Here is a 144,179-nt window from a genome sequence, read left to right on the forward strand (position 1 = left end):
TTAGGGCTTTAAAGGCTTTAAAGGTCAGGACCAACACTTGTTGAGTTCCATGGGGTACTGGCACAATGCTTTCCTAGCTGAGACCTTGTTCCAGCATTGGCAGTATGAACCATTGCTGCCGTGAGGTGGAGAGACATATACTGTTGTCATTGGAAGCCCTATTTGAAGCTTTCAGGGTTGCACAAATGACAGTGGCTGTATGCCCTCACACAGAAACACCAGTTAGCTCAACCAAAATGGGATCCTAACCAGATGGTGATCCCAATTATGTACAATTGCATGGGTGCCATCTTAATTAGTCTTTTGCTAAACTGGTGTTTCTTGATTACCTGCATTGGATTAGAGATTCAAGACTGGGGACCCATTTTCAGTCTGAAGATCAAGTTCTTCAGTGGGGAACATTTCAGGGGCTGCATCTGGCGATGGGTGGGTGTGGGGGGGAAGGCTGTAACTCTTACCATGTGGCTTGATAGAGGCAACCTCTCTTCCAAAAAGGCTCCACCTTGAGAAGCCATGTTTTTCTTTTTCTGCTGTAGAAAAAAATAAAACCATGTCTTTAAAAATATCATAAGAAGGCTTCCTTTTCAGTTGACAATGAGTAAATAAATTGCAATATAATTGTACACATATATTGTGCAGTTCCTAATTGGTGATCAGTCATCTCAAGACCCTTTCAGGGTGTGATGAAACTGGACTCCATCTGCCCAGAGTGGTTGGGGAAACCCAGCCAGATGAGTGGGGTGTGTGTGTGTGTGTGTGTGTGTGTGTGTGTGTGTGTGTGTGTATAACCTAGACAGCATCTTAAAAAAGTAGAGACATCACCTTGCCAACAAAGGTCCGTATAGTAAAAGCTATGGTTTTCCCAGTAGTGATGTATGGAAGTGAAAGCTGGACTATAAAGAAGGCTGATCGCCAAAGAATTGATGCTTTTGAATTATGGTGCTGGAGGAGACTCTTGAGAGTCCCATGGACTGCAAGAAGATCAAATGTATCCATTCTGAAGGAAATCAGCCCTGAGTGCTCACTGGAAGGACAGATCGTGAAGCTGAGGCTCCAGTACTTTGGCCAGCTCATGAGAAGAGAAGACTCCCTGGAAAAGACCCTGATGTTGGGAAAGATGGAGGGCACAAAGAGAAGGGGACGACAGAAGAGGGCGAGATGGTTGGATAGTGTTCGCGAAGCTACCAGCATGAGTTTGACCAAACTGCAGGAGGCAGTGGAAGACAGAAGTGCCTGGCATGCTCTGGTCCATGGGGTCACGAAGAGTTGGACACGACTAAACGACTAAACAACAATATATATATATAAATTGTATAATTATAATTAGGTGATGGTGATGGTGGTGATGATGATGATAATTTATAGTTAGTAATAATTTATTGCTAGGACCTCTCTGAAGAGACAGCTTCCTTCTGGAGATTCAGGCTGCATTGCTTGCCTGGGTGTAAACTTTAGTAGATTCAGTGGGACTTACTTCTGAGTAAACATGATGAAGAGTATGCTGTGTTGATCATTTGCCAACCTGAAGAAGAAGCCAATTCACCAAAAACTAGAAAGGTGTTCTCCCCATTCCTTCTGTGCTGCTAGAAAAGGTAGTATGTGTTAACAGTTTTATCTTTTTTTTCCTGTTAGAATGTTAGATTATGAAGGTTAAGTCTGTTTTGTTTTCTTTAGAAAACACTGAGTGGAGAAGAGAAGATAAAAATAGCAAATGACTAAGGGGCATTTCGGCAAAATACACCCTGTAGAAAAAGCGGCAATCCATCCTGGAGATAGCAGATGATTTGTCATTTTAGCAATGTTTAGCAATGGCGACATAATATATTTACTTCGGTTAAGACTGGTCTATTGTATTTCATAGATCTGCTTTCTCATTATTTTAGGCTGTTGATAAGGGGATTACGAGAAAGTAATGAATAAAACATAGCATTCACATATTTTACAATTTTGTTTCTGGAGGAGAACATGATTTCACTTGAAAGATGCTTTAAAATAAATAAATGTGTGTCTTTGGCTACGTCAGCTGGTTTTGTGAGTATCATAATTTATATATAAACTGAAGTGGGTGTTATCTGTTGAAGATTTAAATCAAGCAGTTTAGCTGGCTAACAACTGGTGATGTTTCTGAATATCTAAAGCATTGGTATGTATACTGTAGTTCACACCAAAGGCCTCTGAATATGGGCATGTTTCACACTTCACTGGTAAACAGGATAATTGCTATTGTCAGCCTCAATCGGATTCTTTTTTTCTTTTGCTCAGTTAAAACACTCTTTAACAGAATTGGAGGGGGTTGCCCCCATAGCCTACAGGTTTTCTGACAATGCTACTACTAGTTTTTCAGTCTACAAGCCTATGGTACTATAACTGTGCTTGGGCATTAAAAGGGAAATTGCTTTGCATCATTCCTAACCTTAAAATACAAAGATCTTCCAGAATATGTTCCAGTACAGGTACTTTCTGGCAGTGAGGAGGAAAGCAAACTCCCTGCGGCTATTGCTTTTCTGGCTAATGGATGGGGCAAGGCCCCCTCTTGCTGGGATGGTATTCCAGGTGTGGTGGGTTGGAGCCATGACAGCACCCTCCTGATATGAGACGCCTGCTTCTTGGGAGAAAAGCAATGACAAACCTAGACAGCATCTTAAAAAGCAGAGACATCACCTTGCCAACAAAGGTCCGTATAGTTAAAGCTATGGTTTTCCCAGTAGTGATGTATGGAAGTGAGAGCTGGACCATAAAGAAGGCTGATCGCTGAAGAATTGACGCTTTTGAATTATGGTGCTGGAGGAGACTCTTGAGAGTCCCATGGACTGCAAGAAGATCAAATGTATCCATTCTGAAGGAAATCAGCCCTGAGTGCTCACTAGAAGGACAGATCCTGAAGCTGAGGCTCCAATACTTTGGCCACCTCATGAGAAGAGAAGACTCCCTGGAAAAGACCCTGATGTTGGGAAAGATGGAGGGCACAAGGAGAAGGGGACGACAGAAGATGAGATGGTTGGACACTGTTGTCGAAGCTACCAGCATGAGTTTGACCAAACTGTGGGAGGCAGTGGAAGACAGGAGTGCCTGGCATGCTCTGGTCCCTGGGGTCATGAAGAGTTGGACACGACTAAACGACAACAGGCCAATGTGCTGGATTTGACCAAATCTCTCACATTCCTTTACAGCTCGTGCAGAAACCACCTTCTTGACTGTTGGACCTCACAATGGCCTTGTCTGCTCAAGACAAAACAAAACAAATTAACCGAAAAAGCCTCAAAAACAAAAACGCAAAATAAATAGCAAAAAAAAGAGCACCAAACTTTATCTGTTCCAGAAATCTGTTTGACTTCCGAAATTTGACACTATGGAACCCAGTTCAGCTATTGATTGATTGATTGATTGATTGTGTGACTGCGGAAATGGATAAAAACCCCATCCAAACAATGACTATCAATTAATTTCAAATTTTATCATCTACAATACTGTCTTCTTTATTTTATAGTACAGTACATTGATTATTGCTTTCATTTTATGGATCAATGGTCTCGTTAGAGAGTAAAATTCATTTTAAATTGCAGTTGTAGGGGTTGGTTTTTCCAAAGTCTGAAGCAACATTAATCTGTTTTGCATTACTTTCTATGGGAAAGAGTGCCTTGGTTTTGGAACGCTTTGGTTTTGGAATGAACTTCCGGAACAGATTAAGTTTGAGAGCCAAGGTACCACTGTACAAGCTCCCTGTGCCCCATAGACCTTTAGCCACTATGTGTTCCTTTCAGTTCCAAGTCTGATGAAGTATGAAAAATCACCCTGTGGTACAGACCAGTGTAATGCATTAGGATAAGCAAAGTGTTCACATTTGATGTGAGAATCATAGTTCAAATCTCCTTTGCGATTGGCAATGCATTAGGTGGCTGGGAGAACAAATTGCTACACCCTGTGCACAGGATTTCTCTGTGGGTCTTATAAGATAAGGAAGATATAACAAGACCTTGTATGGTGGAGAACAAATCTACTTTAATCATCATGTTAAGTAGCAACGATAGTGCGGACAAAATTGTGCCTTCCATGCTGATGCAAAAAGTAGATGAAAAAAGTTTTATGTTCTCTAACTTGTAGCTAAGAAGATTTCCACAGGATACCTAGAGGCTACAGTGGATTAATGCTACTCCATAATCAGTCACCTGTGAACAGTTTCAAGAAAGTTTGGTGAAGGACATTTATCATTCTCCAATTAAAATGTCAAATCTAATTAGGCTTTCCCTTAGCACTCCGTACCTTATCATGCCATGGCGAAGACTTTCCAGCGAATCCCTACAAAGCAAGACTGGTAGCCTGAAAGTTCAATATATGCCTGGGGAACCCGTTTTTTGTAAGATATTTCTACTGCAGGGGAATTAATCCATCATTCATTTGTGGTGTAGCAGATACCTATGGGGTTTCGTATTGTAGCTGGAGTGGAAATGGGGAGGTGAAGTAAGTGGCTCTCATAAGACTAGCAATCAAGCTGTTCTCTGATGAGGAAAGATGTGCTGAGGACCCATAGGTTGCTTTGACGGTGATTGGCACTAGCCATTGAGTCATTGGCAGTGCCGAGGCTTCAGCATTCATTTGTTGGGACTTGCTTTTAATAAGATATGACACAGCTTAACAAAGCCAACTCCTAAATAATGTGCCCGTTGCTTATTCATACCAGAGGCCCGAAGCAACACTATTTATGAGGGAAAGGAGGAGCATCTAACTAGCTGCCAAAAGCAGACAGTGGCAATCAATGTGTCTAATAGATCTTTATTAATAATGACCCAAATGTCCTCAGGAAAAAAACAGAGATGTCTCCAGAATGAAGCATTCCCCTCATAAATTTCTGCTTTCTGACTACCCACACACAGCGAAGGATGCAGATAATATCCTGTCGTGGATCTCAGGAAAAGGCGGAAGCAGCAGCAGTTTTGAAAGCCTCCAGACATGCAAACACAGTTCATCATCCCTTTCTTGCGAGAACGGGGCAGCAGTTTTGCACAGCTTCAGATCTTGCAGTTATCATCCATGCCTTTGTCAGCCTACCCTAGACTATATTTGAACTCTTCAGCAGGTTCAGAAAGCAGCTATCGGCCTCCCATCATATGCAACTCAGCAGTTCATTATGCATGTTCTGCGAAGTGATGCAACACCAGGCTTTTCATAATTTACTGTGCCTGATTCAAGAATATAGTTTTAAAAGAGCTGGGGAATTGAAACAAACTTCTTCGCAGTGTTTCAAGTCCACATTACAAGGTGCAGTAGATAGAGTTGTCTTTGGGGTTGTGTTCTTTGCCTAATTTCCTGAAGGGTAGGCGGTCAGCAGATGAGAATTCACCGTAGCTAATTACAGTGGTACCTCGAGTTACAAACGCTTCGGGTTACAAACACTTCAGGTTACAAACTCCACTATCCCGGAAGTAGTACCTTGGGTTGAGAACTTTGCCCCAAGATGAGAAGGGAAATCGTGCACTGGCGGCGCAGCAGAAGTGGGAGGCCCCATTAACGAAAGCGCACCTCAGGTTAAGTATGGTTTTGGGTTAAGAACGAACCTTTGGAACAAATTAAGTTCGTAACCCGAGGTACCACTGTACTAGGTTTGGAACCATCTGTAAAAATCCCCCATTTCTCGAAAGGTCACAAAAAACTCACATTTCTCTCCTTGTGACCAGAAGCTTTCTCTTGGGCCAGCTTGTACATGTGGTTTAGGTAGGAAATGCCCCGAGTCACATATACGAGGGGTAGTAACAAAGAAAGTGGTGACATCAATTTGCCTGTTCACAGATTGGAGGGCAATCTCCTATTCCCATTGACCCTGCTTTCCAGTGCTCGAATGGATTGGGTAACACATTATTTGCATTTGATTGGATAGTAAGGTCTGAGTGAGTGAAAGAGTAAGTTCTGTTGGCTTAGTTTCCCATCTTTGAAAAGGAAATTATATCGTACTACTTCCTGAGAGAGCTCGGAGCCAGGAGCATAGCATTGTGGGTGCCAGGGGGCTATTGCCCTGGGAGCACAATTGGGTGTGTGTGTCATAAACCAGGTGGCTTAGCACAGTCCTGATTCTCTCCAGTGGGGATAAGCTCTCTCCAGCGGTGTCGGCGGTGAGAGCTGAGCTAGCAGCCCCCCTCACCTGGCACACATGAGCCCCCACCCCAGGCACTGGCAACCTATGCTATGCCACTGTTCAGAGCCATTGGGACTTTTTAAAAGATTGCTTAGGAATTTAAATTTTGTTTTTTCTGGAACTCAACAAAATAGGTGTGTCCTGTCTCAAATCAAGAAGCCAGGCAAAAACCAAAAAACCAAAACCAACCTTAGCAATGCCTTAGGATTATTTTGTCCTTTCCTCATATTTCAAATTCTATAAGTTTCTGATTTCCTTAGTGGAATTCACTTTTAAAGACTTTTTTCTGCATAGTTTATAACCAAATAACTGCAGAGTTGTTTATTAAATTCAAGTGGATGGCTTTGACCACACATCTTGGTGTCCACTGTTTGTTTTTGTTTTGATAGAGGATACCGAACCACAACCAGCAACATCAAGTGATGGCAGCTCATTAATTAGTTTTGGGGCAGCGTTTGGTGGCCTTAAGGGGTGTCACGGATGTCTACATTCATGGTTGTCCCAGCCATCCACAAGACTCTTCCAGAGAGCCAGTGTGGTGTAGTGGTTAAGAGCGGTGGACTCGTAATCTGGTGAACTGGGTTCGCTTCCCCGCTCCTCCGCATGCAGCTGCTGGGTGACCTTGGGCCAGTCACACTTCTCTGAAGTCTCCCAGCCCCACTCACCTCACAGAGTGTTTGTTGCGGGGGAGGAAGGGAAAGGAGAATGTTAGCTGCTTCAAGACAGTCTTCCTAGGTCTGTTCCACTTGAAACTGCAGGTTTCAATACTCACTGACCCCAAACACTCTGTTGATGTGATAACTTTCCATGTGAGAGAGCAGACATCATATTTGACCCTCTTCTTACCTTCTGAAATTATTAAACTGACTCTAGGGGGCTTTTGCTAGTTTCTGAGAGTTTGAATGGGTGCTAAGCATCTTTCAGAAGCCATTCAAAGGTGACACATTTAGACGTGTGTTATTGTTTGCCTGTGTTTAAATTATAATTGCCGGCTCTCGGAATCAGCACCATTTGACATGTAAATCAAAACCAAAATGCCCATCCAACTATGACTTTGTTTAACAAAGTGTGGAAATGGGGAAAAAAATGCATATAAAATCAAAACTGTGCCAAAGAGAGAAAAGGAGAGGAGTAATACAGATTGCTTCCAGTACTGTCCTGCCAAGCACAGCATTGGCTAAGGCTGCCTTATCGTACCTTTAAACGGCTTGAGAGATATTCCAGAAGTGCCAAGCAGCTGCCTTGTAAATGTTAGCCAAGGTTCTTTCCCCCCTCAGCCACAAATTAGTTATCATTCACGCTCAGGTAACTTCTCAACATTCTTCCTTGGGTTTCTAGATGTCCTGCAGTGAGATGTCATGGGTACAGCAGCTTCCCTTTGGAGAATGTTATATGGCTCACATTCTTTGTGTGCAAAGGTTCCAGGTGCATTCCTTTGCATCTCAGGGACCTCTTCTGGAGACCCTCCACAGCAATTGGCACAAAAGAGCTCAGTTGGTTAGATAACACCAAGGTTTCAGGTTCAATCCTCGTAAGGACAAGACAGAAGTACTGTTTTGGGGGGACAGGAAGCGGTCCTCCTGGTCCTGAATGGGGTAACTGTGCTCCTGAAGGACCAGGTACGCAGCCTGGGAGTCATTTTGGGCTCGCAGCTGTCCATGGAGGCGCAGGTCAATTCTGTGTCCAGGGCAGCTGTCTACCAGCTCCATCTGGTACACAGGCTAAGACCCTATCTGCCTGCGGACTGTCTCGCCAGAGTGGTGCATGCTATGGTTATCTCCCACTTGGACTACTGCAATGTGCTTTATGTGGGGCTACCTTTGAAGGTGACCCAGAAACTACAACTAATCCAGAATACGGCAGCTAGACTGGTGACTGGGAGCGGCCGCCGAGACCACATAACACCTGTCTTGAAATACCTACATTGGCTCCCAGTACATTTCTGAGTACAATTCAAAGTGTTGGTTCTGACCTTTAAAGCCCTAAATGGCCTCAGTCCAGTATATCTGAAGGAGCATCTCCACCCCCATCATTCTACCCGGACACTGAGGTCCAGCACTGAGGGCCTGCTGGCGGTTCCCTTACTGCAAGAAGCTACATTACAGGGAACCAGGCAGAGGGCCTTCTTGGTAGTGGCACCCACCCTGTGGAACACCCTCCCACCAGATGTCAAAGAGAACAACAACTACCAGCCTTTTAGAAGACATCTAAAGGCAGCCCTGTTATGGAATCTTATAATGTTTGATGCATTACTGCATTTTAATATTTTGTTGGAAGCCGCCCAGAGTGGCTGGAAAGCCCAGCCAGATGGGTGGGTTATAAATAATGTGTTGTTGTTGTTGTTGTTGTTGTTGTTGTTGTTGTTGTTGTTGTTGTTGTTGTTGTTAGAGGTTGGATTAGATCAGGCATAGCCAAACTTGGTCCTCCAGATGTTTTGGGACTACAACTCCCATCATCCCTGACCACTGGTCCTGTTAGCTAGGGATGATGGGAGTTGTAATCCCAAAACATCTGGAGGGTCAAGTTTGCCTATGCCTGGATTAGATGATCATCAGGTTCCCTTCCAACTCTATGATTCTATAAGATCATCGTCCACTATGCCTAGTCTATAAGCTATGAGTCAGTATGTAGATCAAAGTTAACCCATGATCCATGGGTTCGATGCAGCCCGCCAAGTTGCAGGAAGTGCCAACAAATCCCTTCCAACTCTGTGATACTATAAGATCATCTCATGTGCCTAGTCTATAAGCTATGAGTCAGTGCGTAGATCAAAGTTAAAATGTGACCCATGGGTTGGCTGCCAAGTTGTAGAATGTGCCATGGCAACCCCACAACAGCTTTGTCTCTTGATCTAATCTGATCAGGTGATAAACCTTCCAGAACAACACTGAACACAATGGGACAATGCGTTGTCTCAGTATAAGGCAACTTCCCATATTCCTCTGATTCATCATCACCAAATGAATAAAAATCATAGCTACAGAGAGCTTTTCAACAGGTCATCAACAGCAGTATTTTTTAGGAGCCTTTGCTCAGATGCCACCTGGACCCAGAGAAGAGAAACTGCACTGTCATTTTGGGCCATGGATGCATTTCCAGATCACAGGGACAGAGATCAAGAGGGCGTTAGCAATCAGAATTACTTAAATGCTTTAACCTGACTATCCTGCTTTCTTGTACTGGTGAAACTTGTAATCATTACCATATCCTCTCAAGATCTGTAACTTTTATATCCTGTTTTATTTTCCTTATATGCAGCAAAATGATTTGTAACTGACTTTGTATATTTTGGATTAATAGAAAGCTATTGCAAATTTAATTCAAAATAGGGGGAGGGGAAGAAACAAGGAACAAGCACATGCCATGCCAAATAATTAACCCATAAGAAAGGTGGCAAAGCCGTACTCTAACCCAACCTCATTTATGTCCAAGAGTTTGAAACATCATCAAAACTATATTTCAGAAAGTATACTAACGGTTCTCTATTATTAAACCTGTAAAAGAACTTAAAATGTGATAAAATGGCAAGACAAATAAAATGCTAATACTTCTTAAAATAACAACAACAACAACTGTAGTATTTTCCTGCCAGTGAAGCTTATGGCAGCAAATGCTATTTTAATGCCTCAGTCCAAAGATCCATGCAATTAGTTCCATACATCCAACTTTTGCTTGAGCTAGTCAAACAGCACCAAACTAATTTGAAAAGCACATTGCGATATCACATGGGTAGTTTCAGTACCAAGAGAAAGAATAGCTCAAATTTGCCTTCTTAGAGAGACTCACCATAAGCATCAGAATAAACCCAAGACCTGTTCTTTCCGGTTATAATAGTTTTCTCAGTGAGGAAAGCCCTTTATATTTTATTTGAATGTTAATTATCTGGGAAACTTATAATCAACCTCTTTCCTGAGCATTTCAAAGAGATTTCTGTCCACTTCAAGAAAGTAGTAGAAAGCTGTCCCTATTTTATCAAACGGGGGATACTTCTTTTTTTCCCCTTGAAAAAATATTCCCTTGAAGAATATTTGAAAAAAATCCCAACAGTTTGTTGTGAGAAGCTCATAATAATCAGCAGTGGTGGCATCAATACTTTTAAGTATTTTTTCCTTCAGTGGGGGTGGTTTTGCTGCAAACTAATAGCAACAGCAAACATAACTTTTTCCCATGGCACTGCAGAGGAAAAATGGAAGCCACGTTACAGATGTTGGAGAATATTCAGATAATTGTGTGTGTGCGCGCACACACACAATATTGTCCTCTTTCAAAGTCCAATCTGCAAAAGAACATTTTCAGAAATTTTAACGTAAAAATTTGCCTCAGTACACTCTCTACCCCATAAGCACAGTGCAATGAGGTTGTGAGAAAGGGGGTCATGCTTATTTCTGTCTAGAAAGTTTTCTTTGGGCTTACATTCCTTTCCGCTGCTATTTTATAGTACTGTTAACAAAAGGCCCTTTTTTAGTGTATACGCTGTGTCTCAGCAATAAAAAACCCTTCAAAGACTATTCCACATTTATAACATAACATACTGATCATTTATGGCGCTGTTACTCTCATTTAGGTTTTTATAGCTTATATTTATTACCCGGCAATGAAAACCACTGTTTATATTATGAATCAGTATGACATTTCTGACTAAAGTTCTGAGCGTTTACCATTCTGAAACCAGGAGAGATACTCCTTCCAGTAATAAACTCTGAAGCAGGGGGGAAAAAGAGCTCCACAATATATGGGTTGGCAAGGGAGTGAAGGGAGCAATTTTGGAATAGAGGGGCTAACACAGTCTTAGCTAGACCAGCCCTCGTCTCCTCAGTTTCTGCTTCACGAAGGAAGAGGCCCCTTAACATATGCCATGACTAAGTCCAGATTTCATGTGGGATGCAGCAAAGCCTAGATGCCAGTGCCCGAGACAATCCATAGACAGGAAGAAAAATTAACTGACAGTAATAATTAGAACACTTAAAACTATGTTTACAACGAACAACTGCCTACACCAAGAGACTATCTCGTTCTTTTTTATGTTGAGTCCGGTTCTGGAACTTATCCAAAACCTGTGCACTGTGCTCCTGCTTCAAGTAAACAGATGGCCACATTCTCTCATGTAATGAATCATTTCTCCACGTCGTCCGTGTGAACAACAGCAGTAAAAACAACAAGAAACCCACGAAGAAATGAATGGGGGGAAAGTGTAAAACATGAATGGAAGAGAGGCTTGATGCAATTTTAATGCACCGGGATGGTGTTTCGTCCCCTTTCTTCCCCACCGCAGCTGCCGAAACACAGTTTGAGCTATTCTGCCTGCCTACAAATTACCGGCGTTTATGATAAGATTGATATAATAACCACAGATGCTATTTACTGCGAACAATGAATGTGTAATAAATAGGCACTTGAAATGACATCTCCTTTTTTTCTTTTTTACCTTGAACACTTAGAATGCAACCGTGTGGTTACTATCATTAAGCGGGACTAGAATCAATTCTGATAACTGATTTACCATAAATATGCACAATGTTTCATTGTATTTCCATAACAAAATACATACATACCAGCAGCATCTTGCCTTCTCACGCAATTCCCTTTTCTCGGTATCATTTCGCCCACTCTGAATTCCCTTTGTCCATTTCATTTCTCCTTCGACTTTTGGGAAGTGTGAGATTTCCTTTGCTTAGGGTTAAAGGCTACGAATCCAAGCCTCCTCCTCAGCTGTAAGCTTCATAGACCCAGACTTTAATAATAATAATTATTATTATTATTATTATTTATTTATACCCCGCCCATCTGGCTGAGTCTCCCCAGCCACTCTGGGCGGCTCCCAATCAAATGTTAAAAACAGTATAGCATTAAACATTTAAAACTTCCCTGAACAGGGCTGCCTTCAGATGTCTTTTAAAGATAGGATAGCTGCTTATTTCCTGTTCCATAGGGTGGGCACCACTACCGAGAAGGCCCTCTGTCTGGTTCCCTGTAACCTCACTTTTCGCAATGAGGGAACCGCCAGAAGGCCCTCAGCGCTGGATCTCAGTGTCTTACAGTGATAAACGGATGAGCAAGTAATTAAGATGCTTTCGACAACTTTTAAACAAATCAGGGTTTTATTGACAGAGTGGAAAGGTGAATCAGAGTCTTAAAACAATGGAATTCATGCCATGGAGATATTTATGTGTTCTTGCTGCTTGCTGAAGATTCGGCACCCAAGATTCCTGGAACTTCATTTTATGGGAATGTTGGGTGACAAAGTTGATCAAATTATATTAGAATCAGTCCGTCATATTAAACCATCCATATGATATAGGGCTACTGTATACCCCATGAAAAGCTTCATCCCATTATATTCTCTGCAGCAATAACAGAACTGTGAAAGGTGCAAGAACCCTGTCCTTCTTTGCATCTGAGCAAGGCAAAGAAACCAACGACCTTATAAATGTTTTTTGCATGTGTGTAAGAACCAGGTCCAAATAAACCTTGGAGGGGGGTCATGTGAGACTAGGAAGGCTCCCTAACTGTTCCAGGGGTGGACTGGTGGTGAAGCGGCATGCTCTGCTACCAGAGGCAGAGAGCAGGCGGGGGTATGGCTGGTGCCCCCAGTGGTGTCGTGCATGCCCCGGGGGCGTGGTGCGCATCGTGGGGGCGTGGTGTGCCACCCGCAGGGCCGTGACATGCATCCCAGGGGCGTGGGACACCACCCACGTGATGCACCGTCTGTGGGGGCGTGGTGCCTGGCATGCATGGGGGAGGTGTGTGGCGCATGTTGGGGGGGCGCCGTGATGGCACCCTAACAGAATAGTGGTGCTGGGGGCAGTCTGCTCCCTCTGCACTCCCGTTCCTCTGCCAGTGGGTGGAAGAGACCTAGCTGGTGAGGGTTTGGACACAGCTGGGAGGATCTGTCAATTTTGGTTCTCTCCGTTTCTCCTTTTTCCAATCTTAAATTTGGTTCTCCACATTTCTGCATCATATATTTTTTTTTTAAAAAAAAAGCTCAAGAAATTCATCAGCATTTTACTATGGATTTCTCCCCACGAACACATTTTTAATGCCGTTCTGACTAATGTACACATTTTTGCAAGCAATTTCCCCTGATATACTGCCCTTTTCTTTGTTATTTTCACCCATATCTTATTTTCAGGCACAATTCCCTGAAATATAGATAGATAGTTTGGTTGGAGAACCACATCACAAAATTCAGATAAGTGCACTTTCCAAAGATGCCTGTGTTTAAGTTCTCATGTTGTTTCATAAACTGCAGATTTGATAGATTTGCTATTAAATGTGAAATGAATTAGATTCCTTCCCTATTCCCTAGCTGTGGAGTTCCTGAACTGAGAAAAAGCCCCAGAGGCCTCTACATTTCCATTCCCAACGAAGAGCAATTGATAGATCAAACCCATGTTGCAAATTATCCCAAGAGAAAACACTCACAGTGGATCATTGGCAAAGCCTTAATGAAACCTGTGAAGACCATTTATCTCTTCTTAACACTTGATGTCTTTCAGACACTCCTCATACCCATGCTGTGCAGGTGGCGCTATGGGTTAAATCACAGAGCCTAGGGCTTCCCGATCAGAAGGTTGGCAGTTTGAATCCCTGCGATGGGGTGAGCTCCCATTGCTCAGTCCCTGCTCCTGCCAACCTAGCAGTTCGAAAGCAAGTAGATAAATAGGTAACACTCCGGCGGGAAGGTAAATGGCATTTCTGTGTGCTGCTCTGGTTTTGCCAGAAGAGGCTTAGTCATGCTGGCCACATACGCCAGCTCCATCGGCCAGTAAAGTGAGATGAACGCCGCAACCCCAGAGTCGTCTGCGACTGGACTTAATGGTCAGGCGTCCTTTTACCTTTTAAACAAGAGTTTGCTTCACTTCAACTTACATTCTTGATACTTCTTGAGTTTTCTGATGCTCCTTCGGTCTTCCATTGGACATCTGCCCTCCAGTATACAGTGGTACCTCGGTTTAAGAACAGCGATTCGGTTTACAAACGCTGCAAAACTGGAAGTAGTGTCCCGGTTTGTGAACTTTAACTCGGTCTAAGAACGGAATCCGAATGGTGGAAGGGCACCGGCAGCAGGAGGCCTCTTTAGGGAAAGCACACCTTGGTTTAAGAATGATTTCTGTTTAAGAAAGGACTTCCGGAACAGATTAAGTTCGTAAACCGAGGTACCAGTGTAATGTAAATTGAGGACAGCATATGTATTGGAATATGAATTTGTGAACGCTAAATGGAGAGAAAGGTGAAGCATCTACATTAGCAACACTGCTGGACATGGGAATGGGGGAAATGTATTTTCTTATAACCCTTGAGCACCTGAACATTTCAACTCCTACAGATTATTTCATCCCATTGCACTTTTGTTACATGGGGTACTTCATCTGTTCCAATGTTAAAAATATTACCTCAAAGCCTCCAGACCCACAGTGCTCTGTTTTCACCCTGCTTTCAGTTCTGGTTCACGAAGCTTCACCCATTCACACAGGTGCATTGTATTGTTTCGTATTTTCCTTTGCAAATGAGCAGTTCCGCTTGCACACCGTCTGAGTTTAAGAGCAATAAACATTCCAAAGTATGGGATCACAAATGAAGGGTAGGCTTTTGACCTTTTTGTTCCAAGGCTCTGTATCACGATTCACATTTATTAACAAGTGACAGGATTTTCTGCTTTGCTGCTCAGGTAGAAAACACTGACAATAATTGCACACAAATGCTTTCAAAACAACTCCTCTGCCGTGAGGAGCTATTTTTTTTTTTTAAAAAAAATTGTCCATAATTTAACATGTCTCAAATCCCCCCCCCCCAAAAAAAAGATACGGCCTAGTAATCTGGTTATTTCAGAAGTTAAATTCAGTAGTAGCTGCTGTCCATTGGCAGAAGGCTGGGAGGTCAATTATAGGAGGAGCCGGAAACCAGCGACAAGCTCAGAAAGAACCCATTTCATGCAGTGCCATTTCATCTTTATCATTCAGAATTTGTAAACTATTTAATGGTAAAAGCCTCTACGTTGCTGACATCAACTATGAAATATGTATCAATAGGAAGAAGAAAAACTACCTTACTGAATGATAAAGATAAAACCTTAGTTTTATCCCCATAATCTTCTCTCCACTGAGTTCTATAAATGTGCCACAGAGCATAAGGATGAGCAAGGTGACAGCCAGAGCCACCATCCAGGCTGGTTAGAAGGTGGGGGTGGCTAAGTTCAGGTCGATGGACCACTATCCCCAGTACTTAAATAAGACCAGAATGCAGCTGCCAATATTTTGACTTGCACAGCCCATTTCCTCCATTTTGACATCACTGGCTGCCTGTTTGATTTCTAACCCAAATCATAGTGCTGGTGCTTGACTTTAAAAGAAATCAGAACAGAGAGAGCTTTAAAGAGAGTTTTCTCTCCAAAAAGCAAAAAAGAAAAGGGAGAGAGAAGGAGAAGGAGGAGAAGAAGGAGATGTTGAAGGAGTTGTTCTGTCATTCTGCCTAGTTTCCCTAGGGTCAGATTGCCTTTTTCCTTACAACTCTACAAAATAGCAACTTAAGTGCTGGGATGGGACAGAACTGTGTTTCAGTTCTCATTCAGTCATGGAGTTAGTGAACTCCATGAGTTGCCCTGGGACTCTGATTCTTTGGCAGTAAGGTAGTTTTTCTTCTTCCTATTGATAGTTTTAATACATATTTCATATTTGATGTCAACAACATAGAGGCATTTACCATTAAATGGTTTACAAATTCTGAATGATAAAGATAAAAAGAATAAATAGAGGAACGGATGAGTACTTTTCTAAAAAAGGTAAAGGGACCCCTGACTATTAGGTCCAGTCGTGACCGACTCTGGGGTTGTGGCACTCATCTCGCTTTATTGGCTGAGGGAGCCGGCTTACAGCTTCCGGGTCATGTGGCCAGCATGACTAAGCCACTTCTGGCGAACCAGAGCAGTGCACGGAAACACCGTTTACCTTCCCACCGGAGCGGCACCTATTTATCTACTTGCACTTTGACGTGCTTTCGAACTGCTAGGTTGGCAGGAGCAGGGACCGAGCAATGGGAACTCACCCCGTCACGGGGATTCGAACCGCTGACCTTCTGATCAGCAAGTCCTAGGCTCTGTGGTTTAACCCATAGCGCCACCCGTGTCCCTGTACTTTTCTATAGAGTTTATTAAATTGCCATGACTAGTACAATAAACTTAACAAATTTCATTTAGAGCTTGTTGTGGAATGAGATAATGGTTTCCAAATCTGAGTAAAAGTGAGAATGTTGTTTGTTTTTTTTTACTCTTACTTAAAACAAAATGAAACAATGCACCTAAGTTCATTAAACAAAACTTTAAATGCTTAATTTCCCTCACTGAGGATGAGTACATCCTGTGGCTTTCCATTGTTGTTCCACTGCCTTTCTGCCCACGCCTTTCAACTTTCAAGCTTTGGAGTTTCTTGACAGGAACATAAAGTATTACACACTTCCCCAAATCCCCAGACTCATCTTGCCCTACTTACGTGACCCAGAATCCATCAATCATTCAATCAACTTTGTGTGTGCATGTCCTCTTGAGTGCGGCATTGCAGTTTATGTACAACGAATCTCAAGTTGCAGCACATAAAAGCTGCTGGTTAATAAGCTAAAGCAAACCTTTGACTGAGCTTTGTCTTGCATCTAGCTTCAACCGTGTAAAATAGGCTCAGGGAGAAGGTTTTGTGGGCTCAGGAACGGTGAGTCCATGGTGGGGTATGCAGACATCAAATAAATACCCAGAGATGTGTGTTAGAGGGAAATTGGCCACAAAGCATGTTCTCCTTGAAATGAGAGCACGTGTTGCGGTGGGGTCTGCCAAGCCAACCCTCTGTTGCCAGGCAGGTAAGTGAGCTGGCCTGGGGCAACGATTGGATGGCCGGGTTGCTGGGGCAAATTGCATGTTGCAATGTGGTGGGTGGGACCAAAGGCTTTAAATATTGGGGCACTCAGCTTTTGCTTTCTCTTTCGCTGAGTGCATCAGATCACCCGCCTACCCGCCCTGAGTTCCGGTTTACCTTGCTATGCCTGTCATGGGGTCATCTGCCGTTGGGGCAGGGGCCTAGTAGGAATTTTGTCCATTTGGCTGATTGGCTGGTGCCATTTGGTTTTTGCCTACTACTTAGCAATTTGTCACAACTTGTAAGGTTGCGGTTAGGCATTGGTTATAAAAATTGGTGGAGGAGGGGTAAGGATAGGCTGGGCCTGCCCGTCCAATGGTGGTGTGGAAGGGAATTCTGTTAAAGGAATCCAGGGGCTTGCCACGATTTCGTCCAATCCCTGAAATGGGACAAGGGCCGGCAAGCCCTAGGGAGCAGGTTGGGTGAGCGGTGAGGGCCTGGGACCCAGCTCAACTGCTCCCCAATATTGTTTTCCCTTCACTGGCTTCCGAGGGAGTTTGGAAGTCAGTTCTGTCCCAGGTGGGGGACAGATGGTCTTAACCAACGCCTAAGCAACCACTCACAGATTATGTATTTTAATAAAGTTGTGGCCAAAATTATGCCAAAAACCTTAAACAAAAAATATGTGTGAATTGTGAATTATTTTGAGGGGTGGCTTGGGGACCTCGACGTGCAACTTGATTACAGATGGAAAGCTTTGGTGCAGGCGCTGAGCATATATTCATTGATCAACCAGCTCACCTGCTTGTTGATGAAGAACTGAGGATATCCAAGTTAAGTGGTCCCTCTACTGTGTGAACTGCATCTAGTGAACCTCAGTTGGTGATGGGCAGGGGCACTGGGCCTCTTCAGCCCACAAGTGGGGCATCTGACAGAAAGCATTGCCCTCCAAGATCTCCAATCCCTCCAGAGTAGACCCTGGTCTTAGTGTTAAAACAGAAGAGGACCACTTGATCTCCAAAAGGGGGCAGGGTGGTATTTCTTAATCTTGACGTGGTGATGGATGACTCTTTCAAGTCCGTATAAACTTTGCACATTTTAATCCAGAATTGTATTCTGTTAATCTGCATTGTGTACACCCAGATTTCAATATGTTTCAATGCAGCATTTTGATAGAATCACAATAATGGAAAATGAGGGTTCTAGCATGTGTGAGGGAGCTCCAGCTCATGGAAGTTTATAGGGATGGAGATATGGCTGTAGCCAGTGAAGTTTTTCCTCTAGCCCCAGCACCTAGGGTGTCATTTACTGTGTATAAATCAGGTTGTTTGAACAGAGCTTTTACTAAAGATAGAAGACTCTTAGTCAGTGAGAGAAGGCTTGCTAATTTAATTGTGAAAGCAGAGAAGTATACTGAGCTTCATAGACTGAGAAACACAAATTTGTTTTGGGTTTTTTAATTGTACATTTTTTTCTTCCTCATCAGCAATTTGTGATACTTATAAAGCTCTTATAAGAGGACATCTACTGTCTTATATTTCCTGGCTATGAGGTAAAGGGAGAGAGGTTTTTTAAAAAAAGAAGAAGAAAGAAAAAGAAACACAGAAACAACAACAACAGAACTATTTATTATTTCAATTAGACTTCCGGAACAGGAACACAAGCAACTTTCTTCTCGAATAGTTAGTGAGCAATTGGGATTAGAATTTATTTTTCAAAAATGCCATTTGTGAAGCAAAGATACTTTGAGCTGGGGAATAAATCAGACAGATCATTAGCATGAAAGCTTTGAAATGAACCGTAACAGAAATCTGTACACATACAGAAAGTTAAAGTCAGGCATAATAATGATATTGTGAGGATGCTAAACTCCTAAAGGAATTATCTCCATTTTATTTGAAGTGGTATACACCAGAAGGACCAAATTCATGGATGGTTGACACATTTGGAGTTCCCAAATTCATGATTATTTATTATATCATTCTTCATTTGAAGAATGCATATATATATATATATATATATATATATATATATATGGCAAAATATGCTGCCCGCAATATCCACCTTCACTCTGCCTAATGATGAAAAGTCTAAGCCATGGGTGGGCAACCCTGTTTCAGCCTGAGGCCCACAATATCTTCAAAGGGGCACATGTTAGTGGAGAGAGAGGCTGGAAGCAAAAATGGGCAGGACTTCCGGGTTGGCGCGATCGGGAAATGGCGGATTCCCTCCGAGCTCCGGAGGGAATCGGCTCAGCGGTGGATGGGTCTTTGCCGTGCCGGCGACACGGGGACCCTTAAAAACCGCAGGTGCGGAAGCCTGCGGACTGAAGACTCGGCGGGTGCCTTAAGCGCCCCCCCTGATTCGCAATGAGCCTTTTTAAAGGCTACGGAGGGGATACAGGGGACGGCGTGGCACTGAGAGTCGACCGCTACCGCCGCTGAGCGAAGCCGCGAGCCATAACCGGAGAGCGCTGACTTCCTTCCTTGAAATTCGGACTGAAAAAAGAACCCGTGAGTAATTTGGAACTGAACTTTAAAACTTTTACCTTTTGAATTTGAGACGACCGGGGTGTGTGCTAAAAGGAAGTCCCCACACCCCCCCTTGCAGACGATCCAGAGCAACGAAATAAGAACTAAGCTGGAGTGCCTACCCTGTAAAGGGTGAGTTTTAAAAAGACAGTAACTTCCAAGATTTAGAAAGGTAAATTTGAGCAGGAGAGTGGAGTGTTGGAAGAGTCTTTGTTTTGTGGTAAACAACCCTCCCTCCCGGGCCCGGGAGCGACCTGATTTGGAGCCTGTATAGAGGAGCAGAATTTGACAGCTGTCAAAAGCTGTCAAATGGACTATTAATAGTGAAAAAAAAATTGCTGTTTAAGACCTCTCCGGATTAAAAGGAGTTACAATTGAACTAAAATCTTGAGAAACAAAGAAACAATAATAGGACAGAGGATTGTTGGAGAAAAGGTTACTCAGTAACCAGATTCCCTCTAGGGGGAATTCTGTGGAATTACAATGGCTGTGGGTGGAAAGATACTGAGAGAAATCGAAAGAATGTTCTCACTGGTGGGAACCCTACAGGAGCAGACTACAGCTATGAGTAAACAACTGACGACCTTGGATTTGGAAACAAGTAGTTCTGCTGAAAGTAATGAGGGCCTGAGTGAGAAAGAACCCACAGCTGAATTTGAAACAATAAACAAAGAAGAGGAGAAGACAAAACAAGAAAGAGAACAAGTTATCTGGGAAAGTACTAACCAGAAGCCGGCATCTGGAGAACACAAGCAAGGAGACTATTGGATTAAATCCACTCTAAGCCTACGAAAGATACAGAAGATGAAAGTGGAGGCCCTGGGACTTTATGGAATTCAGGAGCTCGAAATAAAGAAGTACAATTGGGGCCTCCACATAGACTTTGATTTTGACTATCAGCAAGACTTAGGCCTTGTGGAAATTCCTCAGCAGTTGCCTTTAAATATGGGAAGAGACTATGGACTGACTGGATTGATTGTTAAGGAAATCTTTCGAGACTCGATGATAGACAAAAAGGACTACCAACAAAACCGGCGGAGAGGGACTAAAAGAGAATTGAGAGCCTCGGATATCCGGAATCCAGGCTAAAAACTGTTAATTTGGACATGTCTTGGGAAAGGACGCAAAGCGGGGAGGGGAGGGAGGGAAGTATTAAATTTAAACAACACTCAAGACCAGGGGGTTTAGTATTAAGAAAATTATGTAAGAAAAAATGAGAAATCGAGGGAAGAGAATTGGGGTCCAACTTAGGGAAAATTTATTTTTGTTTTTTATAAAAGGACTAATATTAAGATGGAAGAAATGCCAACTTGCTGACATAAGTTTGGGAATAGGGATGCAGGGGAGGGGGTGGGGGGAAGTCAAGGACTAGGGTTAGAAAATAAGATTTTCGGGAACTATTCATGTTTGTTGTTTTTTATGTTTGTTTTGGTGTGTTGTTTGTGTTTATATAAAATGTGAAAACCCAATAAAAATATTTTTTAAAAAAAAAAAAATGGAAGCAAAAATGGGCAGCCAAATGAATGTGAATGTTAACTTAGTACATTCAATTAGTTTCTACACACACTCAGACACCCCTCTCTATCCTTCATCTGGACAGGCAAGAGGCAATATCAGAGTTCAATGACACACTCCAGCCAGCTAAAAACACTCAAGGAAGGTGTCAAGCATAGTTCGTGAAGGGTGTGGCCTGGGGAAAGTGGGTGTGGCTGGGGAGGGGCGTGGCCTGGGGAAACTCCCAAGGGCCAGATAGAAAGATTTGGAGTGGCACATTTTGAGACTCCCCTAACCTTGCATAAGCAAAGGCAGGAAATTGTGGGAAACCGAAACAGATCTCTTTTTTCTGAGTCATACAGACTGATGCAGCAGTTTCACCCTCGAAGCCCTAGTCGTGAAGTAGACTCTTCACACAAGGCTTTTAAAACAACTTTTTCCTTGGAGGATGGCAACTATTAAAAGCAGTTTTGCAGATACGAAGTCCAATGCAATGCCTTTTACTCTCTTGAGCCCAAGAGAGGGTCTTCTTGCTTCTAAAACTCCTTTGAAGCAGTCCATAAATTATAACTTGTCTGCCCTCACCAGCTCCTCCGAGCAGCATGTTCTTGGAGTCTGCAAAACTCAGTGCAACAACCAGCCAATCTCTAATTCCCACCCCTTCTATCACTACCCAACACACACATACTCACATTTAAAGGTAATGATTTTAAAGGTAACAAATTCAGCATTTCTGTGACCTGGATTGGAGTCAGAAGATTTTCCAGCTGTTACATTACGTTGCATGGGTTTTCTTTCCCCCCAATACAATTTATTCTCTGCAAAATATATTTTGTGCTCCGAGGCCCCCAAGCCCTTCCCCCAAGTAAATAATTTCACACTGACATGTAATTTTGGTTTAAGTTATTGGGAAAAATTTAGGCCACAACTTTATTGATTACAGCAAAGTGAGTGGTATTGGCTTAGGCATTGGCAACTGACTATAACTGACTCTTGTCTCTCTGGCAGCAAGTCTGGAAGGGTAAACACCAAACGAGGGAGCAACATCAATGAAAATCAACCACTCACTCCGGGGTTCCCGTGGTCCTGGCATGGCCCTAGCCCCTCAAGTGGAATTCAGATGGGATCCAGGACCCCCAGATTCCTTTACCCTTATTCATGTAGGGGCAGGTGATGGCAGCACCTCCCCTCCCACACACCTCACTAAGCCAATGCCTAACTGCCAAACCTTACAAAGTTGTGACGATTGCTAAGGGGGTTGGCGAAAGCCAATTTGCCAAATGGAAAAAAATTCCTACCCAGCCCCTGTTCCAAAACAGGCCGACCAACCAATATCCGAAGCAAGTCCAAAGCAACAACATCAACAATTAGGGACAGGAGAGTGGGTGTTTGGTAGCAAGTGCCTCAGCTACGTCGCACTGCCGCTTTTAAAGCTCCCCCCAATCACGCCACCTGCATCGGATTGGCTCAAACGGCCTGGCGTGATTGTGGGGCCCACAGACAAGGCCTAGGGCATGCCCCCCACCTATAACCCAGTGGGGAGGGGGTGTCTCAGGGACCCGTACACAACCACGACCCACATTAAGGAGGATCCCATTTCTAATAAATACGGTACCAGTACAAATACTAACAAGATCCAGATTCAGTACTGTAAGTTCTTACGTTTTCTGATGCGCTTAGTGTAATTCAACAAAGAACTGGCGTCCTTCTCTAAAAGTTATTCCAAATAAGATTCAGGGCATTAAGTTCACAATTTATCTTCAGATCACTTAAAAAAGAAAGATCTATCATGTGTAGGAAGGAGTTATCAGAGGGAGGCATAAAATAAGGAAAAGGAAAATATATTACCAGGAGCCTTGAACGTACGGGATAGGGCAATATATAAATGTGGAGGTTTGCTGCAGGAACTGTTGTGTTAACACCCAATGATTACGGTTACTTTTACAAGGCGCTGGCATTATTGGAAGGCAAACCTTTGCGAAAGAATTTGATGCAGCATCAACCTGCCTGAAGACAGGTGTGTTATAGTTAGATTGATGCATTTCCCCAAAGGTATACCATTCATAATTAATACCCAAATTAATTCCAGTGCTACTAACAAGCACATTAGGTAGAAGCTGATAATTATCTGCAGCATTGTATTTAAACACTTTGAACACCCAGGGAAGTGAGCGATGAGTCATCAACTCTTTTCTGAAAAGAGATCATGCTTACGAGCACATGGCAATTAATAAACAGCATCTTAATTGCCACCTGCAATTGACTTCTAAATCCAGTTGTTCATTCCTCTTGGTAGTATAAGGTATCTTTTGTCCTACAGAACCTTATTACACGTCATTGTCACTTTTCTTTCTTTGCTGTCACAGATTCCAATAGGAGTGACAGGAGCAATGATACGAATGATCGTATTCCATGGGTTGCTTTCAAGGCGGCATTGACAGGGGTGCAAATCCAGTGCCATATGGCACATTTCTCTTGTATAAAACTTACATCTTAGCATATGGCTTTTCTTTCTTTTCTCCCCCCCCCCCCTTTTCTTCTTCTTTATTTCTGGGTCAACAGTTTCTTTCGTCTTGACAGCAACAACAACATTTACACTGTTTGTTAAACAAATTAAAGTACAGTTGCAATGCAAGAGAGCTTTACATAGAAACTCTTGTCATTTCCAATATTAAAAGTGTCAGAATAACACTGTTGTTGGGATAGAGGATGAAACCCTGTTTGCTGGTAAACTAAACATCTACGGTAAATATTGGAAGCATTGCAGCGGGGACTGATTGATGGGTGGCCAATATTGATAATCTTTTTAAAAAATATTTTTGAGGCAGCTCTGGGGTTTAGGTAAGCCTAGAGTTGAGAGATCAGCTGTTGTGCTTATGGAGAGAACACGATAGCTGACCTTTGTGTGGTGAGTTCCCCCCTACCCCCAGTAGGAATAAAGACCCGTGACACAGTTATTTTAGGTTAATGGGCAAAATTAGGCCACAACTTTATTGGTTACAGGTGGTGAGTGGTATTGGCTTAGGCATTGGTCCTAACCAACTATCCAGCTTCAGCCTGTTAGCTTGAAGACCGGGAAGGGTTAACACCAGCAGGGGGAGCCCTGCTGATGCACATCAACTAGGCACTCCCCCGGGTCCCCATTTGGGGGTGTGCCTTGGGCCCTCACCTCCATAGGCTTCAGACAGGGCCATGCCCCCCCCCCGATATCCTTTATTGGACTACCCTTCAATATCCAGGGGAGGTGATGGCGCTTCCTCCCCCCCCCATCCATCTACATAGCTATACCCCTACCAATGCCTAACCACCAATACTGAGGAAGTTGTGACGATTTGCTACGAGGTAGGCAAAAAACCAAATGGCCGGTGCCAATTTGCCAAGTGGAAAAAATTCATACCAGGCCCCTTAACGGCGACCAACCAAGGTCCATAGCAAGGTTGGAAGAGAAACTTAGAGGGAGGGCGGTTAGGAAACCGGAGAGTCAGTGTGGCTGAAGAGGGAGATCCCCGGCTGTGCCTGCCTTATATGGAGCAGGCCCCACACCCTGGGCCAGCTGACTGGCTGGCCAGGGAATGACGCGGTCAAGGATTCCCCTAATCGCGCGGAGGCTGAGAGCCAGCCCCCGCTGGCATGTTGGGGGCATGAAGCCTGCAACACCACCTCCTCCCAAGGTCAGAAGTGGCTTTAACAGAGAAACTAAAGTGACCTTCGGAAAAACCAAACCTGAGTTTGCCCAGATATAATACAATGGGAAGGAGGATTGTTTGAATTCTAGGAGAGAATCAGCTACAGGTCTGAATGAAGAGGAAGTGGTAGTGATGGATTGCAGTGGCATAGCGTGGGGGGTGCAGGGGGGGCCGACCGCACCGGGTGCAACATCTGGGGGTTAGGGTTAGGGGGCACAAATCCACGGGTTAGGGGGCGCAAATCCATGGGTTAGGGGGCGCAAATTACTTGCCTTGCCCCGGGTGCTGACAACCCATGCTACGCCACTGATGGATTGGTGGTTATTGGCAACGGAGAATCAAGGGAGAGATGTTTCACATTAATTAGAGGAAGGAGTATAGAGGTAGAGATCATGCTTTGCATTCAGAAATTCCCAACTTCAGTTCCTGGCAGTTCCAAGTAGTGTAAGCAATATGCATGTCTGAAAATCTGGAGAGCCATTGCCAGTCATCATAGACCAGCCTTGTCCGATCTGGTCCCCTCCAGATCAAACTTGGGTCTCCAGCTGTTTTTGGACTACAATTTCCACCATCCCTGACCACTAGTCCTGCTAGCTAGGGATAATGGGAGTTGGATCTCCAGCTGTTTTGGACTTCAACTCCCACCATCTCTAGCTAGCAGTACTAGTGGTCAGTGGTGATGGGAACTGTAGTAAAAAACAGCTGGAGACCCAAGTTTGGGAAACACTGCTCCAGATGTTGTTTGATTCCAACGCTTATCAGCCCAAGCATACAAGACTAATGAGAGCTGCAGTCCAAACCATCAAGATGGCAGCAGTTTATAGGTGTCTGGTCTAGCCAATTCTGAGTTAGATAAGTCATTGGTCTGACTCCCAGTATAAGGCATAACCACCAGTTCTCCCCTGCCAATGTCACAATGCAACCACAGTATTGGCAATCCTGTGTTTGCAACATATAATACAATGATGAGTGTCTAGTAAATAGTCAAAACATCCAGCTGAAGTTTTATGGCTGTCATTTTGGGGTGATCATTTACTCACCGCAATTCCATTCTACAATAATAACCAGAGACTGTTCCATTCTTATAACGGTTGGGACATGCAGCATATTTTGTGAAAATACACCGAGTGTTAGCAAGGTTCCTTTTGCAAGGCAGCCCTAATTAAAGGCTGAGTCAATCTCTGTGCCTTTGCTGGCGGTGAGCATTAAAATATGTTTTGTGCCTTAATCTGGATGACAGGGGAAAGGAATGGTTTCTAATACATCTTTCTCTCTTTCTTTTTCATTCTGATTGTGCTGAGGCAGTGGCAATGCTGGAAGGAACGGTGGTTTGTGGAAATGTGCTAAGAGGCCAGATATGAAAAAGAGTGATCTTAACGACTACACCTTGTGGCTAGACAGGAATCAAATTACCTTTGAGGAGATAACATCGAAGCCTTATAAATCAAGACAAAATACCGATTTTCTAGAGAAGGAAATATACGGCTTCCACGAGACCAGCTGAGCAGAGGGGAGAATGCACTTAAGGTAATTTCTTTTGAAATAACTTGAAGTAGGGTTAACAGATTCTTAATACGACGCAACTGAAATGCGGCATGTACAACTGGTAATCGGAATCCTATTTTCTGAGAATTGGAAAGTATCTCCTTTCTCAAGGTCACAAGTGACCTTCACATCAAACAGAGTCTCCGGATGGAAAATGCTAGACATAATGTTTCTGGACTGTGGAAAGCAAATTGCCATGGCAATAGGTGGGCTAATATACAAATATTTGGATGAATCATGCAGTGAACATAAGATCAGACCAAAGGCTCACTTATTCAGTATTCTGTTCCCACAGTGGCCAACTAGACGCCAATGAGGAGCCCACAAACAGCAGCACTCACCTCACCTGTGATTCCATCTGCTGATATTCAGAGGTGAAACTCCTCAAATATTGGAGGTAATGGCAAATAGAAGGGGAAGAAATGGAGGCAGTGAGAGATTTTACTTTCTTGGGCTCCGTGATCCCTGCAGAGTCACGAAATTAAAAGACACCTGCTCCTTGGGAGAAAGGCGATGGCAAACCTAGACAGCATCTTAAAAAGCAGAGACATCACCTTGCCAACAAATGTCCGTATAGTTAAAGCCATGGTTTTCCCAGTAGTGACGTATGGAAGTAGGAGCTGGACCATAAAGAAGGCTGATCGCCAAAGAATTGAAGCTTTTGAATTATGGTGCTAGAGGAGACTCTGGAGAGTCCCATGGACTGCAAGAAGATCCAACCTATCCATTCTGAAGGAAATCAGCCCTGAGTGCTCACTGGAAGGACAGATCCTGAAGCTGAGGCTCCAATATTTTGGCCACCTCATGAGAAGAGAAGACTCCCTGGAAAAGACCCTGATGTTGGGAAAGATGGAAGGCACAAGGAGAAGGGGACGACAGAGGACGAGATGGTTGGGCAGTGTTCTCGAAGCTACCAGCATGAGTCTGACCAAACTGCGGGAGGCAGTGGAAGACAGGAGTGCCTGGCGTGCTCTGGTCCATGGGGTCACAAAGAGCCGGACACGACTAAACGAGTAAACAACAACAATGCGCAGCCATCATGGCTATAGGCTATTGGCAGTTGCCTGGGGAGAGATCCACCAGGGCTCCAGTTGCATCCAGACATGCCCGTTGATATTAAACAAACTATCCTGTTTAAAGTGTGCAGCCATTTCTTAATAAATTTTTATTGGTTTTACAACATTTTTAAGAAAAACAAACAAACACAAAACATGACAAACATACAAAATAGTTTCAAAGATATTTTCATAAACCTCTTTTCTTGGACTTCCCCATACCCCCCCTCTCTGCATCCCAATGTCCATATTTGAACTAGCAACTCCCAATTGTTACTTTCTAATCTCTGTCATCTTAGTCCTCTTTTATTGTCTAACCTTGTATCCCTGTACCCTATTGCTTCTGGCAACCGCAACATTTTAACATTCATTCAGTTTATAGTAGTCCTTAAGATAGCTTTTAAATTTTTTCCATTCTTCTTCCACCGTCTCTTTGCGTTGGTCACGGATTCTGCCTGTCATCTCAGCCAATGTCATATAGTCCATCACTTTCATCTGCCATTCTTCCAGAGTAGGTAAATCTTGTGTCTTCCAATACTTTGCGATGAGTATTCTTGCTGCTGTTGTGGCATACATAAAGAAATTTCTATCTTTCTTTGTCACCAATTGGCCGACAATGCCCAAGAGAAAGGCCTCTGGTTTTTTAGGAAATGTACATTTAAGTACCTTTTTCATTTCATTATAGATCATTTCCCAGAAGGCCTTTATCTTCGGGCATGTCCACCAAAGGTGATAGAAAGTACCTTCAGTCTCTTTACACTTCCAACATTTATTATCGGGCAAATGGTAGATTTTTGCCAGTTTGACTGGGGTCATGTACCACCTGTAAACCATTTTCATAATGTTTTCCTTTAAGGCATTACATGCCGTAAATTTGATACCGGTGTTCCATAACCATTCCCAGTCATCTGACATAATGTTGTGTCCAACATCCTGCGCCCACTTAATCATAGCAGATTTAACTGTTTCATCCTGTGTGTTCCATTTCAACAGCAAGTTATACATTCTAGATAAATTCTTAGTATTGGATTCTAGCAATTCGGTCTCTAGTTTTGATTTCTCCACCTGGAAACCGATTTTCCTATCCTGTTTAAAAAATTCCATTATTTGGCGATATTGAAACCAATTTTCTACTTTGTGCTTCAATTTCTCCTGACTTTGTAGTTTAAACTTGTCTCCATCCTGTTCTAAGATTTCCCAATACTTCGGCCATCCGACCTCCATATTGAGTTTCTTCACTGCTTTAGCCTCCACTGGTGACACCCATCTAGGGGTTTTATTTTCCAATAGGTCTTTGTATCTTATCCAAACATTAAATAATGCTTTTCTAACAATGTGATTTTTAAAAGTACTGTTAACTTTGTCATACCAAAGATATGCATGCCAACCAAAAGCATTATTGAAACCTTCCAGATCCAAGATGTCCGTGTTCTCGAGGAGCATCCATTCTTTCAGCCAGCAAAAAGCTGCTGCCTCATAGTACAATTTTAGGTCCGGCAGGGCAAAACCCCCTCTTTCTTTAGCGTCAGTCAGTATTTTGAATTTAATTCGGGGCTTTTTGCCCTGCCAGACAAATTTCGAAATGTCTTTGTGCCACCTCTTAAAGCATTCCATCTTGTCAAGAATCTGCAAGGTCTGAAACAAAAATAACATTCTAGGCAATACATTCATTTTAATTACTGCAATTCGGCCTAACATTGACAGTTTCAGATTTGACCATATTTCTAAATCTTTTTTAATCTCTGACCAACATTTTTCATAATTGTCCTTATACAAATTGACATTCTTAGGTGTTAAATAAACCCCTAGGTATTTGACCTTCTTGACCACTGTCAAACCTGTTTCCTCCTGAAATTTCTCCTTTTCCATATCTGTTAGGTTTTTCCCTAAAACTTTAGTTTTTTGCTTATTCAACTTAAATCCAGCTACCTGGCCAAATTGTTGTATTATTTCTAAGACCCTTTTCGTACTAGTGTTTGGCTCTTGCAAAGTCAATACTAGGTCATCTGCATACGCTCTTAACTTATAATGTTTAGCTCCGACCTGCACACCTTTGACCTGCTGGTCATTTCTTATCATATTCAGCAACACCTCCAGAACCGAAATGAAAAGTAATGGGGAAATTGGGCACCCCTGTCGTGTTCCTTTTTCTATCTTAAGTTCCTCAGTCACAACATTATTTACAATCAGTTTAGCTTTTTGTTCAGAATATATTGCAGCCATACCATTCTCAAAACCCTGGCCTACCCCCATCCCATGAAGATTCTTCCTCATAAAACTCCAAGAGATGTTATCAAAGGCTTTCTCCGCATCCACAAAGATCAATACTGCTTTAGTGTTTATATTCACCTCCAGCTTTTCCAAGATGTCTATTACATTCCTTACATTGTCTGCTAGGTGTCTTTTAGGGAGAAAGCCTGCTTGGTCTTTATGAATCTTCTCCATCAAAACTCTTTTAAATCTTTTTGCCAAAATGTCTGCAAAAATTTTGTAATCCACATTAAGGAGTGATATTGGGCGGTAGTTCTTGAGTTGGGTCTTTTCAGTCTCTGACTTTGGTATGAGTGAAATATATGCCTCTTTCCACGATTCAGGTGCCCTTTTTCCCTCAAGAATCTCATTACAAACTTCTCTTAGTGGTTGAATCAGCCATTCCTTCAGCGATTTGTAGTATCTAGAAGTCAGTCCATCTGGTCCCGGAGATTTGCCCAGTTGCATATTCTGAATGGCAGCCTCTATCTCTTGTTCTGAGATTCTCTGGTTCAAGTCCATCTTACTTTGCTGAGAGATGTTTTGTAATCCATATCTTCCAAGGAATTTGTCTATATCTTCTTCATTTTGCGGGCCTTGGGTGTAGAGTTTTTTGAAATAACTTAAAAAGCAATTTCTAATTTCATTGGGTTTAGATATGTTCTTTCCATCCACCTCTAGGCTTGTAACTGTATTTAGTTTCTGCCTTTTCTTCAATTGCCATGCCAAAAGTTTACCACATTTATTTGCTGATTCAAAAGTCTTTTGCTTCATTTGCTTTATCTTCCATTCAATCTCTTGGTTCATCAATTCCATATATTGAATTTGATATAACTTGATCTCTCTTAAAATGTCCTGAGACTTTGGTTTTGTTCTTAATTTCCTCTCTCCTTCCTTTATCATTTCCAAGATCTTCTCTTTTTTCTCATTTTGTTTTTTCCTCTTTATTGAATTTTGTTGAATCAAAAATCCTCTCATAACCGCTTTACTTGCGTCCCAGATCACTCTTTTCTCCACGTCGGTCCTCAAATTTATTTCAAAATAGTCTTTTAGGGTCTTTTGGGCCTTCGTGAGAATCTCCTTATCTCGAAAGAGGGTGTCATTCATTCTCCATCTAAATTGACCAGTTGTTGTGAGTTTCATCTCCATCTTCACGGCGTTATGGTCGGAGCAAGTTTTAGGGCAGATTTCCACTTTCTTAATCTTTGGAGCCAGTCCACTAGTAACCCAGATTTGGTCAATTCTGGTCCAGGTCATCATTGCTTGGGAGAAAAAGGTTCCCTCTCTCTCCAGAGGGTTCCTTGTTCTCCAAATGTCTATCAAGTCCATGTTTTCTGTCATTTCGAAAAAAGTCTTAGGGAGTCTCCCTTCTTTAGTGACTGTTAGTCTTTGTGCCTTGTCCATATTAGTGGAGACCACGCCATTCATGTCTCCCATGATTATCATATTGTAATCCAGATAGTCCGTCAAAGTTTCATGAAGTCTCTTAAAGAAGTCAGATTTACCTTCATTTGGTGCATAAATTCCAACAACTAAAAATTTTTCTCCTTGTACTTGTATCTCCACAGCCAGATATCTCCCTTGTTCATCTTTGAATATCATTTTTGGAGCCCATTTCTCCTTCACATATATTACCACTCCTCTCTTCTTAACTTTGTCTGATGAAATAAATTCTTGTCCTAGCCTTTTATTTGTAAGTAATCTCCTGTGGGCTCTGGTTATGTGAGTTTCTTGTAAACATATCAAGTCCAGTTGTTCTCTGTTCAAAATATGAAATACTTGTCTTCTCTTCAAAGGCCCATTCAGTCCATTACAATTCCAACTAAGGAATTGCAAAGCCATCTTGTTATTTTCTTAAGGCTCCTCCAACAGCTCCAAGTTGTTGCTCTTCTTCTGATGGTGGTGGTTTTTGTCCAAACGAAAGATTCAGGATATCCAGTGCTCTCCTCTGTTCTGCAAGTACGTCCACAGTCCCCTTCTGTAGGTCCTCCTGGTATCTTGCCAAAAATTTGTCTTTATCTTGAATTGTCTTTATTTTCACTTTCTTTGCCTTGTAGTCGAATGACAGTCCTTGTGGGAACTCCCACCTGAAGCGGATAGAATTTTTCTTTAACAAAAGAACCAAATCCTTGTAGAAGTTTCTTAAATCCAAAATGTATTTTGGTATGTCTTTAAAGATCTGTACAGCTGAATTTCCAATTTGCAAGGCCTTTTCAAAGTGTAGTCCTAAAATTTTATCTCTTTCCTCCTTAGATCTGAGTGTGATCAGACAATCTCTCGGTGTCTTTCTATCTTGCTTTTTACCCAGTCTAAAGGCAGTTGTAATTTTGAATTCGTCTTCCTCAAGATCCCAGCAATCCGCAAACTCCCGTGTCAAATATTCCACAAGGTTGTCTCTTTCATTCTCCGGAATCAGTCTTAATTTTAAGTTTCTCTCTTTCCTCTGTAACTCCCACAAGGCCAAAGTTGCATCATGCTCATAGACCTTCTTGGCAAGTGGCTCTAATTTCTCCTGCGTCTCTCCAGCAGTGGCTTTGGCCTCTTCGGCAATTTGACGCGTGGTGGCGTTTTCCTCGACCAGTTTGTTTATAGATTCTGTATTCTGGTTTAATCTTGTTGATATTTCTGTTAATTTTCGTGTGTTCTCTGAAGTCTGTTTTGTCAGAGACTCCAGAGTCTGGTTTATCTTAAGCAAAGCTTCTGTCACAGCTTCCATAGAAACGGCTGCTCCTTTGTCTTGTCCTGTTGTTCCAGCTAATCCGGCTGTTGCGCCTGAGATTGAGCCTCTTTTCTTTGCTTGTTGCAGCTGCAACTGTTGTTGTTGTTGTTGTTGCTTGGTCTTAGCTCTTGTAGCTATCTCTTCTTGTAGTCCACTCATGTCAAGGTCAATTCCCACGGGATTTATTCTCCCTTGGAAAATTCCACTGTCTTAGGCCGTGCCGGACTTTACTTTATCCTCTAGAGGGAGCAAATCAAAATGGCCATAGAAGGAAGTTTCCAAATACAAGAACAAAGGAGACAGTCCAAGATGTAGAAAGAAAGGAGATTAACCCAGTCAAAGTCAATGTTGCTAAAGTCTTATAACTTCCAATTGCCACAGTTACCCAGTATACTGTTTATACTGTTTCTTCTTATAATGTACAAAAGTCAGGTACTGTGGAAACTTTGTATCAAGGTGTCACTTCACAGGGAAAAGTCAGCTCAGTGTACTAAAAAGGCAGACCGTTTCAAACTTTCAAATAGATGAGATAGCAGAGGTTTTTTCCTCCAAATAAATCATGCAGTTATTAGTCGAATTCACCTCCCCTCTGCCCTGCTTGCTAGAGGGGAGATCAAGGGTCTAAATGTCCGGTTTATATGATCAAAGAGCAGGTCTAAACGGATGCAAGTTTAGAGTTCCGTTGCTTTCACTTTCATGCAGTCGGGGGGAGGCAGACTTCCTTTGTTTAAATCTCCCCGTTTTTAGCCCAATTTCTGAAATTTAAAGGGTCCCGATTGTTTTCCAGCTCTTACTCACGGGAATTCAGTCCAGATTTTCTTTTCAGGAAGGAATCGGCGCTCTCCGCTTATGGCGACGCGGCTTCACTTCGCAGGCTGGGTAGCGACTCTCAGCACCGCGCTCTCTCCCGATGTCGATCCGTAGCCTTTAAAAAGGCTCTTTCACGGTACCGGGGGGCGCGAAGGTGCCCACCGAGTCTCCTTGTTCTCAGGCTTCAGCGCCTGGGATTTTAGGGGTCCCCCGCTCGCCGTAGCGGGTAAGACCCGAACTTGCGAAGCAGTCCTTCTCCGAAGCTCGGAGGTAGGACCGCCATTAAGCGCTGGCACCGACCGGAAGTCTAAAGTGTGCAGCCATTTCGGTCTTCAATGCAGTGAGACGAAACCTACTCTGTGACTGACAGTTCCCTAGCAGCGAGGCTTTTCCTTTACACGCAGATATAATTGTTTTGCAATGTAACTACAAGAGAGAAGATTTTCATAAACATCTGTTGCGGAACAATAGTGCTTTGAAATGCGAGAATGCATTCTCTCACCATAAAATTAAACATTCCAGATGAAGAGGAAGCTTGGAAAGTGACGTGCATGGTTGTCCTCAATAAAGTCAGTAAAGCCACTTCTGAGCTGGAGAGGAGATGGGTTTGCGGGCTTCACGCCCCTCCCCCACACACGCGGGGGCTGGCGTACAGCCCCCGCGATACTGGGGAATCCTCGAACTCGTTATCCCCCTGGCCAGCCAATCGGCTGGCCCAGGGGGCGTGGCCCACCCTACTTAGCGCCGGCGTGGCCGAGGATCTCCCTCTTTCCTCGCCATGCTCCAGCTGATCGGGTTTTCCCATCCCCCCCACCCGTTAGGTTAGGCTCTATGACATTGCTATGGACTTTGGTTGGTCGCTGTCAAGGGGCCTGGTAGGAATTTTTGCCATTTGGCAAATTGGCACCAGCCATTTGGTTTTTTGCCTGCCTCGTAGCAAACGTCACAACTTCCTGGGCATTGGTGCTTAGGGGTGTTGTTATGCAGATAACAAGGGTGGGGGAAGGAAGCGCCATCACCTTCCCCCCAAATCGAAGGGTAGTCTGGTAAAGGGTTCCGGGGGGCGTGGCCTTGTCCTATGCCTATGGAGGTGTGGGCCTAAGGCACGCCCCTGAGCGGTGACCCCGGGGGAGCTCCTAGTTGATGTGCATCTGCAGGACTCCGCCTACTGGTGGTTAGCCCTTGCCCGTCTTCAACCAAGCGGGCTGAAGCCAGTTAGCTGATAGGACCAATGCCTAAGCCAATACCTCTCAATTCCTGTAATCAATTAAGTTGTGGCCTAATTTGACTCGTTAACCTTAAACTCTGGTGTCTTGTGTCTTTATTTCTGAGGGGGGGGGGGAGGCAGGAACTCGCCACACAAATGGTTACACTTTGCTCACTGCTTAGTCCTCTAATAGTTCCTGGCACCTGCATCAATTGACTACTCCTCTTGACTCGTCAGATCTGGTATGTCCCACCCCCTAAGGTCATTGTCACAGTTCAGGATAGCATTTGGAGCTGTGGATTTGGAAACATCGCTCCACACCCAGAGCACAAGGCAATGTCCTTGCCCAGATATTGATGGAATAGATTCAAATCAGGTCCATCTATTCAATTTGAAGGATCCCCTTTTGTGGTCCTATTTTTGGAGTTCATTTCTTAAAGACTGTGAATGCTAAAAAGTCTGATGCACCTTTAGGATCTGTCATGGTTTTGATAATACCATGATGTGTAATGATAATAATTTTATTATTAGCACTCCACCAATATGAGTTGCCACAGACACTCTGAGCAGCTCACAGCATATATAAAAACATAACAAAACATTAAACATTAAAAACATTTTTTTAAAAAAAAAAACTACAGAGGGTTGCAATCTCTGTAGAGATTGTTGGGGCGGGGCATTGGGGACAATTAATCATGGAAACCAACCAAAAGGTTCTAGTCCATGCTCTGTTTCTGAAGATCCACTCAAATATTTTGGGATCTACACATCTTGCAAACTTTGGATTGATCTTCATCACACACACACACACACACAGAGAGAGAGAGAGAGAGAGAGAGAGAGAGAGAGAGAGAGAGAGAGAGAGAGTTGGTATTTCTGGTGAAATTGCTCAAAATGAAAATGCTTTAAAATGGCTCAGTTATAAACTAGGTGCAAAGTCATTGACTGCCCATCACTATTTTCATTATTCTTTGATTGTGGGGAAAAGTACCAATAGAGACTTGTGGATAAGGTGTAGCAATGGCACAACAGGACTAGGACAGAGTAGATATTTTGCTAATGTGAAGATGGTGCTGAAAAGCTGCTACTGAGGCCATAATTAAGTTGTAACATGAAAGTTTGCCTTAAGGATAATTGAAATCACTATGTTTGCTTGAGGTGATATTATTGCTTACAAACATAAAAAGGAGCAGACTATTTTTGCACACTAATAATACAAAGCTTAAGGTAACAGCTATAATGTCTACTCTAACCAATTTGGCCTTATGGGCATGAATGCAAAAATAATTTGGGACGCTTTCCAAAGTTAATCAGAATTTGCAATATTGTTCTCATTAAACTGCAAGCAAACTAGTTACGCTGTGAGTGTAACCATGGAAATAAGAAGATGTGACGCAAGGTGAAGTGTGTTAAAATGAAGGCCATTTTATTCAAATTATAAACAAATGAAAAGCCCCTGATGTTGGAACAGATTGAGGGCACAAAGAGAAGGGGACGACAGAGGATGAGATGGTGGGACAGTGTTCTCGAAGCTACCAGCATGAGTTTGACCAAGCTGCGGGAGACAGTGGAAGACAGGAGGGCCTGGTGTGCTCTGGTCCATGGGGTCACGAAGAGTCAGCCATGACTAATCAACTAAACAACAACATCTGCAGGGGGACATTCTGTGCAGGTAACTAATCAACTACCAATCCAAGCGAGACATGCCCTCTCCCTTAAGCAGCACTCATTTGCGTCAGTAGGGTGGCTTTCTTGATCTTGTAGGACCTTTCCTACAATACTGTTCCCCAAGGTGATCCTTACCATACCAACAGGCCTCCCAACATTGGAAGGAAGCATCAGGATTTCTGCCTCTAAAGGTGCCTAAGGATGCTCTCCTATGGAAACAAGAAGAATTACCGATGAAAGAAGAATGGCAGACGAAATTAATGGACTATGTAGAATTAGACAAGATGACAGGAAGGATCTGAAACCTGCGGGACCAGAGATTCTCAGGGGACTGGAGTAAATATTTGAACTATTTGAAAAGCAGTTGTAATAAACAGATTACGCTAGCAGGACTGCAAGAAATTTTGTAAGGAGGAATATGTGAACTATTGCAGAGAAGAAGATTTTGAAGGGAGTTATTAGTTAAGGATAATTAAAAGTAATAGGGAAATTAAGAAATGTAGGCTAAGTGATAAAGACTGAAAAATCTTCAGATGTGGTTGATGGAAGTCCAAAACATTGTATAAGATAAGAAAATATGTTATATGATTGTTGGGAATGATATGTAAAAAAAATAAAAAAGGATGCTCTCCTAACCTTACTCTACCTGTTGGATTCCCACATTACCTGCCACTGAAGAGGAGAAGCTTAGCCCCTCACCCCCTACCTGCTGTGAGTCAAGTTATACAGGTCATTCTACCAAGAAAATATCATTGCTCCAATTGGACAAGTGAATTTCACCTGGCTTATGGGAACCAGTCCTTGTATATTTCATCTCAAGAGAATGCATAGTGTTGCCCTCATTGCTAGGCAGGTTGATACAGATCTCCCCATTCACTTTCACCCTTGCCTAATGATGTCATTTAGAGTCACCATCTCCCCTCCACACCCTTCTGGGCAAAATATCCGACCAAACTATGGCCACTTCCAGCCAATAATGCCGAAAAGCACAAAATCCAAGCATGCCAGCATTTGCCCTTCAAGATCCCCAAATGGTTACCACCCTAATGAATCATTAACAGGTGAGGGGTCTCCTCAGGAGACGAAGGTTGAACCATGTTGAAAAAAGGTATTTTAGAACTGCTCAGTTACTGAACTATTGCAAACCCAGTGCTAATGGGATTTTGTGACTGGCCCATGCAGCCATACTCTGGCCACATATGAGCACTCGCCCTCCAACCACCTATGAACAAGAATCAATGTTTTGACAATGTAAGTATCATAGAATCATGCTGATTATTTGGGGACATAACAGAAGACCAGGATGCCCAAGGTCTGAATACCTGCTCTGTTGGGTACCCCAGGTACTCTGCAGTTGATGTATCCCAATCTGAAGGGAATAGGTGATGGCTTGGTTGGGGTCCCCACTGAACAATGTCGGATGAGGTGGAGGGAGCTGAGAGTAATAGAGGAGCAAGCTTATGCATTATGACATCAGGGAACAACAGAAGGGCAGGAAGTTTGACCCTGCTCCCCACCCCCACAATTCTAATAAGGTGAGTAACAAAGCCTGAATAGAACTAAGCAGATCAATGGAGGATTCTTAATGCTTTCCAAAACAAGACTGGGAAACTTGGAACTTTGGGGTCTCAGCTAAGGAGAATTCAGATAAAGAGAATGTCAGGAACATGCCTCTTCAACCATATAATTGAAAAGGATTGTCTAAAAAGATGAGAATGTAGAAAGGGGTGGAAACAGTACTTTACTCGAGACTTTCTTAACAACCTCTCAATGAAAAGGTCACACTTGTACAATCAGATTGAACAAGCATGTTCATCTGTTTCAACAACGCTGGCAGATGTTTCATGGGTGTGTTTTTTCTTTTCTTCTGGGGAAACTGGACAGTGAGGGAGTGATTTCTTTTCTTTCCTAGAAAAGTGTACGTGCGGCATTTAAATATAACATTTCAATAGATAATAAAGAAAGCTTACTTCATTTTGTTTTAAAGTATTTCAAGTGCTTTCACTGCCATGGGTATGAGTGTTCCACTGTGAACAGAATGGCCAAATGATATATAAAAGTGTCAGAGCTAAAATAAATCTTTTTATGACTTATTCAACGTTCATTGGTTTCAATAAAAATCCATTGCAGTGTAGTCTTACCTATAAACTTACATATTTGCAAATACTGACTACGATTTGAAAGGGAGTGGGTTGATATCCTTCACAATGGCCATTTTCCCTCCTCATAATGTCCTCTCAAAATTAACTCTTTTTAAAGAAACAGACACATAATTGTTGTTGACTTAACATAGTTCCAGCCTGCCTTTTTACAATTTATGCTTTCTAGCATGTTCGAATGAAGTTTCTTACATTTAGAGCAAATCACTACATATAGATATACCACCCTAGAATACTGGAACAGACTCTCTTAACTTGCGCTTGATGCCTACTCATGTTCTGTTCCCGGGGTGGCCAATGCAGTTCCTTCTAGATGCTGTTAGACAACAACTCCCATCATTCCTGAAAATTGGCAATGTTCACTGGGGCTGATGGGAGTTCTAATCCACTACATTTGGAGGGTACCACATTGGCAATTAATGTAGTTATGTCTTGGCTTTGACAGTGTGGCAGTGATTAACCACTTCTCAGGAACATCTGCTCTCCCCCTGATGAAATCTAGGAGAAAAGTACCTCCATGCTGGGGAGGTTCCTATTAATATTTGCATTGTAAATGTATTTCACAAAGAATACTCAGTAATGGGGAAAGGAGTCGACTGGCTATTCTGTTAGTTGATTCTTTGACTGAGAACATGGGAGCATGGTGACTCCAGGCACTGTCTGGAGGAGTTTGTGAGGACAGCCAAGCTATGAGCTATGGATTAATAACTTATGTACTGTTATGAAGGAGTTTTGAAAGCAAAAGGACTAAACCCTCTCTTGGGCTCAAGCGGGGGGGGGGACGATGTTTAAAAAGGTGTTTAGAAAGGTAAAGGACCCCTGGACTGTTAAGTCCAGTCAAAGGCAACTATGGGGGTTGTGGCGCTCATCTTGCGTCAGGCCAAGGGAGCCAGCGTTTGTCCACAGACAGCTTTTTGGTTCATGTGGCCAGCGTGACTAAACCGCTTCTGGTGCATGGAGGACCATGACAGAAACCAGAGCACACAGAAATGGCATTTACCTTCCTGCCGCAGCGGTACCTATTTATCTACTTGCACTGGTGTGCTTTTGAACTGCTAGGTGGGCAGAAGCTGGGACAGAGCAATGGGAGCTCACCCTGTTGCAAGGATTCGAACCACCAACCTTCCAATCAGCAAGTCCAAGAGCTTGCTTCTTGTTCAGCCATTACCAACCTGAAAAGTAGAGATTTATCTTCAAGTCTTGCATAAGATGTCTGGTTTATCACAAAAACTCAGTTCCTCCCACAGACAGAATGATGACAGAATATTTACAGGAGGGGCCCTGATGTCAAATAATCTATGCATGTTGACTCAGAAGTAAACACTGTTGAGTTAAACAGGACTAATTTCCTAGAAAATGGCACTGGGATTGCAATTCTGCATTTCCTATGCCATCCATGTTTACTTAGAACTAAATTGTGCTCAATCCAATGAAATTTGGGGTTATTCAATTGCAGCCCTACGGTTGTATTCAACACTGCTGTTCCATTTGTGTGACAGACCTCCTCCACTTGCACAATGGAATTCTCCTCTCCTTTTGCCTGTAGCACCCTCTGTGCCCTCACTGGATACAACCCCTAGTCTGTTGAAATGGTTTAGGGCATCAAATGCTGTTTCTAACATGGGGAAATGGAATGCGTCATTGCACGTTAGGCTTTAGGACAAACTTGCCAGCTGACTAGCTTTCCAGGGCTTTGTGAGGCTACAGTGTTGGTCCCTGACCAAACCTGTCAGTTTCTTATTTCCTTTCTCTCCCATCCATATGTCCATTTCAATTAGACAGGCTGTCAGTGAATCTGGACCCAACTTGCCTGCCATCTGGTTTATACGCTGCTGCTGTTGCAGTGTGCTTTATTTCATTTAATTGTCTCCCGTAATGAGTTATATTTATCTATCCTTCTATTTGTTGCACTTTTATTTATTTTAAAACTTTTCGTGCCACCTTTGTGAATTAAAAATCCTCCAAGGTGGCTTACACATTAAAATAAGAACATGTCACTTGCTACTGATGAAATAACCCCTTGAAACTTCTGAATTAAAAAGAAAAGTTTATAAAACACAATACATCATCCATACCAAAAAAAGGCAATAGAAAATCTCAACAGCTGAATTTCATTGCCTATCTAAAAGCCACTTGAAATTTAGCTTCCCCAAAAGCATTGGAGCAAGCATAGGCAAACTCGGCCCTCCAGATGTTTTGGGACTACAACTCCCATCATCCCTAGCTAACTGGACCAGTGGTCAGGGATGATGCGAGTTGTAGTCCCAAAACATCTGGAGGGCCGAGTTTGCCTATGCCTGCATTGGAGAGTGCTAGACTCCCAGATCTCAACACACACAGGATACAGGGTTGGCCATCTATTATTGCTGCTGCGGTGTTGCCAGGTGACCAATTCTGGTCATCTAGTTTGAAATCCAACAGTATGATTTAAAAATGATGCCGCGTTCCCAAATTCAGTTGATCATCGATGCTTGGGAAGCACTGGTGACAGGGCTTCCTCAGTGTCAAAAACCAGCTGATTCTGAGCCCAGTGAAAGCTGTGTATGTATACTTCTGAAGTGCAAACAATCAACTGGTAGTTGGTGCCTGAGACGCACTGCTCAAAGGTTGATGCAGGAACTACCCATCAACTGATTGGTGGTACCTGAAATGCAACTTTCACCCAAGCCCTGCTTTATCTAGCATAATACAGCACTTATCAGGTGCAGGGCAGGTGGCGAATGGCCTCTTAAGCCAAATAGAAAGGCCTGATGGGGCTCATTAGGCCTGTAGGCTTGAAGTTCCCCACCCCTGCCATAGCCAGTCACTCCAATGAAAATAGGGATGTCCCATTCCACAATGATAATTTTGCTATTTATACCCCATACATCTTACTGGGTTGGCCCAGCCACTCTGGGCAGCTTCCAACATATATAAGAACACAATAAAACATTGTTTGTTTGTTTGTTTAAAAAAACTCCCTATACAGATTGCCTTCAGATGGCTCGGGGATTGGATAACTTCATAGCCTCCAACATTTCTCCAATGACAATAGGGACGTCGGGTGGTGCTGTGGGTTAAACCACAGAGCCTAGGACTTGCCGATCAGAAGGTCAGCGGTTCGAGTCCCTGCGACAGGGTGAGCTCCCGTTGCTCGGTCCCTGCTCCTGCCAACCTAGCAGTTCGAAAGCACGTCAAAGTGCAAGTACCGCTCCTGCGGGAAGGTAAATGGCGTTTCCGTGCGCTGCTCTGGTTCACCAGAAGCGGCTTAGTCATGCTGGCCACATGACCCGGAAGTTGTACGCCGACTCCCTCGGCCGATAAAGCGAGATGAGCGCCGCAACCCAAGAGTCGGTCATGACTGGAACTAATGGTCAGGGGTCCCTTTACCTTTAAGGAAAAGTGGGACATTCAGGGATCAAATCAGAAGTTGGGATGGGCTGGAAAATAGGTTCACTTGGAGTCAACCCAGCCATTTCTCAGCTATAGAATTGTAGAGGTGGAAGAGACCACAAAAGTAATCTAACCCAACCCCTTGCAAAGCATGAATCTTTTGCCCAAGGTGAGGCTTGAACCCATAGCCCTGAGATTAAGAGCCTCATGCTCTACTGACTGAGCTATCTCAGATGACCATCCAGGAACAGCCCTCAAAGCAACCTATTGTACCCTGGTCCTACAGTGATTCTGCTCTTAAAGAGCAATGTGCTGGAAATAGTGAATTGGCCACTAATGTCTTAGCCTCTCCTACTCTCAAGAGGTTTGCTACAACTGGTGCAGGCAAAATACCAAGACTGGCAGGGTTTTTCCTGGCCGCTTGCTTCTGAGAAAAGTAACTGCTGGATTCAATGGGGCTTATTTCCAAATGAGTATCGGACTGATCATTTATTTATTTCTTCAGTTAACTCATGATGCCTTATATAGTTCTCCTCCTTCCTCATTTAATCCCCATGACAGCAACGCTGTGAGAGACGTTAGGTTAAGAGTGATTGACTGGCCCAAGGTCACCCAATGACTTTTATGGCTGAGTGAGGATTTGAATATTGTTCTTCCAGGTCCAGCTACACCACACTGGCTGCCTGAGACAGGATATTGTGTTTTGGGCAGCATGTATAAGAGCACATCGTTATTATTTTATTTTACATTTGTTTCCCATTCTTCACTAGCTGGTTAATAGATGAAAGTTGCCATCTTTTGTTTGGTAGGCTTCCTATGCCTTTAAGAGTTATATGGTGAGGAAGAAATTCAAAGCTAAGGCCTCCACCATTTAGCTTAATGGAAGCAAAAACAACAACCTGAATTTCTGCCTATCAGGAAAAACAACATCAACCTCTAAAGCAGTATGAAAGTATTAAGGACCTCTCAAGTACATGGCATTGTAAGTAGGACTAACTTATTTTTAGCAGTTGTTAACTTGCAGTTTCTTTAGATCTGAAAGCGGTGCCAATGAATGCCATGTCAGTAAAACCATTCACCGCCATGATTTAATATTGGAGACTTGGGTAATAAAAAGAAGGAAAAAGAGGAAGTCAAGCAACAATAAATATGTGATTTAACTGCATTCTTAATGGTACAATGTAATCACCTGTGCCTTAGCTAAATTAATTTTGTATTTTAATGTTAAGAAACTCCAAATTTGAAGTTCATAGTCTATACTACCAAAAAAAATCAATATTACATTACCCAAAGGCACTAATGAATACATTACATCTGGTCGAGGTAGGTAAAAACTGATTTCACAAGGCAACATCTGTGCTTATTAGATTACCTGCTTGAATTGCTAGGGCTGATAACATAACTATTCACAGGAGTCAAATACTGAAAAGTTTCCCATGGGATGAGACATGAAATGGAACAGGAAGGTGAGCAAAAACACATTCTCTGAATTAAGGAAAGTCTCTCATGGGTTAAAGGAACTCAGTAAAGGGACAGGAGGTTTTCCTTATCCTTCCGAATGATGTGCTGCTAATTTGAGAAGCTGTAGGCAGGAAGAATCCACTAGAAGTGTGCATTGCCTCTGTTTTGGGGCTGAATAAAAGGGTATTTGAGGATCTCTCCCCCCCTCCTAAGTTACAGCTCAGTAGCCAAAGCCCCCTTAAAGCTGAACATTAGGTAGGACATGTATAAGGAATGAAAGTAAGGGGAAATCATGAAGTAGTCAACAGCTGCAGGAGGGGCGGTCAGGTGGGCTCAGAATGATCTCAGGCTTGCAAGAGAAGTTAAAAATAATATAAAAGGTTTCCTCGATTATGATCAAAGCAAGAGGAAGAACAAGCAAGTAGAACCATAGAGTTGGAAGAGACCACAAGGGCCATCGAGTCCAACCCCCTGCCAAGCAGGAAACACCATCAGAGCACTCCTGACATATGGTTGTCAAGCCTCTGCTTAAAGACCTCCAAAGAAGGAGACTCCACCACACTCCTTGGCAGCAAATTCCACTGTCGAACAGCTCTTACTGCCAGGAAGTTCTTCCTAATGTTTAGGGGAAATCTTCTTTCTTGTAGTTTGGATCCATTGCTCCGTGTCCGCTTCTCTGGAGCAGCAGTACTAAGTCCTCAGCGTGGGGAAGACAGAGAAATGCTCTTGGGTGACAGAGAAAAGGTGGAAATGCTCAACACCTGCTTTGCCTCTGTCTTTATTCAAAATGAAAGAAGTGCCCAACCTAGTGATAATGGAATAAACAATGCAAGAAAGAAGATGTAGCCCAATACAGGAAAAGCAGTAAGGGAACACCTAGCTACTTTAAATGAATTCAAATCTTCACAGGCAACATTAAGCACAGCCTCACCCTGTAATGCCAAATGGAGAATATTCTCTCTCAACAAAACAAGCACTAGATATCTATACTGGCTAACCTGAAGTTGCTATTTCTTTTTCTCAATGTACAAGCAAGAATACACATCACTTAATTGTTTTACAGTAAGAGATGAACTCTTATTCTTCCTTCAAAAATATTTAAAAAGTATGGATTTTGAAGTTTTTGTTGGCCTGGTAAAAGTATTGTCCTAATATGGATGATGGAGGAAAGTGAATTTGTTTTACTTCCTCCACAAAAGCCCCTGGGCCTGCAGTTTCACCGTTTTTACACACTCTGGAAGGGCTTTGTGCATGCAAATTTCATCTGCTTCTGCCCCAAAAGGGGAAATATTACAAATAAGAGTGATTGGGTCAGAACTTTGTTGTACATATAATGCTTCAGTAGTCAAATCACAAAAAAAGAACACAGGGCAGAGAGCGACTCAGAAACCAATCTGACTTTTTTAAAAACAAAAAACAGGGCAAGTGCAGGGCAAATCTCGGGCCCCATTTGCAGCCCTACTACATATGCACAAAATTCCTTTGTAAACAAAATCTAAGAGTGCTTATGATAGCAGTTACACCCCAATATGAAATACACAAATTCAGTTCCAAGTTGTATGCAGTTGACTTTCCTAAACACAGGGCTCCAAGGAAATAGACATGTGTAGTCATAGGAGAATTGAATCTGTAGCTCATTGTACTGGAAAAAGCAAAGTGAGTGGCTACTTACAAGAACTTACTATATGCTGCATATATGGTTACTTCTTTGTCCAGTACCCATAGCATTCTCAGAGCATGATGGAATTTAACATAGCTTTGCATACATAATAGAGCCATAGGCTCACCATATTTCAAAAAGTTCCTGACATCAGCTTTTTTTTTAAGAAACCCACCAAAATTTGTTGAGTTTTTTGGGGGAAACAAACCCAAAATAGTGAGTTTAAGCTTTTGGAGCCTTCCATTATGTTGTCATACATCCGGGTTTTCCCTGACATTTTGCCAATTCAGCAAAATCCCCCCCCCCCGACATCATTTTTGCACCCGATTCCAACAGATTCCACACGAAAAACGCTTATGTCCCTGTGGAGATGATAGTACTGAATTGGTGGCGCATGCCTTTCTGGCTTGCGCTCTTTATAAAGACTTGAGGATTGAGATTATCACCCCTCTTTTATTGCCCATTCCGGGTCGCCCAACCACTGCCGCAGTGTCCTTCCTCTTGGCAGATCAAGATGAGCAGGTGACAGCAAAGGGTGCAAGGTTTTTAGCTGGGGCAATCAGAATAAGATCCACCATTTTACTATTGATTCAAAACCCTAAAATGTATTTTATATAATTGACTTTTTAGTTCTACTCTTTGTATATCACATTGTTGTTTTATTGCTATGGCCGATGGCTGACGCAAATAAAGATTCATTCATTCATTCATTCATTTTAAACCCAAAAACCAGAACATGTCAGGAATATTCCTGACATATGGCAAGCCTATGGGTCCACAAATATCCAGTTCATTTGAACAGGCTTTCGTGGGAGAGATAAAATGGTGTGTTATATCACATACTGCATTGTCTTTCTGTTGAAGAATGATCCTGGATGGCAGAACTGGATTCTAGACATGATTTCAGAGCCTGTCCAGTTTACCATATGTTTATTATTAGCATAAATGTAATAGCTCTCAGAAAAACAATTATCGGAAGGGCCACACCCTCGTTGGGCCATGTATTGAGAGATCTCTTCTCTTTGAGTCTAGGCTTCCATTTCTCTTGGAAAGAACAGTTGACCACCACCATTTATTTGCATATGTTCATTTATTTAAGCACATGCAAATTTTCTATTACTGTCACTTGACAAATACATAATTTAAACCATAGCTGACTGATCATAAAAATTATCTTAGTCTGTCTGGTTTTATAGCTGGTTAGGCTAGAGTTCTGCACAAGTTTTTGTAAGCCTTCAAAGTAAATCAATCTGATTATATTCTATTTTCCCAACCCCTTTAGTCATAGGGAAAGGTTATTGAAGGAATCTCTTAGACACATAGCAAACACTACCAGATTAATTTGAAATGATAAGAATGTAATTAAGGATTGCTAGAAGCAAATCTAAGTTAAATAGTGGTGTTCTTTTTTTTAAGCAATAAAGAAGATTTACTATCTATTTTCTGGTAAAAGTATGGGAAATGAGTGCTTCGTGGGTAAAAAATCCAAAAGTAGACTTTTCTTTGCAATCTGTTTAGCTGTGGTTAGAAATGTTGAGATAGAAGTCAACTAAACTTTACCAACATTAAACCTATTAAAATTAATGAACTTGACTAAGTAAGGACCATTAGTTTCAATGGACCTACTCTAAGTATAACTTAGGCTGAATTAGGTGGAAGCCAAGACTGTGAAAATGGTAGAAAAGGCCTTGAAATGTCTGATGTGGTAGATGCTCTCAACAGGAAGCCTGCCACTTTCATGGGGATTATGTTCTGGGGATCGTGCCTCCAACCAGAATCAAGTACAGTGGTACCTCTGGATGTGAACGGGGTCCGTTCCGGAGCCCCGTTCGCATCCAGAAGCGAATGCAACTTGCGTCCGCACATCTGCACATGCGCGGGTCGCGATTCACTGCTTCTGCGCATGCACGTGACGTCATTTTGACCATCTGCGCATGCGCACACGGCAAAACCTGAAACTAATGCACTCCGTTACTTCCAGGTCACCGCAGCGAGCAACCTCCAAAATACTTATCCCGAAGCTACTTCAACCTGAGGTATGACTGTATGGGCAAAACACATGGGGTTCAGGGCTGGGTGGGATAGCCAAAGTCTTTTTTCTTGGACACCTGCCTGCTTTCTGTCCCCTTTTTGATTCTTTGGGTTTTTTGGCCAAGAACATAAAGCTAAATGCACATAAGTGAGATGCTCCAATGTTGCAGGCTTTCTGTAATTGTCAAGGAATGATGTACATATGCAATAGCGAACCAGGTGGAACTTTGTAAGGTGAGAGAACAAGATCCCACTGCTGATTTTGCAAGATCTGCCTCCTTGCAGGAATATGGAAGCCTAGGAGAATCAGTTGCGTGTTGAGTTCCGCAGTGCCACCCCCCAAAAAATTCACACAGCACACGTTAATTTTTGTTTAAGGTTTTTGGCATAATTTTGGCCACAACTTTATTTAAATACAGAAAATGTGAGTGGTTGCTTAGGCATTGGTTATGACTATCTGTCCTTGCCCCCCCAAGGACAGTGCTGGCACTTCCGGACACCACCGGAAGCCAGCGTGGGAAACAAGTATTGGGGAGAAATGAGGCTGGGTAAATGCAGTCCAACACCTCTCACCCTCATGTTCCGGTGGGGTCTTGCCCGGCCCAAGTCCGGCTCCACGGACAAGGACGAAAGGATGGCAAGCCCCTGGATTCCTTTAACGGAATTCCCATTCGCATCATTTGGAGGGATAGGCACCTTACCCCTCCAAGCACCAATTTAACCAATGCCTAACCGCCAACCTTACAAGTTGTGACGATTTGCTACGCAGTAGGCAAAAACCAAGTGGCAAGAGCCAATCAGCCAAATGGCAAAATTCCTACCGTGCCCCCGCACCAAGGCGAACGACACCATGACAGGCATAGCAAGGTCAAATGAACCCAAGAACCATCCTATAAAAGGGAGGGGGGGCGGGTGATCCGATGCAAAACGGCCAAGAGGAAGTCCCCTAGTCTAGCTCCTCAATTTATAGACTCTAAACCCCTCCTCCAATTTTGCAACACCCAAAATTCCCCAGCGACCCAATTAACCCTTTTTCATCTTGGGTTCCCAAATTTGCCTAGTCATGATGGTGGCCTGCTCCCCAACCGCAACACGTGCTCTCTGCTAGTGAGAACACGCTATGCCCCACAAACGTAGTATAAACACCAGCAACTGGGAAACACTGGCCTGTGAGTGCTCCAATTGGAGAACAGCCTTTACCCTCCAGGCAAACCCTCACCATGATCAACTCCCACCCAGAAACCTATGTCCCCACTGTGGAAGGACGTATGGATCCAGAATTGGCCTCCACACTTACAAACTCACTGTTAATATCATGTTCATGGAAGACAATATTACTTGGCTATAAGTGATCGCCAAAGAAGAAGATTGATGAGCTTTACTAATGGCAGAAAAGGCAACAGCCTGATTTTGAATAGCTTTTCTTAACACAGGAACATTTGATTTCCAGCAGATACCATCTAGTTTGTTTGTAGCTGATATTTATCCTCAAGCAGCTGAGCTATGTCTATACAAAGTCCGCGCCCCAATCTTCAGAATAATAATTTTAAAAGTGAGTTGGCAAGCGCAGCGTTCATGTGGTCAGTGAAATATCTGGCTACAAGGCAGGGAAGGGAGAGAAAGGAAATCGACACAATAGTAATCCAGCAGAATTTGTGGCACATTGAGAACTTTTAGAAGCAAATAAATGCTTTTGTATTGTGTATTGTAGTTTCAATTAGCAGCAGAGATTCAGAGAGCTGGACAATTTGTCGAGCTGTTTCTGTGGCATTCCCAAGTGTGCCTTTAGTAAATGAAATTGCTTATTATGACTGTTTTTTAAAAAATCATTTGCTCCGAGCGATTTTTAGTGATGCTTTCTCTCTATAATTCTTATTTGAACTGGACTGAAAATGCAACTATCTAAAGGTTAAAAGGAGTGCAAGCTGTGTTTCTAACTCCCCTCCGCCCTGTGCTTGTGATTTTGTTGTATTTGTGAGGTGTTTTTTTTGCGGTTTCTGGTGCATATCTGACCAGAGTCATGACTCGTGAATTGTTTGTCACACTCTGATATGATCAATTTTGAGATCCTCCTATGTTTGCAAAGCACAGTATCGGCGTCGAATCCTGTATTGTTTCATGCAATGGACAATGGCAGAGGAAATGAGCAGACGTTTGGGAGGAAATTACATTTTTGCCCTTGGAATGCTATCGTTCGAGCTTTCCTGAAACCTTAAATCCATTTCATATGCACTAATGACTTTGCAGCTACAGTTAAGCAAGTGCCACTGTCCTGAAAGCTGATCAAGACTAATGTGATCATAAAGCACAGCAGAGATAACAAAATGAACTGCAGTCAACGTCTCCACATGATGTGCCTTTTGTGCTAGTCTTAAGAGCTTAGTGCTTCAGTTCTGTTTAACATTTGCAAAGGTGGCAGAAAGCTGGGCCTGATAGCTTTTCACCGGGAAAGTTTGCAGGGCCTCTTACTGCCTGCTCCTAGGTCTTGCTGACACAATAAAATTGGATCTGAGCTCTACCATTTCGACTGAAGACCAGTGTCTGCAAATTACAGGCTTTGCTCTCAGTACCATCTTTGGAGATTTGAGACATGAGCACCAGAGACGGAGCTTTCTCTGTGTCAGTTACACAGTGCTAGGAGGTTCTGCCTAGTTAAAAATCACTGGGCTGCTTCTTTGCGTGACTTGGGCCAAAGTTCTTTGAGTGGAGGGAGGGGGGACTTTTATTTTGATGGGATTTTAAAGTATGGCTGCCAGAAACCCCTGCTCAAAATCATGGAGAACCACTGCCAATTAGAATATAGACCATGGGTCAGCAAACTAAGGTCCGCGGGCCGAATGAGGCCCAATAGATCCGGCCTGCAGATGGTCCAGGAATCGCTGCTTGGATCGCCATTGCGTGGATTGCCAGCGCATGCATTCTTTCCCTCTCCCTCTCCCTCACATGGCGGCACTTTTCTCCTCAGGGACAGAGCAATCTTGTCCCATGCCAGGCTCCATTGACGGTGGGAGTTGGCTTGCCCACCTGCCCGCCTCAGCAGGGCAGCACCGTGAAGGGGGCATGTGACCTCGGCTGCCAACTTCTGCTGCATTCTCTTCCTGCTCCTCCTCCCTCTCCCTCAGTCCGCCCTTCCTTCCTTCTCCGTGCCTGTTTCCTGCACCGCTTCCTTGCACACTTCCTTCGTCACTGCCCACCTCCTTCCTTCATTCCTCCCATGACATTCAGGCGGGTTGTTGCGGAGGCCAAGGTAGCCGCTTGCGGGTTGGCGGGCGGCTCTGTCTTCTTCTCCACGGTGCCTCTCAGGAAGCAGCAGCAGCAGGTAGTGGGTTAAAGCTCCGGTGACACCCCGGTTCCCCTACCTCCATCCACGGCTCCTCCACTGGAGATACTGCTTCTGTCTTCACTGGCCAACGCAGCCTCCTACCCTTCCACGGCAGCTGGCTGGCTGGAGAAGCCCAACTGCGGCTACTGGGACGACAACTGGGACAGGTAAAGCGAAGCATCTTCAGGCCTCTTTGCAGGTGGGCGAAAACCGTTCATATTTTTTCCCCAAAAATATAGTCCGGCCCCCCACAAGGTCTGAGGGACAGTGGAACGGCCCCCTGCTGAAAAAATTTGCTGACTCCTGATATAGACAATACCAAGCTACAAGCAGACCCTCTAACTTTCCCTATTTTCTAGGGACAGTACTGGATTTACAGAAGCCATCCTAGTTTCGGATCTGATCCTGGAATATCCCACTTTTCATTAGGAGAATGCTGGAGGGTATGGAGTTATGTGAGCCAGGCAAATAAGTAACCATACAACCTTTAGAGGACATCTGAAGGCAGCTCTGTATAGGGAAGTTTTTAAATGTTTAATGTTTTATTATGTTTTAATAAATGTTGGAAGTCGCCCAGAGTGGCTGGGGGCAACCCAGTCTAATGGGTGGGGTATAAATATAAATGTTGCTGTTGTTGTTGGATAGGACGGCCCTATTTTCATTGGAGAAATGTTGGAGAGTATGTTTCCTGTGGTCCTATGACCTTTTTCCACCTGGGACATAAAGTAGTGGGGGGGGGGAGCTATTCTTATGTGGAAGCAAATAAATGATTAACCCCATCTTCCTCGCATAGTGTAGACATGTTCCCTATTGAGATTCCCTGTGGCTGTGTGTGTGTGTGTGTGTGTGTGTGTGTGAGAGAGAGAGAGAGAGAGAGAGAGAGAGAGAGAGAGAGAGACTCAGACATTTTGTTCCTTAATTTTGATTCTGGATTTTCTATATGAGGATTCGCCATGTTTCAATATTTAGAATCCTTTTTTTAAAGCATCTTGTCTAGTGAATAAAATACTGTTCTTCTGAAGGAACATGCTTTGGCATCAGCTGGATGTATGGGGGGAAACTATCACTGAATTTAAAAACAGCACATTTTTTTAATAATAACATCATTTAATTGGAATTGCTTCAACTGAAAAAATGATGTTGCTGTGACATCACTGTCAAATATTTTTTTTATTGAAAAAACCCTTCAGTTATTGAGTAATAAAGTGATTGTGGCTTTAAGTAAGGTTGGGGAAAGGATATACACATAATCCTCGACCTCAGCTGCCTAAATACCTTGATACACTACAGGGGGGAATGCTTGCAAAGGTAATCATTTAGGTGTTCCTCTCATCATTTCAAAGAGAGCTGAACTCTCTTTTCACTCTAAGGTCCCGATCAGACTTCAAAATAAGATCTGTTTCTTTCTATTACTGAATAAATCAATGTTGCGGCTAATACTCCTGTCTGCTTGCACTGACTCTTTGCCATTTCATTTTGCAGGATTACAAAAACCACAGAGCTATTAAAAGAAGTGTCGTCATACCAATTTGTTACTGATCAGTAGAGCACTTCATTGTAATGCAACAGATTAATATAGAATGTGCAGACAGACACAATGGAGAACATCAGCTGCATCTCTTCTTCCAGAAGTGAGTTTGCATTAATCATTGAGATCAGGAAGCCTGTCACATTGTGAGGAGTTTTATTTTCTACCCCACATTTCAATAATTAGCACTGCAAAACCATCATCTTAACAGAATGAAATAAATAAATAAAAGTGTTAGTTCCGTTTCCTGTGTGCTTCTATCTACCTGCTGCTTCCAGGATAACTGGAAGAGAAATAGCCATAGATCACTCTATCTATCTATCTATCTATCTATCTATCTATCTATCTATCTAATTTCAAAATTATCCCTGGGAATTATTGGACACGACACAAGAAGCATCCTGAAATTCAAAGGAAGGCTAGGATTCTAAGGCAGATGAAGAATTTGTCTCCTCTCCAACCAAGAGATGAGCATGTTGAATGTTTTCTGGCAGAGGATCCTCACATATCCTGGAATCATAAGACTGTAGAGTTGGAAGATACCCTGGGAGTCATCTAGTCCACCCCCCTGCAGGGCTGATTTGTCAATCAGTGTGACACTGCCAACAACAGCTCCTGAGCCGGAAATCATTTTCAGATTAGACACTCTCAAACATGGGCTCAGTAGTGACTGGGCGTGGTGAGCTCACTACCAAAACTGAAGTTATTGGAATATGCATTAAGATGCATCCTATATTTTGCACTTCGAGATCTACTATTTTAGAATTATTTTATTTATAAAAAATATTGATGTGCTGTCGCATCATAAAAATTTATCGCAGTGGTTTGTAACAGGGGGCACAGCTGGGGAGGGAAGCAGCAACCGCCCCCTCCAGCTAGCAATGGTGGCCAAACTTGGCCCTCCGGCTGTTTTGGGACTACAATTCCCATCATCCCTGACCACTGGTCTTGTTAGCTAGGGATGATGGGAGTTGTAGTCCCAAAACAGCTGGAGGGCTGAGTTTGGACACCACTGTGCTACAGCAACATTTTGAAGGCAGCCAGCATTACAAGCCTAACAAATATTTGACTTATGATACCGTAAACCACAGAGCCTAGGGCTTGCTGATCAGAAGGTCAGCGGTTCAAATCCCTGCGACGGGTTGAGCCCCCGTTGCTCAGTCCCAGTTCCTGCCAACATAGCAGTTCGAAAGCACGAAGTACAAGTAGATAAATAGTTACCGCTCCGACGGGAAGGTAAAGGGCATTTCCGTGTGCTGCTCTGTTCACCATAAGCGGCTTCGTCATGCCGGCCACATCACCTGGAAGCTGTACGCCGGCTCCCTCAGCCAGTAAAGCGAGATGAGCGCCGCAACCCCAGAGTCGTCTGCAACTGGACCTAATGGCCAGGAGTCCCTTTACCTTTACCTTACCTTATTTACATGGTAACAGTTTTCCTCTTCTGGCTCAGAACTCTGATACGCAACTCATGGAGAACTGCATTTATCCTACATACCTGGACCTTTGTTTTGTTTTCTTCATATGTCCTCTGTGACGCTATCACAGAATCTCCTGTATAAGAGTAAAGGTTAGAAAAGGAACAATCACCTTCTTGGAATCTGTACACATGCAGCACGATATAAGGTGGCAGAATGAATTGTACTAATTCATCCTGCAGATAGGAGATAATCTCCTCAATCACTCTGTAGAATATATCGTCCTATAATGCTATGCACCCCTCACCTGCAAGGGCCTTCCTTATTCTGCATTTTCTGTAGTGATGCACAATCACTTTTGTTGTGAGCCATTCTGAAAGCCCATTAGGACTAGTTTAGCAAGCTCTGGTTGTCCAGAAATATCTACGTTTGATCACATCCCACACTCATTTGGGTTTAGGTCAATTCTGGAGCTCATGCCAGTAGGCCAAGAGACAAATTCATGGAGAAATATCTTGCTTTTTACCAGAGTGCTGCTGAAATTTCCAATCCTTATAGTCACCCAAGATTTATCTGCACATAAAAATCTTGACTCTTGAAGAATCATAATTAAAATATAAATGTTTCAGAGAGAGTTGGTTACATTTCATGGTTAATGCTTTTCTTGACCTTGATCATTTACATCTATTTCCACAGAGATCTGGGGTTTTCCTCCTTCTCCCATCAGGGTTGTTCTGAAATCGGTACATGGTTTTTATGACCACATGCTAAAAGCCAATCAATATCTTGAAAGGCGGAGAGTGACACTGAAAATGCCCATCATTTCATCAGTTCATAGAATCATAGAATCATAGAATCATAGAGTTGGAAGAGACCACAAGGGCCATCGAGTCCAACCCCCTGCCAAGCAGGAAATTGCATTGGCTTTTTTAGCTACCGCGTCACACAGTTGATTCCAATGATGAAAAAGTTGGTATATGCAGCACAAAAAATAGAGGTGATATATATCATTAAACACAGAGCAAGCACATACTCTTGATTATGATTTAGGTGGATACTGCCCTAGGGTAGGGGTGGAGAACCTGTGGCTCTCCGTAGTTGTTAGACTACAGTTCCCATCATCTTTGTCCATTGACTATTGAAAGCCTCAACACACACCCTCCAACATTACTCCAGTGAAAATAGAGACATCCTAAGGAAAAGCGGGACGCAGGTGATGCTGTGGGTTAACCACAGAGCCTAGGACCTACTGATCAGAAGGTTGGCGGTTCGAATCCCCACGACTGGGTGAGCTCCCATTACTCGGTTCCTGCTCCTGCCAACCTAGCAGTTCAAAAGCACATCAAAGTGCAAGTAAATAAATAGGTACCGCTCCGGCGGGAAGGTAAACGGTGTTTCCATGCGCTGCTCTGGTTCGCCAGAAGCGGCTTAGTCATGCTGGCCACATGACCCGGAAGCTGTACGCCGGCTCCCTTGGCCAATAAAGCAAGATGAGCACCGCAACCCCAGAGTCAGCCACGACTGGACCTAATGGTCAGGGGTCACCTTTACCTTAAGGAAAAGCAGGACGTTCCTGGATCAAATCAGAAATTGGGATGGTTTTTGTAAATTCGGGACTGTCCCTGGAAAATTGGGATAATTGGAGGGTCTGTCAATGTCTTCCACGTGTGTTGTGTCAGGAAGATTTTGGGAATCACATGGCAGGACAGAGTCTCAAACAAAGGTGTGTTCTCCCAAGCCCATATTCCCAGAATGTTCTCACTCCTGTTTCAGTGACATCTACACTAGCTTGGTCATGTGCACAGAATGGAAGATGTCAGGAACCCCAAGGATGTGCTCTATGGGGAGCTGGCTTCAGGCACCAGGCCTGTTGGCTGACCAACTCTGCATTACAAAGATGTCTGCAAACATGACATGGAGGCTGGCAATATCAATCTTGCAATGTGGGAATTCCTTGCAGATCACTGTAGTGCCTGGAGACAGTTGGGTTGTGTATCCACAGCAATGGCCAGAGGAGGAATGATTGCTGCGAGGAGCACACAGAGAAGAAACAATATGGTGCATCTGCAGCAGCATGACCAGGCGCCTTTGTGTGCCCCAACTGCAACAAAACATATCTCTCCCATATTGGTCTCTATAACCACAACAGGTGCCATAACCTTCCAACAGTTTGTTTCACCCTCAAAGCTGCACTTCTCCATTGTCTCCCAAGACAGATGGATGAAAGCAGCAACAGTTAACCACCATCTTAAAGTGGATCTTCGAGAGCCATTAAAAATCACAGAGGGGTTTTGTTTTTGCAAGTGAGCGAGCAAGACAGCCAATTTAAACACTGGTTTCAATAGAAGAATGTTATGTTTACCACCCACTTAAATCAATGGGGCTCGTGGGTGTCTCATATTGCCTGGCTGTCACCAAATGCATTGAAACTGTGGACGTTTTTGAAAGGCTTTTGTCTGGTTGGTTTGTTTTCTTGGACAAGGAGTTCTTCACATATGACAGAGCATGTTTTGAGCTGCACTTTGGAAATGGATAGCCCATTGTTCTAGCTATCTTAAACTCTTATCGCCCAAGAGCCACTCATTTGCCACTTACCATCTCTTGATAGTCATTTTGGATGTTTTTGTTGCTGTTCAACTGCTGATAAGGACCACCTGAGAGTCAAGCAATATTGGTGTACTTAGACTATCTCAGAAGATGGATTTAATATTATCTTGGCAATCCACTCTGCACATGGTAATGTGGTATTACTTCTCTTATGGGGTGTTAGGGTACACTTGGATGTTGCCACTCATTAATTACATTCTTTGAGCATTGATGCTATTATTTAATTAAGCTGCTGCCAGTAAGAATGAGCACACAGAAATCCAAGGAAGGTTTCATAGCTGAACTTTCTTTGGTTCATTTATAGCTCATCAGTTGCAATCACTTCAGTATAAGTGGCAACCCATCTCTCTCTCTCTCTCTCTCTCTCTCTCTCTCTCTCCCTCCCTCCCTCCCTCCCTCCCTCTCCCCACCCAGCAGCCAGTGGGGTGAGGGACAGCTCACTCTTGCCAAAGGTCTGAATTGATAATTTGTAGATGCTTTTTGAAATGGGATTAAGGTCCACAAATGACCCTAGGATCAAAGATTGCCTATCCATGGTCTACATTGACTGGAAGTGACTCTTCAGGGCTTCATTTCTCTCTAGAGCTACTTGCAGATGCTTTTACATGCTGGTAACAACACACACAACGTAGCAGGCTGTTTTTGACTATGGAACAGAACTTTCAAACACAATTCAACGTATAATATCTCACAAAGTGTAATTTCATAGACCAACACATCATGCAAACAGAACATATCAAGAGAAATTAAAGTCCAATGGATGGTCAGGAGATAAAGTCCATTCGGTTCCTAAATTGGCATATTGGCAATAACCAATCATCCTTGTCATGCTATACCTTCAAGTTATCCATCTGATCTGATATCTACATACAAGGAATGTTAGAATCCTCAAAGCAGCGATACATGGAACACCATAAGATAAGCATACCATATTGTGGTTATTGCCAATATGCCAATTTAGGATATGTCAATGATGTGTTGGTCTATGGAATTATGCTTTGTGAGATATTATATGTTGAATTGTGTTTGAAATAGAAATTACATAGTCAAAAACAGCCTGTTACGTTGTGTGTGGTGTTACCAGGATTGTATTTACGTAACCCAAGGTTTAGTAGTGTCTTGCAGATGCTTTTACATGCAGCACCTAGGGCCTTGCACTGATCTTCAATGCTTCCCATCAAAGCATATGGTCCTTCTCTCCTCCTGGTGCCTAGGGCTGTATGAGGTGATGCCTCCACATGTGCAAATCCTCATTAGAAGTCCAGTGAAGTTTCCAGAGGTGTAAACCAGGCTCTGTCCAAGACTGGAAGTCAAATCCCTCTTTCATTTCTTTTCAGCTACTAAATGTATCCAAAAGCTTTCTGCACATTATTATAAACTAATTGCTAACTTTCACGAACCTTTTCTTGTCTTCAGTAAACGCCCAGCCTCAGCACACTCTATCAGAGCTTACATTTGTGGGCCTGAAAAGCAAAGGTGCCAATCACTATTATTACCTGTTGGCATTCACTTATACGAGTTGCAGTGCAGCCACTGCCCATCTCATCTCTTGCAAAGCCTGCACTTTTGCATTGTGTGAGAGACTGCAGAATTGAAAAAGAGACAACTCTTGCAAAGGGCAGCATTGATGACTTAGCCAAAAAGAGAGAGAGAAAGACAAAGGCCAACTTTAATAACAAAACAAAACAAAACAAGCCCAACACTCAGTAATAATAAAAAAGAATGTCACACTATGCAGAAATTAACTTCTTTTGCAGCTGGAGAAGCTTTTCTGGGCAAGCTAAAAATTTTGATGCATGCTCTTAAAGGAGCAGGGACGCGGGTGGCGCTGTGGGTTAATCCACAGAGCCTAGGACTTGCCAATCAGAAGGTCGGCGGTTCGAATCCCCATGACGGGGTGAGCTCCCGTTACTTGGTCCCTGCTCCTGCCAACCTAGCAGTTCGAAAGCATGTCAAAGTGCAAGTAGATAAATAGGTACCGCTCCGGCGGGAAGGTAAATGGCGTTTTCGTGCACTGCTCTGGTTCACCAGAAGCAGCTTAGTCATGCTGGCCACATGACCCGGAAGCTGTACGCCGGCTCCCTCAGCAAATAAAGCGAGATGAGTGCCGCAACCCCAGAGTCAGCTATGACTGGACCTAATGGTCAGGGGTCCCTTTACCTTTACCTTAAAGGAGCACTGTCCTATATTTTATTCTGTGAACTGCCCTGGGATTTTACAATGAAGGGCAATATATAAATTGAATAAACAAACAAACAAACAGCAGATGAATCTCGAGACGTGTCTAGAACACTGTTTAGTCTTGTTATGTTGGATGGGTTTCAGTTAGTAAGATGTGGACAAGGTACTGGGCTTTGTCAGAGTGACCATTTGTGCTCTGGACCCTTGCCCCTCTTGGCTGATAAAAGCAGCCAGGGAGGGAACAGCTGGCTGGGCCAGGGAGTTGATTAATGCCTCACAGCAAGAGGGAGTGGTCCCTGCCTGTTGGAAGGAGGCAGAGGTAAGACCACTCCTCAAGAAACCCTCCCTGGATTTGGAAAATCTCAGTAATTACCAGTTGCCAATCTCCCCTTCTTGGACAAGGTTCTTGAACGGGTGCTCATGGACCAGGTTCAGGTGCTGTTGGAGGAAATTGTATGTCTAGATCCATTTCAATCGGTGTTTCGTCCTGGTTTTGGCACAGAAATTGCTTTGGTCACCCTCTGTCAGGGGAGAAACAGGGGAGATGTGTCCTTGTTATTTCTCCTTGACCCCTTGGTGGTTTTTGATATATAAATTCAATAGATCATCATCATCAACAACAACAACAACATTTTAGAATGACTGTCTGAGTTAGGGGTGGGTAGCACCACTTTGCAGTGGTTCCAGTCCTACTTGGTCATTTCCAGAGGGTGATGCCTTGGGAGTGTTCTTCAGCCCCATGGAGCCTTCAATGTGGCATTCCTCAAGGTTGAATCCCTCTCCCCAAGCTGCTTAACATCTACATGAAACCGCTGAGTGGGGTTATCTGGAGATTAGGTGTATGTTATCAGCAATATGCTGATGACACACAGGTCTACTTCTCCTTTACATCTGCAGGCGTGGCAATGGATGTGCTGAACCATTGTCTTGCTTCAGTAATGGACTGGATGAGAGCCAATAAACAGAAGCTCAGTCCAGATAAGACTAAGGCACTGTTAGTGGGTGATTCTCTAGATTAGATGGATGAAAGGCTGCCTGCTCTTGATGGGGTTACACTCCCTCTGAAGATAGGGTTACACTCCCTCTTGGCCGCTGTGAGGAACTGGCATAACACAAAATGGCTGCCACACTCAAAGGAGCAAAAAAGAGGACCACAAAATGGCCTGTGGACACCCACGCCCCCCAAGTTCAGCTTCTATATCAGGCAGCACCTCACTTGCTTCTGAAGATAAGCTCTCTGCACCTCTCTTCCATTCAGAAGAGACCGCAGTGTCTTCCTTGCTATCCAAGGAAATGTGGACATGGTTAACTGAGGGGTAGGTATTCAATGTAGGAGAGGCTGAGCAATTTCAAACAGGAACTGAGCAGGAAGAATAAACTGTCTCTGATACATTGTGGATTTCGCAGAGACCTTTTTTGGGTGCTGTTGGAGAGACTTTTTGTCCTAGAAGGTCAGGGTTCTAAATCACATGAGCAGCCTCTATGGGCTCCCTGCTCAATGGTTCCCTTCCCAACATGTGAATGTTGATGAAGCCAGTGAGAGAGATGATGGAGGTGGTGGAGCCAAGAGATTCAGCCCTGCTCTCCCTATGATGTGATGGTAATATCGGGAGGGGGAAAGTGAAAAACACAAGCAGATCTATATGAACTTTACTATATGGCTCTTACTGACATAACTATATGGTGCTTATGTACCTTGTATAGTGCAATCCTAAATGGGTTAACCCATAATGTACACACCATACATTTATAGTAGGCTTCCTCAAACTCGGCCCTCCAGATGTTTTTGCCCTACAACTCCCATGATCCCTAGCTAGCAGGACCAGTGATCCGGGATGATGGGAACTGTAGTCTCAAAACATCTGGAGGGCCGAGTTTGAGGAAGCCTGATTTAAAGCAACCTGCAAAAAGCTCAAATACTGGGAACTATACTCCTCAGAAAGCTGCAATTCTCAGTACGCTTGACAAACTTTGGATATGCTTCAAATATATGATGTGTGCTTTCTTCATTGAACAAGGCTTCCACACATAACATCCCAATTCCATTCTTCTAAACATTTGCTTGCCACTGAAAACGAATAATCTGTTTCTTTCCCATCAGAGAAGGTAGCTTTTCTTCCTACAGTGGAACAAAAAAAATCATATACTCTATTCTCAGTGAAGCTTTGTTTCCTTCCACCCTAAAGAGAATCCTTTTTTTAAAAAAAATGCTCTTAAAAATTATTATTTAACAGCAAGCTGCTTCTTTGTTTTTCACATCACCTGAGGTGATGAGATGAAGAGGGCCAAGGAAAGGTCCCTCGAAGCACAACAATTACCTTTGGAGATGCGCTCCAGAAAATGCCAACTAACTGTCAGAAATGAAAGCAAGCTACGAGCAAATTAGTTTGGCTAAATAACACAGAGAATCTCCCTCCTGCCCTAAAAGCATTATTTTAAAAGGTGGGGATGGGGGGGGGGGAAGGGATTGCTCATCCCTCCTGCCTTTTTCTAGGTCACCTCAGAACTTCAAGCTGCATGAGAAAGCTTGAAGTAAAAGTGCTAAAAAAGAGTCTGCGTAGCGTTATTGATCATTCTGGAAGTGGGAAGTACAAAACGTTATTGCGACAAGCTGAGCCACTGAGGTCTGGAGGCGCAGAACCTGCAGGAAGTCCTGCAGCTATTAAGCTTAGAAAGGTCACTACAGAAACAGGAAGTGCCAGACACTCTTCAGTGCTTTCCTTCTCTTTTAATCCTGATTAGCTGTCAAACTTTGCTATCACTTCCTAAAAAGGCAGGGGTTGGAAAAGAGAGCTGTCAGTTATAGCTACTGGTTTAGGGGAAAGGTGTTTGCTGCAGTTTTGTGAGGTTCAGCAATGTATCAGAGCTGCCATGCGCCCAAATAAATCACCACCTCTGATTAGGGATATGGGAGAAATTGTCCAGTTTTTATCTTACTGTAAACCTACCAAATTTGTGCTTTTGGAACTAGTGGTCAAACTGAGACACAACATTTTGGAACTAGTGGACAAACTGAGATGCAACATTTTTAGCTGAATTTTGCTGCTGAACTACCACGGGACTCAGTTTAGCACCTGCCCAACATTTATCTGAATTTTGTAATTTTGTAAAGATGCCCAACCAAATAAAGTATGCAAAAAGGTGCACATTAGCGAAAAGTACAATTAAAATGTGCATATTCATGAATATAGCATTCATAAATGCATTATGTCAAGGGACAATTGCATATACCAGGCCTATTTGCATATAAAACAGGAGAATTTTGCATACAAGCGCTTACAAATTTTCATGCAGACTTATCGCAGATGTATGTATCAATCACAGCAGGGTAATAGGATGCATAGATCAATTCTTTTTTTAAAAAAAAAAACAAAAACTGGTGTTAATGTATTGTGGCATTGTGATGCAGAATGCAAGAAGGAGCTCTGTTTGTGAACAGGCCAACAGATGGCAAGTGTACTCAAAGGTAGCTTACAAGCCAGAATATAAATAGCAGTGGTGAACCACAAGAGAAAATATGCAATAGAACAAATCATTAAACAAAGCTACTTTAAAAGGCTCTTTGTTTTCCCTGCAAGTGGTTAAAAAGACCCTTTCAATAATTATATAATAATGATATATGCCTATAATTATGTCTGTGCATATGTGTATTTATTGCATCTATTTCCCACCTTCTTTTCCCCAAGGAGCTCAAGGTGGCATACATGGTTCTCCCCCTCCTCGTTTAATGATGCTTTTATTTAATTATGATTTATGTCTTAGAACTTAGTCTTGCAAAAAAAAAGAAAGAGACAACTGTTGATGACATCCAGTTGAAAGAAGACGAGATGATGGGTGTCAATTTGCATTTCTTAGTGCAGAAAGTATTGATCTGATGTTTAGAGATCTTTCCTGTTCTAATTAATTCAAGAGGGTTCTGGAAGCTTCCGGAAGCGTCTTTGTGTGAAAGAAACAAGCAGAAGGTTCATGTTGTTCGGGTTATTCTTTCAGAGAAGCTGAGTACAGCTGGTTTAAACTTGTTCTGCTATCTCTTTCAGTCAAGGTCATGCTGACTATAAAAGTAAGGCCTAGGTTTCACTTTTTCTTTCTATCTCGCTTCCTTCTGATGTGGTGTTCTGCACATAGTATGCTTAGCGTCAGACCTATTATAAGTTATTGTAAGTTTAAGTTAAGTCTGCTGCAACTGGATTTCTTATGAATGGTGCCAATCCTGAATATATTGGCTTTGTGACCATTATGTTCATTTGCCTTCAGTAGCAGTAAAGCTCTTCTGGATGAAATATAATTGCCTCTGGTCTGTTTTGGGGGAATCCTGCAACGTGTTTAAGTTTTTACTCTGCTAACTATACATTGGAATCTGCTCTGGATCAATAGTGAGTAGAATTCCATGACATGGGATTCCAGGTTCGCTTCATATTTTGCAGAGCTACATATTCTGCAGACCATAAAGAAGTCTGATCGCCGAAATATTGATGCTTTTGAATTATGGTGCTGGAGGAGACTCTTGAGAGTCCCATGGACTGCAAGAAGATCAAACCTATCCATTCTTAAGGAAATCAGCCCTGAGCGCTCACTGGAAGGACAGATCGTGAAGCTGAGGCTCCAATACTTTGGCCACCTCATGAGAAGAGAAGACTCCTTGGAAAAGACCCTGATGTTGGGAAAGATGGAGGGCACAAGGAGAAGGGGACGACAGAGGACGAGATGGTTGGACAGTGTTCTTGAAGCTACCAGCATGAGTTTGACCAAACTGCGGGAGGCAGTGGAAGACAGAAGTGCCTGGCGGGCTCTGGTCCATGGGGTCACGAAGAGTCGGACACGACTAAACAACAAAGCTACAGAGTCACCATCACAGCTTGCCTGGATGGAGATGAGGCAGGGAAAAAGTGAACTTGAGGTTGTGTGGGCATACCAGTAGGTTCACCTGCTCAGCCCTGACCTCACCACAACCCTGTGCCACCCCATGCAGGTAAGCTGCAGTGATGCTGGTGTCAGAGAGGTACCTTTCCAGCTCCTCCACACACCACACTGGTTGCTACTGTGTGGCCTACATGCAAGTCATGCATGAGCCGGGCTAAAAGTTGTAAGGAAACTCAATTGCTCCTTGCTGCCTTCCTCTCAAAGGAACTTACACGTTGCCTCCTTTTCCCAGAAAAGAACAGTGGACTCCACTGTCTTTTGTTGGAGATGTTACAACCAGGAAGGTCTGTATGTGTGGAATGGCAGACTGGTCCCAGTCCCTCAACAATGATGTTCCAGAATGCTATGAAGGTTCCACCAAAGTACACAGATGAAGGAGCAGAAGAGGAATCCAGATAGCTTGAGCCATGCTGCAAGCTACCTGGTCTACCTAAGATCACACCCTTGTTGCCTAAATGGGAGTGTTCTTGTCCCACCCCTTGCTGGGGATTATTTATTTATTTATTTATTCATACATACATACATACATACATACCCCTCCCATCTGGCTGGGTTTCCCCAGCCACTCTGGGTGGCTTCCAACAAAATATTAAAGTACAGTAGTCCGTTAAACATTAAAAGCTTCCCTAAACAGAGCTGCCTTCTATAATAATAATAATAATAATAATTTATTATTTGTACCCCGCCCATCTGGCTGGGCCTCCCCAGCCACTCTGGGCGGCTTCCACAGAAACCAAAAACACTAAAATATCATACATTAAAAGCTTCCCTGAATAGGGCCGCCTTAAGATGTTTTCTGAATGTCAGGTAGTTGTCCATCACCTTGACATCCGATGGGAGGGCATTCCACAGGGCGGGCGCCACCACCGAAAAGGCCCTCTTCCTGGTTCCCTGTAGCTTCGCTTCTCGCAATGAGGGAACCGCCAGAAGGCCCTCGGCGCTGGACCTCAGTGTCCGGGCAGAACGATGGGGGTGGAGACGCTCCTTCAGGTATACTGGGCCGAAGCCGTTTAGGGCTTTAAAGGTCAACACCAACACTTTGAATTGTGCTCGGAAACGTACTGGGAGCCAATGTAGGTCTTTCAAGACCGGTGTTATGTGGTCTCGGCGGCCGCCCCCAGTCACCAGTCTAGCTGCCGCATTCTGGATTAGCTGTAGTTTCCGAGTCACCTTCAAAGGTAGCCCCACGTAGAGCGCATTGCAGTAGTCCAAGCGGGAGATAACTAGAGCATGCACCACTCTGGCCAGACAGTCAGCGGGCAGGTAGGGTCTCAGCCTGCGTACCAGGTGGAGTTGGTAGACAGCTGCCCTGGATACAGAATTGACCTGTGCCTCCATGGACAGCTGTGAGTCCAAAATGACTCCCAGGCTACGCACCTGGTCCTTCAGGGGCACAGTTACCCCATTCAGGACCAGGGAGTCCTCCACACCTGCCCGCCTCCTGTCCCCCAAAAACAGTACTTCTGTCTTGTCAGGATTCAACTTCAATCCATTAGCCGCCATCCATCCTCCAACCGCCTCCAGACACTCACACAGGACCTTCACCGCCTTCACTGGTTCTGATTTGAAAGAAAGGTAGAGCTGGGTATCATCTGCATATTGATGGACACCCAGTCCAAACCCCCTGATGATCTCTCCCAGCGGCTTCATATAGATGTTAAAAAGCATGGGGGAGAGGACGGAACCCTGAGGCACCCCACAAGTGAGGGCCCAAGGGTCTGAACACTCATCCCCCACCACCACTTTCTGAACACGGCCCAGGAGAAAGGAGCGAAACCACTGTATAACAGTGCCCCCAGCTCCCAACCCCTCTAGACGGTCCAGAAGGATGTTATGGTCGATTGTATCAAAGGCCGCTGAGAGGTCCAGCAGAACTAGGAAACAACTCTCACCTTTGTCCCTAGCTCGCCGGAGATCATCAACCAGTGCGACCAAGGCAGTTTCAGTCCCATGATGAGGCCTGAACCCTGATTGGAAGGGATCCAAATGGTCCGCATCCTCCAGGCGTGCCTGGAGTTGTTCAGCAACCACACGCTCAATCACCTTGCCCAAGAATGGAAGATTTGAGACTGGGCGATAGTTGGCCATACTGGCCGGGTCTAAAGATGGTTTTTTAAGAAGCGGTTTAATGACCGCCTCTTTCAGCGGATCTGGGAATGTTCCCTCACAGAGGGAAGCATTCACCACCCCGCAGAGCCCATCGCCCAGCCCTTCCCGGCTAGCTTTTATAAGCCAGGATGGGCAAGGATCAAGGAGACAGGTGGTTGGTTTCACTCGTCCAAGCAGCCTGTCCACATCCTCGGGGGTAACGGATTGAAATTGATTCCATGCAACTTGACCAGACAGGGCTCCAGCACTCTCCCGCCCCAGCCCTGCTCCCACGGTGGTGTCTAGCTCCTTCCGAATATGAGTGATTTTATCTGCAAAAAACTTTGCAAAATCGTTGCAGGAGATCTTGGGGTCTTTACAAGGCCCCGATGGTAAAGGTGGTTCCGTTAAATTGCGGACCACCTGAAAGAGTCTCCTGCTACTATTTTCTGCAGATGCAATAGAGGCGGTGAAGAAAGTCTTCTTCGCCGTCGCTATCGCCACTTGGTAGGCTCGACGTTGAGCTCTAACCTGTGTCCGGTCAGATTCGGAGTGAGTTTTCTGCCACCGACGCTCTAGCCGTCTCAGCGATTGTTTCATCGCCCTCAGCTCCGAAGAAAACCACGGGGCTGTCCGGGCTCCATGCAATCGGAGAGGGCGCTTCGGAGCCAGACAGTCGATAGCCCTGGTTAACTCCGCATTCCAGCGGGCCACCAGGGAATCAGCTGAAAGGCCATCAACATGGGATAAAGCATCCCCTACCACTCTCTGGAAACCATTTGGATCCATTAAGTGGCGGGGGCGGACCATCCGAATTGGTCCCACCTCCCTGCAGAGGGGAAGGGTCGCGGAGAAGTCCAGTTGCACCAGGAAGTGATCTGACCATGGCACTTCTTTGGTTTCATTTTTACTTAGTGTCAGATCACCCACGTCGCTAGAGGTGAATACCAGGTCTAAGGCATGTCCATGACTATGAGTTGGGCCCAACTTATTCAGGGACAGCCCCATGGAGGCCATGCTTTCCACGAAGTCCCGAGCGGCCCCTTGTAAGGTCGTGTCGGCGTGGATGTTAAAATCCCCTAGGACGACCAGGCTAGGTGTCTCCAGGAGAACATCCGCCACGACCTGAAGCAGCTCGGGCAGGGAATCCTTGGTGCAGCGGGGAGGTCGGTACACCAAAAGGAATCCTGTACTGCCCCTATTGCCCAACTTCCAGAACATGCAGAGAACTGGGTCTTCCCAATAGGACGCCTGGTGCAGACTAATGACTTCCTAAAAATCACTGCAACCCCCCCTCCCCGCCCACATGACCTGGGTTGCTGTGCGTAAGAGAAACCTGGTGGGCAAGCGGCAGCAAGGACGGGCCCATCTGTCTCATTCAACCAGGTCTCTGTCACACAAGCCAGGTCAAATCCTCCATCCACAATCAGGTCGTGGATGGCAGTGGTTTTATTCACCATTGACCTGGCATTACACAGCAACACCTTCAGGTTATGTGGGGTTCCCCTGTTGATTCCAGTATCCATCTGGTCAAGGCCAGACCCGGAGGCAGGGATAGTCTTCAAACAACGACTAAACCTGCCTCCTCGGTAATGACATGGTCTGGTCTTAGCGTAACTCCGCCTCCTGCCCATGATCACCGAGATCGGATGTCCCAGTGCTTCCCCCCCTGTGGAACTTGTCCCAGCCATCGTGTTGGCTGGGGCCTCACTCCCAGGCAGCCCTGATCCCGCCCCTTAAAAACAAAACACAAACTATACAGAACCAATAAAACAACAGAAAACAAAAACAGAACAATTACACTAAAATTAATCCCCAACCAAATATCCATTACACCCACCCACCCCCAGCAAGAGAAAAAAGGAAAAAAAGAAATACAAATTTAAATTGCCACCGACTGCTTGAGGACATTTTAAAACACATTGGAACCACGCCCCCTGGGCCAGTTGGAAAAGGCCCTGGAAGGGAGCAGGCCCTGCAGTCCTCACCCAGCCGATGGTCCGAGGCTTCCCTGCAGCAGGAGTCCCTTTATAGCTGGGAGAAAGGGCCTGGGCCACGCCCCCTGGGCCAGTTGGAAAAGGCCCTGGAAGGGAGCAGGCCCTGCAGTCCTCACCCAGCCGATGGTCCGAGGCTTCCCTGCAGCAGGAGTCCCTTTATAGCCGGGAGAAAGGGCCTGGGCCACGCCCCCTGGGCCAGTTGGAGAAGGCCCTGGAAGGGAGCAGGCCCTGCAGTCCTCACCCAGCCGATGGTCCGAGGCTTCCCTGCAGCAGGAGTCCCTTTATAGCTGGGAGAAAGGGCCTGGGCCACGCCCCCTGGGCCAGTTGGAAAAGGCCCTGGAAGGGAGCAGGCCCTGCAGTCCTCACCCAGCCGATGGTCCGAGGCTTCCCTGCAGCAGGAGTCCCTTTATAGCTGGGAGAAAGGGCCTGGGCCACGCCCCCTGGGCCAGTTGGAAAAGGCCCTGGAAGGGAGCAGGTCTGGTAGATATTACCAGACTTCTAAAAGTCTGGTAGTTGTTTTTCTCTTTGACATCTGGTGGGAGGGCGTTCCACAGGGCAGGTGCCACTACTGAGAAGGCCCTCTGTCTGGTTCCCTGTAACCTCACTTCTCGCAATGAGGGAACCGCCAGAAGGCCCCTTGGCGCTGGTCCTCAGTGTCTGGGCAGAACGATGGGGGTGGAGAAGCTCCTTCAGGTATACTGGATAAGCACACAATACTTCCCCAGCTTCTTATTTCAAGGACAGGTCACATGGCCCAGTGAGGCCAATCACACCAAGGCATGTGTATCCCTATTTAGGACACAGAATTCCCTGAAGCTGACCTCTTCTGATGTGGGCCCATTTAACAATATGAAATTAGCTGGTTACCCATTCAGGGGACCAAGTAACATTTTCTGAGGGGTGTCCCATGACTAGCTGTTGGAGCACCCATTTCGCCTACTCCACACTGCTATTTATTTTCCCTGGGTGGTTTTTGGCTTTAATGCTACAATGTAGGACAAGTAGTTTTGCCCAGTTGAGGAGACTTGGGGATTTCACATTCTACCTCTTCAGATCTGACTTGCCCTCAAGGTAGCCAGCTTAGTTTAAAGTTGCCCACAAGTAGCCAAACAACCTTTGATCTGATCTCTGCAGATCATCTACAGAGTAGTGAATACAGTCATACCTCAGGTTAAATATGCTTCGAGTTGAGCGCGTTCAAGTTGCGCACCTCGGCAACCCGGAAGTAACGGAGCACGTTACTTCTGGGTTTTGCCGCTTGCGCATGCGCAAACGCTCAAAATGATGTCATGCGCATGCGCAGAAGCAGTGAAAAGTGACGCGCGTGCTGTCGCTAGTTACGTTTACCTCTAGATGCGAACGGGGCTCCGGAACGGATCCCATTCGTATCTAGAGGTACCACTGTAAAGCTGTGACCATTTAACCACACATATCTCTCATGTCTTCGTTCTAGGTGTGTGGACAATCAGAAATCAATGTATGACTCAATTAATATCTCTCTCTGAACATACACATTGTGAACATATACAGTTTCCAGCACAGTTCCCCAGAAGAAAATGACATTTTAAAGCTTACCTTTATCTACTGTTAGACTGCGATCATATACACTTACCTGGGAGTAACTAGCATTGAACTAAATAGGACATAGCTCTGAGTAGACATGCAAATGACTGCCCTGTTAATTTCATTATCCTTTATGGCAAATGACCTTAAATAAAGCTCCTTGCATCTGTTTGCCTACCAGTGTTCCCTGGTGTTATTATTGGATAGCTTTCCTCATAGCCACCCCAGAGAAAATAACTATATCCATTTCAGCTGATTTACAACCAAAATAAATACAGTCTGCTGTACAAATATTGAGTTTTACCTACAGTTAATCAATGTTAGATGAGTTTATCAGTTCTTTAAAGAAATTCCAGGAAGCCATCAAAAGTGGGTTGTGACTGGAACAGGTAATAAAGAGGCCAGACACCAATATATGGATTGAACCAGGTCTACGGCTCACAGATCTCAGCAGAGGGATACAACTGTGCTGGAACGACCAAAATGGCCTTGTGGGAGCCACCCTGCCCAGAAGAAGAGACCCCAAAACTATTGTCTATTAGGAAACGTACAGAATACTAAGGCATTCAGTTAGATACCTGGTATCATCTGAATTTGAAATACAGTGGTACCTTGGGTTACAGACACTTCAGGTTACAGACGCTTTAGGTTACAGACTCCGCTAACCCAGAAATAGTACCTCGAGTTAAGAACTTTGCTTCAGGATGAGAACAGAAATCATACAGCAGCAGCGCAGCAGCAGCAGGAGGCCCCATTAGCTAAAGTGGTGATTCAGGCTCAGAACAGTTTCAGATTAAGAACAAACCTCCAGAATGAATTAAGTTCATAACCTGAAGTACCACTGTATATCCTCCATCACATCAGGCCATATTATGCATGCTTAGAGAGCTAGTAGGACCTGCTGTGACAAGCGGGGACATTGTGGAATATACTGACCCTACTGAAGACCATGAAATAATCCGTTCCAAAAAGTATGGTGGACCAGAATTCTCTCAGGTGTGCTAGGCCACTTGTATTGACTATTTTGTTTGAAAGACATGGAAATGATAAAATACATAAAACAGAATAAAGTACATTGCAAAGTTAAAATGATTATTTGAACCAGACATTCTGTCAGATAAGAGTTTGCTTCCCTGAAGAATTTAACTTGCCATTTCCAAAACCATTTCCCCTTAAAATGGCTGTCCCAAAGGCAAAACAGGCCACTTTTCAGAGACCTAGGGAGACCTATCCCCTAAGAAAAAATTAATCAAATACCCAGGCGATCTCCCAACTGGGAGATTTAAATCTTCGAACAAGGCTGTTCTTAAATCCTCATAAATTGGGCAAACCAGTAAGCAGTGGCATAAGTCTTCAAGCACGTTACATCCACATAGGGAAACTCTCTCTACATAGGAGATGTAAAATATGCATACATTTCTTCTTAATTTTTTAAAAAAGAGTTCTGGTTCATTTTTAAAAACAAAGAACTGCGTCACAAAATTCAGAGAACTGAGAAATCCAAAGAATAATTACTTTCTGATCAGTAATCAACAATTGCTTCATGATCCAGGAGGTATGAATTAGTTCAGTGTGCTTATAAATGTGGACTAAACAAAATTTCCTACATCCCTATTTCTTATAGTCCAATATGTTATTACTTATGTATTTCTCTTTAAACAAATCTCAGCCTTATTAGCATTATCATTTCCTTTTTGTGTCCTTTCCTGCTAAAATGAAATGTTGAGCTAGGGAAAAAATTAAGTATTCTTCTTGTCTCTTTTCACAGAAAATGTCACAAATGTCTTTACAGGACATGATTGTGTAAGAAAAGTCTAGTGTAGCAGCAAGCAATGTATGTTCAATAGCTATGTATCAATTCCAATGAAATTATCTTGATAAACATCTGAATGACGTTCTCAGATGATTCAGTTAACCATTATAAAAAGGAAGCCAATTAGCAATGGCTATCCATGTTGCTACAGTAGTTATTTTATTGTTATAGTGTGGCAGACGCCATTAAAAAATTGATACTTGCCATCTTCTAACATTGTGGCTCTTTAGGGCACTTAAGATGGCGAGTGGTGGCTTCAGAGGTGATGATTGGCTATGCCGAGTGGGACTGATGGGAGTTGGGCTCCAAGAACGTAGGGAGGGCCACAGGTTTTCCACCTTTGTCTTGGTAAATGCCTGAGTGATATGGGCTTCTCACGTACTATACAGTAGAAATGCAGCCAATAAACAAACAATGAGGGTGAACTTTATGAAGGCATCCATACCAGCAACACCACGTGAACTAGACCTTCATCATATTTTCATGATGGAAGGAAATGAACTAGAAACTGTAAGGGTGATGAATATGACCAGAAGAAGAAGAAGAAGAAGGGTTTGGATTTGATATCCCGCTTTATCACTACCTAAAGGAGTCTCAAAGCGGCTAACATTCTCCTTTCCCTTTCTCCCCCACATCAAACACTCATGAGGTGAGTGGGGCTGAGAGACTTCAGAGAAGTGTGACTAGCCCAAGGTCACCCAGCAGCTACATGTGGAGGAGTGGGGAAGCGAACCCGGTTCACCAGATTACGAGACTACCACTCTTAACCACTACACCACCAACAATTTTTGTTGGTACTATAAAGGTAAAGGTACCCCTGACCGTTAGGTCCAGTCATGGACAACTCTGGGGGCGCACACTCATCTTACTCCATAGGTCAAGGGAGCCAGCGTTTGTCCTCAGATGGCTTCCGGGTCATGTGGCCAGCATGACTCAGCTGCTTCTGGCAGTCAGTCCAGAGCAGTGCACGGAAATGCCATTTACCTTCCCGCCGGAGTGGTACCTATTCATCTACTTGCACTTTGACATGCTTTCGAACTGCTAGGTGGGCAGGAGCTGGGACCGAGCAACGGGAGCTCACCCTGTCACAGGGATTCGAACCACCAACCTTCTGATCAGCAAGCCCTAGGCTCAGTGGTTTAGACCATAGTGCCACCCGCGTCCCTGTTGGTATTATAAAAGGTAAAGGGACCCCTGACCATTAGGTCCAGTCATGGCCGACTCTGGGGTTGCGGCACTCATCTCGCTTTATTGGCCAAGGGAGCCGGCATACAGCTTCCGGTTCATGTGGCCAGCATGACTAAGCCGCTTCTGGCGAAGCAGAGCAGCCCACAGAAATGCCGTTTACCTTCCTGCCGGAGTGGTACCTATTTATCTACTTGCACTTTGACGTGCTTTCGAACTGCTAGGTTGGCAGGAGCAAGGACCAAGCAACAGGAGCTCACCCCGTTGCAGGAATTTGAACCACCAATCTTCTGATCAGCAAGTCCTAGGCTCTGTGGTTTAACTCACAGCGCCACCCGTGTCCCGTTGGTACTATACTGCAGCCTTATTCTTTGATTCAGAATTCATCTGCTAAAGTCCAGCCCATCATGCATATCAATTAGGGTAATTAGCTCCTCAGCAAGACAAGTGGCAATCTTCTTCAACTCCTAAATTCAGTGATCCAAATGGGAGATAAGGCATTCAACTTTGGCTCCCCATAGAGTCATGCTTGAATTGTATACTTAGATCCTTCTAACTGGTGTACAGGTAAAGACTTCATTTCATTATTCCTAATTTTAAAAGCCGGTGGGTTTTCGTTTCTTCTTCTTAACAAAATACATATTACAGAAGAACCAGTGTAGTTCTTTGTGGAATCAGTAATCCTTTTCTGTATGCAGCAACATGACAGAATTAGTGGACAGGTAGGCAAACGACTATTATTATCTTAAAGGATTAGCTCAGTAATCCAACGACAGAAAAGACTTTTTAAAAGGACACACACTCAAGTCTCATTTTCTCATTAAAAACAAATATGGTTTCCTCCTAATGGTTTCCAGTGTGTAGTAATAATTATAATAGGAGAATTTTTGTTGTCGTTGTTGCAAACTTTAGTTCACATCATCATTATCTGTTTTTCCATCCAGAATATGCCATGCAATTGATCAACATTTTCATATTGGATTATTTTATTTACACATAAAGGGCATTTGTGAGGCACAGCCACTAAAGTCAGCATTCTCAATGAACCTCTCATAAATTTATGCTGTTTTGTAGACTATTTAAGTAGCTGAAATGTTTCTCATAATTTGGGGAAATGGGCTATATGGACAACATCTGCATCAGAAATTTGGAAAGAAAGTGAAGCATGCTAAGTCAATAATCTTACCCTCTACATCATAAATATTTCTTTGCGAATAACATTATTAACATTACCATCATAACCCTCCTCTTCCTACTGTTCACCCTAAGGTTGGAGTGTGAGTTAGAACAATTACATACATAATTTTATTTGTATGCCACCTTTCCACAGTTCAAACCATGCATAAGGCAGCTTACAAAATGAAATATATACACCGTGTTTTTTGCTCTATAAGACGCACCAGACCACAAGACACACCTAGTTTTTGGAGGGGAAAAACAAGAAAAAATATATTCTGAATCTCAGAAGCCAGAACAGCAAGAGGGATCGCTGCGCAGTGAAAGCAGCAATCCCTCTTGCTGTTCTGGCTTCTGTGATAGCTGCACAGCCTGCATTCGCTCCATAAGACGCACACACATTTCCCCTTACTTTTTAGGAGGGAAAAAGTGAGTCTTATAGAGCAAAAAATATGGTATATATATCCATAATTATAACATGACAAATGTAGTCATGAACAATAAATAAAACATTAAAAAATGCACAACCAAACTGAACAATTTCCACATAAATCACAAGTTCAAAGAGAAATATACAAGAAACCAAAAGCAACACACCCACCCCAAACAAAGAAACCCAAACAACACCCAAGCCCAAGAGTCTGTTCAACAGCCTTAGCATTTGTAGCTGTGTCCAGTCAGTACCCAACTAAATCAACGTGTGCATGGAACAACTTCAATAAGTACAACATCTGAGGACATAGCACTAACATAAAGGACAACAAAAGACAATAAAGCATTTACTACACCATGTCTTCAATCTGGCCTGATCCTCATGCTCAGAGACAATCATTTATGGGCCCATTAAGACTTGGATTACAGTGGTACCTTGGTTCTCGAACGTAATCCGTTCTGGAAGTGCATTCCAAAACCAAGGCACGCTTTCCCATAGAAAGTAATGCAAAATGGATCAATCCGTTCCAGACTTTTAAAAACAACCCCTAAAACAGCAATTCAACATGAATTTTACTATCTAATGAGACCATTGATCCATAAAATGAAAGCAATAAACAATGTACTGCAGTCGCACAATCAATCAGTTGGTAGCTGAACTGGGTTCCACACAGCCACAAAAACAAAACAAAAAGAGGTGCAGAAGCAAAAACACAAAATAACTGACAGACCTCAGCGTAACACTCAGAACGGAAGTGTGCCACTCAAATCGGAAGTGTAGCACTCAAAACGGAGCATGTTCGGCTTCCGAAAAAAGTTCACAAACCAGAACAGTTCTGGGTTTGCAGTGTTGTTTGAGTACCAAGGCATGTGAGTACCAAGGTGTGGTGATCACACAGGGACCTTGGACGTTTCACCATCTATTGATCCCTGTGCCACCACTTTATTTCTCACTGCCACCACCCAGGCCTTACCTGGTACAATACTGAGTCCAGTCAGGGTTAAATTGGAACATAAGCTTCTGTTTATTTATTGCAGTTTATCAGTCAATTGCAATCATGGGGTGTCTATCCAGTCCTATAACTTCCACTACCTGCTCTCACTCACTAAACCACCTCTCAGATATTTACTTGTCTTCCTAGACCCTAACTGTTCCTGACTCAGCTTATTGCGCTACACTAACTCAACCTACCCCCAGACTCTATCCCAATTCACTCCCACTCCCACTCCAACCAACCAACCAACTCCCAATAAACTCCTCCCTTTGCTCCTCCCAGAGCTGGTTTTATAGTCCCTCTGACTCCACCCCCTGGGTCCTGATTGGGTAACCTGTTTAACTCTTTCACCTCCAGCACTCTCATATGTTAATCGGAAGTGTAACACTCAAAACAGAGCACGTTCGGCTTCCGAAAAAAGTTCGCAAACCGGAACACTTCTGGGTTTGCAGTGTTTGGGTTCCAAGTTGTTTGAGTACCAAGGCATGTGAGTACCAAGGTACCACTGTACTGATATTATACCACACGCGGACTTGGGTGGGACAAAAAGTGCCTCTGTTATCGTTGATCACGAAAGTATTATAATGCGTTCAAAAGAAAGCTGGCATTTCACATCTTCCCAAGGAGTCTGGCATATGCCCAGTGTTTAGAAATGATTTCTAACGTAAGTTATGAGTTTTCAAGAGACCTGAGACCTTTCATGTCCAAGTCTCAGGGGTGCTAATTAAACTGTGACTGATAATAATCTTGTCTTCTCATGCTGTACCCCTCTGTTCTATCATGTACAGGTGTTTGAACTAATGAGAACGCTCCCTGGATTATCTTCAGGGTTTATTCTTATTATTTAAAGAAAACAGAGCCATGTATACCTGAATTAAAAGCACATTTTAGTTCCAAGGACAACAATAACAGTTGATTCAAAGCTAACTTACAGCCTGATCTTTACTCTGAAATCTTATTGAGTTCTACTACTACAACAACAACAACAACTCAGAAACAGTTCCTGCCTTATATAGAACTCCCTCCAAAGGTTGGGCCACTCATTTTCAGTATTTGAAAGGGCTTTGAAAACCCACCTTTTCCAAATGACTTTTGATATACTTTACTTGGTTATGATTTATTGAGGTTTTGTAGCTGTTTTATTGATCATTTGTTGATTTTATCAATGTTTTATCACTGTGCTTCTGGATACGGTTTTTATACTGGTTGAATTAGATTTCAATGTATTGTTGATTTCTTTTTCATTTCATGTTAGCTTTTTTATACTATATTGTTTTTCTATGCTTCTAATTACAATGGTACCTTGGTTTTCGAATGTTTCCATTGGCAAACGTTTCTGAACTTGAACACCGTAAACCCAGAAGTAAATGCTTCCATTTTCAAACACGCCTTGGAAGTCAAACTTCTGAGGAGTCTTCCATATTGAGTCTTCCATTTTGAGGCTTCCATATTGAGTCTTCAGTTTTGTTTCAGAGCTTGAACGGTCTTCCAGAATGGATTACGTTGGAAAACTGAGGATTGGTTGGCTCCAGAGATAAATATTTAAATACTAGTTAAATCAATCAATCAATCAATCAATCAAGGGTTCTATCCAATGATACTGTGCCACTCTCACAACAGATTTCCTTGTGCACAACAGATCTCTCTCTTCTCTCGTCTGCAACCCCACATCCTTTGAATCTGGTCAAAAGGGTTGGGGGACCCTCTGCAGCAGATTTTGCGAACATGCAGATGGAGGAGAGATAGGGGAGACTCATTTTATGACCAGAGTTTCATTTTTACAGTTTTGGATACAGCCTCAAGTGATAGATTTCAATGGAACATTCCCTGGCAAGTGTGTGCAGACGATGGAGGTCTTAGCTTTTCAACAATAATACACAGATGTTTCTGAAAATCTTACATCTCTATGAGACTGGTATTAAACATGGATCTGATGTTCACATGAATAAAAATCTTATTCACTATTCAACTTAACCCCACCCCCCTCTTCATCCAAGCGCTTAACCTGGTTTGCTGTTCCCAACCTTTCAGGTCCAGCTAAGGTTATTGTCAATGCTGGGTTCAAAACGGTTTGATTTAATTGATTTAATTACTATCAGAAAGGGCTTTGTCCCCAGTGTTGTCATCTTAAATCAGAAAATGGTGTTAAGATGTCAGTGCAAGTAAAGTGTTTGAATGCAGATCTGCAGAGATGCTTACATCAAAATATCACTCGGGGCTAAGGCATCGCAAAGCTGTTTGCTAACCACTGAGATGATAGTAAACATATCAACAAGAATTGTGTCCAACCCATATGCATTCAGCATTATGCAGACATCGGGGAACTAGAGAAAGCCGCAAGTGATCACCTTCTGTATTATCCCGTCATCTACAATGGATGGCTTATATTAGAGTTGCCATCAAATTGTGCAAACAAGTGGAATTGTACAATGGCTCTGGCAGTGTCTACTTGGAGCAATTTTTTCCAAGGAATTTTAAATGAAATTATGAAAGAGTTTGAAGAGGACTAGAAATATTTCTTAGGAAGGTGGGTTCCCAATGCCCTACCTAAGACCCTTTATTGTAGGATGTTAAATTTCATTGTAAGTGTGCTGTAGTTGTTTTCTGATCTTCACCAGCGCTTGCATGCCCTTTAGGAAATCCATGACTGCTACAGCTCTCCATGCAGTGGACAAAGACTTTCCTCCATTGCATCGTTGACAATTTAATTTCCCAGAAGCTGGAAGAACCAACAAGGGGATCATCTATTTTGGACCTGGTCCTCACCAATAGGAAGGAACTGATTGAAGTGGAAGTGCTCAGAAACTTGGGAGGAAGTGATTGTTGTTCAATTTCTTTACAAATGACATGGATGAAAGAATTGAGGGGATGTTCATCAAATTTGAAGATGACACCAAACTGGGAGGGGTAGCTAATGCCACAGAAGGCAGAATCAGAATTCAAAATGACCTTAACAGATTGGAGAACTGGGCGCCAGCTAACAAAATGAATTTCAATAGGGACAAATGTAATGTTCTGCACTTAGGAAGGACCAAATGCACAAATATAGGATGGGGGACACCTGGCTTACTAGCAGTACATGCAGAAAGGATCTAGGGGTCTTGGTGGACCACATGATAACATGAGTCAACAGTGTGATACACAGTAAAAAATGCTAATGCTATCCTACACTGCATCAACAGAAGTCTAGTGTCCAGACCAAGGGAAGTAATAGTGCCACTCTGTTCTGCCTTAGTCAGACCACACTTGGAATACTGTGACCAATTCTGGGCACCACAATTTAAGGAGGACGTTGACAAGCTGGAAGCTGTGCAGAGGACGACAAGCAAGATGATCAAGGGTCTGGAAACTAAGCCTTTTGAAGAGCGCTTGAAGAAACTGGGAGGAGACTGAGAGATGATAGCTATCTTCAAATATCTTAAGGGTTGTCCATGGAGGAGGGAGCATGCTTGTTTTCTCCTGCTCTGGAGGGTAGGACTCCAACCAATGGCTTCAAGTTGCAAGAAAGCAGATTCTGACTAAACATTCAGGGGAAAGAGCTGTTCGGCAGTGGAACAGACTCCCTCAAGAGGTGGTGGGCTTTCCTTCCTTGGAAGTTTTTAAACAGAAGTTGGATGGCCATCTGCCATGGATGCTTTAGCTGAGATTCCTGCATTGCAGGGGGTTGGGCTCGATAATCCTTGTGGTCCCTTCCAGCTCTTTGAGTCTATTATTCTGTGTCTACTCAGAAGTAAGTCCTATTGATTTCAATGGAACTTACTTTCAAGGGAGTCTGTGCAGGGTTGCAGCTCTAATGTGTCATCCCAACCTCTCAACTAACTAGAAGGGATCCCTATATTTATAGCACCTCAAAAATGTGCTGACACCTTCTCCACTGGAGGGAATGTGTGAAATCTGAGTCTTTATTTCACTTCTCAAATATACTTCTATTTTCCCATATATATATAGTGCATGTTTGAGACATTTTATTCACATAAAGTGTATCATGGTAATTTTTTTGGCAACAGCTGTCACCCTTTTTATTTTGGAAACCCTATCCAAATATGCAAAGTTGACATAGATTTTAATATGAAATTTACTTTTTATACATAATATATATTTTTAAAGTACAGATTCATGTACACTTGGGTTTTTGTGTTTATCATCTAACATTTATGGATAATATTAATGTATGTTTTAAATACCATGTAAACTGTTTAGAGCTTTCAGCAATTAAGCATATATGAGTTTTATAAATAAATAAGCAAAAGTCCTTTGTTTGTCGTGCAGATCAAAACCATTATATGCAGCTCGCTTATTGCACATTCCGTGCATATCAAGTAGTTCTCAAGCCGAATACCTGCCTAGGACACCTATCCATATCAGCAAATTTGCTTCACCTGACTTATCCAAGAGTTTTCATGGTACAGCTGCATTATCCAGCATTGCTATGCTGATGCAATCCTGTCTTCCGTTCCTAGCAATCCTGTCTTCCGTTCCTGGTTCCTTACCTGGACAAACTAAGTGTGGCTTAGAGCCTAGAAAAGGACTCTGACTCATTGCATCTCACTCCAGTTGCCTCTTTACAAGGACACTGAAGACTTGCAGCACCCTTGATTTACCATGGCTATGGATGCCAAAATCTGCCAACTGGCACAGTCAGTTCTCCACACGAAACCCAAGTGCCCTTGCAAAGGTTTACCAAGCCATTTCCTTATATAATACAGGGTGCATGTTTTCTTATTGATTTTTAATATTGAACATTCTGTTTTTTTCCAGAAAGGTGCACCATCTAAAGTAAATCCTATTTTGCATACAAATTGTACAACTAGCATATTTTAACTACTACAGATAGCTTTGCAGCTGCATTATTGCTTATCCTAAAATCCCTTTTGTTTCACATCACTTCTGTGCCGTGTAACTATAAATAAGCTAATAGCTCAGATTCTATAGTTATATAATGCTATTGCAATTATGTCTCCAGTGTATCAAATCCATGCAAAATGCATGCCCTATTCCTGCTTCAGGGAGGGAAAAGTAGGGAAGCATAAATATTTCAAGCGATGCTTTGGGCAAACATGGTATTGTTCTGCACCTGCAGATGGTGCTATATCACAACATTTTCCTTTGTGATATCAGATCAGTATATACTGATTGCTCTAGCTTTGATCTTGCCATTATATATGGACGGATTTTTTTACTTTTAAAAATGCCAGATTTTGCACAGGAAAATGTCACTGTGGGCAAAGTCCCAATGAGATGCAAAAATTTACGCAGAAAATCCCAGTGTTTTCATACATCAAAACACGCGATGCTCACAGTGCCCTCAGTTTTTGAAGAATTTTGTTAAGAACTGGTAAGAGATCTCCTGTTTGCATTCCCTTTTATTGCAAGGCAAGGCAAAAGTCCCCTGTGCAAACCCTTCTTGATTTTGTGCATCTTCCACCTGTGGCTTAAACATCAGATATCCATGGTGGATTGTGGCTGTTGACTGTGGGGCATGAACAATTATTGGGAACAATTGTTCCCAAGCAGAACAATTATTTTTGCTCCAGAACTCAGACCTTTCATTTTCCCCTACCAGTTATTCCCTCTTACAGTTGTCTGGTTGGAAGAAGGAAGGATTGTAGGTCACACTCACACTGTACATTTGAAAAAAAAAAAATGTGGGTGGCACTGTGATATAAACCACTGAGCCTCTCGGGCTTGCCGATCAGAAGGTCAGTGGTTCAAATACCCATGACTGAGTGAGCTCCTGTGGCTCTGTCCCAGCTCCTGCCAACCTAGCAGTTCAATAGCACACCAGTGCAAGTAGATAACTACCTGCTGTGGCAGGAAGGTAAATGGCATTTCTGTGCACTCTGGTTTCTGTCATGGTGTCCAGTTGCGCCAGAAGCGATTTAGTCATGCTGGCCTCATGACCTGAAAAGCTGTCTGTGGACAAACACTGGCTCCCTCGGCCTGAAAGCGAGATGAGCGCCGCAACCCCATAGTCGCCTATGACTGGACTAAACCGTCCAGGGGTCCATTACCTTTTATTTTTACCTTTTATGTACATTTAAAACACATGGATTCACTCAAAGAATCCCGGAAACTGTACATGGCTTCCCTCAAAGAATCTTGGAAACAGAGCTAAAATCCCAAGCACCCTTAGCAAACTATAATTATCAGGATTCTTTGGTAGAAGTCTTCACACAAAAATCTCTACATATTTTCTTGGTTGGAGAACTAAAGCACAAAATTTAGAGAAACAAACCAATTCCCTCCTTCTTGTCTACCCACAATAGTGGGGGGAGTGGTCTTCCAAATGTACGAGAATGGGCATTGCAGGTTGCTGAGATATCAGTGACATGAAGAACTGACTACAATGATGGATGAAGGGAGGTGTTTTTTTAAAAAAAACAACAACAATAATAAAAAATTTTATTTATACCCTGCCCTCCCCAGCCAAGGCCGGGTTCAGGGTGGCTAACAAGCAATAATAAAAACAAGTTGAATGAATACAACTTAAAAACAAGATTAAAATACATTTAAAAATTGAAACATTAAAATGCAGTCTCATCACAGGAGGAGAAAGGAAAAAAAGAAAGAGGGGTAGGGAATCAAACTGGCTCCAAGCCAAAGGCCAGGCGGAACAACTCAGTCTTACAGGCCCTGCGGAAAGAAATCAGATCCCGCAGGGCCCTGGTCTCATGAGACAGAGCGTTCCACCAGGCCGGAGCCAGTGTTGAAAAGGCCCTGACTCTGGTTGACAACAACAACAACCTCTGTTTGTTTAAAGCTGGAAGTTTTTTATACGTTGATATAAATATCTGCTTTGTAAAGATCTTCATGTGGATGCAAAACTGCTCTTGATTCCAGAAAATATATAACATTACATAGCATCCAGCAGCCAAATTGTGGAATACATTATCATCTGAGATGGCTCCTGGTTGGAATTATTGGCGTCTGTTGTGCAGCTGCCTGGGAAAAAGAGTAGACTGAGAGGCAAGGGCGCCAACTTGCTCCCCACATTGTGGGGGCCTGGCATCACCTGACCTGTCCCACCCCCATTCGTTGCCCGTTCTGCCTCGCCTGTCCCGTCAGCACTTGCCTGCGGGTGGGGGGCACGGAGGGCAAAAATCACCCTTCATGCTTTCTGCCTCCACCCTGTGGGCCAATGCTCGCCCAGCGGCAGTGGGGGGATGGTGGCCCCCTCAATATTGGTGGCACTGCCCAGAAATATTGAGGGGGCTGAAGCCTCTTCCACCCCTATAGTTGACCCCACCGCTTAGACATATGATAGCCAACTTCAAACATCTCAATGGCTGTCACATTGCAATATGAAGCTTGTTTTCTCAAGCTCCAGGGAGTAAGACCAAGCTAATGGATTCAAGTAACGAGAATGAAATTTCCAACTAGACATCAGGAAGAACTTTCTGATGGAAAATGCTGTTTGACAGTGGAACAGATTCCCTCAGAAAGTGGTTGATTCTCCTTCACTGGAGGTTTTTAAGCAGAGGTTGGAGGGCTAACTGTCAGGGATATTTTAGTTGAGATTATTTCATTGCAGGATGACCCTCAGGAAACCTTCCCACTCTATAATTCTATGAAAAAGGTCTACACGGTCCCAAATTTATCCTTGCTAGGCTTGCACCAAGTCCTGGTGCATTGGAACAGAGAGATGATGGCTATTCCCACAAATGCAAACTTTCCCCTTCTTATCTCAGTACAAACGGTGGTGGCAACAGCAATGATATCCATGCCACACGAAGGCTTGGTCTGGGGCTAATAGTCCTACATGTCTGGATCACTCATTTGCAAGCTGGATCTCTTCAAGGTACTACAATCCTTTATTCCCTTTCAACCCAAACACTTTCTGATAGAAAATCATCCGGCCAATTGCACAATCAATGCATATTCAAGTAATTATCTCATCATTTGTCTGAGAGCTTTCACCCATACAAATTGCCGTGCATTTTCCAATTCCGACAAACAATTAAGAATACGATTAGCTTGGAGAATAGTGAGACCTGCCCGCTTCAAAGCTCTTGGATTTAAAGCAGCCAGACAGGTATGTTGGCTTTCTTGACATTGCACCACGATACTGCTTGACTACACAAAACCTTCTATATGTGTACAGCAAGTTGTAGTGGCGATTCTAGCATCCGTTTTAGATGCAGCGATTGGCTTCTTCAGAACCCATCAGATTTTGGAAATCTTGGTGGATTCAAGAGGGTGAGCAACTTCACTAAAATTCTTCCACAGCAAAGCCTAGTGACTTCATCCATTTGTAATCCTGCATGAGACAAAATCAGAAGTGTGTGTGTGGCCAGTATGTTGTTATTCAAGTATTACTGAATATACTTCCTTGTTTCCCACATCACTATAGTTAGATTAAAAGCTCTACGTCAGTGGTAGGTAGCACTACACCCTCCAGATGTTGATGCTGAATTTCAGCTCCCATCAGACCCAGCCAGCACAGCCATTGGTTAAAGATGACAGGAATTATAGCCCAGCAATTTCTAGAAGGCATCACATTGGTTGCCCGTGCTCCAGGTCATGTAGAAGATGATCATGTGGAAGTGTATTGCCATAGTGGCATCCCAAATCCATGATACATTGTTGTTGTTTAGTCGATTAGTCGTGTCCAACTCTTCATGACCCCATGGACCAGAGCACACCAGGCACTCCTGTCTTCCACTGCCTCCTGGAGTTTTGTCAAACTCATGCTGGTAGCTTCAAGAACACTGTCCAACCATCTCGTCCTCTATCGTCCCCTTCTCCTTGTGCCCTCCATCTTTCCCAACATCGGAGTTTTTTCCAGAGAGTCTTCTCTTCTAATGAGGTGGCCAAAGTATTTGAGCCTCAGCTTCAGAATCTGTCCTTCCAGTGAGCACTCAGGGTTTCTTTCCTTCAGAATGGATAGGTTTGATCTTTTTGTAGTCCATGGGACTCTCAAGAGTCTCCTCCAGCACCACAATTCAAAAGCAAAAATGCATGTGGGAAAACATGTGAACCTAAGTGGACAGTTGAAAGCAAGGAGAGCAAGATAATAGAGAAGAATCTCTGGTGCCCCATGGGATTCATCAACTACTGATGCTGATTCACTGATGTAAATATATTGCTTAGGACCACGACATTGAAATTTATAAATAAATTATTCCTGGTGACTTTGCACATGACTAAGAAGATACATTAATATTGCATCAATCCTTGTATGCAAATCTTTGATGCCATCAAAACAGTTCCGTGAATTTTGGTCTGTGAGAAAGTCACTTTTCACTTTCTTCTGTTCGAAAGGAATCTACAGCTCACTGGCAAAAATAAAATAAAATCTCTGTGAATCAGCACGTTTGAAGATGAAACAGAATAATGCTTATTGATATATTGCATGTGACCATTGTCATTGCGTTCTATCTTCCAGAAACCTATGTTTCCTATATTAGTTTTGTGGGGTGGAGGGGTTAGCTTTTGGGGGGGAGCGCGGATTTTGTTTTGTTTTGCTTTTTGCTGATGTTTGCATTTCTGTAGGGAGATGGTCTCCTGCTACAGATAAATACCATCTGGTTCCAGAGATTAATCCAAACTTGAGGAAATATGCCAAACATAAAATGTGTTTCTTGACATCTGTTCTGAATATGTCTATAGTTTTGCATGTTTGCTCCTCCGCTGATTTTGTTCCATATCATTTAGAAAACATTTAACTAGTGCTCGGTGAGTTTGGTTGCTTTGTTTAGTAATTGACTGTTTTCTCCCTGTATATTGCCTTTAGACTTTCCTTTTCCTCTGCATTCTGTTCAGCAATGATTATCATAAGAAGCGCTCTGCATTTTTCATTCATTTAGAGTTTGGCTTCCCTGTCCCATAGAGTCAAGAGTAGATAACAGTACCACAAGGCAGGAAACAATGGATTCCTGTTCCGGATCTAAAAATCAGGCCAGAAGCTTGGAGGAAGCAAAGGAAGGTGAACAGGAAGAAAGATGAAATCTAAATGCTTAGTAGGCACAGATGTCTACACATGTTGCTGTTATAATGTGATATTTTGAGAGGATGATCCAGGCAAGTGAAATGAAAGTCGAGAAGTGGCAGAGAAGGGAAAAGCTTGGTGGGAAAAATGAGTTTGTGAGAACAAAATTTAAAGACAGAAACTGAATATAATAGAAAAGGGGAATGTGTAATCCAAGACATCAATGAGTCTGAAGCTGGTGTATAAGAAATGGCAACTGTATTAGGAATTGTCGATAGGAGAAAGGACCCTGCAGATGAAGAGGAGGCCAGGGGAAAGAAGTGGAGTTTTATAATTATTCAAACAGCCGTTTATTGAAATCATTGGTTATGGCATTTTGCAGCAAAGAATCCCAGACAGATAAGAACAGCCAGTAGTGGGGGAAACCAGGTGGCGCGTTGGAAGATGGCCAACAATAACATCTCTCTGACCCACACGAGGTAATTAAGGGGCTGCTATGGGAAGTATGCAGTCTTCCTACCCCCCCAGGAGTGGGGGGGGCGCTGCCTTGCCAGCGGTGTTCACAATACACCCCCTGATCCGAGAGATGGGGGTGCCAAACACTTGGCATGAGCCCTCGGTGAAGTCACATCTTCCTGACGCTGATTCCAATTAGCGCGTGCTGGTTAGCTTCAGCTCGGAATTATAATTGGAAACATACGATTGGATGAAGCTGAAGCACATATATCAAGTAATGTTCGAGAGATAAGACTGCTGAGTAATGGATCTCTGTGACCAGGAGTGACGGATGGATAAGTAAATCTTCTGATGAATCACCACTAGGAGACTGTATGTTTGGAATGAAGGGGGGGTGGAGGAAAAAACTTTTTTTTTCTTCTTTGCACGATGTGATATTAATAACCCTTCCCCCAGATAGAAATAAGATCGTTGCGTTTTTATTAATCACAAGCAGAAATTCAAAAACTGTGTGGGATGGATTATAACAGGAGAGAGGATTGGTGAACGGTGAGAACGAGGAAAATTTTTATGACGCAGTTAAAAAATGGCGTCTCGCCAAGACAGGCTTGCCGGAGAAAGAAGGACAGGGGGAGGAGAATCAGGATCGTTCGAAAGAGAAGGAATGTTGGAACCCAAGTTTGACCTGACAGAGCCTCCTGACTCATTTGATTTATTTGGCAAGCCTGAGAAAAGTAAAGGACAGACCGAAGATTAATTCTTTTTATGGAAGCGTTGAACAGAGGCTGTCCCTGGACGATATGATTTTGGAAGGGTACAAAACCCACACAGAGGATGCCTGCTAACCTGCTTGTGAAAATTATCAGAGATCGCAAAGAAAGGAATATACGATAACAACAAGAAGAGAAAGAAAGTAATAAAGGACTATCTGGATTGAACTGGATAGAACTGTCTAATTAAAGCAGTAATATAAGTGATGTTTGGACTCGTTCGGAGTTTTGGACTCGTGCGGAGCTTGATGTATGGGCACCCCCAATAAAATTTAAAATTTGGCTGTATAATTTGGAACTAATGTGATTTGGATAATGTGATGTGATTGGCCTGTTAATATTTTTTTTTTTAAAAAAAAAAGAACAGCCAGTAGCAGTATATGCGGTGGCAACATGGTCTAAAATACATAAACTGGAATAAATCAAACCTGATTATTGGATGTAGCCAATAATATAGTGTGTGTCTAAGCTGTTGTTGAAAATATATTTCATGAATATATGGGGGAACGGCTGAAGACAAAGACTGGGAATGCAATCTAATTTCTATTTGTTCGTTATTTTCACTAATATTTATGCACACTTTACCATAATATATGCATTTTTGTACACAGTGCTTGACTGGGAAAAGGCATTGCAAAATTCAGAGAAGTGTGAATTGCAAAGGATGGCTGTGTTTTGGTTCAGGCAGTGTTTCAAAAAGTGTGAACTTGGGTAGGTTCACCTTTCTATGTGGTCTGAACTGAAGTTCTCCCACATCTAAACTCCAAGCTTCCTGGGCCACGGAGAGGATGGAATGATGTAATTTCTCTCCTGGGCTTTTTTTTAGATCAGAAACCACGAGAAAACTGCAGAACACCAGAGAATTATTTAATAGAAAGACACCAATGCCAGCCTCATCTCAATGATAAGGTATGTTCAACTCTAAGGAACATACTTCTAACTTCTAAGGAAATTTTAAATCACCATACAAATAAAAGAGAAAGACAGAGGGGAACATAACTTTGGAGCAAGTATACAACAGGATTCATCTATCCATCAGAGACAGTATTCTCTGCATCAGTACTGCATTGCCACATTTGAGATCCACAAACATGTGAGTTGGGGGCCTCTGATACAGTAAGGACCATTCCAGATTCCACCAACCACTCTGGAATAGAATGATTACATTTTGTCATGGGCAAAAAATAAAATAAAATTCAAAGCCAATCCAGGCACTTCTGTTTATCCCTGTCTATATAATCCCAGTGTCCACAACTCTTATTCATACACTTCAGACTCCATCCGCTGTCCAATATTATCAGGCTAGTGACTTTGCTGTAAATTAGGCTTTTCTGGAATGAGAAGAGATTCCCTGAAAAGGCTATGCTTTACAATAACGCTTAGTCCATATTAGGAAAACTGTTCACTGTCGGCTACACTGGCTTGTTTGTTGTTTTTCTGTGTTGTGAGATATAAATCTCTAAGGGCCATGAGCAGAAAATACGTATTTTTGCAATAGGATTAAATCATGCAAAAGAAGTCAATCTGTACAGATGCAGTTGGGAGCTAGTGCATTTGCTCTTTTTAGAGTTTTGTTTGTTATGATGATCAAGAAGATTTGGAAGGCAAAGAAAAGTGGAGACGTTCTGCATGGGGTGGGGAAGAAAATTGGCCGTGGGGGGATGGAGAAGTCACCCACTGGAGCAGAGAATTACTTGCTTATATTTCCACATTGCTAAGTGTTTAATATTAAAGTGGGTTCTTTAAGCACTAGTAAGGTTAGTGTCTGGCATTTTAGGCTCTTGTCTGAAAAAGGGTGTCTGAATAGTTTGCCAAATGGCTATGCGTTGCCTCAGAGGCCATGTTCTAAACACCATGGTGTAATTACTATCATCAATTATAATAACCATGGAAACTACACTCTAAAAAATAATTGTTTCCATGTTAGTTTCAGATGGTGCTAATATTACGGATCACTAATTGCTTTGCAAAAGGCCTTATTTCTTTGCCAACTGTAGACAAAGTGTTCTAGATACAGTGGTACCTCGGGTTAAGTACTTAATTCATTCCAGAGGTCCGTTCTTAACCTGAAACTGTTCTTAACCTGAAGCACCACTTTAGCTAATGGGGCCTCCTGCTGCTGCCGCGCCGCTGGAGCACGATTTCTGTTCTCATCCTGAAGCAAAGTTCTTAACCTGAAGCACTATTTCTGGGTTAGCGGAGTCTGTAACCTGAAGCGTATGTAACCTGAAGCATATGTAACCCGAGGTACCACTGTAATCTTATTTCCAAATTGTGTACTTCAAACACAAAAAAGGCATTTTAGTCCAAATGGTCTGAAGGATCAAAGAATGTTAGAGTGGATCAGCTGGATTTTTGCAAAAAAATTAAAAATGGCATTCATTGCTAGACCTGCTTATATTTATAGTGGAAGGAAGGGAGCAAAGAAGGAAGGAAGGTTGACCAGTGTGGTGTAGTGGTTAAGAGCAGCAGACTCGTAATCTGGTGAACTGGGTTCGCTTACTCGCTCCTCCACATGCAGCTGCTGGGTGACCTTGGGCTAGTCACACTTCTCTGAAGTCTCTCAACCCCACTCACCTCACAGAGTGTTTGTTGTGGGGGAGGAAGGGAAAGGAGAATGTTAGCCGCTTTGAGACTCCTTTGGGTAGTGATGAAGCGGGATATCAAATCCAAACTCCAGCTCCTGCTCCTGCTCCTGCTCCTCCTCCTGCTCCTCCTGCTCCTCCTCCTCCTCCTCCTCCTCCTCCTCCTCTTCTTCTTCTTCTTCTTCTTCTTCTTCTTCTTCTTCTTCTGGTTTGTATAATATTCCATCACTAGCCCCAATTGGATTTTATTTTTCACATGGATTCCCAAAACTCAGTAATTATTTTGTCAAAGTAATCATAGCTACACTTAGGAAGAAATCCAGTTTTTTATCCTGAAGTCCCTGGGAAGGGTAGTAATTCAGGGACTGAATATCTGCTTTGCATGCAGATGGTCACAGGTGCAATCTCTGGCATCTCCAGGTTCATTTGGAAAAGACCCCTATCTGAAACCATGGAGAACCATTGCCCATCAGTGTAGACAAACTGAGCTAGATGGATCTAAGCGTCTTGCTCGGTATAAGGTAGCTTCCTATGGTTCTCTTTAAGGTGGTGTTCAGATGGTTTGTTGAATGGATGCTATTCACAGAGAATAGCTGGTGAACGTGTGGCTTGAAATGGGATAATTTAGGATAAAACTATATGGTAGGTTTTGACAAGAAGTCACCACCCAGAAGGTGGCTGTAAATTAGGGCTGGGCACAGTGCCCCCAATCCAACCTGTGGCCTTGATCCATGACCCTTCGATCAGGCTGACCCTTCCTGGATCCCAAATCAGTTCAGGTACAGGGTTAATGTTTAATATTACAACCCACTAATTAATCATAAGCACAAAACAACCCCTCCACCGTGCCACAAATCCAACTTAATGGTGTCATGTTGGAAAGTGTTGATCACTTCTCCTACCTGGGCAGTTATCTTTCCATGAGGGCCGACATCAATGCCAAAATTCAGCATCACCTGAGCTCTGTGAGTGCAGCTTTCTCCCAATTGAAGCGCAGGGTGTTTGAGGACTGGGACATTTGCAGGGAAACCAAAATGCTTGTTTTTAAAGCTATTGTACTACCAACTTTACTGTAAGCTTCTGAAACATGGACCACTTATAAATACCATCTCCAACTCCTTGGAAGATTCCATCAATGGTGTCTCTGAAAATATTTACACATCACTTGGGAAGACCGGTGAACCAATGGCAGTGTACTGAAAGAAGCAAAGATCACCAGTGTCGAAGCAATGATTCTTCAACATCAACTTTGTTGGATTGGTCATGTCTGAATGCCTGATTATCGTCTTCCAAAGCAATTACTCTACTCCCAACTTGAGAATGGAAAGCGAAATACCGATGGACAACAAAAGAGGTTTAAAGACGCTCTCAAGGCAAATCCCCCCCCCCAAAAAAAGTAGTATAAGCACTGATAACTGGGAAACACTGACCTGTGGGCGCTTCAATTGGAAAACAGCCTTTACCAAAGGTGTCGTGGACTTTGAAGAACAAACTCAGGGTGAAAAGGAGAAATGAGTTAAGAGAAAGGCAAGTTCGGCAAACCTTCACCGTGATCAACTCCTGCCCAGAAACCTATGTCCCCACTGTGGAAGGACATGTGGATCCAGAATTGGCTTCTACAGTCCCTTACAGACTCACTATTAAGACAATCTTAGTCGACTACGAGTGATCAACAAAGAAGAAGAAGAAGAAGAAGAAGAAGAAGAAGAAGAAGAAGACACTCAAGAGGTGAAAAGCCCTTGCAACTAGAGTATGGGCCACTTCTAGTATTAGTCAATCATTCTACCATGTAAATTTAAGTAGAAGTGTGTTAGAAAGCTGCCTTATACTGAGTATCTGGCTATTTAACATCTCAGTATTTTTCCAGTTCAGTGGCTCTCCAGGGTTTCAGGCAAGGTTCTCCTGAAGCTTTAGCTCAGGGTTTCCCAAACTGTTTTTGCACTACAACTCCCATCATCCCTAGCTAGCAGGTATGGGATGATAGGAATTGTAGTCCAAAAACAGTTGGAGACCCAAGTTTGGGAAACTCTGCTCTAGCTGGAGAGTCTGGGGATTGAACCTGGTACATTTTGCATGCAGAACAGATGCTTTTCTCCTAAGCTACAGACCTTCCTTCTGACCTACCCCAAAGTTAAAGAGGCTAGGACTCTCTGACTCCCTCCCCATAATCAAAGAGGACAATAGTTTGGATATGGGGTAGCAGAGCTTCCTTAGCAGATCTCAGACAATGGGGAGAAGCATATGGAGATGTTGTACCTTCAGATACTCCTCAGGTGGAAGTCATGAGCTTCATGTTGATTGGGTGTATGGTGGTCACTTGAAATAATTGTTGTATATTAACTTCTGGCAAGTGGGTGCAACATGGAGAGTCAGCTTTTTTCAACAAGGGGCACCACAGGGTTTTTATTTTTCACGGCTTATCCTTATGCATGTCTACAAAACAGGACATCAAGTTAAATGGCACTTACTCCCAAGAGTGTAGGCATCAGACTGAAGCCTTCATCCAGCAGTTTTCAGAACTCTTGCACCTAGTTGAAAGCAAAAATAGGGGCTGCCATTAAACTGAAGGCAAAGGTCATTGCAAGTCCGTGCAACTCGTAAATGATATAGAAATAAAGGGCAGGCATAGCTATTAAGCATACAGGTATTAGTTGAAATAGAGTCATTTTTCATTGCCAACACGTCTGTCTGGTCTTGTTTTTTCTTCTTCTGGAATTCACTCTAATTCTCGAGAGTAAGGCAAATTTTAGAATAAGTACTGCTTGACATTTACCTTTCCATATATGATAGATATTTGAAAATGAGCATCTGTCAGTGCTCCAGCATCAAAATTAAATTCGCCTTCTGATTAGCCATGCAAATAGCTTGGCCTAGTAATCTCTGCAGCATCTCTTTGGTACTCTGAGACGCCCCTCAGCATTAAGGAATTGTCACTTATCAGTATACTTACCAATTACCATAATGCAAAGGACATTCAAAAAAAGAATGTTAAAGGTTCCGATGATATTAATTTGCCTCCTTCTCTGGTGAATTTCAATTCATATGTGAGCATCCATTTACAATGCTGAGAAAGGAATTCTCCTTTCTCCTGCACAGGCTTTTGGTGACCGAATCTTATTGTGTTGCTATTTTTAAATAAGATAGAGCCGTCCTTAAACAATATACACTGTGTTTCTAACACTCCAAATAAGACAGCTCAGTATTCATAGTGGAGATTGTTGTTTTACACATTTTAAACGTTATATAAATCTGGAGGCATAAGAACCATTTGCGTGTTGAGTCACAGTAGCCCCCCAATAATTCACACTTCACACATCAATTTTTGTTTAAGGTTTTTGGCATAATTTTGGCCACAACTTTATTCAAATACAAAAATGTGAGTGGTTGCTTAGGCACTGGTTCCGACTATCTGTCCTTGCCCTCAGGGACAGAGCTGGCCTTCCGGATACCAGCGGAAGCCAGCGTGGGAAACAAGTATTGGGTGAGAGATGAAGCTGGGACACAGACCCACACCTCTCACCCTCATGTTCCGTTGGGGCTTGCACGGCCCAAGTCCGACTCTGGGGACAAGGACGAAAGAATGGCAAGCCCCTGGATTTCCTTTAACGGAATTCCCATTCGCATCATTTGGAGGGGTAGGCACTTACCCCTCCAAGCACCAATTTAACCAGTGCCTAACCGCCAACCTTACAAGTTGTGACGATTTGCTACGCAGTAGGCAAAAACCAAATGGCACCAGCCAATCAGCCAGATGGCAAAATTCCTACCGTGCCCCCGCACCAAGGCGAACGACACCATGACAGGCATAGCAAGGTCAAGTGATCAGCTTAAATAAAAAACCCCCCTATTAAAGGGAGGGAGGGCGGGTGATCCGATGCAAAACGGCCAAGAGGCCGTGCCAACGTCTGGCCCCTGTATATATAGACTCTGACCCCTCCTCCGAATTGGCAACAATCAAAACACCCCAGCAACCCAGTTTAACCATTTAAATGGTCGGGATTCAACTAAATTTGCCTAGTCACTGGAGGGTGGCCTGTTCCCAACCGCAACACGTGCTCTCTGCTAGGGAGAACACGCTTTGCGTGTTGAGTCACAGTAGCCCCCCAATAATTCACACTTCACACATCAATTTTTGTTTAAGGTTTTTGGCATAATTTTGGCCACAACTTTATTCAAATACAAAAATGTGAGTGGTTGCTTAGGCACTGGTTCCGACTATCTGTCCTTGCCCTCAGGGACAGAGCTGGCCTTCCGGATACCAGCGGAAGCCAGCGTGGGAAACAAGTATTGGGTGAGAGATGAAGCTGGGACACAGACCCACACCTCTCACCCTCATGTTCCGTTGGGGCTTGCACGGCCCAAGTCCGACTCCGGGGACAAGGACGAAAGAATGGCAAGCCCCTGGATTTCCTTTAACGGAATTCCCATTCGCATCATTTGGAGGGGTAGGCACTTACCCCTCCAAGCACCAATTTAACCAGTGCCTAACCGCCATGGAGCCCTCAGCTCACCGCCAAACCACTCACAGCCCCAACCAAGACCTCAGCTTGGTCACCACCGCACCAATCCAAGCCTCATTCCCTGAAGCGGAAAGGTGCATGCCATCAGCTTGGAAAAAGGATGGCCTCTCAAAAAGAATCTCGGGGTGGGAAATTGCATCGCCACCAGCTCCAAAACTTTTTTGACCACAGCAGAATTGATGCGTTTTCGGGCCCTTTCAGTGGCAGCCGGGCAACGACTGCCCTTCCAAACGCAGCGTTGCAAAAGCTTTGACCAAAAAATTTTCGCTGTCGGCACCATTGCACGCAGCGTCTCCAGGTCACCCAAAATTGCAGCACGTAGTGACAAACAGTCCATGGGCACCAGGTCGTTCTCACCAAGCTGCACCACAATAGCAGCTGGCGGCCCCTCCAAGAGCAACTGCCTCCGGATACTTGGCAGGAACTCCGACCAGCACATCCCACGTCTGGACAGCCAAGACAAGCGAATATGTGGAGGAAAGCCGAAATCTGGACCCAATCCAGATTGCCGTGCTGCGACGCCAGCCCAATGGACGATACTGTGCCCCACAATCCAAACACGGGTCACCGCTAAACCTGATAAATAAGATGAAACAAGCAAAAATTGTAAGACACCAATAATGTTAACGAACATAATCTTTGAATGCATTCGATTTCCAACGACCTGTATTTTATTTCCACTGCCTTATTAACATGCTTTCCGGCCTTCTTGGTGGTACGTTTGTCTAGGCATTGGTTCCCGACTAGCTGCACCTGACCTCAGCAGGGCAGCACTGACGACTGGGCCCCACCATATCGTCAGTACCAGCAAACATTGTGGGGGAGTAATGAATCCCAAGGCAATCGCATCCCGCCAGGTGTCGTTCCCCATAGGGGAAAGATGCACCCCATCTGCCCTAAAGAGGGCAATAGCCTTGAAGAAAATTAGGAGGGTGCAATATTACAGAACCACCTAAAGCAAGGACCTATTTTATTTTATTTGTTATTTTATTTACTTTATTTATTTTATTCTATTATCCACCGCCTTATTAACATGCTTTCTGGCCTGCTCGGTGGTAGTTTGTCTAGGCGTTGGTTCCCGACTAGCTGCACCTGACCTCAGCAGGGCAGCACTGACGACTGGGCCCCACCATATCGTCAGTTCCAATAAACAGCATGGGGGAGGAATGAACCAGGATCAGACTCAAGCTCACCCCAAATGCTCCCAGGGGCTCTTGCATGGCCCTACCCCTCAAAAGGGGGCGACAAAAGCATGGCAAATCCTTGGATTCCCTTAATGGAACATCTTTGCGCATTGGAGGGGACAGGTGCTCCAACCCCCCCTCCAGACCACCTTGAACCAATGCCTTAAATTATTTTGAGTCCAGGGAGAGCTGCCATCAACTCAATCCAAGCCCTCTTGCATGCAGGAATGCAAACTTATGCTGGAGGAAGACAGCAAACATTCTCGCCCAGCTGTACCACCAGCACTGCGGGAGGACCTGCACAGGTCACACTCGACCGCACCAAAGGAAGGATCTCCTCCCAAAGCATTCCCCATCTGGACATCCAGTATATGTTCACATGGGCAGGAAGACTGAGATGACGCCCCAGTCCAAACCCGTCAACATGCTTGCCAGCCTAGTGTACAATGCTGTGGCCCAAATGTGCACAGCTGCTCCTATGAAAAAGGAAACAACAGACAAGCATCAGCACAGACATCCCTGTGACACTTCCTGATATAATCCTTGTCAGCGTCAGACTTCCAATGACCCGTATTCACAATCCTGTCTACTGACAGGCCCCCAATGTGCAGCCTTTGCAGCAGCACCTAATCGTAAGGAATGAGGAGTGTTCAGCGGTAAGCAAGCCGCAGGCTCTAATAACTGGTGCACGACGTAAGCACATTGATGCCGGGCTAACGGGAACCCATTTTCATGCACTAGGAGCGGGCCAGCCCCCAGGGAATAAAAAGCCAAATGTTCTGTTATCCATAACCGGGCAAGGGCCCTCCTCACCTGTGGCGGGAAGCCTGATTGTGGCACTCCTGCCCACTAAGTCTGTTTTAGAGTTACCAGCTCTAATGACAAGCTCCAAAGGATAAGGAAAAGTCCTGAAGCAATAAGCCTCCAGAATCTCGGCCCCGTGCTAGCTCCAACAACCATTTCCCCAACCCTCAGTGCGAAAATGCAATGGACTACTGAAAGGAGTCTCACCTTGATCTTTAACCCGCAGACAAGTTTTAACTTGTTGCAGATACTGCATAGGCAAAAATTGACCGACTTCCTGCCCACTGTCCTATGAGGTTGGAGCCTATTCCAACCTTCCAAGGCCCTGCGCACTGCAAACTTTATACAAGGGTCTCTGAAAAATTAAAGCTTCAATGAAACAGACATTGCAGCGGACTGAATTCGGATAGTTATAACCGCATGCCCAATCTGCAGCAGGTGGACCAAATACTGCAGGATCTGCTCAGAGGATGGGGGCAAATTCTTCCGAATGGCCAAGAACTGCCAGCTTAAGGCTAAGAAATCCATCCAGGCCTTCCCATAAGAGGTAAAAGCAGAAGGGGAAATGGAATCTGCCGCTCTCTGAAATTACTAATTGTTGTCAAAATGCCACAAGACTGGAAAAGTCTGGCAATAGCCGAGTCTGGAGCCCAGGATCTGAAGCGCTTCATCTGAAAATCGGATAGTGTCAGCGTAATTTGGAGAGTAGAAAGCACAATATTAAACCTTAAGTGGCGCAGCTCGAAAGCATGAGCGGAGGGGCAGAGACTGTGCTACAGCATGAGGACTGTTTTGCCAAGACGCTCACCACCACCTGGTTATCAGACCAAAAGCAGATCCGATGGTCACTGAACTCCTCGGGCCACATGTGAACTGCTACTACAATGGGGAAAACTCAAGAAAAGTTATGTCACATGATTGCCTCACCACACCAGGCTTGAGGCCATAGCTTTGCACACCAGCAGCCCTTGAAATAAAAACCAAAGGGCAAAGATCCAGCAGCACCAGCATGAACCTGAAAATCCCTGAGCGGGTTCAAGGTATCCTGCCATGGCGAACTACTATTGCATACATTCAGGAATTGCTACCATCGCCTGATATCTGCCTTCACCACATTTGGTAGGCATACACAAAGGTAAGGGGACCTCTGTCAGCATCGCCCTTGAGCCAGTGCCACCAACTGGACTCATCCACTTCAGCCCCAACTGGGCTAGGCGAGCTGGGTAGCACTTCCAGAGACCACCTTCTGCACATGAACAGGTCAAAGTGCTGTGGACTCACAGCTTAGAGTTGTGAGCACCGGATTCACTCCAACAAAAAGACAGTCGTCGCACAGCAGAGTACAGCAGAGTCTGAGTATATAAACAACTCAGAGAGCAGCTCTGTAGAATATCTTCTTTATTCTATCTACAACTATACAAACTATATACAGAGCTTAATAGGTCTAAGCATAAATAAATGCTGCACTGCACTGAGTATCTGCAGCTGCCCTTAGCAGCAACCTTATCTCTACACATGATCTCTAACACTCAGTCTCTCTCCCTCTCCGACACTGACTGACTGACTTGGTGCTGGAGCAGAATAAGTAGAGACCAGAACACGCCTCCTCCTCTCTGGAGAATCAGCAGACTCCTCAGGAGATTCTTGGATATGGGAGGGGTGAAATCTAGGCAGCCTGGCCTAGTGGGAAGATTAGTTAAGTGACCCAGCAAGATCGGATCTGGTGAAGCATCACTTGCTACAGAGGAAGTATTACAAAATAACTTCCTTCAAGGCAGACAGCTTCTCCATAGCCAAGTGGTATGTTTTAGCAACGATATCCAACTGGATCCCTAAATAAAATGGGAATATGGGCAAAAGGTATTGAGCTATTGCTTGCCAGCTTCCAGCCCCCGCTTGGGCAGGGGGCATCTTGTGCAGCCATCATGATATGTAAATTTACAGGGCCGACGCTGGCCAGAACCCCTAAAGAAGTCCCAACCAAGCTGCCGCCAAGCCAGCTTCCTTTTCAGACACACACTCTGTGCAATGCAAAAAAAAAAAAAAAAAAAAAAAACCCAACAACACACACTCCGTGCAGTGCACACACTCTCCATGCAATGCAACTACACACTCCGTGCAATGCAAAAAGCACGCTCTGTGCAATGCAACTACACACTCCGTGCAATGCACACACAAAACCTCTGTGCAATGCAACTACACACTCCGTGAAATGCAAAACACACTCTCTGCAATGCACACACCTTTCATGCAATGCAACTACACTCCATGCAATGCAACTACACACTCCGTGCACTGCACCCTCTGTTCAATGCAACTACATACTCCGTGCAATGCACACACACTCCGTGCAATGCAAAAAACCAAAGCAAAACAAAAAACACTCTGTGCAATACAACTACACCCTCCATGCAATGCACATGCACTCCATGCAATGCAACTACACACTCCCTGCAATGCACACGCACTCCATGCAATGCAACTACACACTCCCTGCAATGCACACACCCTTCATGCAATGCAACTACACACTCCGTGCACTGCACACCCTCTGTTCAATGCAACAACAAACTCCGTGCAATGCAACTACACACTCCGTGCAATGCAACAACACACTCCGTGCAATGCAACTACACACCCTCCGTGCAATGCAACTGCAAATCTCCTAGCAATGCAATGCAATTGCAGCCCGTGCAGCGCCGTGCTCTGCAACGCACAGAGCAAACTGCAATGCGGGCACGCAAAGGTGCTTTCTCCCAGTTGCATATTGCAAACATGGCGCCCATTACATCCCTCGCAGTGAGGTAACCACCAAAAGGACTTAAGTGTCCAGGTATAGCAATGGGGGAGCATGCAGCTGTCCCATACAGGGACCAATCCTGCAACCTAGGCATTACCGGCACTATGCGCTGACCCAGTGAAACCAATGCTTCATGGACCACATGGGGACACTATTCAGGCCGGAAACGCTTCCAGGCCATCGAATTCTAGGGCAAAGCCCTAGGATCACCTGCTAGGCCAGGCATAAATGTTTCCAGTGAAATAGCAGAGTTGAGGTAGCCCACAGCTTGTCCAGGTACCCCTGCTTGCCCTTTTAGAGGGAAGCACCCCTTCAAGAAACCCAAAGTTCTTTTATCACAAATGGGCCGAACTGCCCAGCAACAGAATAGCCCATAAGGAGCAGTTTGTTTTGTTTTGTTATAACAATGGCTAAGAGGGGGATATGAACTCCCAGGTCCTAGTCCTGCACTTTAGCCACTAAGCCACAATGGCTCATCTCAAAATGGCAGTCGCCTCTATCAGGGCAAAACAAACTTAAAGAAAATAAACTTGTTCAGAAACAGCATAGTTCAAGAGCATATACAGAGTGCTCATAGTCCTTGGAGGCACAGGGAGCCATAAAGCCAACCTTCGGGGATACTATAAACGAAAGTGATATCAGCTAAGCTGGGAACAGCCCTGACTAGCCCCACAATTTCAACAAGAGAAATGGGGGAAACCTTTTTGCGAAAGAAAGCCCCTAACGGGGGCTCTCTCACTATTGGGAAAGGCAAGCCACAGATACAGGGAGAATCTTCCTACAGGGCAGGGTAAGGGGTGGGGTGGGAAATTGAACAGGAAAAGGGGGGAATTAAATTATTTAAGGGACTAGAGAGGATTAAAAGAAAGGGGAAATAAAGAAATAAAGAAATGTAACCAGACAATGAGAAGATTGTCCCAGTGCTCCATGTGATCCGATGCAAAACGGCCAAGAGGCCGTGCCAACGTCTGGCCCCTGTATATATAGACTCTGACCCCTCCTCCGAATTGGCAACAATCAAAACACCCCAGCAACCCAGTTTAACCATTTAAATGGTCGGGATTCAACTAAATTTGCCTAGTCACTGGAGGGTGGCCTGTTCCCAACCGCAACACGTGCTCTCTGCTAGGGAGAACACGCTTTTTGGAAAACATCTGTCATCGCGCAAGTAATTAGGAGGATTCTTATTTGCTTTCTTTCCCTGTTAGTATGATTTTATATTTTTGCACATTCGTTTTTGCAAATCTTTCAGCATGGAATAAAGTGGCAAATTGTGATGTACATTTCTATAACTTGGAACAACATAGACCAGATCTACTGCTATTCATGATAATTTAGGACCTTTTTTTTTTTTTTTTTTTTGGCTACTGAGCATTTAATTAAATGGATTGTCTCCCCGAAGCATCAAATCTATGTAAGCAAGGACTGTATATAAAGCAAGCCTGTCTCCCTTGCTAGCTTCATTTTGGGAGTTGTTAGTACTTCAGTACTTCTGATGCACAGCCACCTATGTCTTCCAAAGAGCACAAGGAAGTCACAGTGCATGCATGGTACCCCATTCTCTTCAGTGAAAAGGACACTGTAGTAGCCCTATTCAGGCATTCAGCACCCATGCACAAAGAGAAACATGCACAACTAGGCCTGCCATCTGACAATGAATTGCATGCTGGACAGGCAACCCCGGCTAACTTATTTTAAGGAATAAAAATGTCACTTTTTCATGGTTTGATCTTCTTTCCATGTTCCAGTATGCAATGGCAGCAGCCAGAATACTGTTGGCACAGAACTGGAAATCATCTAAAATCCCAACTATTAGTGAATGGCAAAACAAGCTATTTGAGTACTCTGAGTTGGCAAAAATGACTCAGAAGATTAGGCACCAGAGTAATAAAAACTTTATTAATGATTGGAATAAATTTATATCATACATGGAAAAAAACTTAGGTAATATTAAAATAACAGTAGGTGAACTATAGAATCTGCGAAGTAAAGACAAAAGTTGAAAGAAGGAACTGCAAGAAGGTTATTAATGTGATATAGCTTAAATCGTGGTGGAGGGAAGTCAGAATGACGATATGATAATTAGTACTTTTGGAGAAATGTATTTACGTTTTGATGTTTTACTGTCTATATTTGTTTATTTTTGTGTTTTTTCTTTTTGGAAATTTTGTGATTTTAAAAGAGTGTATATCGGAAATAAAATTTATCTAAAAAAAAAAAAACCACGTCGCTTTTTCATAAAAGGTCAAAAGGCCTCAAACAGTTGCAGCATCTGAGTAGAAGGTTACAACAGCTAGCTAACGGCCAACTCGCTTGGGGACTTACCTTTACTGGCTTGGGGTTAGAAAAACAGGGCAGCTTGTTGCTAGAATGTGGTTTATCTAGACACATAAGCACACTTCAGAGGGGTAGAACTGGTGTACGCCTAAGGGGGTGGTCAAGGAGTGGCTTTATCGTTTGGGTAGATGTGTGAGAGCATAGGAACACGCTTCCTTATTTGAGTAATGTAATTAAGAGTGAAAGGGATGTGGGTGGCACTGTGAGTTAAACCACAGAGCCCAGGGCTTGCTGATCAGAAGGTTGGCGGTTCAAATCCCTGCGACGGGGTGAGCTCTCATTGCTTGGTCCCTGCTCCTGCCAATCTAGCAGTTCGAAAGCACATCAATGTGCAAGTAGATAAATATAGGTACCGCTCCAGTTGGAAGGTAAACAGCATTTTTGTGCACTGCTCTGGTTCGCCAGAAGCAGCTTAGTCATGCTGGCCACATGACCCGGAAGCTGTACGCCGGCTCCCTCGGCCTATAGAGCGAGATGAGCGCTGCAACCCCAGAGTCGTCCGCAACTGGATCTAATGGTCAGGGGTCCCTTTACCTTTACCTAATTAAGAGCGAGGGTCCCGGAATTCAGGTGAATGGGAGATGTCAACAGGGGAGGTACATTCCCACTCAGGGGAACATGATATAAACTTGTCTTTTACTCAACTTGGTTCTGCCTGTATTGGGACACCTATCCTTCCAAGAATGTATCAATAAACTCTTTGCTGCTTCACTAACTTTGCTCAGATTTTATTTTAAGGGTCCCAGGGCCCCGAGTCTTGGGGCCGGTGTTTTATTTCCAGTGCTAGTCTGCAGGGGGCTGCTTCTACGTACACAGAACATACAGGGTTCCAGCTCAAGGGGGGAGCCAATATGAATATTGCAGGCTTTACCTCCATCGACATGCTCCGAATGCATAGACAATGTGGGCTGTAAGAGCAGGGCCGGTGGATGTCAGCCGCCTCTCTCTGATTCTCCTACACACTATTCATTGTTAACCATATGGAGACTGAGGACTGAAGTGGGCTTAAAGCAGCACGTTGAGAGCCAAAAGCTTAGTTCTTAATGGTCATTATGCCAGAGAAGGAAAATTTGGTATACTGAACAAAGAAAGGCACACTCGGCCAGTTTTAGTGTGTTTGCAAGGGGTAGTCATCCTTGCCTGATACTACATGGTAGTACCAGATTTGTCTCACAGAGGCTTGAGCAAAATTGAGCATCGTATGAATCCTACCCACCTAGCAGTTCGAAAGCACATCAAAAGTGCAAGTAGATAAATAGCTACCACTCGAGCAGGAAGGTAAATGGTGTTTCCGTGCGCTGCTCTGGTTCACCAGAAAGTAGCTTAGTCATGCTGGCCACATGACCCGGAAGCTGTACGCCGGCTCCCTTGGCCAAAAAGTAAGATGAGCACCACAACCCCAGAGTCGGCCATGACTGGACCTAAAGGTCAGGGGTCCCTTTACCTTTACCTTTATGAATCAAATACACATGACCACAGATCGTTGTGAGTCAGGCTGGATTGGCTCAGAGCAATCTATGACTGTCAGGGGGACAGGCATCTGGTAGGAAAGAGAGACAGGCAAAGCAGGAAAACCGCATGGTAAAGGCTGAGATCTACTTTCTGTTTAGGTCAATATCATGGCTTTCTTTCCCGCCCAACACTCCATTGGATTGATGCTGTTGAGCAGGGGCACCGATCCTGTGAGGTACCATTTCTGCTCCTGAGGGTTGGAGTGCGAAGAAGCACCTGCACAGGACCCAATTCTGCACATTGTCATTAGGAGGCTCCAGATCAGCAAATTTTGCCAAGGGGGGGGGGAGGAGTCAAACAATGCCTCCAGGAAAGGATTTCTGTTTTTAGCATGTGGAAAGCTGAGCTATGGGACTCCTTGCCATAGGGAAATCTCAGCAGCACAGAATTTAGCCATTTCCAAAGGTGGATTAGATATCAGATGTCTGTAATTGCCAGCTGGTTATGCAAAACTCTGCCTCCATCTGGCGCCATTTTGAGACTGGTGGGCCTCACTAATTTTCAGCCATCTGAAGCACGTAGGAAGTCCAAGAATCCCTGTGGTATGCCAATGCAACAATGTTCACCCAAATCCCTCTCTTGTTGCTGCTTTTTATATCTGCAGTTACAGAAATAGGGTGTCCAAAGAAAACATGTTGCTTTGCTGAGGTAAAATAAACACATAATTGCCCTGGAAAGTCCAGTAAAAAGAGCTGTACATTTAATACTTATATTTCTTAGCAGCGATAACTCTGGAAATACTGTAGCTGGTTTGATGAATACCGAACAGCTTTGTCTTTCATCTTTTATTCCCACCCCCTCAATACATGATGCTTATTGTGACAAATCCTTTCATTCACACAGAGAAGATCGGGAATGTCTGATAGGAGTTGTTCTACAAAACATCAGCACTTTGCTAAAGGAAGAAATTCAGTGTGGTGTACCATGGTCAGAGGGCAAGACCTGAACAATGGGGGTCCATGATTCAATCCCCCCACAGTCATGAATCTGACTGTGTGACCTTGGGTCAGACCCCATGTCTCAGCCTACCTGCCAGGAGCACAACAGCCATGTAAGGTAGATTTGGGCGAAGGCATGGTAACTGAACTAAGGTCATCTAAGCAGCTTCACGACTTGTAAAAATCCCATGTATATTGCCTGCAGCTCTTTAAAAGAACAGCAGGATATAAAGGCGATGCATAAATACATACATAAACAGTTTGCTAATAGCTTGATGCAAATAGAGAGAACATTTTGCACACTCATAAACCTGAAAAAGTTCTCCTGATTATAAGCTTCTCCACCCCTGTTGATGCCAACTTCTACATGCTTTGATATGGAAAGCAGTTAACTATACTTTTTTTTAAAAAAACACACCCAACCTATAAAAACCCTATTTGATGCCAAAGCCTCCAGTAAAATAGTTATTTAATTTGTTCACAGACCTGTAGGCAGAAAAAATGCTCTGACAGAATCTTCACCCTAAGACATTATTAGGAGTGTAATGTAATTTTGTCAACTTTGTCTTCTGGTTCCAGTTCTGGGGTTTGGAAGAAACTCTTTTAATCAAGGCAATTATGCGACTGTTGTTCTGAAATTCCAATATACTTGTTGAATTATGTTAACTGCTGTATACTGTGCTATAAAATGGTGCCAATTAAAGAGAACTCATCATGGTGCCTCCCAGATGCCCTCAACCTGGTGTCCTTGATATATTTTGGACTGCAATTCCCATCAGCACTGGCCAGTACAGGCTAGGACTTATGATAATTGTAGTCCATAACATACGCAGGGCAACAGCCTCTGTTCTTATTTAGCCTGTGTTATGCCCTGTTTTGTGTGCTTTATTACCATTTGACACAAGATTTTTGTGTTTTATCATTTCTATTACATACCTTCCAGCATTTCTCTAATGAAAATAGGGACGTCCCACTCTATAATGTTAATTTTACTATTTATACCCCACACATCTGACAGGGTTTCCTCAGCCACCCTGGGCAGCTTCCAACATATATAAAAACATAATAAAACATTAAACATAAAAAACACTTCCCTACACAGAATTGCCTTCAGATGCCTCGGGGGTCAGATAACTCCATAGCCTCCAACATTTCTCCAATGAAAATAGGGACATCCTAAGTAAAAGTGGGACATTCCAGGATCAAATCAGAAACCAGGATGGTTTCTTTAGAGAAATCAGGGACATCCCTGGAAAATAGGGACACTTGGAGGGTCTGCCATTATGTCTCAGTATTATTGATACTGTTTTTTTCTGGTGGATGACAATGGAAAACAATTGTTGTGTGGAAATAATTTGGGAGAATCTGCAAAAAGCAAAGCAGACTTTCATGATAAGTTTCCTTACTCTTCTGAAGATTAATACTAATGGTGGTGGTTCTTTTGCACCCATACCTGAGATAATGTCCTTTACAATACAATCAATTCTGAGTTCAGCAGTAATCTCAGGGCCAGTGGATTGGAGCCTTGTAGTTTATTCTGAAGTGGACCTGAAACTAGGAATGGGCATATTAGCCTATTTGTATACTGTGCTACTTTTGCATGCATTCAAACACAAGTCAGTTCCATCCCATTTTCTGAATTTATTTTTAAAAAACACACATTAAAAATTCATTAAGGTGGTACATGTTTTCACACATTGTCCCATAAAATATGCAATTTTTTTTACACATTTCCGCTATAAAATACTCAGTTTTGTTTGCTTTCCTACACATTCTCCCTAGCATTTTATCAAAAAACTAAACCTAATTGCAAAATCTGGAGAAGTACACAACATGATTGTTAACTTCATTCAAATATGTATAAGAAACTGAATTAGATTAGTTTACTTTAAAATCCAGATTGAACAAGATTCTTCTCCATCTCTGTTGGTATCTCCATTGTTTTTGGTGGAAGAGAATTGCCTCCTAAATTTTGTAGTTTTTTCTCCAGGATCTTCTGGGTAATAATACCTTCAGCATGAATTTAGTGGCTTCTGAAATAGAAGAACAATGGGTGCAAAGGAGTTCATACCTGCTAAGTTTAAAATATCTAAACAATGTTATAGATCATTCCCTTATCTTGATGACTTCATCCTTCTTGCCACTTGACTAATGAAAGCCAAGGATATTTTAATCCTTTCCTTCATTGTAAATAGCTTTTTCAGAGCTAATCTGCAGCAATAAATTTGGCTCATATAAAGGCAAGCATGCATTGCAAAATCGTCATGGACTTACTCAAATATGACAGATATGAGACCCAAGTTGGACTGTCCTGGGCTGGAACCTAGCTGAGTGAACTTCCTAGGACTATGTATGGATCAGAGCAAATATCTAACTAGTTCATCATTCTGTTCTTATATTGACCAACCAGATGCCTATGGAAGTCCACAAGCAGGACATGAATATTCAGAGGCATAGTTATCTGGAAATACCCTATGGTTTGGCCAGGCCTGGTATAAATACTCAGAGTTCTTCCTGGTTGAGTGATAAATATCTTCTAGCAACTCTCCAACGCCAGACTCAGACGGATGTGGAGAAATCTGGAAGTCCAGATTCGGAGAAGATATTCACGGCCCTGACAATAGATACAATATTCCATAAAGCTCTGTACGGTGAGACCTATTGTTAGGATAATTCTATCTCCTTTCTAAATATATAACCAGTATGTTATTCAACTGAACAAATGTAATTTGTATGCAGCCTTAATCATGCACACTTTTTAGAAACTGGCATCAGGCACTAAGTACAATCCTGTCAAATGGCTGGCAGAAGATTAACTCTGACACCTAATGACATGCCAAAGTCTGACAGAATAAGAACTTACTGTATAACCAGTGTCAATCATTCAGCAAGTGCCACTTCAAATGTTTATCCTGTTAGTGGAGACATCCATCTGTGCCAGAATTCAAAACAGCGCCGTGCCTCGTCGAATGCGAAAAATGTGTTGAATGTGAAAGTGAAAGTACATGAAAATGTGCCAAGAGGATGTGTATGAGTTTAAAGGAGAGAACGGAGAAAGGGTGGAGGGAGAAAGATACCCCCCCCCGGGAAATATCCAGTGATTGTATTGATATTACTCATTCACATTCTTTGTGCCGAAGATCTGATCCCTCAGCTTTCTACCATGTAAAGGATGGGTTCTGTGAGACTAAATAAGTCGTAACATAGAAGTGGTGAAGCTCCCACCACTTCTCCCCTGGCATGCCTTCCCAAAATGAAACCCTTGTTGGTGTGTGGTGGCGTGGAGCATGTAACATATGAAGCCACTACAGACTGATTCAGAACATTGGTCCATATGTTTCATTATTGTCTACACTTCTGAAACCAAAATTCACAAATTTACGTCTTAGTTTAGATGGAGGAGGTCCATATATTACAGCATGGTTATCTCAAGAGAGGCTTCTTCCACCCCTGGCTCGGACAGATCATTTTGCATATGCGGGTGATGCTGTGGGTTAAACCACAGAGCCTAGGACTTGCTGATCAGAAGGTCAGCGGTTCGAATCCCCATGAAGGGGTGAGCTCCCATTGCACAGTCTCAGCTCCTGCCCACCTAGTAGTTCGAAAGCAACTCAAAGTGCAAGTAGATAAATAGGTACTGCTCCAGCGAGAAGGTAAACGGTGTTTCCGTGTGCTGCTCTGGTTCACCAGAAGCAGCTTAGTCATGCTGGCCACATGACCCGGAAGCTGTATGCTGGCTCCCTCGGCCAATAAAGTGAGATGAGCGCCGCAACCCCAGAGTCGGTTACGACTGGACCTAATGGTCAGGGGTCCCTTTACCTTTACCTAGCCCAGGGATTCCTCCTTTATATCTCAATAAAATCCTACCATTTGTTATTTTCTAGAGTTTAGGTGAATCCCCCAACCTATAAAAATATACTTATCTGAGAGGACCCTGAGTAAACATGCACAGCATCGAACACTTAGATACGTTTTAGAATGCAAAAAGACAGAGCAATTTAGAATAATTCTTCCCTTTTTAAGTCAAAAAAACTGTCTGCCTCATCCATCAAAAATTTGGGACAGGACCAATGGAGTGTTCTATTTTATGTCTCATTCTGCATGACTATTGGGCAACAAATGTTCTTTGTAAATCCAGTCATCCTATGACTCAAGAACACAATTTATGCAGGGACACACTGAATTACTCACTTTATTCTAGTTGATATGTGGTGGGGAGAAACATGTAACCTATGCAGCCACCTTATACTGAGTCAGAACATTGGTCCATATGTTTCATTACTATCTACAGTTCTGAAACTGATACAAGGGAAAATGGAAGAGGACATCTTCACTCCGGTATGACTAACCTTTATCACATAAAGGTAAAGGTAAAGGGACCCCTGACCATTAGGACCAGTCTTGACCAACTCTGGGGTTGCGGCGCTCATCTCGCTTTATTGGCTGAGGGAGCCGGCATGCAGCTTCCGGGTTATGTGGCCAGCATGACTAAGCCACTTCTGCCGAAACAGAGCAGCACATGGAAATGCCATTTACCTTCCCGTCGGAGCAGTACCTATTTATCTGCTTGCACTTTGATGTGCTTTTGAACTGCTAGGTTGGCAGGAGCAGGGACCAAGCAACAGGAGCTCACCCTGTTTCAGGAATTCAAACCGGCGACCTTCTGATCAGCAAGCCAGGGGCGGGGCATTGCGAGGGGGCGACGCCTGCGGCAATTTCACCCCCCCCCAGGGATGGCACCCGGGGCAGACCGCCCCCCATGTACCACCTTTTCTCCACCAGTGCCTCTCCCCCCTTTTTCTTCCCACAACAAATGTAATAGATCTATAGAAAACACAACCTGAAAAAGAGACAATGCATGTACTTTTGCAAACTAAGAAAATCTTCAATAAAAATAAATAAAAAAGCAGAAGAAAAATATTGTCTACACCAGGGGTAGGCAACCTAAGGCCCGGGGGCCAGATGCGGCCCAATCGCCATCTCAATCTGGCCCACGGACGGTCCGGGAACAATGTGATTTTACATGAGTAGAATGTGTCCTTTTATTTAAAATGCATCTCTGGGTTATTTGTGGGGCATAGGAATTCGTTCATTTTTATTTTTTCAAAATATAGTCTGGCCCACCACATGGTCTGAGGGACAGTGGACAGGGCCACGGCTGATCCCAGTCTACATTGACTGACACTAGATCCCCAATGCAAGCGCTTTCCCTAGCCCTGCCTGGAGATACCAGAAATTGAACTTAGGTATTCTGAATGCAAGCCAGATGCTCTACATCTGAACTCTGTCCCTTCCCCATTTGAGTCTTCCTTAGCTCCCTTGCTATCTCAGCGATGGCTCGTCCACCTATGGCCTAAGAACCATTACAAAATGAGGCACAAACCTGCCCTCTTTCTAAGCAAGGCATTTGCAGTAAGCCACTTGCATGGCATGGTGAAACAGAAGTTCTTGAAAACACGCATAAATGAAGTTGACTCTTGCAAAAATTCACAGCATGAATGGCTTCTTGTTTACTAATGCTCTCAGTTAAAAGCTTTGCAACTCCGACTAGTGGAAATTAGCTCAAGATTCAAAATCTCAGTAGGACAGGGATGGTGCTTTCCTGCGATGCAGACGAAGACGAAACCTGCTGAGACCACACCACAACTGTTGGTTGCTTTGCTCTCAAGCTTTCCTACAGATGCTTTTGAAAACCAGGGAGAAAACATAGCTCCTTTCCCACAATAATTTCTCCTTTGTTGTCATTGCTTTGTATGAAAAAAAGAAAGGAAAGGAAAGATAAGCTACTGTCTGCCTCCTGGGTGCACCGAAGCAAGAACTGGAAATTGTTATGTAGTTGTCCCTTTGTTGCGGTGTGGAAAGAGGATGGCCACAGGAACAACACAGGGAGTTCCAGCTATTCAGTGTGAATTTAATACAGTGGATTACATGAAAATATGGACAAGCCCATAGCTTTTTATTGAGCCAGCTTCCATTGGCACAAAAGGCCAGATGTTTGTGAGTTACATTCCAAGTGTAGTCCAGAAGAATGGACAGGCTGCTAATTCTCAGTGTTGCACGATAAAGAGTGCTGTGTGACTTATAATAACTTGCAGAGGGCGTGTCTGTATTTTTAGGTTAGTGTGGCCCAAGAGGACAGAAATAGCTTGCCCAGTGGATAGAATTACACTGCCAACCCACCCTGATAAGTGGCAGTGTCCCTGCAAGGAACCTAGTGTTGTGGCTTCCCTCTGCTCCTGCCTAAATAACCGAAATAACATGTAAACTCAAATAATGCTTCTCTAGAGGAGACTTCTTGTTACCTCTCTAGGCAATTCATTGCCCTGTGCTTGGGCCCCTCCAAGACAGCCTTCTCTGATAATTTTGCTATTTCTCTCTCTCTCTCTCTTTTGTGTAATATTTTTATTAATTTTCACAAAAACAAAAACTACATAAAAAAGCATAAAATAAAACATTTAAAGCAACTGTATATAAAATCCATATTAAATCCAAGGATTACTTGAATGCCCTGACTTCCCTCCACCTGCTTCCTTGGTTCCTTTATAATATTTTCATTCACACATGTCAATAAAGTCTTTATCTCTGATTACTTCCAATTTTGGTACATTGTCTATAATATTACAAGTGTTATTTAAAATCCTGCTAATGTATTAACTTGTGTACATTGCTTTTCTAAATATGCAATAAACATTTCCTATTTTTTTTTAATATTTGTTGTCATCTTGGTTTCTAAGTTTCCTGGTTAATTTAGCCATTTCAGCATACTCCATTAATTTAATTTGCCAGTCTTCTTTGGTGGGGACTTCTTCTTCTTTTCAGTGTTGGGCTAACAATATCCAGGCAGCCGTTGTTGCATACATAAACCAATTCTTATATTCTTTAGGTAGATCCATTCCTGTAATACCTAATAGAAAGGCTTCTGGTTTTTTAACAAAGGTTATTCTTAACATTTTTTTCAATTCATTATATATCATTTCCCATAATTTTTAAAATAACCTTACACTGTCACCGCATATGATGAAACGTACCTTCTATTTCTTTATATTTCCAACACTTATTTTCTTTTGTTTTATACATATTTGCCAATTTAACCGGTGTTAAATACCACCTATACATCATTTTCATATAATTCTCTATAAGTAAGGTACAGGCTGTAAATTTTAGATCATTCTTCCCAAGTCTTTCCTAATCTTTCACCTGAATATTATGTCCCACATCTTTTGCTCGATAATTTCGCTATTTCTCTGCATTACGCTTACTCAGATCATTCAGTCACAACCGACCCCAGAGCAAAGTTGAATTACTCACCCTCAATTTTATCAGGGAAGACCACCACCTATGATGAATCAGTACAAACATATTCATTCCTCCCATTCAGGAGTTATGCACTAGTTCTGGTGCAGGTTACTAGTTACACAACATCCAGGTTCAAAGGTTGCCTTACACCACAATCTTCTGTGACAAAACACCTGTTGCAACACTGGGAGCAACAATGGGAGAGGGCTCTTGTTTCCATGCCCTGCTTCAGAGAGGTACCTGATTGGTCATTGTGGGAAACAGTACTGGATGAGCTTTTGGTCTGATGTTGTAGAACTCTCCTTTGAGAGCCAGTGTGGTGTAGTGGTTAAGAGCGGTAGACTCGTAATCTGGGGAACCGGGTTCGCTTCCCCGCTCCTCCACATGCAGCTGCTGGGTGACCTTGGGCTAGTCACACTTCTCTGAAGTCTCTCAGCCCCACTCACCTCACAGAGTGTTTGTTGTGGGGGAGGAAGGGAAAGGAGAATGTTAGTTGCTTTGAGACTCCTTTGGATAGTGATAAAGCGGGATATCAAATCCAAACTCTTCTTCTTCTTTATGTTCTCATCAATGACTTGCAGAGACCCAGGGAGGGCGGGCTTCTCTGGCTACTTCCCACTCTTTCAGGACCACGTTATGCAAGGTAAGTTGGAAGTACTACCAATATCAGTGGTACTTACTCTGTAGCAAGCCTAGGGCTGCTATTCTATACATACTTACCTCAGAGCAAAGTCCCATCAAACCCAGTGTGATCCCCCTTTGCGTTAACCTGCACAATAGGCAGGCCTACTCTGAAGTAATTCCTCTGAGTAGGCACACATAGGATTGTGCTATAGGGCTGTAATCCTATTTATTGTTACAGGCCACCCCAAACCCTGCTGAGCTGTGCACAGGGTTCCAGAGGTCTTTGCTTTCAACCAGGGTCTCTGCTCTGCTGGAGAAAATGAACATGTGACAGAGGCTGTTGCAGCTTTAAGAAATATGATTTATTTACAAATTGACAGTTTAGATGGAGGAGGGTCCATATCTTACATCATGGTCATCTCAAGAGGGGCTTGTTCCACCCCTAGCTCGGCCAGATCATTTTGCATAGACTAGCCCAGGGATTCCTCCTTTAGATCCCCTTTATATCTCAAATAATCAAAATCCTACCATTTGTTAATTTCTAGAGTTTTCTAGAGTAGATCTCCCAACCTGTAGAAATATACTTATCTGGGAGGAACCTGGGTAAACATGCACAGCCTTGAACACTTGGATGTGTTTTGGAATGCAAAAAGAAAGAACAATTTAGAACAATTCTTCCTTTTTTTTCAGTCAAAAAAGTGTCTGCCTCATCCATCAAAAATTTGGGACAGGATGATTTAGACCAATGGACTGTTCTATTTTATGTCTCATTCTGCATGACCATTGAACCCCAGATGTTCTTTGTAAATCCAGTCATCCTATGACTCAAGGACACAATTTATTTATGCAGGAACATGCTGAATATTTACTCACTTCGTTCTTCAGTTGAACCCATTCTGTTGCATCTGTAGACGAGTCTTCTTTATTTGTGCATTCCAACGTTCCAGCTTCACACTGAGTAGAAAGATAACATCTTACCATATTTTTCTGTATATAAGATGCCCCCATGTATAAGACGCCCCCTACTTTTGGGGACCCCAAATTTAGAAAATAGGCATATGCACTATCCATGTATAGGATGCCCCCAGATTTTTAACCTTCTTTTAAAGTAAAAAAAAAAAACAAACCCTTGTCTTATACACGGAAAAGTATGGTATATGCCCCCCTTTGCTGAACTAAAAACAGCAGCAGCAACTTGAAACTCTATTGAGACTAGTAGAGTCATGATGTGACATGACTAACGCTCTTGAGTGCTGTCCTTCTATTAAATAAATAAATCCAACTCTTGGTGTTTCATCCATCGTACTTCAGTGCCCCAAATGAGCTGCATTTCCACAAGTGTCATGTGGAGGTCAGTGTTACTGCACTAATAAAGAGCTATAATAAAAAGCCGGTTTGCTTAAAATTCAGCTGACGTGGGACAAATGCAACTGTCAGCATTTGGGGGCCCTGAATAGCTGTAAAGGTTAAATATCAATTTGTTTTAAAACAGAAATCAAACTCTCTCTTCCAACTTAAACAGCGATTCTAATAGCTTCCAGCCCATTATCACTACTATGAGGGCACGAGGCATTGGCTTTAAAGTTTGACACCCATAAAGTCGAAAGGAACACACTAATTCAATGCAGATTAGTTTCGGAAAGTTTCTTAAAGGGAAACTGAAACTCAAGATGTGTTTGGCACTACGATTCTGCATTCAGACCTGGATCCAAAAAATCTCTGAAGTCATTAAGGGCTTTTCAACTAATGCAGCAATACTAAATGCAGACCCCATTCAATCCCATTCAACATAGTAGGGTTTATGTCCAATTCAAAGAAGTGAGACTACCCTATGGGGGGTACAACCCTATTTTATAGGGACGCGGGTGGCACTGTGAGTTAAACCACAGAGCCTAGGGCTTGCCAATCAGAATGTCGGTGGTTCGAATTCCTGCAGCAGGGTGAGCTCGGTCCCTGCTCCTGCCAACCTAGCAGTTTGAAAGCACGTCAAAGTGCAAGTAGATAAATAGGTACCACTCCAGTGGGAAAGTAAACGGCATTTCTGTGCACTGCTCTGGTTCGCCAGAAGCAGCTTAGTCATGCTGGCCACGTGTCCTGGAAGCTGTCTCCCTTGGCCAATAAAGCAAGATGAGCACCGCAACCCCAGAGTCATCCACGATTGAACCTAATGGTCAGGGGTCCCTTTACCTTTACCTTTACCTTTACTTTACCTTACAACCCTATTTTACCAAGATTGTTCAGCATAATTATCCTGCCCCAACTGAAGACATGCTTTTGGGCAAGTCAACTTATTTGCCACCTTCCTCCTAATCTACTTTATGTAATTGGGATCAGGCTAAAGCACTGCCTCAAATTCCTTGGAGCCAGAAGGAAATAATACTGACCCAATAATAAAACACACACACACACACAAAAAAAGGTAGAAAGCTTCTGGCTCTCATAGCATGCAGAAAAAATGATCCTAAAAATACCCAAACGGGGAAGCCAAAGCTGAAAAGAAGCATTAATTAATTAATTAATTGTATTATTGTGTTAAGGATGTGTCAATTATGACACACATGCCATGGGGTCAGGTGGGTAGCAAAGTTATAACAAAGCAAATTGAGTGTGGTTTAAATGGGGAAATATCATTATCATTATCATTATTAACAACTTTTCAAAATGTGACAGACTGTATGGACACCTTCAGCCTAACCAGATGTCCTGGAAGAGTCCCTTCCAAAACATAGCATCTACTTACAAATTAGGCCATATTCGGCTCAGCTCAGCTGTCTCACCCATCGAATAATATTAAAAAGTTTGATCCTATAGCTGATACCCAGGGTAAAGACAACAATAATTGCTGCATGGAGCGGTTGTGCCTTCTGCTTCTCAGCACTGGGTGATAAAGTATTATGATTATGACTTACCATGATCATCATTATATTTTAATACACTGCTTAATACTTCTAGGGGCTTCTGTGTGGTTTGCAGGTATAACAAATGAAGTAAGTTGGTACTTGTGGGCCTCTCCTCACCCTTGTGCTTGTAGGGCAGCTCTGTTGTGATCGACACTGCAACTTCAGTAGCCCTCTTCTGGCTTCTCCTTTCACAAGATGGCAATTGGGGGTGGTGCTTTCTTTCGCCCCGCCCCTGCTGCAGCATCTATAGTGGCCCTGCCCCCTGGCAACCATTCATTTGGGGAAAAGCATGAAGCACTGAGCTTGCTGTACACATATGGGCTCCCCACATAATTTTGAACTCTGCAGTTGGGCACGGAAGACAGCGAGTTCTGTTGTGAAGATCCAATTGTGGTAGAGACCTAGTTTCTTCGTTTATCTACAGTTCATGAGATTCCTATTAGAACTCACAAAAGGCAAATCATACAATGCATACAGTGGTACCTCAGGTTACATACACTTCAGATTACATACACTTCAGTTTACAGACTCCGCTAACCCAGAAATAGTACCTCGGGTTAAGAACTTTGCTTCAGGATGAGAACAGAAATCGTGCCGCGGTGGTGCGGCAGCAGCGGGAGGCCCCATTAGCTAAAGTGGTGCTTCAGGTTAAGAACAGTTCCATGTTAAGAACGGACCTCCGGAACGAATTAAGTATGTAACCAGAGGTACCCCTGTATATTATAAAATGATCTGTATTTTCCCTTCTACCTATGAGAAACACCCCCCTCCCCCAAAAAACAGTGTCATGCCCTTTCTCAATAAATTATGGCATTTCTGAGCAGAAACCTACATCTTTGTTTTTCATCCGTCTTTTACTTCGGAGAAAAGAACAAATTATATATATATATATATATATATCCCAACAGTTTTCTGTGCATTAGTGGTTTTTTTATGATTCCACTATGTCATAAGAATAAAACATACTGCGAGCAATCTTCAGTAATTACTGTATCACACAATTATGTTGCTATTCTTACAGCTCTGCCATATTGCTATTGTTAAGCGTCTGTCATTATTCTCACTTGAAACCCTAATACGTTTTGCAAAATATCACTAATTTTTAAAGTCTTTTTTTCACGTGTGTATTTTGCAGCTTCACCGACTGCTTTGAATTAGCATGGTTGATAGGCCAAAGTCGGTGTGTGTGACAGTAGCCTTGCATCTAGCTCCTCATTCCCCCTTCAAAATATCTAGCAAAACAAGCACCTGTGGTTCTTTGAATGCTCTTAGACTCAGGCTTTCATCATCCCTGACCATTGGCTGGGGCTGGTGGGAGTTGTAATTCCATGCCATGGGTTCAACATCCCTGTAGCAGAATGTAGAAGAGTTTGGATTTGATATCTCGCTTTATCACTACCCTAAGGAGTCTCAAAGTGGCTAACATTCTCCTTTTCCTTCCTCCCCCACAACAAACACTCTGTGAGGTGAGTGGGGCTGAGAGACTTCAAAGAAGTGTGACTAGCCCAAAGTCACCCAGCAGCTGCATGTGGAGGAGCGGAGACGCGAACCCGGTTCCCCAGATTACGAGTCTATTGCTCTTAACCACTACATCACACTGGCTCTCAATGTACAGCATGTTTGGACACAAGAAAGGTCAGCTGGATCAGGCCAATGGTGTTGGTTTCTATTTGTGCCACTGTGCAGTTGCTTGGAGCCACAAGACTCTGTTTTGCATTCCAGAGGTTCCAGGCTGTTGGAAGTCTCACGGAAGACGGATGTGATGTTTACTGGTTTCCTGTTCCTTTGTTTTCCAGTTGCACTCTGCTTTCACAGAGAGAACATGTATATTTCTTTTCTGTCTGCGTAGTTAGCAATAAAGTCTTTGCAATGTAGCTCATAAATCTCGTCACCTCGGCTGCTTTGATACTCTGCATAATGGGGAACATGCCTGGAGGCTTATCAAGGCTCAGGTTGTTAATTATCATCGGTGGCGATTCCGAAGGACTCGACTGGAGGAGGAGTAGCTCGGTCATAGTGAAGGCTCAGACAAATGGTCCATCTAGCTCAGCATCCAGATCTTACCGTGACCAAGCAGATGCCTGGCTGAAGCCTGCAGGCAGGACATGAACACAACAGCATTCATACTGATTCCCAGTAACTGGGGAAGCATACATTTCCGAGCACAATTCAAAGTGTTGGTACTGACCTTTAAAGCCCTAAATGGCCTCGGCCCAGTATACCTGAAGGAGCATCTCCACTACCATCGTTCTGCCCGGACACTGAGGTCCAGCGCTGAGGGCCTTCTGACGGTTCCCTCACTGCGAGAAGCAAAGCTACAGGGAACCAGGTGGAGGGCCTTCTCAGTAGTGGCGCCTGCCCTGTGGAATGCCCTCCCATCAGATGTCAAAGAGATAAACAACTACAGTGGTACCTCAGGTTCCAGACGCTTCAGGTTCCAGACTCCGCTAACCCAGAAATAGTACCTCGGGTTACTAACTTTGGGTTAAGAACTTTGTTTCAGGATGAGAACAGAAATCGTGTGGTGGTACCACAGGTTAAGAACAGTTTCAGGTTAAGAACGGACTTCCAGAATGAATTAAGTTCCACTGTACCTGACATTTAGAAGACATCTGAAGGCAGCCCTGTCGCCTTTGACTGGACTTAACCATCCAGGGGTCCTTTACCTTTTAACTTTACTGTTTGTGCCAATGCATAGTATATACCGTATTTTTCTCTCTATAACACTCACATTTTTTCTCCTAAAAAGTAAGGGGAAATGTCTGTGCGTGTTATTGAGCGAATGTGTTGTCCCTGGAGCAGACTGGCCCGAGTGCAGGGGCAAAAATCAGATCCCGCGTCACGGAGGAGGGAAAGCTGTAGAGGAGGCTGCCGCTTTCTGCATTCTGCCTCAGGGTCACCCCAAATTCACCATCAGATCACATAGCATGTCTATGGCTACAGCCAGCACCAAAAAAATCACGCACCCACTGTTGCCTGGGGCCACAATGGTGCAAAAACGTGGTTACAAAGCACAGATCCACATGGATTCTCAAGATTTTTGCATTGGGCTACCCCAAACTCACCGTCAAATCACATGTCTGTGGCCACAGCATGAAGCACAAAAATGATACATCCACTGTTTCATTCGGATTTTTTTTCTTGTTTTCCTCCTCTAAAAACTATGTGCGTGTTATGATCAGGTGCGTGCTAAAGAGCGAAAAATACGGTACTCCTCAGAATTATAACATTATCTATGGACAATTACCTCCTTTCCCTTACTTAACATCTCTCTCCCTCTCTCTTTCTTCCTGCTTTCTTTCTCTCTCTCTCTGCCAAGAACCAAATTTTGGATATGATGCTCCTGTTAATTCAATATTTGTTTAATGAAAACTCAGCTTTTGGGAAATGCATCATTTGAGGCTTGAAATTAAAACTTGGATAGCATAATGTTCTGAGCTGAAATCCACTGACTCTTAATTGCACCTGCGTGCAATTGTTAGCTATGTGAACAGCAACCAATAGGACCAACACTGAGTGAACTTGCCTAATTAGGTTATTATTGCATGTACCATACCTCTGTGGTGAGAACTTTCAGAACTTTCAGGAGCAGCTCGGAGCGAGAGAGGTGTGTGATGTGTTTATAACATTTGCTTTATTTACACGCATACCCCACATCAGATGCCGATGGTCCGAAGGTGACTTCACCTTACAGAAACTCACCTCTGTGTTTGGGTCTTTATTGTTCTCGAGTGCAGAGCTTCCCTTTATCAAACACACTTGCCATTTCCTCTTAGTGGGCTGTCCTCCCAGCTCTGATGCATGTCTTATAGTAGAAACACAGAAGGATCCCCAAATATATCCTAACCATTAACTCCCGCCAACCAACATTCTGGGCTTTGAACCAGAAACTGTCCTGAACAAAGGAATGGTTAGCTCATAGCCAAAGCAGTACAGTGATACCTTGGTTCCCAAATGTCTTAGTTGACAAACAAAGCGGCTCCTGAATGCTGCAAACCCGGATGTTAAGTGTTTGCGAACATTTTTCGGAAGCCGAACGTCTGTTTTGGCTGCCAGCGTTGTTTCTGGAGCCAATCAGCCAATCAGAAGCTGTGCCTTGGTTTTCAAACAGTTTGGAATTCGAATGGACTTTCAGAATGGATTGAGTTTTAAGAACCAAGGTACCACTGTATTTTGATAGCTAAAGTTTACATTTTGGAAGTTTTATTATAGTAAAAACATACCCTCAGATAGGGTTGTCTGTTCATAGAATAACCTGACACAATGTATGACCCACTACTCTGAATGCAATCTCCCAGTTGTGTATTGTAACTTACTACATGTTTGACAAAATCCCCCCCCATCCCAAGCAAAATCAAAAGGCTCATTAAGTCCCAAAGCTCTTTTGTTTATTCTTATAATTACATTTAGATCTTACTTTTCTTCCAAGAAGCTCAAGGAGGCAGACATTGTTCTCCCTCTCATATTATCCTGACAACAGTCCTGCGAGGTAGGTTAGACTGAGAGTGCATGACTGGCTCTGAGTCACTCAGTGAGCTTCTTGGATCAATATTATTGCTATTTATTTATTTATACCCATAATCTTCCCATACAGGGGCTGGATCTACGCTGACCTTTTTAACATTATTAGAATGATATTATATATATATTGTTCTAAAGTGTCACAGGGCATATTGGTAAATTAAAAACATTCCTCACCTTGTTTTGTTCATATTGCTGGTTTCTGGTTGCTCTGCAGTGGCTGTTAGGAGCATCCTACTCTCGTGTAGGACCCTGGCAGAGACACATGCCCTACTGGCATGTTCTCTCCCTCCTGGTTGATCATTTGGGAGCTTCAAAGGCTTTCTTCTGCCCGAACATCACAGTGACTGATGCCAAAAGGCATTCACGGAACACAGTGGGACAAAACATCCTGTCTCCATCACTTCCCACACTATGGAATGAAAACATACACTGTCATGTGATAGACAACAATCTCATGACTGCAAACACGGAGCAGGAATCTTAACATTGGCATCCTAAGGAAAAGTGGGACATTCTGGGATCAAATCAGAAACCAAGGCAGCTTCTGTAAATCTGGGACTGTCCCTGGAAAATAGGTACACTTGGAGGGTCTCTGTTACCATAACCTTAGAGGAATTAATAACTTCAGGTGAAAGCTTGAAGCCACTGAGGGAAGCTCCTGCAGAACTGAACCTTTGAGCTCTGCATCCTCTGCTACTGAGATTTGTCACAATCCTCCGAGTTATTTCATATTTTTTTTTCGTTTAAACAGTACATTAATAGTCCCTCATCAATCAGGCTATTCATATCTCAGTACTGTTCCAAGAACACTCCCACTCCTTACAATTTGCTTCCAACTTGGGTGGTGGTTTAGTGAGCAGATGACATTTATATTTCTTCAATACCCTTCATGTGTGTTGCAATACACATTGACTTTAAACCACATCTAAGAATGCTGTGCACAAACACAATGGAATAAGGTCCCCGTGGTGTCTTTTACAATCTAGCTGTGCAAAAGTGGGTTAAAGAACAGTAGCCATGAGATTTGCATAAGCTGGAGAACTGCATGGCACAGAGAAAATTTAATAACATCAGCAAATGGTGGTAAGATTGTAGCCCAGACACCATAGGTGACCGGACAGAGCCTGTGAAGGGTTGAGACAAAAGAAGAAGCGCTAGATGGAACAGAATTACTGCTAGGATCTGTTGGGCGGCAAATTCTGCCTCACTTAGATCTCACTGGTACCCAGTCACAGGTCAGTTCCATTCTGCCTCCTACCATTCTGTCCTGTCTTGTTATGCAGCATGCCATTACATTCTGCCCCATTGCATGGATTTTGTGCATGGTTTTTTAATGTAAAATATGCACTTTTATGTGAAAAGTGGTTACTTAGGCAAAAAAACCACAGCCACTGAACTGAAAATTATCTACAACACTCTACAACAGGGGTCAGCAACCTAAGGCCCATGGGCCACAAGCAGCCCATGGGGGTCATTTTACCAGCCCACGAGCTGCCCCTGAACAGAGCTGCCCAAACTGGCACAGCATGGCACGGGGACTCGCTTTTGTGGCGCCAGAAATTGCGCCTGCGCATGCGCAGATGACGGAAATTGCGTCTGCACAGATGCAGACGCCGAAAATTGTGCGCCTGAGATCCTGACCACAGAGGGGGTCCCGTGGTTGTGAACCAGCCCAGGCAAGGTAAGCCTTGCCGACCCCTGCTCTACAACATGATTGCTTTGGATACCCCCTTAAATATGACTGAGAATTAAATCTCAGCTGAATCTATTGCCAGATTTTGGTGCTTTCACTGTCACCTGCTGCTGCCTCAATGCCACACAGCCATTTCCCTCTTCCATAATTTTCTCAACCACTCAAATTTAGTGAATAAAACCCTAAAAATTGTAATTACTAATGCATGAACACAATTAGAGAAGTTATTTTAATAAATTATGAGAATCATTTTTAATGAAAATAGCCCAGAAGTGATAATTAGGTAGAATATCAGAAATGCTGTAATTTTTCACACGACAATTAGTTAGTCATTCTAAAGCATACAAGCTGTTCAAAAAAGGGTTCATCTTCTTATGAAACATTTTGGTATGTGGAAATTATGCTGTATAGAAGCAAGTGCTTCAAATTGTGAGCTTCACATTGATTAGCAAAACACAGAAATTTTGTGACTTGCCAAGAGCTCCAATTCCAGCTACAGATTTCTAGTATTTTCAGATTTCATATCTGGATCTAGGCAATTTGCATGTGACCCTTAAGTCTTTGGATGATCACCAAAAGGCAATAAGCTCAGTGGCAGATCACCTGCTCTGCATGCTAAAACTCCCAAGATTAGTCCTTGGCATCTCCAGGTAGGAGATCTACTAGATCTACTATATCCAGTGCTGTTTTTATAGAAAAAGAGGTGCCAGAACCATAGGAGCCAACTCCTAGGGGCTAAGGGGTCTTCAGTCCTCTCACCAATAAAATATTTGAGCCCCACCTCCAGTTGATTACCATTCAAATGGTGTGAGAGCACCACATCATGTGATCGATTATGTAGGGTGGGGCTTATTGTTTATTCAAGCTAGCACCCAAGACCAGAACTCACCACAAGCATCTCCCTTGTTCTCATATAATGGCAATGGTGCCCACCTGAGAGGTGCTGGTAAGCTAAGTTCCGGTAAGCTAAAAAAAAAATCCCTGACTAGTTCTTTACAGGAGGAGTACGCAGGTGGCGCTGTGGTCTAAACCACAGAGCCTAGGACTTGCCGATCAGAAGGTCGGTGGTTCAAATCCCTGCAACGGGGTGAGCTCCTGTTGCTCGGTCCCTGCTCCTGCCAACCTAGCAGTTCAAAAGCATGTCAAAAGTACAAGTAGATAAATAGGTACCACTCTGGCAGGAAGGTAAATGGTGTTTCTGTGAACTGCTCTGGTTTACCAGAAGCAGCTTAGTCATGCTAGCCACATGACCTGGAAGCTGTACGCCGGCTCCCTCGGCCAATAAAGCGAGATGAGCGCCGCAACCTCAGAGTCGTCCACAATGGGACTTAACGGTCAGGGGTCCCTTTACCTTTAACTTACATGCCAAAACAGGTCCCATGCCCCCAAAATAATAGCAAAAGGCGTCCTTTTATCTGTGAGGAAGGGCTTGCTGTGTGGCCTTGGTTTTCTCTTTGATGTTTTCTAGAGGCCCTGAGTGATTGGCTGTTTAGTTTAGGTTGTCATACTGTGGAATGCTTCCACCAAGGAGCCCCACCCACCTAAAATTCCATACTGTTTGAAGTGTATAATTTATTTGGTAGAGGGATATAATATAATATAATATAATATAATATAATATAATATAATATAATATAATATAATATAATATAATATAATATAATATAATATAATATAATATAATATAATATAAAAGTGACCTCTCTTGAATCCTAACGACGTGCATCATTAGTTCCAGTAGCAAGCCATACAATTTGACAGCCATCCAAGGTTGACCTAAGTAGTTCTGGTTTGTATCATTGTGTTGTTAAGAGTGATCCGCCTGCTACATCAATAGAGGTTAAGACATTCAAGAGATTCTAATCCCACAAAATCAAAACAAATTTCAGCAGTCTAAAACAATTCAAATTAAACAGCAGGTTGTAGACTCTGCAGAGAGCCAGCCCAGTCTCAACCATGTTGACCTCTTGTAAAGTTTAATTATATTTGAAAGTGAGAGGGTGTTTTTCTGGTGTAGACTTCTAAAATGCCTCCAAATGAAATCATTTTGGGGTTGGGAGGGAATAAAAACCAAGTTTTCTCCATATGCACTTGAAATTTATAAAAAAGTGTTAGCCTAGCAAGGTTATTCCCTTCTATCTACAATGTCATTTATGCCCTTTCAGTCTGTGGTGCAGGTACAGGTAAAGAAGCAAATAAGTTTTTTTACAGGGTCCTAAATTAGATGAAGCATATCATTTATTCATAGTTATTGATTTAAGATTATTTCTTTTCATTGCCAACCTTGTAGCCTAATAAATACTGAGCTAACTACTTCTCCCTTTTTGTACATTAACATTTGCACCATCATTCCTGATTTACTTCTGATTAAAGCTGTCAGGACTTCAAATCTTAAACCACTTATTCTGCAATAATCTCATGGGTTTACCTAGTCTCTTGGGTGGGGGCTAAATTCTGACAAGACAGGTTATTTAAGCAGGATTACTTCTGGCATCTGTTCCAACCCTGGGATAATTTTGCCTGCTCGTCATTCTGAAGCTCAGCTTCAGAGGGAGCACTTCAAAGGTGGTTTCAGAACCAATTTGCCCTGAGGAAGTGACATTGAAATTGATGACCATTAAAACAGATCTGCAGACCTAGTCTCCAGAACTTTGTGCAACAGGGAATAGACATAGCTCAGAGGGACAGCGTATACTTTTTATGTTCAAAAAGTAGAAGTCCTGCATTCAGTACATTGCATCTTGAGTTTAAAGGTTGCCCAGGCAGGCACATCAAGCAACAATTGAGAGCAGCAAAATAACAAGACGGGATAAAGTCAGGCTAAATCTTTATTGACGGCAGCAGGCAGCAGAAGGATTGGCATGACATTGGGTCCCAAGATCAGTTCATCATTCCACAAGCCCCATTTTGGTTGATTGGATCCATTGGATTTGGACTGCTCCATGGTAGCCCAAAGGGACGCGGGTGGCGCTGTGGGTTAAACAACAGAGCCTAGGACTTGCCAATCAGAAGGTCGGCCGTTCGAATCCCCGCAACGGGGTGAGCTCCCGTTGCTCAGTCCCTGCTCCTGCCAACCTAGCAGTTCGAAAGCACGTCAGAGTGCAAGTAGATAAATAGGTACTGCTCCGGCGGGAAGGTAAACGGCATTTCCGTGCACTGCTCTGGTTCGCCAGAAGCAGCTTAGTCATGCTGGCCACATGACCCAGAAGCTGTATGCTGGCTCCCTCGGCCAATAAAGCGAGATGAGCGCCGCAACCCCAGAGTCGGTCACGACTGGACCTAATGGTCAGGGGTCCCTTTACCTTTATCTATGGTAGCCCAAGGAATGAGGTATACCAAGGCACTGTAAACAAGGCTCATCACCAGCACTGGATTTACATATAAGCTAAACAAGCTATAGCTTAGGGCCTCACTCTCTTGGGGGCCCCCAGAAAAAAATTAAGGAAAAAACCCTGGATGTAATGCATATAAACGGTATAGAATGTAAATATAACTTTTAGTGCATTTTTCTTCTTCTTTTTAAAACCCCCAGTAAATAGGACTGGGCAGACTTATAGCCTTCTGTGCCTTCCCCAAATCTGTTCCCGAAATCTAGGGAATTTTCTGGGACAGATGAGGAGGCTCAGGGTACTACAGGGAGGTTGCCAAAATCTCCCCTCCTTCCCAGTCACTGACAATTTCTTCCAGCTGATGGAGTCTCTAATTCTCCCTGGTTTTATTTGCTACAACATATATTTCACAAGATATAAAAGGCGGCAGCAGCCATTGGAACAGGAGATTTTCTTCTCAGTAATTACTAAGTAGGTACCACAGTTTGACTAGCTTCAACATTATGCCTGAAAACATAAAGTTTTCTGTGTAATTAATGAGTGTTTCATTCGGCACTGTGTTTCAGAGCTCAGTGAATGATCCTTTCATTACCCAGAAAACATTTCCATGGAATACTTTTTTTGCATGTAAAATAGGAGCCATGATACATGTGTGCCATTACAAGCAATGTAACAATGGCTCACAGTATGACTGAGCACATCTGGAACATTTCCTCATTGCTGCTTTTGTGCCATGATGTCATGTCACATTGACTTCACATCCAATGGGAAGAAGTCACCAAACATGTATTATCCACCAACAGCCAGATAGCTACCCTCTGGATTAAAACAGCAGCAATTCTGTTTCCTTTTGTGCTACTGTCTCCACCAGTGCACTCCATACTTCCCTGAGCAGTTCTGGGGTTAGCATTTACCCAGGTCTGGTTTAGAGGAGAGATCACTGGGGACTAATGGTGTTCTAATATGTATTTGCTACAACTCTAAACATAAACCACTGAGCTTGCCGATCGGAAGGTCGGCAGTTCAAATCCCTGCGACGGGGTGAGCTCCCATTCCTCGGTCCCTGCTCCTGCCAACCTAGCAGTTCAAAAGCACATCAAAGTGCAAGTAGATAAATAGGTACCGCTCCAGCGGGAGGGGTAACGGCATTTCTGTGTGCTGCTCTGGTTCGCCAGAAGCGGCTTAGTCATGCTGGCCACATAACCCGGAAGCTGGACGCTGGCTCCCTCGGCCAATAAAGCGAGATGAGCACCACAACCCCAGAGTTGGTCATGACTGGGCCTAATGGTCAGGGGTCCCTTTACCTTTAATATTTATTTGCTACAACTCTAAACATAAAACATAGATGATGCTAGGGACAGTCCTTGACACAGATTTGCTTACTGTGGGTCACATGGTGGTGGGTTATGGCAAGGTCTCTTGAGATCTCCTGAGATCTCCTGAGAGCCGTTGCCAGATCTCACAGGAAACCTCCAATCTGCCTCATGGATGGGACTGCCCTAAATAGAATGAAGCAGCATTCCTACAAGCAGCAAATTCCCTGCTCCTTATCACATCCCTCAAGAGTTTCTTCAGAACTCAGGGCTAACCAGCCTAGAACTGGTCAAGAAGATATGAAGTGCATATGATACTTATTATTAAACAAATGTGTAATTGACAGAGGCTGGAAATAGACCAAAGCAGTTACAAAGCAGAAGTATGGAATGAGAAATATGACAGTTAGGAAAAGGCAACAGAGAGACCTTATTGACTGAGCAGAATTCTAAGAATTGTTGGAAACTGGTCCAATAATATATTAATAAAAATAACTGGCAAAAATCTCTTCTGAACATGTTGTTTCCTGTTAGCCATACAGTATGTTGATTCAATTTATCAATAGATTCAATGTGTGAAACCCAAGGAAATACTTTAGACACACCCAAGAAATTTGGAATGTCCTGTTGGAATTCTTTTACATGCAGTAAAATGGCAAAGTGCTTTTGAAAGACCTAACAGTTGCAAAAGCAGCTTAGGATGTAAGGCTAGTATGTAAGAAAAACAAGCCCAAAACTTCCTTAGGCACACAGAAACAGTTTTGCTAGTTTTTGGATCCAAGCCAATTGCATTAGCTTAGATTTCTGGATGCAAATATTCCTCTTATACAGTGCTGATTTTGACCTTTGAATCATGAAATGTTCTCTGTTTTTATATGAAAAGGGATGAGCAGTATTTTTTGAAAATGACATGTCAATTTGCCATCTGTAGTCATAATTACTGCATTGTGCTTTGAGCTCAAGTGTTAACCTGTTGTCCCTCTCCCCCAATAAAAAAATGCTTCAACATCATAGAAAGACCTCATTTTTCTTTATTAACCAGCATAGTTAAGATGTGGGCCCAATTAAACTATCATATTTAACAGCAAAATCCAAAGCATATTTACTCAGAAGTAAGTCCCTGTGGATTCGGAGGAATTTACAACCATGTAAATGGGCAATGGACAATAATTTAACGGCTAATTCTCGGAGTCTGGATTTTGTTTTTTAATCACAAATAGGGATAGGTGAATCTGGCAATTTTGGCTTCCCCATTTTCTCATTTTCCCCCATTCATAAGTTTAGTTATCTATTGTTCCACATCAGTTTGCATTTACAAAAAAAAAAAAGATGAATATTTCATATGCCTTTATATGCACACTTTACCGTAGCACATGCATTTCTGCAGATATCACATTACAAAATTGGGAGGTGTAGATTTTGAAGGGCGGCTGTGTTTTAGCTCAGGTCTTGCTTCAGAAAGTGAGAATGAGGTAAATTCACAAACAAATGTGAACTGTACTGAAGTTCTCCCCCTCGCCTAGACAAAAGTTAATCCCATTTTGTTAAAGGGGACTTGTTTCCAAGTGAGTGAAGATAGGATTGCAGCCCTTTTTGTTGTACTTAAGTTAGTTGGGACTAACTTGTTCCATTAAGGCCAAACCAGATGGCTAATGTGGTTGGACAGTCATTACCAAACTTGCTAAGTTGATTTGTATGGTTTCTTAAACATGACTGGCTACACTATTACCAACAGAGCTCCATCAAGAACCATCTCTGTATTTCAATAGTAGCAATGGATGGATCTCTCCGTTTCAATTTCTCTTAGTTGCTCATTTTATTCCAGTCTTAAATTCTGTTTATATTTCCACATCAATATAATATTTTTTTTAAAAAAAATCTTCATGGGGGGGATCACAATCATTTCAGTCCTACTATACATAGTTTTCAGAACAATTTACCATAATGATGCATTTTACATTGTTTTCACTATTTAATGCAATTCCAATCACTCTAGACTGCTATACATGAATTTTCATAGAAGTTGGTTGGGCAGCTGCATTGCAAAATTCATAGCCATGTAAATTTTGAGGGATAATTGTGCTCCACTTTATGAGTCAGCGTGAATTAAGCAGTTTCTTATTAAAACGTACAAAAAATTGAATTTCACTTCACTACTATACAGGAGCTATCAACCTTTTTGAGCCAATAGAAACATTTTGAATTTTGAGAAGACCGTTGACCCTTCTCGGTGGCACACCATTGCTGGCCGACATTTTCCCACCCACCACAGTCCAGCAGGGAAGTCCATTGGGCTGCTTCCCAGGCAACAAAGGAAGTCTCTGGGTCCAGCTTGCTGCCGAATTGCAATTGGCGAATTGCAAGTGGGCATGGCAATGGGGTAGCCTAAATTGCTTCATTCTATGCACGTTTAATCTAACCTGTGGTTAAAAGGCCTTAACATTTTATATGTTATCATGTTCCAAAGAATTTTTGCTAACGTGCAACACTATTTTAATGGGGATAAAAAATGCCAGAGCTATTATAAGGAATGGATTTATTCCGCATACTTTGTAGAGTTAACATATGGATTCCTACTGACAAAGGTCAAGCATCTGCTTTGAGAAATCCCAGAGTGAGCATAGCACAGACCTTTCACAGCCAGGTGCTCAGGAACATTATATAGAAAAACAACAACCCCAAAACCTCACAACAACATCTCGAACCAGCATATATACTAGTGACACCTTTTCCCATTTAAAAGATTTAAGCAGGGTCTTCATCTTGTACAGACCATCAGATAAGATACTTCCTGTTATATAATGTGAAGATGACGACTTTAGGGAGGAAATGAGTAAAATGTCAGAGTAACATCTCTTGGGGAAAGGGATGGCTTAGTTTATGTCTTGTCTGTGTCAATTTTAAATTTGTCAGTTTATAAGTCTGTTCCTTCTCCTTTCCTCATTGATGTGCCATGGGGGGGGGGGATGCATGGAAATTTGTACATAAACATACCTCTACAAAGTATTTTTGAGCACATTTTATGACAAAATAAGCATGTATTCCATCTAAACGTATACATTAAGTGTATTATATTCTAAAATACGCTTTTTAAAATACATTATTTTGGTACTTCTTCTTCTTTGCTTTTTGAACCAATGACTTCATTGGAAAATTTTGAGAAGTGTGAAATCCAAATAATTATACACTAGACTTGGAGGTGCAGACAGTACAGGCTGTATCAGAATTCACAAAGGTCAAATTCACCAAGCAGCCCTACTTGGAAGTACTTTTTAGCACTTACCTGGGAGTAAGCCATGAGTACCCCTGTTCAACTGGGACGCGGGTGGCACTGTGGTCTAAACCACAGAGCCTTGGGCTTGCCGATCAGAAGGTTGGCGGTTTGAATCCCCGCGACGGGGTGAGCACCCGTTGCTCGGCCCCAGCTCCTGCCAACCTAGCAGTTCGAAAGCACATCAAAGTGCAAGTAGATAAATAGGTAAATGGCGTTTCCGTGCGCTGCTCTGGTTCACCAGAAGTGGCTTAGTCATGCTGGCCACATGACCCGGAAGCTGTACGCCAGCTCCCTCGGCCAATAAAGCGAGATGAGCGCCGCAACCCCAGAGTCGGCCACGACTGGACCTAATGGTCAGGGGTCCCTTTACCTTTACCTTACCCCTGTTCAAGGCCACCCATAACTATACCACCCATTATAGCACTCAAAGGGGATGTAAGACATGTCCAATGGGAAACCCATACCTCCCCCCCCCCCGCCTAGGACACCTTGTGTCTCCTTTGGGGTGCCTATTGCTTTAACTCTACAGCTTGCAGCAGTCCATGCCAGTTATGTTGACTAGCAGTCACCAGCTAGAGCTAAAGCTTTAATGGACCTCAGCTATGGGGACTGGAAGAGACTGAGACAGACTTTGCAATCCATGCAGTTAAAGCTACATGATACTTGCTGTATCTCTCGTGCCCCTTGATGAATTTATGGGAAGAATAAAAGTACACACAAACCAGTATTTATAGATGGCATGTCCTACTATGTGAAATTCTATCACTTCATCCCCCAAACCACCCACTATTCTACCGTTCCTTGGTGCTTCTTCTACTTTGTAGAGAGAAAAATAAAGACAGGCTTCAGCTGAACTACCAGTGTCAAGCATTCCATCAAACAGGGATATATATCTCTTTCTCTTTAGTGTCTTTTCAGAAAGGCTGGCTAGGGATCAAGTTATTAAAAATCTTATAGCTTTTGTTTCAGTTATTGAACTGGCGTTAAATCAAAGAGGCATTGTTATTCCAGCTGTATCTGCAGCTTTTCATTGCTTCATTGCTATTACTGCACTTCAGTGACAGTATACTGAAGTTTGCTCCGCCAGACAGAACTGGTAACCAAATTCAGATAATAAGCCATACAGTGCATTTGGAATCTGCATGGCGGGTTGTTGCTGTTTCATTTAAAATTGGAAGCCTCTTTTTAGTTGATCAGAGTATATGGATGTATAAAGACAGGGAAATAATATAATTATGATAGATTTTGAAGACTTATTTTTTTAAATGGCGATATTGCCGCTAAGGACATTTTCAGACTGATAGCTTATAATACAATAGGAGTGCAGTTTGTTTGCTTGTTTTGGATTCCTTCAAGGCACCTGTTCAAGGATATGCTCGGGTCTCATTGAATGAGTCACTGCCCTAGATCTGCTTCCTTCCAGTCAGGAGTCATAGAACTGTGATTCATGCAGAAACTGAGATGAGTGAGAGATTCTTGTGTTTTCACTGTAGGGTTCAGATGAAACATTCCTGTCTCAAAATGTGCCTGTACTCCTCATTCACAGTTTGTGCAAGCGGGGAGGGGGGAGAGGCAGCGAAATTCTTTGGAAGCTTTCAGACCTTCCCTTGCTAGCAGCCAGATCTCCATACGGCAGTCACTGACCAGCAGCCTCAACCCCTGTCCTTCAAAAAGTTCCAAGAATGTTGCTAAATCATTATATAGTGTTCTTCCAAGCATGTCATTATGGGAGGACGTGGCGTATGGCTGTTTGCAGACTGCTGCAGCTCCTGAATATTTCAAGTAGCTAGAAAAATCACCATAAAATACAAAATAAAAAAATTCCTTCCAGTAGCACCTTAAAGACCAACTAAGTTAGTTCTTGGTATGAGCTTTCGTGTGCATGCACACTTCTTCAGATACACTGAAACAGAAGTTGCCAGATCCTTCTATATAGTGAGAAGGTGGGGAGGGGTATTACTCAGAAGGGTGGTGGGAATGGGAGATTGGCAGATAGCTGAGATGAGCCTGTTGACGACTCTTAACGACTGTAATAGGTCTTACAGGAAAAGGCAAGGGGTGAGAAGGTGAGAAATGGCTTAGTCATGTATAATGGGATAAGAATCCAATGTCTTTGTTCAAACCAGGTCTTTCCATGGTTTTAAGTTTGGTAATGAGTTGCAATTCAGCAGCTTCTCTTTCCAGTCTATTTCTGAAATTCCTTTGTAGTAAAACAGCTACTTTGAGATCTTGTATAGAATGTCCTGGAAGATTGAAGTGTTCTCCTACTGGTTTCTCTGTTTTGTGATTCTTGATGTCAGATTTATGTCAAAAAAAAATTTATTTTGACTATGGCAGACCAACACGGCTACCTATCCATAAAATACAAGAGAGAGTAAAGTGCCATTGACACACAAACACACTACTTATTGTAAGCCTCCATTTATCTGGATTTTTAAACCATTTCTTTAAGCCCCAACACATTGGAGGGGTGGAGTCTTACTCTTTTGTCTCCTAACCTTCCTCCTGAAATTAAGAAGACTGCTTCAGCCCAGCATTTTAAAAATGTTGGCTGCCATTCAGATATTACATCATAAATAAGCATGTTCAGGCATTCAGTCGAAGACACTGACTCTCAAAGTAGTAGTGCTTACACGATCCTTGGGCATTCTCACATGCTTCACAACCCCTGAAATCCCAGACCTTCCCTGTGTCATGTTTAGAATGTTTTCTACTAGCATTCACTTGGAAGCATGACTTGTGCAGAATTGGGGACCCAGTTTTATCAGAGTCCGTGATTGTGTGGACAATTGTATTGATGTTCAGGTGAACATGAGTAGAAGCCCCTTTTCCATACAGTACAACTCATATGTTCAGGTCTGCACCAGATGAGGCAGCAAGGTCATTCAGATAGCTCAACAAAGGTTGAGCGCCACCTGAAATGTTCTAAGCCTCTGCTCCCTTTCCCAGGTTCCACCTTCTGGTGGATAACTTGAAAAGTTGTCAATGGCCAATCTTCTGGTCTGAAAATGGACAGAAGCCTCTGTTCCATAGCTTCAGTCTCGGTTCATTCCATGTACTGCTGGTGAAGGGCTGTGGAAGCCATTGGGCATCCTGAGGTCAGGGGAAGATGCTTGTGCGAGTCCTGGTTCTGGCCCTACAGTTTCTGGTGGTATGGGAGATTGCTTTGTGGGTGACGGTCTATTAACCCCTAGCTTAGTGGTCTCCCGGTCTCCAGGAGCAGGCTCAGATCACTGAACTTGTTCTAACTCTATAGATTGAGACTTTTGCAGCCTCTGATTCTGCTGGGCTCTGGGGTCATTGCAATGGGAAGGACAAGAAATGAGCAAACAGAGTGACATGCACAGAGACACTGGAGGTGGAGCTTGCAGGTGTGCCAGTTCCCCCAGTCACAGGTACAGCATTTATGAGTTCAAGCAAAAGCCTGAACATGCCTCATGGTGCAGCATAATTGTAAGGGCACTCTCAGGGGAGAAAATGCTTTCTCTATACAGTGGTACCTTGGGTTACAGATGCTTTTGTTGTTGTTGTTTAGTCATTTAGTCGTGTCTGACTCTTCGTGACTCCATGGACAAAAGCATGCCAGGCACTTCTGTCTTCCACTGCCTCCCGCAGTTTGGTCAAACTCATGCTGGTAGCTTCGAGAACACTGTCCAACCATCTCATCCTTTGTCGTCCCCCTTCTCCTTGCACCCTCCATCTTTCCCAAGGTTCTTTTCCAGGGAGTCTTATCTTCTCATTAGGTGGCCAAAATATCGGAGTCTCAGCTTCAGGATCTGTCCTTCCAGTGAGCACTCAGGGCTGATTTCCTTCAGAATGGATAGGTTGGATCTTCTTGCAGTCCATGGGACTCTCAAGAGTCTCCTCCAGCACCAGAATTCAAAAGCATCAATTCTTCGGCAATCAGCCTTCTTTATGGTCCAGATGCTTTATGGTACAGATGCTTTAGGTTACGCAATTTCGGGTTGCGCACCGCACTGAACCCAGAAGTACCGGAATGGGTTACTTCCGGGTTTCGCCGCTCAAACATGCACAGAAGCACTAAACCACACTTTGCACATGCACAGAAGCAACGAATCACAACCCGCACGCATACAGACACTGCACTGTGAGTTGTGATTGCTCCAGGTTGCGAACGTGCCTCCTGCATGGATCACGTTCGCAACCCAAGGTTCCACTGTACCAGGGGTTGTCAAACTGGTCCCTACTGCCCACTAGTGGATGTTTCAGAATTCTAGGTGGGCAGTAGGGCATTCTATGTCACAAGCTGAATCCTTCTTCCATCGAGCACTGGTGGGCAGTAAGGAAATTTTACAATCAAGAAAGATGCATTAGTGGGTGGTAGGTATAAAAAGCTTGACTACCCCTGCTCTATACTAAGCTTTACCTCTGCTAGAAGTGGCAGGAAAAATAAAGGAAAATGGATACAGTGGTACCTTGGGTTACATACGCTTCAGGTTACATACGCTTCAGGTTACAGACTCCTCTAACCCAGAAATAGTACCTCGGGTTAAGAACTTTGCTTCAGGATCAGAACAGAAATTGTGCTTCGGCAGTGCAGGAGCAGCGGGAGGCCCCATTAGCTAAAGTGGTGCTTCAGGTTAAGAACAGTTTCAGGTTAACAACGGACCTCCGGAATGAATTAAGTACTTAACCCGAGGTACCACTGTACTACTGTTGAACAGTAAAGTCTTGAAACCTTCAAATAATTTTACCATCCCTCCAAAAACTGACCCCGGTTTCGGGGACCCATTTTCATGACCTCCCTCATGCCTTTTCAAGCTGAACTTTGGGCTCTGCCTTACTTGAAAGTAAACTTTTTGTGTGCGATGTGCTTCCAATACATTTCTAATAGCATTCTTCCTGAGCCATCAGAAGTAGCTCTCTGCTGAAAAGGTGTGGGAGCATCTTGCAAACATTTTGACCCCTGGCCTCAAAAGCAAGGCCCTTGGGTAGCGATATACAGCACCCTTGGTGAAAGCTCATGACACTTTTCACAGGTGGAGGTGTCAAAGGAAAGGGGAAATGCAGTCCTATTTCTAGGGAAACTGTGATTTATACACCAAATCCTCTTTTCGTATGGCATTTGATCAGGTTTTGGATTCCTTTGTAAAGGCATCTCTGTTCTACCAGACTTTTAAATGCTCTTAAGAGATTTTACAATGTTTTACAAATCTCACTACAGTAGCCAGTGTTCACATGCTTTTATAATAAGCCTGGTTTTATTATGCTGCTGCTGCTTCCTTCTGCTGTGATCTATTCCATTATTTAAATATTTTACTGCTCAGGCATTTGTGGAAACTGCCTCGGTTTTTCCAAGGTGGCATGAAAATATTTAAGCCATGGGTATATGGAAAGCACTTGCCCCTGTCCTGATCTTGACAATATCCCTGCAGGTCATAATGGGGCAAAACAGACTGGTACTTTCAGCACCATGGAGAGCTCAAAGTGAGCCATTTGCACCAAGGATAAGTTATCAGACATCATTACTCAGATATTTTTCTTCATTTGAGAAGAGGGAAAAGCCAATCAAAATTACAGTAGATGTTTGTTTCCAGAACAGTGAACAAATGGTATGTGCTTATGAGATCCTGAATCACACTTCACAGCTTTTATAAACACGGCTCGAAGAAGTTTGAAAGTTTAAACAGCACAACAAAAATCAAACTGCATATTTGTATGCGGGGAGTGGAATCTCCAAACAGAATGCATATTTAAAATTCTGCTTTTGTTGAGAACTGATGTGGAAAGAGATGGGATCTGTCTCAATAACTTCAAGTAGTTCTATATGCATAAGTCATTGCACTGAATTTCTACCTGTATAATCACATTTCTCCATATTTAATTTTCATGTTTCAATTCGCATTGCTCCTTTACGTATCAGTGACAAGAGAAAAGAAAGCATTTTACACTTGGAATGTGAAGTCCAAATCCTGCAATTCTTTTGCAATTATTAGTCCAGTAAAATTTGCTGTATAGTTTTTTCCTGAACTATTTTAATTATATTTATTAGTTTTTTTGAACATATAAGAACAAAAAGAACAGCATATATCAAAACAAATCCCAATATGGAATGGGTAGTACATCGTGATACAAACACTACAGCAAAAATAACAAAAGAGAAGTAAAAGGACAAATTCCAATTATGGTGGAGAAGAGAAAATATCATTTAATCTAATCTCTTTGTCCATAGCTAGCATGTATTTTTGCATATCCGATGCATTGGCATATTAAATAAAATTCCACCATACAGGAATGAATGCTTCTGGTTTCTCTTCCCCTTGTAACAGGCATACATTATGGGTAATTTTCCCCAATACATCAGTTGTCCAAATATTGCTATGCCAGACTTGAAGAGACAAATGAGCTAGGTTTCCCGTTGTTATTGTTTGACACTCAGCAGAAACAATACAATCAGTTTAATCTGAACATTCTTGCTGCATAGTAGTTCATATATATATATATATATATATATATATATATATATATATGGTGGTAGAAATATTCTGAAGTCCTGCTGTCTGGTGATATACCTATTTTCTGACATTTTTATCCCACCTTTCTTCTAAGGAGCTGAATTTCAGACTCACAATAACAATATGAGGATAGACTGAGGCATAACAATTTGCATTATGAGCAAGTATTCTGGTTATCCCAGAACCAGAAGAGGCACAAAAAGGGCAGAGGTGAGGTTGGCTGCATGTAGACACAGTCTCTGATTGCTTGGAAAAAGCCCTGGGGACTTAGATGGCTATGAGGAGGCAGAGAATTTCAGGAATGGAGGAAGACCACGAGGAATGAACTGTTCTGCTCATTAGGCCTGACACTCAACCAAGACTGTGAAGATTCTATTTTTTGCTAATAAAGAGTTAACTCCATCTTTGAACTGTGTGATTACTGACTGACACACTCCTGTGACCACAACCCCCAAAAATGTGTTGAGAAAGTAGCAGAACCTTCTGGCTGTTTGCTATAGAGCAGAGGGAGCCAGTACCCTCCAGATGTTGTCAGCATCCTCCAGATGTTGCCAGCATGGCCAGTAATCAGGGTAGATGGGAGTTCTGGTCTGAAAATATCTGGTAGGTACCATCTTGGTGACACCTACTTTAGGGCCTAAGGGCTAACACCTCCCTCCGTTCTCAAAGTTCCCCTACATAACAAATTAGTTGTTTGCAGTCCTTCTAACTACTAGACCAGGGGTTCTAAAACTTTCTATCCCCCGGGTTCAGCTTCAAGTCACTGAAAATTAACGAGGCCCACTCCACCGCAATGCTTTCCATCATCGTCAGGGTTACAAGCAGCCACCCCCCTTTTTTTTAATTCTCTAGTCTTGCGGCTGCCTGCTGTTTCAGGGCAGCAAAGAATTTTTGTCAGCATTCCTTTCTTTTGAAAAAATCATTAAACAGAATCCAATGACTCATTAAGGATGAAAATTCATCCTGACCTTTGCATTGTAATTAATTTAGCACTTTTATCAGTGCGTCCAATTTTCTGCGCGCTGCTCACCCTGAAAATGAGGTGGTCTGAGAGATTCAAATTGAGAGAGGAAACAAATGGTGAAATATTTAAGAAATGATTGATGCCCAAGTGTGAGGTGAACAGATATAAATGAGGATAGGGGCATAGGTACCTAATTGTTATGTAGAAGACAGACTTTGAGCAGGAGTAGCTTCTCTTAGCCTGGCAGCCCTATGGTGTGAGAAATATTATCCATTTGGTGGAGGCGGGAAGGAATAATTAAATGTACAGTAGCCCTTTCCTCACTTGCATTTGGACATCCTCATTGTTGTTTAGTTGTTTAGTCGTGTCCGACTCTTTGTGACCCCATGGTCCAGAGCACGCCAGGCACTCCTGTCTTCCACTGCCTCCCACATTTTGGTCAAACTCATGCTGGTAGCTTCGAAGACACTATCCAACCATCTCATCCTCTGTCATCCCCTTTTCCTTGTGCCCTCCATCTTTCCCAACACCAGGGTCTTTTCCAGAGAGTCTTCTCTTCTCATGAGGTGGCCAAAGCATCGGAGCCTCAGCTTCAGGATCTGTCCTTCCAGCGAGCACTCAGGGCTGATTTCCTTCAGAATGGAGAGGTTTGATCGTCTTGCAGTCCATGGGACTCTCAAGACTCTCAAGATATTTCTTCCGGCAATCTTAATTCTGGCTAGGGATTCATCCAGCCCAGCCTTTTGCATGATGAATTCTGCATATAAGTTAAATAAGCAGGGAGATCCTAGCATCCTAGCTATTTATTATTAGGTTTGTTTATCATCTTTCCTCAAAGGTTCTGCAAGTGGCATACAGAGATTTCCCTCTCCCCATCCTGTTCTTAAAACAACCCAGTGTTGTATGTTAGTTCTGAGAGATAATGACTGACTCAAGGTCAACAGCTATATAGTAAAAGGTCATCAATGGGGATTTGAACTCCACTGGTCTCTGAGGTCCTAGTCTAACACTCTAACCACTATACCAGGTGGGCTCTCAAACTATCTGTTTGCATTATATCCAACTTTATCGGAAGCTTCTGGTTTAGCAGAACTTGGTCACAGTCTCTATATGTTCCTTTCTTTCCAGTCCATTTCTTTCCAGGCACCAAGGAACACACCCAAAGGCAGCAGAAGCGCACTGGGTCTTTCCTCTTTAGGGTGACATTGGGGAAAGCGTGTTCTCCCTCATGGAGAGAGTGTGTTGTGGTGGGGTCTGCCAGCCCCCCCCCCTCTGTTACCAGGCAGGATTACTAAAGAAGCCGGTGGCAACGATTGGATGGCTGGGTTGCTGGGGTAAATGCCATGTTGCAATTTGGTGGGAGGGATCAGTTGTTTTAAATCCTGTGCACGCTGCTGGGAGTTTCTCTTTCGCTGCGTGCAATGGATCACCCACCCGCCCTAATATTGGGGGGGGGGGGGTTGCGTTGACCTTGCTATGCCTGCCATGGGGTCATCTGCTGTTGGAGCAGCAGCCTGGTAGGAATTTTGTCCATCTGGCTGATTGGCTGGGCCATTTGGTTTTTGCCTACTGCATAGCAAATCATCACAACTTGTAAGGTTGCAGTTAGGCATTGGTTATCAATTGGTTGGAGGAGGGGTTAGGATTAGCGGTGCCTGCCCCTCCAATGCTGCTGCGGAAAGGGAATTCTGTTAAAGGAATCCAGGGGCTTGCCATCTTTTCATCTGAATCCCTGGAATGGGGCTAGGGCCGGAAAGCCCTGGGGAGCATGTGGGGAGAGGTGAGGACCTGTGACTCAGCTCCATTTCTCCCCAATATTGTTTTCCCTTACTGACTTTCGTTGGTGTCTGGAAGTCAGTTCTGCCCCCAGGCGGCGGTGGGGGGGGGCAGATAGTCTTAAACAATGCCTAAGCAACCACTCACATTTATGTATTTCAATAAAGTTGTGGCCAAAATTATGCCAAAACCTTAAACAAAAATTTTGTGTGTATTGTGAATTATTTGAGGGGTGGCTTGGGGACCTCGACACACAAATGGAATAAACTGCCATGTGAACGCAGCCAAATTTGCAGATGAAATGTGTAGCATTATAGTGCATGTCTTAGAAGCTACTGCTGTTGCTATCTGAATTTTGTACTAAGCCGTTTTGTGTTAACACTGGTACTGCTGTACTGCTTTTAGTGGCAGGTTAAGACATTTTTGTCTGCCCAAGCTTTTTAATGTTACAGTATTGTTATAGCTGGATTAATACGTCAGCATTATCATTCTGGTTTGATTATGTTGTTTTGATTTTTATTGTTTTACTATTGCATGGATGTGTTTTTAGGTATGCCACCATAGAATTCACGTGTGAAAGAAGCTGTGGTTTAGTATTTTTTAAAAATAAATCTAGTCATCCTATTAAGATGATCCTCATATACAAAGTTTGGTTCCATCACTGCCTCACCTCTAGCAGTTTAAGCTTGATTGCTCTCTGGCTCTCTGTGGGTTACATGATTTTACTTTTTGCAAGTTTCTCAATAATAATAATAATAATAATAATAATAATAATAATAATAATAATAATAATTTTTTATTTATACCCCACCCTTCCCAGTTCAGAAAACCAGGCTCAGAGCAGCTAACAACAAATTTAAAACACTTAATTGATGCAACAAAAAAAGCATAAAATACAGTCTAAAACATGAATAACAATAAATTCAGAATTCAAAAATCAATTCAGGAGGAAAATCCATCCAATAAACATTAGATGATCACCAGGGCTAGCTGGCTAAATTAATCCTATTTGGTCCAGAGAAGAATTAGCTGTGGCATCCCAAAGTGGGTAATCTTCATATAAAGGGGGAGGGAAGGAAAGGAAATAAAATATCAGGCTAAGTTCAAATTGAAAGCCAGGCAGAATAGTCTTACAGGGCCAGGGGAAGGAAGTTAAATCCTGCACTAAAATTTCAGTTCTTCCTTGGTTCGTGGTTGCCTGGCCTTTAGTCATCCAGCACCTCTATGGCATCAGAGCAGGAAGCAAAAGAGGCTATGAGCTGTGTTCCTTCCTCTTCTTCTGTAGTATTAGAACTTGGAGCACTTACAATTCTCCAGGCTGTCTGGACATGCTAAATTTCACATGGTTTAAACTATAAAGAAGAAGAGTAAAGACATAAAATCCACACAGAAACATTTTATTTGGACTTAAACTCACTTGCAGAATGAACGCAGAGGCTGTTGAAATTAATGAAGGATTAACATCAGAATGTATTAAGGGAATCCTTGTAATATTTTGAAATGCAGTAGAAATATGAGATGATTAGGATTCCCTCCGATCTCGAAGCATGGAAAGTCAGCTAAAAATAAAATAAAAATTATAATTAGGCATAACATTAAGATTTGTTTATTGGACAATTTGTGTAATTTGGAATATATAATTTGGTCTGATTGGGAAATTTCAATAAATATTATTTTTTAAAAAATAAATCACATGGTTTACCACTTATTTATGTATTACTGTACTGCAAAAAAATAAATCAATCACACAATGCGTTGCTCTTTTACTGGTAGTGATAAGTGTATACTAGGGATCAGCTTTCTGCAGTGAGAAAGCATACTCTCTTATTCGAGGAAAGTAACAAATAAGCAAGTTCACAAGTGGAGAAAACGAGATTAAAACCTCTGGCATCCAGAAGTCCTTTTGCTCTGTTGGCTGACATTCTGGTACCCTGTGGCTCTTCATGATTGGTTTACCTATTCTCTAGTCGACCTGAGGGCCTGCCTACAATTGTCCCCATCCATCTATCTCTGTCTGTCTTCTTTACAAAACACCCCGCAAGTTCCGCACACCTTCCTTTTGCACTTTTGGGATACCTCCTTTATTAAATTATCTATAATCGGTGATCTGTTATTAAATAAAAGCTATTTTATTGAGCCAAAGTGGTCCCATAGGTACAGGAACCCTATTAGAGGTTTAATGCACTTGTAAGAGGTGACAGATGGAACGGACAGTTGTGAGGATAGAGTGGGACCCTGCTAACCCACCAGAGATAGAGCACATCAATCAGAAAAGACATGGAAAGACCAGGAGTACAAAAAAGGGATTCTTTTGTTATTTTCTTATGGTTTCTTATCGGTGGTTTGGTTCTCAGGTTTTGAGAGAAGTGGTTAGCAACTAAATACTGTGGAGAAAATTGGGATTTAGCAATTTAGAAATTGAGGACAGGGGATGTGCACCTTTTTAATATTATTTTATTAATTTCCCAAAAATAAAAATACATATTCAAACATTGAAAAAGTAGAGTTGACTTCCCCCTATTCCGCCCTGTGGAACGCCCTCCCTTCAGATGTGAAGGAAATAAGCAGCTATCTTCTTTTTAAAAGACATCTGAAGGCAGCCCTGCTTAGGGAAGTTTTTAATATTTAATGCTGTATTGTTTTTAACACTTGATTGGAAGCCGCCCAGAGTGGCTGGGGAGACTCAGCCAGATGGGCGGGGTATAAATAATAAATTATTATTATTCTTATTATTACTATGCCCTTCCCCGGTCCCCTTGTTTATCATTATACCACATGTCCATTTTAAATTATAAAATCATTAAAATTACTTCTTGTCCAGTCATAAGGTCTTTACAAGTATTCTTGTTGTTGTTGTTTAGTCTTTTAGTCGTGTCCGACTCTTTGTGACCCCATGGACCAGAGCACGCCAGGCACTCCTGTCTTCCACTGCCTCCTGCAGTTTGGTCAAAACAAGTATTCTTAAAATCTTGCTAATGTGTTAACCTGTGTAGATTGCTTCTGTATTTATGCAATAAAGTCCTTCCAATCTTCTTTAAATTCATTGTCATCTCTTCCTCTTAATTTCAACGTCAATTTTGTCATTTCAGCATACTCCATTAATTTTACTTGCCAATCTTCTTTAGCTGGGACACCTTCTTCTTACCAAAGTTTTGCTAATAGTTGCATATTCATATAAGTCTTTTTGCGGTCTTGGTATATCCACTCTTGTAATACCTAGTAGGAAAACTTCAGGTTTTTTAATGGAATAGACATCCTCCAATCCTAATTTCACTCTTTCTTTCTTCATCTACTGTACCTTAGTAGTCATGGGTCGAGCCCCATGTTGGGCAAAGGATTCCTGCATTTCAGGGGGTTGGATGAGATTATCTTTGTGGTCTCTTCCAACTCTACAACTCTATGATTTCAGAAGCCTCTTGGATAAGACTGGACCCACCTCAAATTCCAGTACAGTGGATGCTCGGGTTGCGAACACGATCCATGTGGGATGCACATTTGTAAACCACAGCGTTCGCAACCCGTAGTGGCGTGTCTGTGCACACGCGGGTTGTGATTTAGTGCTTCTGTGCATGTGCAAAGCGCTATTTAGTGCTTCTGTGCTTGCACAACATCCAAAACCCGGAAGTAACCCGTTCCGGTACTTCCGAGTTTCAGCAGTCCGTAACCCGAGAAAACGCAACCTGAAGCATCTGTATGCCAAGGTATGACTGTAACTCATTTCAGTCTTGTTCCACCATAGACAGAGTACATATAATTCCGGTCCCTGTGAGCAGTGTCTGCAAAACAGCAGCTGCCACCTCCTGTCCTGTCTGCACTGAAATGGTGCAGTCCTTGAAAAATGGCATCATGCTTTCATAAACATGTACAGCAACACTTTAGCACTTTAAGCAATCGTTTTGCAGAACTTTAAGTAGACTCTTTCCTAGAATTTGGAGCACACGAGCTGTTTCTCTTCACCCTGACTAAGATGCAAGTTGGATGGGACGTGTGTGTGTTATTCTCGGGGGGATAGTAATAATTGTAACATTGCAGTTTTTAAGATAAAATCTTGATTTTTGCTTATGTTCTGTAAATTGCATTGAGCCTGAGTGCAGAATGGTGTGAATAAAAAAAGAAATGTGCCAGTAAGTTATTTGACCAAAGTGCTTTTTAAAGTACAAAAATGGATCTATATAAATTGGGTTGTAATTTGCAAGATTTTACTGTGTTTATCAGATGTCCTGGTTTCAACAATGTCACACACTTGAACTTGGATGCGTGCTATTATTCTTTTGCTAAACACCCAAAGCATGCATTTGGCGGATTAAGTTGCCACGTTCTTGCAAAACGGCAATGAATGTTCATTTAGTTCATAGCACAAGCTTAACAGACACACTTCATAGAACCCATAAGCTAGGAGGGGAAGAATTGGAATCTCTGGCAAACAGATCAGTGTAGCTACAGTTTAATCTGCTCATTCTGTGGCATTTACTTGCTGCTTTCTTGCCTGAAGGGCAAACACCGCCGTAATGAAGCACACATGGACAAATGGCTTTTCCAGGCTGTGATTAATTTTCACAAGCTGACTTTAATCACTGGTTAATTAATAGGAGATTTGTTGACTTACACAAAAAAGCATAGTCATTATAAGGAGTATTATATTGATTTGTTTTCCCTGCGAATTCAGTGCAGTCACAGAGTTTAATATAGGAAGTCTCCCAATCTGCTGAGGTTCCATCACAAACACAATTTCAGAGGTGTGTGTGTGTGTGTGTGTGTGTGTGTTCACTAGTTGCTTAATTCAGTTTTTACTTACTGTTTGACTTGGAGCAAATTTGAAGCCAAAGATGAAAGTCATACCCATCCGCCTTCAACATTTAGGGAGGACAATTTGGGGCACCTCCCGCCCTCCTGACGAAGCCTCCTCTCTGTTGCTGACCCTTTCCTCACCTGCTTGCCCCGTTCCCTCCATCCCCCTCCTACCTTTGTCTGCTGTCTGCTGTCCTCCCTCTCCTCCATGGTCTCAGGAGAGCATTGGGAGACACCGTGGAACCAGCACATCCTGAGCAGCATTGGGAGATGTCACACAGATAAGTGTGGCGAGATTGCTGAGCTGAGCAGTGATGGGAGTGTTGGTATCAGGGGATCAAAAGGCCAGCTGGCCTGGCCCCAGCTTGAACATCTCCCTCTCAGCCTCGCCGCTGTGATTCATTGACCTCTTGCTCTGACGTACATCAGCAACTCAAGCTTGCAGACTTGAGCACACTTTATTCGGTAGTGTATACTGCACAACAGAAGAGGCTTAAGGCTGTAGATACATACTAAGCTACACATTTATTAAACATAAATCAGGACAAAGAAACATGTCATCTCTCCTTGCCATCTTCTTGGAGAGATAGCTAAAAACAAAAGCTATACAGAGCGGAAGTTCCACTTACGCCAGCAATCTGTGCTGGAATGTAAACAGACATGTGACACGCAACAATCCCATGTTTGCAGCAAAAGGTGGAATAGAATCCCAACAGGGAGATGCCGAATGGATCAGCAGTCTAGCGGAAGGTTGTGCCAGCTTGCACAACTTTGGGAGACGCAACACCGGCTTGAGCCTCCTCTTCCTCCTGTGCCACAGAGATACTTCCAGAAGCCAGACTAAGAATTCAGAGCTGTGGGGAGTTGAAGAAAAAATGATAGGTTAACTTTCCATACCCTCCAAGTATCCTGATTTAAGCGGAGCATCATGGATTGACAGAAGCCTCCTTCACCTCTGATCCCAATCTTGGATGTCCCATTATGGTTCTCAAGAGCAACTTCAAGATTCTAGCTTGCATCAGCAGCAACTAAGCTATCTAGAGAGAAAAAAAATCAGATGTAAACATAGGCAGTTTGAAAGTGCAAATGCCACTGGTGCACATTATGATAAACATGCAAATTATGACTCATTAAAAGTTTCCACTCGGCTTGCAGACCTTAATCTGGAGTAATGCTGCCACCAGCAGCACTTTTCATTATAACTACGTTTTGTTAACGCTGGGGATCAAAACAATGTGTTATGAATACACACAGGCTTAATCCAGGTAGAGCTTTTTGTCTGCGTTTGTAATCACTATTTGACACCTGTACCAAAAAGCAGAGCAGTTAGGCACTCCCTCTGAGACGTTATTGCAGCAGCTGAATGCCACAAACCCAGTTATGTGTCATAAAGCAAAATGTATTGCTTTACAAACAGAAGCATATTAGTAGAAGTCTCCCATGCACACTTCCATGGGAGTAAGTCCCACTGAGGTCAGTGGGACATGCTTCAGTCTTTACAAAATATTTATTTCTAGTGTGATCTAAAACTATATTGGGTTCCTTCACACATGACACAGCAGCAAATCCAAGTTTACCAACAGAGTATACCATGCCCTCCAACATTTTTTTCCAATGAAAATAGGGACATCCTATTCAATAATCATAATCATTTTATTATTTATATCCCACCCATCTGACTGGGTTGTCCCAACCACTCTGGGTGGCTTCCAAAATATATAATACTATACATGTCTGCCTTCGTATTCTTCTAAAAGTTTGTATAGTTACTTATCTCCATGACTTGGGGGTTGCATAACTCCATACCCTCCAACATTTCTCCAATGAAAATAGGGATGTCCTAAGGAAAAGCAGGACATTCCAAGATCAAATCAGAAACCGATATTGCTTCTGTAAATCTAGGACTGTCCATGGAAAATAGGGTCTGAAAATTGGAGGGTCTGGTATGCAAGTATAACACAAGCTATATTTAAAGAGCTTGTGTACTACTTCAGGTCTACCACCCTTGTACAGATCTTTGGTTTTCAGTTGTTGGATCTGGAATCAGTACTTCGTTGCAGCCCAACCTAAGTTGGCCTACAACAACAGTGCTATCATGATACAAATATACAGTCAAACAAAATAATAAATGGGTCCCAAAATATATGTTTGGATTAAACCATGTGCCCCAGTTCCTGAACAGGTTGAAGACTATTGCATAGATAATGATGGTTCTGGGTGCCACCTTGGGCCTTCATCCTAGTAGTCTCCACAGTGACCATCCAGTTGTCCCCAAGAAACTCACAAATACAGTGTGTGCTTTTGCTCTGCAGAAACCTGTATTCGGTAGCATAGAACTTAACAGTTATGATTAAAAGATACCAGTAGCAGTAGCATCTACAAATTTGTCAGATTGCTCTTTCAAGGCCACCTAAGCCAGTAGCTATTATCACATTTCAGGGTAGAAAATTCCATACATTACTGATGGGTTCTGTGAAAAAAGTGTTTCTATTTTTTCCTGAATATATTACCAAGAAATGTTAGCCCGTATCAGGGTTTCCCAAACTTGGATTTCCAGATGTTTTTGGACTACAACTCCCAGCACCCCTGACCACTGATCCTGCTAGCTAGAGATGATGGGATTCACAGTCCAAAAACAGCTGGAGACCCAAGTTTGGGAAACCCGGGTCTGTATCTAGTTCATTCATTCATTCATTCATTCATTCATTCATTATATTCATTATATCTATATACTGCCCTTAATCATAAGATGTCAGGGCAGTTCACAGAATAAAATATAGGATAAAATCAAGTAAAGAAGTAAAACCTGTGCTTTTTTCTGGGGGGACGCATACCCCTAAACAATTTGTGAATCTAAGTTTGGCCTCATTGAGGGGCAGCATTTCAATATGAGTAGGAAAATGAGAGTACCCCTAATTTATTTATTTTTTGAAAAAAAGCACTGAGTAAAACAAAACAGTAAAACAATAACCCGCTCTCCCCATAGACACATTTAAAAGTTTGTAGAATGTTAATCAGCCAAAGGCCTGGTTAAAGAAGAATATTTTCTCCTGGTGCCCAGAATGCTTACTTTTATAAACATCTACAATGCCCCTCCTTAATTTCTTGCATATGATCTCTGTGCATTAGGATTGGTGGTTTATATGCTGGTACTACTTATACCTGTTGGGTGACTTTAGTGGTCCTGGGTGATGCCTCCGATTGTGGAGATACTGTCTTGCCTAGAAATGTTCATTGAAGCTGAAACTGATGGTGTAGCATGCTGTGGAACCAGCCTTACAACGGCATCGTTGATTTGTTACAAATATATCACCTTCCCTAAGATCCTAACACCAATTTCTTATCCTCTTTATAAAACAGCAGTCATTTTACCATAGGTGCCTCCTCCTGGTATTTTCTTTCTCCGTCTGTGGCCTGTAAATTATTTTCAAAATGCCAGTTCACTAGTATTGTAATTTTTCACAGCCATCTTTCTAAGCTGCCTGGGGTGGGAGCTTGTTGTTAAGTATATATCAAATGGAGTTGCTTAGATTTTATATTTGCACAGTGAAAT

General features: G+C 43.1%; 3 long non-coding RNA genes across 3 annotated transcripts in view; all 3 read right to left on the minus strand.

Annotated features, from left to right (window-relative positions):
- Window positions 1-50,190: 50,190 nt before the first annotated feature.
- Window positions 50,191-80,777, minus strand: LOC308596707. Its single transcript, XR_014012674.1, has 3 exons — window positions 80,693-80,777; window positions 52,959-53,014; window positions 50,191-50,761 (listed from the first exon to the last, which is right to left on the minus strand). It is a non-coding gene; the product is annotated as an uncharacterized lncRNA (long non-coding RNA).
- An 8,946-nt stretch (window positions 80,778-89,723) lies between these two features.
- LOC308596631 lies at window positions 89,724-109,167 on the minus strand. The gene is made up of 2 exons (XR_014012585.1): window positions 108,978-109,167; window positions 89,724-90,102 (listed from the first exon to the last, which is right to left on the minus strand). It is a non-coding gene; the product is annotated as an uncharacterized lncRNA (long non-coding RNA).
- A 31,965-nt stretch (window positions 109,168-141,132) lies between these two features.
- Window positions 141,133-144,179, minus strand: part of LOC308596652 — an 11,362-nt gene continuing 8,315 nt past the window's right edge. The window contains exon 2 of the long non-coding RNA XR_014012609.1: window positions 141,133-141,480. This is a non-coding gene — a long non-coding RNA (uncharacterized lncRNA). The remainder of the gene's footprint in view (window positions 141,481-144,179) is intronic.

Source organism: Podarcis bocagei (genome assembly GCF_964188305.1).
Source record: "Podarcis bocagei genome assembly, chromosome: 10".
Classification (NCBI taxonomy): Eukaryota; Metazoa; Chordata; class Lepidosauria; order Squamata; family Lacertidae; genus Podarcis; species Podarcis bocagei.